The 130,102-nt window shown below is 40.8% G+C and overlaps 1 protein-coding gene across 1 annotated transcript; it reads left to right on the forward strand.

The window, feature by feature from the left end:
- The first annotated feature begins 49,833 nt into the window (after positions 1-49,833).
- On the forward strand, positions 49,834-108,245 carry LOC120861341 (sodium-coupled neutral amino acid transporter 1). The gene is made up of 15 exons (XM_040236987.1): positions 49,834-50,053; positions 63,376-63,451; positions 63,741-63,856; positions 87,265-87,338; positions 88,731-88,823; positions 89,134-89,215; positions 90,248-90,330; positions 91,761-91,819; positions 91,943-92,056; positions 93,425-93,504; positions 96,609-96,709; positions 99,046-99,164; positions 99,727-99,868; positions 99,960-100,057; positions 101,850-108,245. The coding sequence occupies exons 1-15, from the start codon at positions 49,932-49,934 to the stop codon at positions 101,949-101,951; spliced, it is 1,461 nt and encodes a 486-aa protein (XP_040092921.1). The 5' UTR covers positions 49,834-49,931; the 3' UTR covers positions 101,952-108,245.
- The last annotated feature ends 21,857 nt before the right edge of the window (positions 108,246-130,102 follow it).

Raw genomic sequence — 130,102 nt, forward strand, 5'->3', positions numbered from 1 at the left:
CTACTAATATAGTTCTTGTCTCTACGAATTTGCCTATTCTAGGTATTTCATATAAATGGAATCCAATATATGATCTTTTGTGACTGGATTCTTTCACTTAACATAATGCTTTCAAAGTCCATCCACGCTGTAGTTTACTTTGGTACTTCATTCGTTTTGGTGACTGAATAATATTCCATTGTATGGGTTATATCACATTTTGTTCATCCATTCACCAGCTGATGGACATTTGGGTTGTTTCCAGGTTTTGGCTGTTGAGAATAATGCTGCTGTAAACAAGTTTTTTTGGCCATATGTTTTCAGTTCTTTGGAGTATATATCTGAAAGTGGAATTGTCAGGTTATATGGCAATTCTATTTTTTACTTTTTGAGGAAGCACTAAGCTGTTTTCCAAAGTGGCTACACCATTTTACATTTCCAGTAGCACAGTTCGAATGTCTCCATATCCTCAACAAGGCTTTGGGTTATCCATGTTTTTGATTATCACCATTCTTCTAGTATCTTTTTGATAAGGTATTTGGTTTTCTATTATCAGATTATAGAGGTAGGCTCTGAGATATGACATGAATAGAGTGTCTTCATGGGGTAAATGCATCAGAGAGGGGTTAGAGTCAGGGTCGTTGGAATGGAGTAGTTGACTTAAGAGGGTGATGGATCTGATGACTTCTATATTTTGGTCTTCCAATTTGGGGTATAAGCAGGGGATACATGTGTTGGAAGCAGCGTCTAGTGGTGTCTTCCATTTGGATATTTTCAGTCAGTTGTTCATTTCTTTGTACTCTTTGGACTACTGGAAGTTCTTCTGAAAGTCCTCATGAGATATCCATGGTTCTTCTAGACAATACCCAGTAGTAAAGAAATTGTGATGCTGAGAAGTTCAGAGAAATCACTGCAGACAAAAGGAAAAAAAAATGATGTGGAACTGGGTGTACCATGGGAGAAGTGGTGTCCTGTTCACAAACACCACAGTGGTTCAGTTCTCAGGCTAGCCCAGCTGTCTGTAGGATGTGTGGCAGCAGGTTGATCTACTCTGCTAGGCCCAGGTTAATATGCTCCATCAGTCCCAGATGGTGGGTGGGTTAGTGGAGAGATTTGAACTTTTTTTCCAAAATTGATAGGCAAAATGTGTATTGGAGAGATTGAGTCTGTGAAGAGAAAAAGTATGCCTTGGCAAGCAAAGTAGAGAAAGTGAGAATAAAAGTAAATAGGGTTGCTATGTAGAAGAATAGTGCATCACTTTGGTGAACTGTAGATGTTAGAATGGTTTGGGAGAGGCACTGGTGAGAAATGAAATCTAATGTAGTGAGTGTCAAGGTATCCAAAGTGCGTGCGATAGTCTCTACATGGTCTACAATGACCAGATATCATGGCTGCCTAGTCACTGGGTCATGTCAAGAGGGGGGCCATCAAAAGTGGCTTCTGAAGTTTTCCAATGTGTCCCAAAGGCTTGTTGGGGGGCAGTTCTGGGTTCAGATGTCTCTAGCCAGCAAAGACAGGCAGCTGTCCCTGGAAATGAGGATCTTTTTGCCCTTCACTTCCACCATAGCCTTCAGGCTTACTGGATGGGTAATTCCTTGGTGATATCAGCTGGAGAGAAGGCTGTTTGGACCCAGGAAGGAATCATCTCATTTGACTTTAAAGACATTGCAAAGGACTGACTGTCTCCATCTTTTAATTTATTTTTGCTTTACTCTGGAGGCTATGTTCTTTAAAGAGTTAGCAGTGAATTAGCTCATTGAATATTATAGCTAATTTCTGATAATAACTGATAATCATACTGGTTGACAGGCTAAGGAGATTTGTGTTATTTTTTCTAATCTGTTTTAGAATTTATTAGGATTAGAATTTATTTTTTCTCAATAAGTATAATTAAATGTATGATTCAAATAAGCTCTGAATCTAATCTCATGATGTAATTTTTTCTGTGTAGAAATTTTCCTATAGATAACTAAAAAGTGACCCCAGCCCCAAATATCAGTTGCTGGACTTCCCTGATGGCTTAGACGGTAAAGCATCTGCTTACACTGCGGGAGACCAGGGTTCAATCCCTGGGTTGGGAAGATCTCCTGGAGAAGGAATTGGCAACCCACTCCAGTACTCTTGCCTGGAAAATCTCATAGACGGAGGAGGCTGGTAGGCTACAGTCCATGGGGTCACAAAGAGCTGGACACGCTGAGCAACTTCACTTCCACTATAAGATTAAAAGTGTTGCATAACTTAAACATCTGTAATATTATTTTAAACTAATTCCTTCCTTTAGCATATTGATGGCATTGTTGCTTTTAATCTTTAAAGAAGATCAAATGGAAGCGCGATCAAAAGCTCAAATTTTTTTTTAGAGTGGACTTTGTCATTGCTTGCTAGTTTCTCAATTTCTGGAAGAATTCATTGCTTAAATGAATTGGACATAGGAAAACAAGACTCATACACACTGGAAGAGAACAGAGGTAGAATTTAGAAGGAGCTCTGCTAGAGCTTCATTAGTCATTCTCTTTAATTCTTCATGTCAAATGCGTAGTACTGTTTTGGCATTACTCTTAATAATAAGAATTCTTCAATCTCTCCAGGAAGCTTTCAGTGTTCTGAAAACAAACATTGCCTCAGAAGCTTCAACTGGTGAGTGTGAATAGAGTGCAAACATTTCCATAATCCTCCAAGAAGTTTGAGCAAATTTCCTGTTACTGTTCCCTGCTTTTCCTGGGAAACTATTTCTAAGGTGAAGATGTTTTCAGAAAAAGCTGGTTTTGTGTAAATAAACTTCAGGCTGCTTATGAAAATGCTATAACTTGTAGGGTGAAATTATTTATAGCTGTGATAAAAAGAAAATTACAATAGTTCCATCAGAACCTAGTTGACACTTCTTTTCTTTTTTAAAAAGCAGCTTTATTGAAATGTAATTCACATACTATTAAATTCATATTATAGAATTCACTCTTTGCAAGTATACAGTTCTGTGACTTTTAAGTATATTCATAGAGTTAAATACACCAAATACAATATGTATGTATTTATATAGAAATATAAATTAATTCTACTGTATGCATAAATACATTTTGCATATCTTTTCCTCAAGGGATGGACATTTAGGCTGGTCAATATGGCTATTATGAATAATACTGCTGTCAACATTCATGTACAAGTCTTTGGACACATGTTTTCAATTCCAGTCATGCTTTAAACACACATTTGTATTGGTTATTGATGTGCTTTTTCCTTATACTCATTTACACTCATACTTTCTTTCTTGAAGCCTAAATCAAAACGAGAGAATGTAAGGGAGGTAAAGGGAGAGTCACCAAGAGCCCCAAACACTCTTTTCTTGATACAAAATTAAGTGGTAAGTTCACCACAGTTATCTTCCAAGTGCATGGTTTTCTTTTTCATGTGAAAAAAACTAAGTAGGCAGACTGAGAATACACACACACACACACACACACACACGCACACACACATATACATAAACTTATCAATGTATATTTGAGTGGTGTGTGTGTAAAGGCTTCATCCAGAGGGTAAATAAAAAATAATTAAGAGAGGCTTCCCTGGTGGTCCAGTGGTTAAAAATCTACCTACCAATACAGGGAACATGGGTTTGATCCCTGGTCCAGAAAGATACCACTTGCTGCAGGGCAACTAAGCCTGTGAGCCGCAACTTCTGAGCCCACGCGCCTAGAGTCTGTGCTTCACAACAAGAGAAGCCACCGCAATGAGAAGCCCGTGCCCCACAACTAGAAAGCAACCTCGGCTCACTGCAACTGGAGATAGCCTCACATGCAGCAATGAAGATCCATCACAGCCAAAATAAATACATAAATAAACAAAATGTTACTGCTGCTGCTAAGTCGTTTCAGTCGTGTCCAACTCTGTGCAACCCCATAGACGGCAGCCCACCAGGCTCCCCCATCCCTGGGATTCTCTAGGCAAGAACACTGGAGTGGGTTTCCATTTCCTTCTCCAAATAAACAAAATAAGTAAATAAATTACTTTTTAAAAGTAATTAAGAAAGGTGAATCTCAAATGTAAATATTAGCACTGTTTTAAAAAGTATCTCCTTTGAATATCTGACCTCCAGGTCTTTTCTGTTCCATTCAGTCACTCAGTCGTATCCGACTCTTTGCAACCCACCCCATGGACTGCAGCACGCCAGTCTTCCCTGTCCATCACCAACTCCCAGAGCTTGCTTAAATTCATGTCCATCGAGTCAGTAATGCCATCTAACCATCTCATCCTCTGTCATCCCCTTCTCCTCCTGCCTTCAATCTTTCCCAGCACCAGGGTCTTTTCCAGTGGTTCAGTTCTTCACATCAAATTATTGGAGCTTCAGCCTCAGCATCAGTCCTTCCAATGAATATTCAGGACTAATTTCCTTTAGGATTAACTGATCTCCTTGCAGTCCAAGGGACTCTCAAGAGTCTTCTCCAACACCACAGTTCAAAAGCATCAATTCTTTGGTGCTCAGCTTTCTTTATGGTCCAACTCTCACATCCATACATGACCACTGGAAAAACCATAGTTTTGACTCGATGGACCTTTGTCAGTATAGTCAAAGCTATGGTCTTTTAGGGAAATCCAGTTTTGCACAACTAGGTCTTCAAAGACTTATTCTAAGAAGCCATATGCTTACTCAGGCCAGGTTTGTGATTATCAGGTAAATTCAGGTAAAATAAGTTTTTTTCCCTGCTTGACTAGTTTCTAAATTTAACTGAAAAAATCATATATATATTTTACAAAATCTATTACAAATCCTCATTTTGTTGATGTCAACTGATTGTCCATTAAGCAATGCTCTGCATGTAATTCCCACTGCAAAGTGAACTGGCTATGTTACACTGACATATTCATCTCAACACCAAGCAGAATGAGAAAGAGTGAATGCTCTCAGCTCCTGCTGGGGCTTCTCAGTATAATGTCAACAAGCACCAGCTCTTATTGGTGCCAGGCACCATCATCATATCATTTCATATGCATGTAGGGTGCATAACTCCCCAAGGTCACATAGGTAGTTACTTCTGGAGCTCAGATTCAATCCCAGGTCTTTCTGACTTTTTTTTGATTCCAGTCTATTACATTTTTATCCACTCCTTTATAGTGCCTTTATATGTTATAAACCTGGATGAGGGCAAATAAATCTATAAAAACACTTATCAAAGGACCTCACCTGTTTAGAACTCAGCTGTTAGACAAACTTCTTTGAATAGAACAAAGCTAAGAGTGGGAAAGAAACTAAAAGGACCAATATGTGATCAAAACAGATTTTATAAACCCTATACACTAAAATATGTACACATTGCTTATAGAATAATCCCTCGGGTTCTCTCTCCAAGACTTTTTAATTGTGTTAAAATGTACATAATGAGATACATGAAATTTATCACCTTAACCATTTAAGTTTGGTGCTAGTTAGTACCTTCATATTTTTGTGTAACCATTACTACCATCCATCTCCAGAACTATTTTGATCTTATGAGACTGAAACGCTATCCCTATTAAACCATAATTCCCCATTACCTCTATCCCCCAACCTCTGGCACCCATCATTCTACTTTCTATTTCTGTGATTTGACAGCTCTAAGTGCCTCCTGTAAGTGGAGTCATACATTATTTGTCTTTTTGTGACTAGCTCCATGTTGTGACGTATTAGAGAATTTCCTTCCTTTCTAAGGCTAAGTAACATTCCATTGTATGTGGGTATCACATTCTGCCTTTCCATTCATCTCTCAGTGGACCCCTGGTTTGCTTCCATGTCGTAGCTATTGTGAATACTGCTGTTATGAAAATGGATGTAGAAACATCTCTCCAAGACCTTGCTTTCCATTTTGTGTATAGACCCAGAAATGGGGTTTGCTGGATCATACTCAAATTGTATTTTAATTTTTTGAGGAGCTGCCATAGTACTTTCCACATCAGCTGTATTGCTTCACATTCTCACCAACAGTGCACGAATTTTCTAATTTTTTGCTTGCTATTTTCTTTTTTTTTTTTTTTTTTTTTTTAAATAGTAGCCATACTTTTTAAATACATGTACTGTTCATGACATAAACTTGGGCAAACTCAGGGAGATGGTGAAGGACAGGGAAACTTGGTGTGTTGCAGTCCATGGGGTTGCAAAGAGTTGGACATGACTTAGAGACTGAACAACCACAGCATCTTAATGACTGTGAGGTAATAGCTCATTGTGATTTTGATTTGCATTTCCCTAGTGATTAATTATGTTGAGCATCTTTTCATCTGCTTCTCGGCCATGGTGGAAAAATGCCTGTTCAAGTCATTTGCCCATTTTTGAATTGGATTGTTCTTTTCTTTGTGGTTACCATGGGGATTACTTTTAACATCCTAAAGTTATAACACTTTAATCTGGACATGTACCAGTTAACCATAATAACATACAAAATCTCTGCTCCGTTTCATCAGTTGTTATCATAAAATTACATTTTAATATATTGTGTGTTCAAAACATAAATTAGCCTTTTGGATTATGCAGAAAGCAAGATGTAGAGTTATAGACCAAAGCTATAACAATCATTCTTTTTCTCAAAAAGTATGTTTCTTAACTCATGTAGATCAAAAAGTGGAGTTACAAACCACTTTTACAATAGTACTAGATTTTATAATTGCCCATATGTTTATCTTTATTGAGCTCTTTATTTTTTCATACAACTTTCAGTTGCTATTTATTGTCCTTTTATTTCAACCTGCAGTACTTTAGTATTTTTTGTAGGACAGGTCTAGTAATAACAAGTTCCCTCAGATTTTGTTTATCTGGAAATGATTTAATTTCCCCTTCATTTTTGACAAACAGTTCTGCCGGATGTAAGATTCTTGATTTTTTTTTTCTCCTTTTAGCACTTTAAATATATCTGTCCACTGCCTTCTGACCTTCAAAGTTTCTGATGAGAAAGTTGGTGATTATTTTATTGAGGATCCCTCATATGTGACAAGTCACTTCTCTCAAGCTGCTTTCAAGATTCTCTTTGTCTTTTGATAATTTAAATAAAATGTATCTTGCTGTGGGTCACTGAGTTTATTCTACTTGGAGCAGCTGAGTTTCTTTGATGTTTGTATTCATGCCTTCAAATTTGGAAAGATTTTTACTATTATCTCTTTACATATTCTCTCTCCTCCTCCTCTTCCTCCTTCTTGACTCCCATCATGTGTATGTTGGTCTGCTCAGCAGTGTATTCCAAGTCCTTTAGGCTTTCTCTGCTCACTTTTCTTGAATCTTTTTCTTTCTGTTCCTCACACTTGATTATTTCCATTGTCTTAACTTCAAATTCAGTGATTCTTTCTCTGTTCAATTCTACTTTGAATCCTTTTGGGTGAATTTTAAATTTTTGTTATTGTACTTTCCAGCTTCGGAAGTCTTTTTCCTTAGTTAATTTTCATTTTTTTCATACACTTTACTTTTACTGTTTTCTTTACTTTCTTTACATTTCTTGACTTTAGTTCTTTGAGCATCTTGAAGACATTTGTTTTAAAGACTTTGTCTAGCAGATCTGCCATGAAGTCTTTTTCAGGAACAGTTTCACTTGGCTTATTTTCTTCTTTTGAATGAGCCTGACTTTCCTATTTTTTTGTATGCCCTGTGATTTTTGTTGATGGTGGTGAAAATTGGACATTTGAATCTGATAATAGAGAAACTCTGGAGGTCAGATTCTTCCCCTTCCCTAGGGTTGATGGGTTTTGTTTTTGTTTTGTTTTCTTTTTCTTTTTTTTTTGTCTTTATTTTTTTTTTATTATAGTGGACTGTCTCTGTGCCAAGGAGTAAACTTAAGATCTTCTCAGGTCTCTCCTAAGCCTATGCCTTTTCCTGGGCATGTACAGTAACTTTCTAATCTCCCCTATTTTTCAGTTACTTTTGAAAGTCTTAGTCTTTAATATCTGGCTCTCAGAAGGGAAGGAAAAAGAAAACTTACTGTGAAGAAAGGCATTGGCACTTAAATCCCCTGGAAGTAACCTCAGGAAGAGAAGGATCTTACAACAAAGAGGAAAAGTACAACAAAATTGCCACCCACCTCTTTGTACTTCTATGCTCAGAAGCAGTAATCAGAGTACAGATCTGGGGTATGCCTAATAGGGGATCCTTATTGCCCACTCTGACTCTTACAAGCTACATACAAGCGTCTCCTGGAATGTGTGCATGGCTGGCTGCCTACCAAGGGTCTGGGGAGTGGGTACTGGGTAGCTGCTGCTGTGCAGTGAGCTGAATTAACTAAAATTAACTGCAAATTTAACAGCCACACCTTCCTCTATAAGTTTCAAGCCTTCGACAAGTTCCTAAGTTCTGAGAAGGTTAATCAGACAGATTCTGCCAGTGCAATTTTTTTTTTCTAGGCGGGGTGACATTTCTAGTACTTCCTACTCTGATATCTCCCCAGGACTTTTTACTGTTATTTCACTGATAATTCTGATAAGATTGGATATCTAGTGTCCAAGACACTAGATCAAAAGCAGAAATTCAGAAAGAGGATGGTAAGCAGCTACAGGCAGGCCCACTGCCTCACATGTTATCAGAATGGTGCCCAGAGCAGGGTTGTCCCTGCCTCAGTGTCCATCATGTTGGCCATCCCTGCCCCGCCCGTGCTAATGCTCTGCTCCCCACAGACTACAGCCTGGCCTGCCCACTCTAGGACTTTTCTCGCTCTCCAGCGGGGTGGAAAAGTCTGCTTTTCCTGGCTAGTTGTTTCCGAGAAAGATTTGCCACAGCAGAGATGTTGTACCCCAGGAGATATATTTTTCCTTTTTCTTATTATCATTTTCTCTTTCTAAGTGCTCAGAAGAGCACCAATTCCTTTCAGCAGTCAGATCCTGCCTTTATCAGAATATGCCTTTATTAAGAGAATTTTTCATCTAAAGCTCAGTTGCTTCTTCCTGAAGTTTAGTTTTTCTCCCTCCTTCCTTCTTTCCTGTCTCCTTTTTTTTCTTTGTTCATTGGAGGTTCTGTATTTTACCATTAAAACTTTTTACACCTGCTGACCCCTATTCATGAACTGAAGACTAATTCATTCCCACTGAGTTTCTGGACCAATGTAAGTAAGGAAACACACTTGGGCATCTGTCCTGCACATACCACTGGAATTAAATTCCTAGAACTTTCTGCCATAATCAGAAAAGTTAGTCTGCCCAGACCATAAGAATACCTTTAGGGAGCATTGCTTCCTAATTCCACATGCAAGCCTATTGGAGGCTTTGCCCTGACTTAGCAAAAATCCTCATACATCATCATTAGCTTTTAACCAAATTAGTGAGCACACACAAACACACACGTGTGCATTTGCCTACACATAAGCTAACTTTAATATTCAATCCTGGCAATGGTGTAGTAAAACTACTGCTTTCAAATATTGATAATGACATTGTAAATTGGAACATGTTTGGAAATAAATATAGCAAAATGTATCCAGAACCAAGAAAATATTCATTGACATAGTAATTCTGTAAAATTGTGTATGGTTTCAAGAAGAGATCATCTAAAATGTAAGAAAAGGAATGTCTTGCATTACTTTAACACTGAAAATTTTTAAGAAAATAGTCAATAATAGAGATATTATAGTATATTTATCTATGAAATCTTATATTGATATTAAAATAATTAATATAAAGTCTATATAACAACATATGATACAATAAGTACCATATACTGAATGCTTTCTATGTTCTAGGCCATAAATTTGCAATGTTGTGGATATTACTTCATAGCTGTCTCACTGTAATTCTATGAAATGGGTATTACCCCCTTGGAAGTCTCTTTTGAATATTATTCTTCATTTCCCCCACCCTTTTTCAATGATCTCTTTCAGTGACTTCCCTTTTCCACTTAATAGAAGGAGAACTCCTTAAAGAATCTCCTACCTGACTGCAGAGCATGGGATTTTTTAACCATTATCCTAAACTGACTCCTACCTAATATGGTGTTAAACAGAAAAACAAAAGGAAATCAGATTACAACTTTATTATATCCACTACAACTTAGGTTTTAAAGATGTTGCCTCTAGAAAAACACTTGAAAGATAATATACATAATTAATGACAGTTGTCCTAGGGTCATGGGATTTTAGAGGGATGATACTTTTTTTCCTTCAGAATTTCTGTAATGCAGTTTGACTTTCTTATACTATGAGCATAAGCACTTTAAAGTCCCCCAAATGGAAGTAACTTGGTTCTTGAGTGATGGATCATAATTTTCTTGCTCTACAGCATTCTTTATGGTCACTGTAATGTTACTTTCTGAATTTTAAAATATGTTAAACAATAAAAATTTTTGTCTGCTGCATTTATGAAAGTCACTGTGATTAAGCATTAAAGTTGTAGAGCTTAAGGACCGAAATCATCTCAACAAATGCATCAATATAGTGCTTTGTAGGTTTCAGTTTTATGCACATGGACTCACTTGATATTTCTGAGAACTTCAGTGTTCTGAAGGCTGTCCAGAAAGCCCTGCTCCTAGAGTATCAGGGCAGCCCCAGCCCCGCTGGTGCACTGACGAGTCTCCATGCCCTGGAGAAGGACCAGCAGGTACTTGACGGATACATCACCTAGCCCCGTCCACGCACAGCTGGAGACACAGCTGCAGGCTGCAGCCGGCAGAGCCCCTGTAATCATCACTGAAAAATGCTGAAGAGGAAGGCTCTTCTGAAGGCTCTTCCTTCCTTCCACCCCCTCTTTCTGTCCCTCTTGGCTGACTTTTCCACTTCATAGGAAGAGCAGTTCTACTTCATGTCGCTAAACAATCAACAGCTGGTGATGACAAGCTCCTCACTTCTTCCCTGAACTTAAGGCTCTCCCAAACAGCCCAATAACAGGGCAACTGCAGAGATCTTGGGGACTAATACTGCCCCCGCTAGGCAAAAAATTCAGCAGAAACTATTGCTTTCCTTCAGATTTAAACACCTAACAGGAAAAACAGAGACTCTAAATGTTGCTTTTCTTTTTTTAGAGCATGGAAGTTTTCTGATTATAAAACAACTACTCAGTGCAGAAAAATAAAAATGAATTTAATGAATAAAATCACCTTAAATCTTATCACCTAGAAATAACCACTATTATGTTTTTAATAAATTCCTGGCCTTTGAAGAATATGTGATAAATAAAAACATATATTTATACACATTTTGCTTTCACCATTTGAAAGAATCATACTGGGCATACTATATAGTTTCCTTCTTTATTTTCAGTTAATGTTACTTGCATCTTCTTATTAATGATGCCACAAAATATCTTTTTAATGCTTTGTACATAGTATCATAACTTTAGAAACCATTCCTTGCAGATTTGTTGTGATATCAGCACCATCTGACTCCTCTTCCTGTATTCTTTCACTCGACTAGAATCCTCATGGGCATTTCACATTCTCTGGCTCAGTGAGAATTAAGCACAGGAAGAGGAAAAGCAAGCCATCTGTCAGGAAGGTAAAACCAGTGTAAATTAAATGGGGTGTGAAAAAAAGCCACTTATGCTCTTTAAATATGTGCTACTTGAGAAATGCTCACCTGTGTACAGAACTAATCACTAAACACACAGGCTTCAGGTGAATGGTTGGTTCTGAGTGTCCTTTGTTCAAAAAAGCAAAAGCAATCTTATTTTTTAAAAACAATTGTTTATGGCTTTAAAATGGTCCCAGAGATTTCGCTCAAACCTTAAACATTCCAAGCATGACAAGCCAAAACCCGAACAAGCCTCCATCCCTGGCAAGAGTTCCATTTTCCTCCCAGCTTTGCTCATCAGCTCAGGGTTATTTTGGATTCTGGCTATTCATCCAGGGCTGTTTGCTCACTCACTGCCATCTCTTCCTCCCTGGTAGGTTTTTGCTCATCCCTTTCTTTTCTATATCCCCCTCCAAACCTCTCTTCTTTGTCTTTACTGGAACACATGTAGCTGGTGGAACACTGGAATAGCTGGTGGTGAAGAACGCTGGATTTGAAGTCACACCGTACATCTGAATTCCGTCTGTGGCAATTTATGAAAATCACTAGCCTCCCCTGTCCTTCAGTTTTCAACTGACAAATGGGGCTAACAGTACCTGTCTCAGAGGACTGCGGTCAGGAGTAATCCGCTACTTTCTGTAAGGTACTTTTAGAAAAGTGCCCAGCTCACAGTGAGCATTTATTCACTGTTGCTTTTATTATTACTACTAGAAGAGCTTCCTAGATGTGTTCTCTGCTTTCAGTCTCTGAAGAGTGGTAACAGAATAACTCCAGCAACCTCTCTGCCCATTCAGTGCGTTTTTATGTGCCAACCCTGGCCTACACGCTTTTCATGGTTTGCTTTTATTCTTTATTACAATCTTCACACTGGAAATGACCTTCCATTTGACAAATGCGAAAACTGAGGCTCAGGGAAGTTCCGCAGTCCACCTTCTTTAAGACATTACAGCATCCTTTTTATACACAGTATTTCTTTGCTAAATATCTACAAGATAGTCTCTTAACTGCCCCTACATTGCTTCTGCTTTCCAACCAGGGGGATTGGGTTAGTGGCTAGAAATTCATTCTCACTACCACCCAATATGGCCATGGCAAGTCCCTCTCCTGTCCTTTCAGCTTCAGTCCTGAGGTTACTTTAGATTCTGCTCATGTCTCTTTCTTTCCCCATCACCATATTTATCCTAAGACAAAGATTTAAATCTCCTTCTTCTCCTAGAAGTACAGTGAAGTACCCTATCTCTAGTTCTTAGAGTATTTATGTCACCCGTATCTTGAATTTCCCTGAATTTAACTATTCTTTTATGTTAGTCACTCAGTCGTGTCTGACTGTTTGCAACCCCACGGACTGTAGCCTACCGGGCTCCTCTGTCCAGAGACTTCTCCAGGCAAGAATACTGGAGTGGGTTGCCACTTCCTTCTCCAGGGGATCTTCTTGATCCAGGGATCAAACCTGGATCTTCTGCACTGCAGGCAGATTCTTGACCATCTAAGCCACCAGGGAAGCAAATTTAACTATATCCACCTTTGAGAGGAAAATCAATGCACGCAGTCAAGGATAAATGACTAGTATGTGTTGCTGCAATTTTGGAACACAATTTTAAGATTTCTCCAGCCCCTGACAAGGAAGCATAGAGTATTTGCAGGTGAGTGTGGAGGTTAATAGAGTGCCTCTGAGACTTCAGTGGGCACAGGAATCACTTGAGTATCTGGTTAAAATGTATGTTCTGAGATTCTGCGTTTCTAACAGGCTCCCATGTGATGGTATTTGTTCTCTGGGTGGTACTGGTATCTTGAGTAGTAAAGGTTGAGTAGATATTCTTAAGGAAAAAGTTGAACAATTAATTGAGGACCATAGAAAAATATTAACTTATAAAGAGATAGGGAAGCAAGTATAATCTACAAAAGACAAATACTGATCTAGGAAAATAAAGATCCAAAGTTTTAAGGGATTTCAGGTATAAACTGAATTGGATGCACTTTTCCTCTTTTGTATTAATTTTAGACTCTCATTCTGTCTTCCCCTCTTGTACCCATATATCATGTAAGATTTATTATTTGTACCCTCTCCTAATATGTTCTGGTCACCCCTGTATTCCATGTCCATCAGTACTTTAGAATCATGGTTAGAGTTCTTTAGAAGTCAGCAGATTTTACAAGTACCTGTGTGAAGCATTTAAGAAGTTGTAATGGGTCGAAGGGAAAGAAAGATAGCAAGATCGGGGGGTCAGAATGAGAGAAATCGGAGTAGCCTAGGAGTCTAGAGTAACAACTTCTCCAAACAAAATCTGGGACACATGGTTTGACAGCAGATAGCAAAAGTGGGCACAGATCACATACTTGAAATTTCAAAATGCAGATCATCTTGTCAACATCCATATAGGGAATGACGGAGTGCTTACGCTGAGAAAGAGAAGGCAAGGCAGATTGGGGCGTCACTGGCCCTGGGGGAGGGTAGTGCTACTATAGCTCTTCTCGGATATCTGGAGTGCTTGTCATGTGACAGAGGAGAGGAGAGGAAGGGGTAGTGAAGGACAGAGAGAGGATAACCTGAAAATGAAATAAACAGTCCCAGGGGGCTAGAAGCCCCTTATCAGGGATGTTATGGAGGAAATTCCAGCATCCCAGCTTGAAATGCTACGTTTCTATTATGCTTTCAAGATCCAGTGGGACACTCATTTAGCCACTGGTATATCCAAGGCACATGTAGTCTATTCAGAAAACTTGTCAAGGCTCTCACCTAAACCTATGTCTCCTTCCTCTTTGTAATATGCCCCTGTCTCTGTTTTTTTCCCAACTAAGAAGGTGAAAGTGTCTTGGGGGGAAATAGTCAAAGAACCTGACTAGGTAACTGGTAGTAACCGTTTCTAAACCAAAACTAGGACCCTTGCTTTGCCCCCTCATCTGGGAAGGGAGTAATAGAGCTGATGTTGGTTGTGTCCTGGCAAACCCTGCCCTGTAACCCAGCACCCCCAGGGGAGCAGCCCCGAGAACAAAACCACGCAGGCCTCTGCCCCACCCGTTGTGGGCGTTTCCCAAGCCAGATAGATATTAAGGACGAAGGGGAAGGGCTGGAGGGGCAGAAGCCGTGAAGGAGGCATTGCCTTTTCCTCCTTGTGAAAAATGAAAAGGCCCCCGGGGAGTTTTCCTACCTGAAGTTATCAGCAAACACTTTAATTAGAGTTCATATCTTGTGAAGGCTCATTGCTGAAATTGGCTGAGACCAGGGACTGGACACAGGAAGAGGCCGCAGGGGAGCTCTGGTGGGTGGGGATGACGGAAGGAAGGAAAGCGGGCTGATAAGGGAGGTTCGGAGGGCACTGGGGTGAGCCTCCGACCTGGGCTCACTGTGCCACAGGCTGCACATTCCTGCCATCTTATCTTGCCCTTAGATTCTAAGACAAAAGTCAGGTCCCTTTCCCAGGGAAATTCAGCACAGAGAAGGGACTGTAGTGACATGGACTATTTGGAGCTGGGGTGTGTGTGTGTGTGTGTGTGCATACATCCAGCATGTGTGTGCATACATTCCAGTGTGTGTGTATGTCTCAAGGCTTGTGTGTCCTCAACTACTGCGCCCACAGTGGTGAGGTTTCCCAAGATGGGGTCTACTGGAGGAGGGGAGGGTTTGGGTTGGGAAAAACAGGATGCATTCAATTTTGGACATGTTATGCCTGAAATCAAGAACTTGGAATATTTTATTTTTGGAGTACGTATACATGCATGTACGTAGGTAACTATAAAAACATAGGTCTTCAAGATGGTCTTGTTCTAGAGGCTTTACATACATGAACTCACGATCTTCACAACACTGAAGTAAGATCTGTTATAATCCCCACTTTGCAGGCAAGACAACTGAGGCACAGTGCGAGTAAGTAACTTGCTCAAGTTTACACGTGCAGTCAGCACAAGGCAGAGCCTGGGCTTGAACTCAGGCTGTCCAGTTTCAGAGATCATTTTTTAAACCAACTGTCTCCCACGTTAAATATAAAACAGAGTTAAATAAGTGTTCAGGTAAAGCATAGTAATTCTTAATCAGAGCTAATAAGTAGAAAGCACTAAGCGTCAGACTCTAAGCCTGTATCTCAGGTAACCCACACGACAAGTCTATGAGATGTGTACTATGAATATTCTTTGTTTTAGAAGTACAGAGACACTCAAGGTAACGGAAGTTAAGTCACTTGCCCACATATGCATCTCGCATGTGGACCAGATGGAAACTTGGGTATATTTAGTAACAAAGCCTTTGCTGGTAACCAGGACTCCATACCAAAAGAAAGAATGAACAGTATCTAACTTACTCTTTTAGGTTCCTCAAAGAAGCCAACAAACAATTAGGGATGTTTCCGCTCCTTTACATCACGTTCTTTTTAAAAAATATTTATTTATTTGGCTGCACTGGGTGTTAGTTGTGGCACACAGGATCTAGTTCCCTGACTAGGAATCAATCCCAGACCCCCTGTCTTGGGAGTGCAGAATCTTAGCCGCTGGACCACCAGGGAGGTCCCCACATCACATCTTTTACTTTGCCTCCATTAGAAAGATGAGTCCCCTGTCCATGCCAGCAGCTTCTTTCATCTCCAAAAATCTGTGTCAAGGTATGTGTATCCTCAGTCTCAGTTGCGTCCAACTCTGAGACCCCACAGACTGTAGCCTGAAAGGCTTCTCTGCCCATGGAATTTCCCAGGCAAGAATACTAGCGTCGGTTGTCATTTCCTATTCCAGGGGATCTTCCTGACCCAGGGATTCAACCTGCTCCTCCTGTGTCTCCTGCATTGGCAGACCAGTTCTTTACCACCCCACCACCTGGGAAACCTGTCAGAGCATACCTTAGGTTTGTAATGTCTTTCAAATGCTAGCTTGTCAGGCAGCTTGGTAACTCAGGCAAGCTATTGAAGAAATTAATTGGATAATCATTTTTGTTACTTTGCCGCTGATAGGGAACAAAATAGCAAAATCAACATGCTAGTAATTGATAAACTCAGTACATCTTATGACTAAAATTGTATATTACTCATCTCTTTTTAATCCCAACAAATATTAAAGAACCTGATAATCACTCAATAAATATTCATTAAACCACATGGATGATAAAGCTGAATGATACTAGAATGGCAGGATGACTTCTAATTGTTTTCTTCTTCTATCCCTCATATTTACACCATAAAACAGAAGGAGACACAGGTGCAGAAGGCCAACAGATGGGAGTTCTAATTCCAGCTCAGCTGCTGCCTATGAAATCTTGACTAAGTTACAGTACCACTCTGCCTTTCACATATCCCTCTGAAAATTGGGAACAATAGTGTCTACCTTAGAGGTAGGAAATGGCAACCCATTCCAGTATTTCTTGCCTGGAAAATTTCATGGACAGAGCAGCCTGGCAGGCTACAGTCCGTGGGGTCTCAAAGACTCTAACAGAACTGAGTGACTGAGCAGTACCAGTGTTTACCTTAGAGGTTGTTGTGAAGGCAAAACAGGCAACACACAAGCAGGTGACCTGAGAGTGGGCACTGGTAGGGGTCTGGTCATTTTCCTTCTGTTTCCTCCTCCGCACTCGTCCTCAGCTGCCACCTCTGCAATGCCCCCCATTCTCCCCTTCGTCTCTCTCTGTCCCCCCATCCCCCAACCCCACTTCAAAAAGGCCATAAAACTGAGTGCTCTGTGTTAATATGGACAGATAATTATTAACATTCCCTGATCAAGAATGTATGTGTACGTCGATCTGCCCCTATTTCTTCCTGGCTTCTTTATATTTTGCTCCTTCTCTAAAGAGGGGAATGAGAAGCAAAGGGAATGGAAATTCTTCCGTTCTGGTTTTGAGTGCCTACGAGTCAGACAAGACACAACAGTGAGGACTTCAGGACGCTTTCTTATCTAGTTCTTATCCATTTATAACATGGAGTATACTAGGCTGGGTGTTTTTAAAAATACTTCTCTCCAGATTTGTTTTCTACTTTTACAAATCTTACTGAGTAGACACTGATAATTGACTCACAACATGGAAATGATGAGGTCTACTTGTACGTTTATGCCACAGAGCACACCGTAGGACACCGTCCCTTCCCCCTTCAAGATTGCAGCTGGTTGAAACCCTCACTTATCTGCCCCCTTGCGGAAGAGTCTGGCGAAAGCAAGCTGATTTGTCCAAAGTCGACACTCCTTTCCCAGGGCAGTCTGCCTCCCATGACTGGTCCATATGGTGGTGAAAAAAAGACAACTCTAAAGGACCGCCCCAGCCTTGAGCTCCCTGTAGGGCTGGCTGAGGATTTCGCTCTAACTGTGTGTAGCCCAACTACTTCCTCCTCCCTAATCTTGCTTGTTTTCCTTCCCTTCCTCAAGTGTGGATCCCAAAAGCATCTCTGCTAAACCTCACACTCATTCATCTCAGTCTCACAGTTTCCCAGGGAACCCAACCTGTGACAGAAGTCGGATTGGTTGATTTTCAACCATTCTTGGTGACTTAGACCTGCAAAATAAGAATGTCAATGTTTACCTGCAAAATAAGAATGTCAATCAATATATTGTGGATAGCTAAAAATTGACTATATGAAAAGTTTCTGTATATGCTTACCTGATAGAGAAATGTAATTTACCTAAAAATGGTGTCTTAGTTGTGCATGGTGTCTTAGTTAGGACAGTTCATATTTTTATTTTAAAAAGTAAGATTGGATTGGCAAAGTTCCGTTTCTACAAATTAATTTAGGAAAAGTTGCTATATGCAGGTTGTTCAGGAGTGTGGTATACTTCTCAATGTATTCAGATCTTTATATATTTTACACTTTAAAAAATGTAGAAAGACAACATACATATTTCATGTTAAGAGAATCCTTGGGTAGTCTAGGTTTTCCTTGTAAATCCTTTATGTGTGTGTTTAAGTTGAATTATAGGTGTGGCAAAAGTTGAATTGTTTTGTTTTATTGACTTAATAATCTTAAATTCATCTGGTATAATAAACTGTAATAAATAATAACATTGAATAAAAGAGGCACCACAACTGAGGAGAGAAAGAATTTTCACAGCTGGCACTGGAATAATAGGTTAGTGATTTGGAACAAATCAGTTTAGATTCTTAAGCCTCCTTAGATGGATTAAAGAAGTAAACAGGTGGAAAAATATCTAAGTCATAAGAACTAAAGCCATGCGCTGGTGAATATTATCTCTGTATAAGCAATTAACTTGTAATTTTAAGAAAAAAGACTCAACAATTTATTGACCTAGAAATTTCCACTTCTGAACATAAAAAAATAAAAGGCAGACAAAAACAGAAAAAAATATAGCTACAATTTATGACTTTTAAAATATAAAAAGATTACACAAATGGATTTCAAAACACTAAAATACTAGGAGAAAATACACATAATATACAATTCAGAGAAGAAATAAAAGGTCTAATAAGTGCATTAAAAAAGTTCAATAGAATTGGTAACAAAAGAAATGCAGATTAAACCCAGAAACTTTTCACTTACTAGATTAATAAAAATGAGTAAAGTTATAATACCCAAGAATGCTGAAGAAGCAATACCATGACTACCTTCACATACTATTAGTGTTTCATTGCATACTTTCTTTCAAGAAAGTGATTTTAAACTTGTAGCAAGTATTTTAAAGCATTGCTACATTTTAACTCTAGAATTCCTCTTCTAGAAATTTATCTATGGGAATAATCGGAGATGGGGAAAAGTACTATACACTTCTATAAAAAAGTAAAAATCTGAAATCAGTGAGAATGACTGCAAAACCATATGATGGAATAATTTGTAATCTTAAAATTTTATGGTTTTGAAGAATTTTTAATGAGAGTAAAATGATCAAAATTTAATGTCACAAGAATACAAAACTGCACATGATTCTGATTGTAGTAATGGTATGCACATATGCAAAATGAACTAAATATCAATAGTGGTTATCTAGAGTCTATCAACTTATAAATGGTTTGGATTGTCTTTTTTTCATTTGACTGCATTTTCCAACTTTTCCATGGTGAGAATAAATCTTACAGTTGTATGTGTATGTGTGTATTTAAAAAGTGAATGGGAGGAAAAGAATTGGAACATATTGTTAACTATTCTTTGGAGGAGCTTGACACTTAAATGGAAGACAAGGGCTATAAGCCAGAGAGAAATGTAAAATCATGGGGAATTTCCTCCAAATTTCCCCCCATCCTTAACTCCTCCATCCTCTTTTTTTCTTTATTTTAATGATAGGAGAAGTTTGAATACTTTACAGTCAGTAGAGAAGAGGATGAAAATACAGTAGTAAAAAAATAATTGCAGGAGTAAGTTTCCCAAGGAGAGTCAGATAAAGAGCACTGCCAAAGGAATTAATTTTGAACATATTTGTTGAACAAGTATTGAACAAACAAATGCCAAGCAATAAGACAATTTTCTTTCATTCTGTTTCTTTTCAAAGTTGAAAAGGAAGAACCAGTGCATTTCTTTTTTGATCTAAGTTACAATAACAAATATAAAGAACTGTTGAATTCATTATAAAATTGATATTGCTAAGTGCTTTGTATCTTAACTATAGGATGATGTCTAAATATTAATTGTTATAAGAAGAGCAAGGAGGAACAACAGGACAAATTAATTTATAACTGTTCTTTTAAATCAAAAAATTTAATTAGACTCCATTTACAAATGTGAATTTCATATAGCAAATGTGAATTAGACATATTGGCACATATCCAGACAAGTCTGGAAGAAAACCCATACTCGTTATTAAGGAATGGTCATTTTTTGGGGGTTGGGGCTCTTAATTTTCTAGATAATTCCAACGAGCTAGAACCTTGTTAAACTAAATTCGTTACTTAAAATTTTTTATTTCTTATTGAAGTATAGTTGATTTACAATGTTTCAGGTGTACAGCCAAGTTATTCAGTTTCCTTTATACATACATGTGTGTGTGGGCACACTCAGTCATGGCTGACTCTTTGTGATCTGATGGACTGTAGCCTGCCAGGCTCCTCTGTCTGTGGGATTCTCTAGGCAAGAATACTGGAGAAGGTTGCCCTTTCCTCCTCCAGGGGATCTTTCCAACCCAGGGATTGAACCCACATCCCTTGTGTCTCCAGCATTGGCAGGTGAATTCTTTACCACTGTGCTGCCTGGGAAAGCCTTATACATGTATTGTTTTCCATTACTTAAAAAATGTTTACTTATTTATTTTTGGCTGTGCTGGGCCTTTGTTGCTGCATGGGCTTTTCTCTAGCTGTGGTGAAAGGGGGCTACTTTCTAGTTGCGGTGCACAAGCTTCTCATTGCTGTAGGTTTTCTTGCTGCAGAGCACAGGTTCCAGGGTGCGCGGGCTCCAGTATTTGCTGCCACATGGCCTCAGTAGTTGAGGCTCCCGGGCTCTGGAGCACAGGCTCAATAGTTGTGGTGCATGGGCCTGTTTCCCTGCGGCATGTGGGATCTTCCCAGATCAGGGATTGAACCCGTGTCTCCTGCATTAGAAGGCTGATTCCTTACCACTGAGCCACCAGAGAAGCCCAACACAGTACTTTTTAAACACGGGTTGAAGTTCCTTTTTTCCTTTTAAAAGTGTCATTCGATAAGCTCTTACCCCTGATGTTTTAAAATGGTAATTCATTAGCCACAAGTTTCCAAAAATGGCTATTCATTTGCTTTGTGTATATAGGCTCTCAGGCTTTAAAAATTTAGCTATGTGTACATTTGATAAATATTTTATAAATATTTTTATATTCCTCGTCATTTTAAGGACCTGAAATTTAAATTCAAGAGAAAAGAATTAGAGCTACTGAACTATAAAGATATTCTACTTATTCATTCACACATTCATTCATTGGACAAATATTTATTGAGCTTCTATTATGTCTAAGGTGCTTGGAAATAGTTAAAAAACATGCCATCTCCCCTTACGAAGCTTGCAGACTGGTGGGGGAGATAATCTCTGAGTAGATCATTTCGTAGGTTTCAGAAACTGTCATCTCAGGCAAGTGACTTCTAAACTGCCATGACAAAATCAAGCGGCCAAGAGTGGCTGGAGGGGTCCTCCAGCTGGAGGCTCTTGTGGGGTGACAAAGTGGGCTGCAGGGAGACAATATCGCTCCTCCTATTTAGATGAACAGATAGATGATGGCCCTCTCTCAGCTCACACGTTAGATGCAGCATCAATCGCAGCATCCAAGGTATCTTGAGGAAGGAGCACAGAGGGGGACACTGGTGCCCTGGTTAATTTGTCCCTGCTCAGTACATTGCAGTGCATTGCATTTGTGTATGCTCGGTTTAGTGAGTTTATAAAATATATTTTCTGTTTTATCTAGTTTAACTTATCCTCCAAAAATGGACAAAGTAAATTTGAAAGATTTCCCTAAAGAAACTTCAGATGAAAAATAATAGTAATACAAGCATAAGGAAATACGAAAAAGTAGAACTCATACTTTGCTCCTAGAGAGAGTTCTTTTTCATATTGCAAGGTAAAGCAATAACTATCAATCAAATGTGATAAGAAGTCCATCAAAACAAATTCAGAATTACCAAGTAAGGTCCATGAGTTTACTTCTATAACCATTGAAGATGACCTTTATCTAAGTGTACATTTGTAGAGCAACAATGAAATAACAACCTTTGCAAATTAATGGATAGGATTAAGAACTGAGTGACTTGGTTTGATAAGTATAGCCAATAGTACTTTGCCTCCATTGAGTCCCCATGACTCTGTGAAGTTTCTTTTCCAGCTGTGACAGCCATAAAATAAAAGAATCAAAATTAATCAAATTTGGAGCCAGACTTGTGAATTGCTGTATCACAGAGTGTTAACTAAGATTTTAAAAATAAAGCATACTCAATAGAATTTATCTTACTAAAATGTTAATATTGTAATAATAATTAAAAATATATTTTAGTAAAACAAAAAATAACAAATAAGTATAAACTCCTATTTAACTTTTTTGTGAATGTTTTGATGTATATGATAAATAGGACAATAATACAGGTATATAAGGTATATATACAAATATATACAGGTACATATTATGTTGCAGAAGTAAAATCAAGGTGTCTTTAGGTTAAATTAATTAAAAAATTTTTTTTAATATACGTTTTTAGGATGACATATGTTATCAATGCCCTTTGATGAGAACTTTTCCAGAAGTGTGTTATTGGAGGCTCATGCCAGCTTTGGTCATAAGGAGGAAGGAAAACGAACAAATGCCATAAGTATTTAGGAGGTACAGTGACAGGATTGGTGATTATTCCTTTGAAAATGCTCACTGGATCATGTCCATCACTGCTCCTTGCTAAAATCCTCCACATAAGGAGGATAGCATCCAAGCAAGGCTCATGTCTTCAGGGGAGCCTCCCCAGATTCCCAGCTCAGCGCATGTGCCTCTGTTACCCCAGAGAGTCATGCTGAGGCCTCTCCCTCACAGCTCTTCTCTCCATCTACAAACTTCATTCACTGGCGAGATAATCCGCAGAACGTTGGTCCTTCTGAGCTCCATGAAGGGCTAGCAGAATGCCTGGGATTTAGTAAATGTTAGTGCAAAGAATGCACTTCTGAAAGGTGAAGGAGACATGAAGATACCCCCCCTACCTCTAGCCTGAACAGCTGTGACCACGATTGTAGAGTTTCACAAGATGGGGTCTACATGGGAAGAGGAGGGTTTGGGCTGGGGGGAAAAAGGATGAATTCAAATTTGGACATGTTACATCTGAATCAAAAACTTGTGGCGTATTTTACTTTAGAAGCACATACATATGTGTGTGTATAGTTAACTAGAAACATATCAATAAACCTCTCAGTAAAATTATCCCATTTGTGATTATGAAATAGCATTGGATGTCTAAAATAAAACTGAATACATAGTCCTTCAAAATCAAGCACACTGAAAATTACTGGGTATTTCCTATTTTAAGAACAATTACTTAAAATAGAAATTTATTTTAGTAAAGTGTGTTACTCTACTCAAGTAATGAATAGGGCTCTTCCCCTTTTATTGCTTGCCAGAAGAAATAGAAAAAAAAAAAAAGACAAAAAAACCCCCTTCCTCCCCAAAGCTACCTTCTCAGCAGAAAAGGCAAAAACTATATTTCTGCCCAGCAAGATTTTAGCATCATATATCCTCCCTCTAACTTCCTGAGATGACGTTGCCCTTGTTCTCACCTGAACTAGCTCATGCTCTGCATCTGGGGCTTGTTTCAAATTTTCACGCCTTCTGATTTTGTCATTCATTTTCCCATTTTCTTATCTCTATCCTCACTTCCCTTGATACCTCTCATCACTTACCTACTATTGCTTTAATTTCTCTGGCTCTTGGATGAAGATTCTTTCTCCATTGTATTGCTTTTGAATACCCAAACTGATAAGAAAGTAAGGATGATCATACTGGTTCAGAACTAAGGAACAGTCAGCCCTGTATTCCATTTCTCAAACTATCTCTAAGGGTTTGAGGGTTTAAAGATCTCCCTGAGTCTAGCCACCTGTGTATTTAATTTGGACCTATTATTTAAATTTATGTTATCCTTACTTTAAATGAATGCTTTCCAACATGCTTTTTACCTTTAGTTGCCTGATTCCAAATCCTGTGCTCTTATCATCTGTGCTATTTGTGAACATCTCTGTATTATTTTTAGGATGCAGATTCCCAGAAGTGACACCAATGGGATCTAAGTTCTTCCTATTTATTGCCAAATTATTTTCCAGTAACTAATATTGTTATGCATTAAATACCTAAGATAAATTATGACTTATTTGAAATGTTTACACATATTAACAAACATATTTCATATTACCATGTAAGGTAGGTGTTATTATTTCCACTTTAAAGATGAGGAAATTGAGGAACAGAGACATTAAGCAACTCACCCACGGTCGTAGAGTTATTAGGGTGGAATCAGAATTAGAATTCAGAAAATTTCGCTTCAGGGCCCACATTTTAATCACTAAATTAAATGTGATTAAATTTAATTTTATCACAAAAAAAGTTATAGTAACATACTGGCACCATTAACAAGTGTAGATAAAATACTCAACTTTGGAACAATTTTACATTTTGATTAGCACATTCGTATGTAGAGCTTAACTTCCCTTTGTCACTTTAAAATTAAGGTTTGGAGTGGACATGGAGGACTATTTTCTAATAAATACTTTATCTCCTTACTCCCATAGTGGGAGAACGGATTAGAGGTGTTGGTCCGACAGCTGTTTCAGTATAGGATGAGCATAATGCAATACTCATGCCTGTAAACTGGGGCTTTGAAAACTCATTGCCCTGTGTTTATCTGCAAAGCATTCAAGAAAGTAACAGATACCACTTATTGTGAACTTACTATGTGCCAAGCATTGTGGTGAAGATTCTGGAGATACAGAGTCATTTAAACATCAGACGGGTATCGTTCGTTACCTCATTTGGTAAGAAGCTAGGGAGATCCACGCATGTTGATCTGCATAACAATGCATAAAGGTCAGGTAAATAAACCCCTGGGACTGATCACTGGCTCTGGTTCTTTAGTTTAGCTTCAGTGAACGAGACCATATTGCCATCCAGTCACAATACGGAACAAACCCTACTCTCTGCTCCCCTAACAGATGGAAATTAAGTGACCCTACAAAGCTAACCTGGGCCAAAATCAGGAACAAGAGACATTTTTAAAGAGGACTGCGCTGTGATTTTATTTTAAATTTGGTTTAGACTCAGTAGAATTTGTTGACCCTCCTGCCAGAGCCAGTTACAGATCTGGAGAGGTAGACTGTCTATTGAGATGCTGGAAGAGATGACAGCAGATCCTGTCACAGTGCTTATTGGGGGGAGGGGGTGTCTGCTCCAAGGATGGCCCAGATGACTGGGACTCTTAGGTTGCAAAGTCATTCTTTGCTGTGGCTCCTTTAACTAACTCCTATTGTCAAAATATTGTCATCTATAAATGAGACCCAAAGAACATTGAAATGGGTTAATTTGGCAAAGAAATGTGATTACATCCATCAAAAGAAAAACTAGGTAATTCTAAAAACCATCTGATGTTTTAGACCATATTAGTTGGAGTAAAAGACTGATTTCAGAATAAATAACTTATTTTCTAATGAAGTAAGATTTTTTTTCATAGATGGCCATATTACTTCTGTTATAAATAGAAGATATTCAGAACAGTTATTCTGAAAAAACTATACCTACTGATCTTTCTATTTTTCATCATTGTCAAAATTCAGACTGTCCTATAACTGATTAAAAACAGAAAACTATACACATTCAGGAGATAGTTTTGATCCCATTTCAAAATTCATCCACAAGAAATATATATATATATATATATATATAATCTACCTACTGATATATTTGGACAGCTTTGAAAACCCATGGGGGAAAGCACCTTTTCTTTGTAAGTGCACAGCTCTCCTATTGGGCATGCAGACGGGAAGCATGTACAACCCAGGTGAGTACAGGGTGAAGCTGTGGTGAGATCAGGTGTGGCTCAAGTTCAGGCTGAATCTTGTTGGGGATGTGATTAATCTTTCTTCACAAAGCTGCCACTCCTTTCTGGAACCTTCCAGAAAGGGCCAATGGGAGCTACTAGAAAACTCCCAAGTGACCTGAGGTGATTCAATTCTCTTTTCACACTGCAGATTCCTGCTCCAGCCTCACTTTCAGATACAGAACTGTTTCTTTTCTCAGTACTGTAAGGCAGCGCACTATATAACCCATTGATATGTCCTGACTAGATGAGTATCCTTTGGGGGAAATCTACTCAGTTGCAAAGGTCCACGGTAATTTTAGATACAATCAACAATGCCCTTGGGGCTCATAACTCTGTTACAAAGCAAACTGATTCCTGGGCTGCCTGGAAATAGGGCAGCGATCCCCATGTGAAGGCAGGGGGTCCTTCATCCTCTTGGTCCTCCAAAGGGATTGTTCCAGCATCAGGGAACATCTTAGAGCCAGGCACAAAAAACTGGCTTTGGAATCAGTGCTGGATATAAGACCTAGATATGCCAGTGAGAGCTGAGTGGACTTGGAATAAATTCATTAGACTTTGAATCAGAGGTTATGATGGACTATATCTCCTAGGGATGATGTGAGGATTAAGCGAGAGACCATCTATTAGGTGCTTTTTTTGTTGCTTGTCTCTTGAGAGGCACACAGTGAAGAGGAGAATCATCATCACGATACCCCCTGCTTCCATTTGAGACCACAGCAATTGGGTTTAAATGCTGAGCTACTGAAAGGACCTCTTACAGGAAGTTTCACCTACAAGTGGTTTTGGAGGAAAAGCCACACTGAAGCGACTGGGCACTCTTCCTGAATACCATCCCCATCCTCCTTCCCGGCAATCGTCTCCACAGCAGCTTCTTCACTTCAGCCTCCAAGGGAACATCTACACTCCATTTTCAAATTGTCAACTAAAATCCAGATGTGGGGTGAAGATCCTTCCACACTCAAAGCCCAAGAGTGTCTAGTTGCAAACGGTTGTAGAATCATGGTTAAGCCTGAGCGTGGACTTTGAATTTGGGCCTGAACAAGAATTCAAGCCCCCTATCACCACTTACTGTCTTAATGTGAACTTAGCCTCTTCAAACCTGTTTTCTCATTTACACACAGGCTAATATGGTATTGAGTAATTAAAAGGATAACATGTAATAATATTTACATGTAAAGTGCTTAGCACAGTAGTTGGCAAGGAGTGAAGCCCAATTCGACTACTGAATCGAGTTTGTAAAATGCTACCTTGATTATTGTGGTCTTGTAGTATAGTCTGAAGTCAGGGAACCTGATTCCTCCAGCTTTGCTTTTCTTTCTCAAGATTGCTTTGGCTGTTCAGGGTTTTTTGTGTTTCCATACAAATTACAAAATTTTTTGCTTTAATTCTGTGAAAAATGCCATTATAATTTAATAGGATTGCACTGAATCTGTAAATTGCCTTGGATAGGATAGTCATTTTAACAATATTGATTCTTCCAATCCAAGAACATGGTATATCTCTCCATCTGTTTGTGTCCTCTTTATTTCATCAGTATCTTACAGTTTTCTGAGTAGAGGTCTTTTGCCTCCTTAGGTAGGTTTGTTCCTAAGTATTTGATTCTTTTTGTTAAAATGGTGAATGGGATTGTTTTCTTAATTTCTCTTTCCAGTCTTTTGTTGCTAATGTATAGGAATACAAGAGATTTCTGTGCATTAATTTTGTATCCTGCAACTTTACCAAATTCGTTGATTGGCATCAGTAGTTATTACTCAGCCATAAAAAGTAATGAAATTGTGGCATTTGCAGAGATGTGGATGGATGTAGAGACTATCATACAGAGTGAAGTCAAAAAGAGAAAAGCAAATATTGAATATTAACACACATATCTAGAAAAATGGTACAGATGAACCCGTTTGTGAAGCAGAAATACAGACACAGATGCAGAGGAGACAGAGTATGGAAAGCAAGGGGGAAAGGGTAGGTGAGATCAATTAGGAGATTGAGACTGACATATATACACAACTATGTATAAAACAGATAACTAATGAGAGTCTACTGGGAGAATAAGGAGGGGGGAAAAAAGGTACAATCTGTTTATAAGACATAAGTTAACCTTAAAAATGCATTACAATATATATTAAGAGCAGACAAATACTGCTTGATTCCACTTATACAAGGTAGCTACAACAGCTGTCAGAAAGTACTTTGGGGGTGCAAAGGGAATGGGGAGTTAAGTGTTTAAGGGAAACAGAGTTTCAGTATAGGAAGGTGAAAAAGTCAGAAGATGGATGATGGTGAGAGTCGCAAAACAATATGCATGTACTTAATGTCATTGAACTATACAGTTAAAATAGTATGTTTATATGACTTTTACCACAATTAAAAAAAATTTTTAATGCTACCTAACTGCAGCCTTAGGTGCACAGAAATAAGTTAAAACCCTAATCAAAAGATAAGCTTTCCATCAGATGATCAGACATGCTCTTTAGACACTGGGGAATATACCAGTGATGATAAGGTAAATATTTCAACCAGCTGATGGAGCCATGCTCGGTCTATCATTTTGCATGTTCAGATTTCGTTATTCATAAGCATTATCCCTGCCAGGCAAAGGGCACACTACTTATAATTAGCAATTTCATTCTAAATTAGCTTCCTCTAGAAAAGGAGGGGGAAGAAAACCCAACTTTTAGGCGACGTGTATAATATATTATTATGATATGGGTACTACTGTGTGTGTGGTTTTTTTTGTTTTTAAACAAACTTGGGAACAAAACTAAGGACAACGTCAAGCAGGCGAGGGAAGCAGTGTCAGAGGCCGAATTTGATCGCAAGTCTGTTTGAGCGAGGCTCCCTATCCATCATCTTCCCCTTTCTGTTTGCAAGGCCTTTCACTTTCTCCGGTTTATTCAAGAGCTGGCCTTCTGAATAGGGTTCTGTCAGCCATTGTCGAACTAACCAAGACCAATTTCTGCCACTCGACGGAACGAGTATTCTAGTTATGAGGCGTTTGGTTTTCCTCTCGCTTTTCCAGCGGTGACTAAAAAGCCATAGCCACTCCATCAGAGGCTACTCCGTCTGCCCTTTTGAAATGCGCCTGGTAGATTAATTTTTGAAAGATGATTCACCTTCCTTTTCCTGTTTTCATGGAACACGGAGACGCTACCATTCCTGTCAATAGAAGGCTCGAGTTTCCACCCCGCAAATTCGCGCGGCGCTGTCTGTCTCATTGGCTGACGTGCAGGTGGGATTTCCTGTCGCCATTTTAAGGAAACACTGCCCTGCAAGGAAGTGGCCAGTCAGTTCAGAGGGGCTGTGCCCGGAACAAAGAGAGAGCAAAAGAAAGGGGAACGGGCCCAGCGGCCCCAGACCCCTCCATCCTGCGCCCTCGCTCCCCGCTGACCCCCGATTTCGAGCGCCGGGCTTCTTGATCCCCGACGCGCCACGCCCGGGGCTCGATCACGTGGGGTCTCCCGCCGGCCCAGAGCGCGCCCCAGCTCAGCAAAACCACGCAGTCCCCTCAACAGAGCCCCTCAGCATAGATCTCGGGGTGGGGGCTGGATGGGACTGCGGGTGCTGGATCCGGAAGAGGGGAGGCGCCTCCCACTGCGGGTGACGGACAAAGGCTTGCCGGAGGTGCCCGCGCTCCCGGCCGTCCCCGGCCTCCTCCGCTCAGTCCCTCGGGAGCCTCCACGCCGCTCCCTCGCTGCCAGCGGCTCCCACGCTGCTTGCAGGGCTGTGAGCCGACCAGCCACTCCGGCGGCCATCCTCACGCGGCGCCCTTCCCACAATGCAACTCCCCTCGCTCACGCGCCCCGGCCCGGCTCCGGCGTACCCCCAATGCACCCCTAGCCCCCCATCGCACAGCCCTCCTCGCCTCCTTCCGTGCCCTCCAAGCCACCTCCCCTCTCCATCTCCGAGGGCCCCCAGTCTCCGGCCACCGCTGCAGCTGGGCTCTGGGCTCGCTGCAGGGCACCAGGAGGGCGTGGGGCAGGTGTCCAGGCTGCGCGCACACTCCGCTCCCGGGGCCACCGCCGGCGCCCCCGGCACACCAGCGCCCCGCAACCCCTCCCTCGCTCCCTCTCTCTTTCCGATGCTCAATCTTCGCCGGCTGCGGTCGCCGCATCCTCGGCGGACGGCGACAAGGAGGCAGCCAGGGGCGGCCGCCTAGGCAAGAGACACCATGTGATGGGCATCGCTCAGTGACACGCAGCTTCGGTTAAAGAGCGGACGCGCAGGAGGGGAGGCGACGGCACGCGAGACGCGGGTGAATAGCCTGAACAGCTAACCCATCGCGAGCCATGGATGCGCAAGGGCGACGCGTCCCCCAGTAGGAGATGACTGATTTGATTCGAAACCCTCTGCGGCCAAGCGAGCGGATGTGAGTGCGAGCCTGGCGAGTACCGTGTGGGTAAGGGTTGCTGGTGGGGGGAGCTTCTGATGCAATCGGCCCCGAAAGGAGGAGGAGAGCCAGGAGTGCGCGGGCTGGGGCGGCACGCCGCTCCGCCTGAAGGTCGCCGCCCTTCACCTTCCTCGGAAATCCGCCGCGCCACGCCGAGCCTCCCCGCCCAGCCCTCGCTGACGGAGGGCACCTTTCATCCGCCAAGGCAGCCAGACCTTGACACAAAGGACATCGCAAGGCTGGGGGAAAATTCGGGAAGGGCGGATACCACTCCCCCCCCCCTTTTTTTTTTGGCCCGAGGTAAGAGGATTTCCCGTTCCCAGTGAGAACTGAGGGAGCAGCGGTGGGGAGGAAAGGGACGTTTTAGATGTGAGAGGAGGCGGTAACGCAGAAGTCATCCATGCGAGCGTGAAAGGAAGGAGTGCGCGGCTGAGCCGGATGCGTTCGGATTTTGCTTTTACCAAGAGAAAAGTCAGATCCACGGTTCTGCTGACCCCTGCGGCAGTGTAAAGAGGCGCGGAGCCCCTGGTTTCAGCGTTGCGTGGGCTGCGGCTTACTTTTGGGGTCTGTTTTCTTAGTGGCAGATTGTGGTGCCGGATCTGGTTAAATCATTCGCGGGTTAGGGACCACGCGGGTCTAGAGAGCGCGCCGAGGTGAGGGTTCCACTGCATTCCCGAGCAGTGGTTGAGTGCTGGGCATTTGCGGGGAATTTCCTGTGTCTTAGGAGCCCCAAGAAAGGCATGTGATGTGCCCGGGGTTGAGTGTGCGGCCGGCTGGGTCTCGGGGACTAGCCACGGAGCCCGAGTAAACAGGAACACGCTCGCCGGCCCTTCTCGAGCTCTGCCCGGCTCTCAGTAACGGAGAGGATGCGGGTTATGAGGTTGGGGGACGGGGTAGGGGGTGAGGGGGATTATTAAGCGATGCTGGCAGTGACTCACTGCCCTTTCCCGCCCCAAAGAGGTTCTTTCCCAAAGGAAGGAGAGAAAGAAGTGTCGTTCTGAAAGCTAGGAACCGCTGGAGCTGGCGAACAAAAGGGCACCGATTGCGCGGGGCCCGAGCGCCGAGTGTCCTCCCGAGCACTCCCACCTCTTCCCCTCACCCCGGAATCACCCTCGCGTCCCTAAATGTTACCACAATAGGCATTTAATCTCGCCTGGCGGGTGCTCGGAGGAAAGTGTTCCTTCGCCCCAGTGCACGCACCCACCACCCGGAGCTTCCGGGTCCTCAGCACCCACTGGTACCCCCAGGCTACAGGGCTGCCTGGGCGCCGATTCCCTGTGGAAGTGCCCAGCCCTGGGTTTGGACTGAACTGTAGTTAGAAGGTACAAGTACATATGGCGGCAAAAGGAATTTCGCGGTAACCGCGTCCCGGCGTTTCGCCGGTGCCTCTCACAGGCTGCCTTCGGCTTGGGAAGTTGGTGCTACAATTGTGAGTCCTTTGTGTCTGACCGGGTTTTTATTGCTCTGGTTCTCCGGTGAAAACCTAATTGCCACCAGCATCACATACTTTCGCGGACGAATCCCTGGTGATGTATTTCATGAGTTAAAAAGACCCGAGCCGCTAGGAAGCCGTATTTATTTGCGTTTGGAAAAGGATTTGACATCTCTGCCCTGGGTTTAAGACTTTTTAATATAAGGGGAAGGACAGAATAAATCCATCGTTTGCAGACTCCAGGGCCCAACAAGACTGTAATTCGTCACCTTGATAGAAGAAACTGCGGCCACTCGTGCTTTTTCTGACGTCAGAACGACGACGGAAATAAAACCTGAGCTAGGTGGCTGGCTGGCCTCATTGTTAAATGAATCTCACCGGCTGGATATTCCTGAAATCTATCAGCCAAGTCAGGGTCTGCTCATAGTAGGCCCCCTGGATTTCAGTTTGGGCCCCAACCTCAGATTGGCTTTACTCTTCAAGAGTTACGTAGTTTTCAGTAGTTCCTTAGACATCAGGAAACTCACCTGGTTTGGCTTGAGGTCTTAACCTTGATGAGATGAATTCACTTTTTTTCCCTTAAACATATTCAGTGAGTATTTCCTACTGAGAGTTTATGTGGCAGTTAGCAACTACAAGATAAAGTTCCTGTTTCTGTGAGATATCCCTTCTCCTGGGGGGAGACAGACAATAAATACACCTATAAATGAATGTTGGAGATTTGTTCTTACAGTGAACAAATAAAACCAGATCAATCTTGTGAGGAAGGCTGATGCCTGAGATAGATGACCCTCTAGGTGGGTCTTTGTAAGAGGGTACATTTGTCCTGAGACTAAGAGACCAGACACCTGATTATTGCCACACTCTTTTTTTTCTCTCTGGGTGATACATGAGAGTGAAATTAGTCTTACTTACCATTGTTCCCTAATGCCCAGCACAGAATAACTGCTTAATAAATGCCTGTTGGATTGAGATCTTAGTCAAAACATCTTTCACCTTTTAATGCTACTGTTGACCATCTCTTTCTTTCTAGATCTCATTATTTGTTCCTCTGCTAAGTTGAAGCATCAGAGTCTCTTTCTACTCTGCTCCGTCTCTCATGCCTTCTCTCCATTTCTGAGCAGTTACCAGGAACCTGCAAATGACGCATAAACCTGTCTTTTCATCTCCATTCCCACTGCCCAGGTTCAGGTCTCTATCACTTGATTTAGACAGGGCAATTGAAGGAGTTTATTGGGATTCAAAAATGGTGAAACAGACATGGAGGTGCCCTGAAGAAATCAGCACTCAGGGGAGCAGATGCAAGCACGGTGAAGAGTAAAGAGTAAACTAGCCAGCAAAGGAGGTGTAATGGGCTTCTAGTTGGCCTCCTTGGTATCAAGCTCTGCTCCCCTAATTCAGTCTCAACACTTCCATGGGATCTGTATTTTTTAAACTAATTTTTAATTAATCTTTCTTAAAACCACTGGTTGTCAAAATCAGTTGCCTACAATTAAAGTCTAAATTCCTTAGTCAGGCACCTGGGACCTTCCACAATCTGTTCCTCACCTCTTTCTATCACTTTCTCCCAGTTCACCCTATGTCCTCCCTGTCACTTTCTGCCTCAATATTGATGCTGATTCCAAACTGGAATGCCTGCTGAAATGCTATATATTTGTAAAAGGCTTAGCCCAAATACCACTTTCTGCCTCTTCAAATAAGTGTTCACTGATCACCTCCTAGCCTTTTCATATTTATCTTTCACATTTTGCACCATCAGTCCAGGTGATGGAAGGTGAAGTAAGGACAGATACTTTGAGTCAAATGTAAATGCCCAGTCTCAACTCACCAGCCTAGACACCTTGGGCAAGTTGTTTGGCATCTCTGAGCCTCAGTTTCCCGCCCCCATTTGTTAAATGGTAGTGACGGTGGTGATGATAGTGGTACTTATTGAGTTATCCTGAAGGGTTAGTGAGGATAATAGATGTGAAGAGCTTGGCACACTGTTAGTACTCCATAGGTACTGAATTAAAAGAGACTTCAGGTTTCTCATCTATCAGAGGAGGTGGGGGAAGTTGATCAGGAAAGTTCCCTTACCTCTAATGTTCAATGAATATTTAATCATTTACAAATATTTTTCTGAAAATGTCTTAATGGAAACTACCTGAAACTTTTTAGTCCCTGGGCGAACGTGCATCTGTCTATGAAAGGTAGTATGGAGGTGGGGGAAGCAAGTGCATAGAAGGAAGTGAAATCCAAATAGCATCACAGACTTTAGAGAAGGACACCTTAGAACACTGGCCCTAAATTGAGTCTTTTTAAAAAACTTATATCTGGAAGTTGATCGCATTTTAGTCATTGGTTTTCAGCTCAGCACCTGTGTGTTAGGGTTACTTACTAAGCATAAAGGAATCCAGTGATAGGAAAGCAACATGGTTTGGGTAAACTTTGCAAGCACCCAGGTTCCTGTCAAGGAACTCTGCCTCAGGTAATGCTATAGTGTATCTTTGCCTGTAACTAACTGGGTCCCCTTGGGTAACTCAGCCAACATTTTTAATGCCTCCTTTTCTCATCTGTACAATACTAATGACAGTGTCTGAGTTGTGAAGGTACAATGAGAACAGAGCTGAGAATATCCTTGAACAAGTTCAAACTCTGGTAATCTGCAGATTTAGGATAGGTTAAGATTAATGATTCTCAAAGCAGGCTTCACACCAGATTCACCTAAAGTCTCTTAAAAGCTACCAATGCCCAGACTCCATTTCCAGAGATTCAGATTTAGTTGGCCTGGCATAGAGCTCAGACAGCGGAATTTAAAAAAAAACAATACTGGCGTAATTTTTACAAGTGATTTAGATTTAAAAACAAAAAAGCAGAAATTAAATGACGACTTACATATATTGTTTGTTTGATAAACCTCTTGGTAATATGAAGTTATGAGCTTGATTGGCTTTTCCCCCCGACTTCACGAAACCAACTGGTTGTTGACATCATGGACTCATAGCCTCAGGTTACAATTTATAACTTGAATTTTCCCAGGTAGAGAAGCCCGTCAGAGTGATGCAGCCAGGGCCACATAAAGATTTAATGTGTGGATCTCAGTTTCCATCTCTTAGGAGTGAGGGAAGACAAAGAAGATTGGAAAAGAAGGGAACAATGGAAAGGAAAAGCAAAGAGAGAGTTTATGGCCCGAGGTCTGGGAGGAGGGGCCTTTGAGTTGGGAAAATGGCAGGACAGAACATAGAGGAAAAGGGGGCTTGATTTATTGAACTGGTTTTGTTATGTTGGTGACTATAGAACCAAATGAGACTTGTGGGTGTATTTTGTAAGACTTGTTCTCTTAAAATTGTTTGGAATTAGCTGTCAACACTTAAGTATCTGAATTTCACTTAAAACTTGATTTCTGGCATTTCTTGAAAAGAAATAAAAAGATCTGTCTTATTTTTACTGAAATAGATGAGACACATGTTCTCCAGTTTCTTGTACCCAATCTGCTTTGCTCATTTGTCTTACCTACTTGGGCCCCAGCTACATTTGGTTTTAGCTTTTAATATAATCTGCAGGTCTTAATATTAGCAACGCATTAGAATCTTCTCAAAGCATTTAAAATATCCATGCCTAGATTCCATTCTAGACGAACTGAATCAGAAACTGGTGTGTATTAGGGGGCATGTTATCACTATTATTTTTCCAAACCTCCCAAGGTGATTTCTATGTGTAGTTAGAATTGAGGACTACTAGTCTGCGTCACCTATTCAAAAGACTTGTCTACAAGCCCATCTTATCTCTGAAAGTGACCCATTAAGAAACAGTATATAGAATCATAAATTTAGAGGATTTTAGAACTAGGAGAGATCCTTTAGAGTGCATCTGTTAATCCAAACTTCAGATTTTGCCTGAGAAAAAGTCCAAAAAGAAAAAAAGCTTGTTCAAAGACTGTAACATCATTTAGTATGAATTATGGTGTGTTATTATATTTTCTCTTTTCAAATAAAAGTATATTTTTAAATGTTGATAAGTGATCCTCTTTATATGCACCACTCTGTGGTGCTTTTAATTTGTCATGATTTCTATTTTTCTTAGAGTAGTTTGTTTGGAGTTAGCTAGAACTTAAAAAAAAAGTAGTAAGTTGCCATTCATTGTTTTTAGTCCAGTAGTAATTCTTGATCAGAGGTATTGCTAGAGCAAAAAGTACATGTGCAGAGAAAGACTTTCTCAAAGGTTATAGGAATATATTTTGGGCTGTTTTTGAACTCTGTACATAATTATTTAAATCTATTAATTTTCAGTTGATGAGAAAGATTTTTACTTTTGTGTATTCACACTGCTCAAAGACACTCACTGTTTTAATTAAAGTTAAAATTTTAAATGTAGTATACAATACAGTCTGTCCTCCTGTATCCAGAGTTGCAGGTTAACTTCATTAACTTCTAAAGTTTATTAGTATTTTCTCTCTTTGAGAAATGAGAATAATTCCAAAAGATCTCAATGGGAAGGTTAACTCCTAGACATCTTAGGCTGAGCATGTTAATAAGAGACATTTGAAAAATCCATCTAGATGAGTCAAAGATTTTAATGTAAAAAATAAAATTGTGAAAGTTATAGAAGAAAACATGGGATGGAACTTTTGGGGGGATAGGCAGTGAAGGCTCTGGAGGAGGAAATGGCAACCCACTCCAGGATTCTTGCCTGGAAAATTCCATGGACAGAGGAGCCTGGCGGCCTACAGTCCGTGGAGTCGCAGAGTTTGACATAACTGAGCACACAGCACAGCAGTGAAGGAGGCTTTTCTCACTGTAGACGCTTGTGCACTTTATGAATGGTGTACTGTGTACATGTATTACCTAGTCAAATATTTTCTAATAAAATGAAATAGTTCAATACAAAAATAAAAATAAAACATCATCTAGGAACCTGAACAGAATTCTTGTGGAGCAGGTGTTGGGATACTGTAAACAAGACAGGACCAGAGGTCCATCATTTTAAGGAAGTGAGCTGTTCCTCTCTGCCCCCGGGAGGAGTGGTCAGTCCTTATTCCCCTGTGAGCTTCCTGTAACACAGGGCTTCTCACCCCCAGTGCTCCTGGCCTTTGGGGCCAGATAAAGCTTTGATGTGAATAGCTGTCCTGTGCATGGTATGATGTTTAGTAGCATCTCTGATCTCTCTCCGCTAGAAGCCTACAATACCCCCTCACTTGTGACAGCCAAAAAATGTATCCAGGCATGGCCAATGTCCATTGAGGGCGGGGGCCAAAATGGTCCCTAGTTGAGAACCACTACTTTAATATAACCCTTTCTGTGGGCTTGTAGAAATCATACCAAGAATTCTTAAACATTCCAGCCATAGTGACTGGGTTGTTAATGATAGATACCTTTAATTAATATAGTGCTTTACAATTTTAAATATATCATCACATACTTTGTGCATGCTCAGATCGAAAGTAAAATATAGTGGCAGAGTTAACGAAAACTATGTGGAGCAGCTGTACATGTTGCTTCTTTTAACTTCTCGTCTTTGTTTTGTTTTCCTGAGAAATTGTGTTTGTGAGGGTTGTGCTATATTGTCTGCGGGCAGATGATCAGTTGAGTCATCATTCTTGTTAACGTTTTTACTATCACTGTGTATTAGGGAGCTAAAAGGTCTGTGCTCCCTGTCCTTGAAAAGTTGAGAATGTAATTAGGAAAGAGGATAACTCCATAAAGAGATCATGAAAACATATAAGACCCCTTCCTATAATCCAGTGAGTATACAAAAGTGTTATGAGAAGTCATCACAGGTAAATAATCACAATTTGGTCATTGGAGGAAGACCTTAAGAGAAGGTTGGCTTGAAATAATCTTTTTAAAAAAAAAAAACCACTCAAGCCAGCAAGCTGGGCTTTTTGAAAGAAATGTACTTCAGTGGGCACAGGCTCAATGGGAAAGGAAGTGGCTGAAAAGTATGTTCAGGGCCAAGGTGGGGGGCAGTGAGAGGAAAGCTGAAAACTGCAAAGCAGATCCATTACAGGAGTGAAAGGTTCAGAAGGAACATCCTGGGAGAGAAATTTAAAGAGTCAAGAGGGGACTTCCCTGATGATCCGGTGGCTAAGACTCCACGCTCCCAAGGAGGCCTGAATTCCATACCTGGTCAGGGAACTAGATTCCACATGCCGCAACTAAGGCTCAGCACAGCCAAATAAATAAATATTAAGGGGAAAAAGAAGAGTTCAGGGTAATCTTGGCTTTGAATTTGCCGTTCCAGGGGTTTGACTAGTAGAAACACTTAGGACTGGCAAGGGGAAAAGAGGAATATGAAAGACATGGATTTTCAAGAAGAATCTGTGTCTGTAAATGAAGTGGGCTGGGCTCAGTAGGCAACACGGTGGGGAGTGACCAGCCAGGCTACGATTGTGGAGCCAGAAGGAACAAGAGGGCGGAAGGGATGGTATGAAATGTTGATAGGACTCAGAGACTGATTAGATACCTGGGTTCCAAGTCTGAGTGATGAGGGGAACTAACATTATCATGAACAGAAATAGAAAAGCTGATGTGTGAGGTCAGATGGTATGTTCACCTCCTCCGATGTGGAGTCGGAGGTCATGACAAACATTCATGTGAAGGTCTCCCAGACAGCTGGGATCTGAAAAGAATTTGTGAAAATTTTTCTGAGCAGGAGGAGGGAACCTGAGAGATTGTCTCTCCCCTCCAGATTTCTCAGTTTACAGATGAAGAAATACAAGGCATGTTAAGTGACGTCATCATCGGCAAGTAGGAAGTATGACAGAAATCCTATCTCCTAGTTTCTAGAGGAATTCTAGTTTTGTAAAGCGAAAAGCCCTGGGGAAAAGAGATCTGAAAGACGCCCCTGTGGGATGAAGACTGACACTTCAGGCTTGAAACTTACAAAGGAAAGAGTTTGGAGTGTGTGAAGGGAAGCGGGGTGGGGATGGGGCTGCCCCCACACAGAGCACAGAGGCTGGGAGGAGGACAGGAGCTGGCAGTGGAGGCTGGAAACAGTTCCTCTGAGAGTGCGGATGCTTGCAGATGCAGCGAGAAGCAAGGTGGTGGGGTTCAGGAAACAGTGTCCCTCCTGCGCAGGGAGGTGAAAGGTTGAGAGCTGAGAAAAGGCCTCTTGCCTTGATTAGGAAGAGGAGGAGGTAGCAATAGTAGCAGCGACAGTCGGCCTCGCTTACCAGAACCAGGGCAGGCACGGACCCAGTTGCGGAAGCTTTATAGTGACTCTGCGAGGTAGATACTGTTTTATCTCCCTTTTACAGATGACAAAACTGAGACAAAGAGATATTAACCTACTTGCCCAGAGTCGGCACAGCTCATGAGGGGTGGAGCCAGGATTTGCCAGTACAACTAGGATTCAAGGGAGCAATGAGAACAGGGATAAGCTGTTTAGACTGTTGGCAGTAGAGACCGGAGCAGGCTGATTGTTCAAAGTCATTTTCCAAATATGGAGCTAAGCGTGATTGACAGAAGCTGGGGGAGCCAGCAGAGGCAGAGTGGGAGGCCAGGTCCTAGGAGAGCTGAGACCGGGAGCACTGGCTAAGTCATGAGTTTTGAGTAAGAAGAGAGAAAACACCTTCTCTTCTGAGACTGCTTACTGGATCCCAGTCTTTCACTACCGAAGGTCATTCCCCACCTCCCAAGGACCCTGGGTTTTCAAAGATTGTATCCACTCTAAGTTTTTATTTTAGTTGAAGTATAATTTATATGCAGTGCAACAGCTGGATCTGAAGCATACTGTTTCGAGAGTTTTGACTATAACTTCAGTTCAGTTCAGTCGCTCAGTTGTGTCCGATTCTTTGCGACCCCATGAATCGCAGCACGCCAGGCCTCCCTGTCCATCACCATCTCCCGGAGTTCACTCAGACTTACGTCCATCGAGTCGGTGATGCCATCCAGCCATCTCATCCTCTGTCGTCCCCTTCTCGTCCTGCCCCCAATCCCTCCCAGCATCAGAGTCTTTTCCAATGAGTCAACTCTTCACATGAGGTGGCCAAAGTACTGGAGTTTCAGCTTTAGCATCAATATTAATTCACTTCCCACTTTTGTTACTCTAAGATATATAACATTGCCAGTCAGAATCTAGGATTATCACACCAAGTTAAGGCAGTTTTGCCAAAAGTAAGGACTCATGACATTTTAATTAACCTGTTTAGCCTGTTTAAGGCCTTTTGAAATATAGTGAAGCAGCTCATAGATTATATTATTACCATCTGAGAGTCCAGTGAGCCAGGGACCCCCAGTATGTAAATAGACTCAGTTGGTTATGGGAAGAGATGTCGTGGGAAGAGTTGTCAGGAAGACAGAACCATAACTGGCCTTATACATAACAGATTCTCAGAACCATTGACCTAGCTGCCATAATTCATTCCCAGGAGCTGAACTAGGAGAGGTATGATCTTATTCTTCTTAATCACCAATAGTCATTCATAGCAGTTTTGAAGTTAAGTATACTTGCCTGGATATTTGGCTTCCAAGGTGGTGCTAGTGGTAAAGAACCTGCCTGCCAGTGCAGGAGATGTAAGACTCAGGTTTGATCCCTGAGTCAGGGAAGATTCCCTGGAGGAAGGCATGGCAACCCACTTCAGTATTCTTGCTTGGAGAATCCCATGAACAAAGGAGCCTGGCAGGCTACAGTACATAGGGTTCCAGAGTGGGACATGACTGAAGTGACTTAGCACACAGACATGACTGACTATTTAGTGTCATTTAGGGATTCTTGTTATGTTTTAGATGTGATTGTGATATGGTGGTATTGTTTTAAAAATGGATCTGACTTTTTAGAAATATGTATTGAAGTATTTACAGATGATATCTGGAATGTTTTGTAAAATAATTCTAGGTGATGCTGGGAGTAAAACTTCAACAAGACCAGCCTGAAGTTGGTACATGGGGGTTCATTATTATGTTATGTTCACTTTTGTATATGTTTAAAAGTTCTCATAATAAAAAATTTCAGAGGTTGAAAAAAATAAAATTAAGAATATCAGTCAGGGTTTAACTGCATATAAACAGAGATCTCTTGTATGTTAAGCAAAAGGGATTGAATACAGGGAATTAAAGCCTGTAAAATTGCTAGAAAAGATGGCAGACCAGGCTTTGGGCTCAGTCACTAGGAATAAACACTGAGTACCACCACTCAGCTCGCCTAAGAGTCTTCTCTTATGCCTCCATCAGGAAGCCAGCTTCTCATTGTTTGAACTGCATCCTCCAGGAACACATCACTGAGGCCAAATCTGATAGTCAGGAATTCACCACCACAGTTGTTGGCTGCCGAGGACACCTCTGCAGCACCTGCTAAAATTGTACCAGCAGAATGGGTGCTGGGTCCCCACCACTTTGCTCTTTATTGCGTGAGTGCTAAGTCGCTTCAGTTGTGTCCAATTCTTTGTGACCCTATAGGCTGTAGTCCGCCAGGCTCCTCTGTCCAGGGGATTTCCCAGGCAAGAATACTGCAGTGGTTGCCACCTCCTACTCCAGGGAATCTTCCTGACCTAGGGATAGAACCTGGATCTCCCGCATTTACAGGAAAATTCTTTATTGTTTAAGCCACCTGGAAATCCCACCTTGCTAATCAATAGATTGGGGGATTAGTTCAGTTCAGTTCAGTCACTCATTCGTGTCCTACTCTTTGTGACCCGATAGACTGCAGCACGCCAGGCCTCCCTGTCCATCACCAACTCCCACAGTTTACTCAATCTCATGTTCATTGAGTCAGTGATGCCATCCAGTCATCTCATCCTCTGTTGTCCCCTTCTCCGCCTGCCCTCAATCTTTCCCAACATCAGGGTCTTTTCACATGAGTCAGTTCTTCACATCAGGTGGCCAAAGTATTAGAGCTTCAGCTTCAACATTAGTCCTTCCAATGAATACTCAGGACTGATCTCCTTTAGGATGGACTGGTTGGATCTCCTTGCAGTCCAAGGGACTCTCAAGAGTCTTCCCCAACACCACAGTTCAAAAGCATCAATTCTTTGGTGCTTAGCTTTCTTTATGGTCCAACTCTCACATCTATACATGACTACTGGAAAAACCATAGCCTTGACTAGATGGACCTTTGTTGGCAAAGTAATGTCTCTGCTTTTTAATATGCTGTCTAGGTTGGTCATAACTTTCCTTCTAATTTGGGGGATTAATAAGCAAACATACAATTTCAGTTGCGAAGACACTTTGTAGATTGGCCCAGTCAGTATTTGTTCCCACTTCTTTCTAGTCCAGTTCTGCAGTGGATGAAAAACTGAAAACTACATTTCCCACATTCATTTGCAGCTACACTTCTAGAGAGGATTTAGATTCCATCAATTTTGCTTTCTGTTCAGTTCAGTTCAGTCGCTCAGTTGTGTCCGACTCTTTGCAACCCCATGAATCGCAGCACGCCTGGCCTCCCTGTTCATCACCATCTCCCGGAGTTCACTCAGACTCACGTCCACGGAGTCCGTGATGCCATCCAGCCATCTCATCCTTGGTCGTCCCCTTTCCCTCCTGCCCCAAACCCCTCCCAGAATCAGAGTTTTTTCCAATGAGTCAACTCTTCTCATGAGGTGGCCAAAGTACTGGAGTTTCAGCTTTAGCATCATTCCTTCCAAAGAAATCCCAGGGTTGACCTCCTTCAGAATGGACTGGTTGGATCTCCTTGCAGTCCAAGGGACTCTCAAGAGTCTTCTTCAACACCACAGTTCAAAAGCATCAATTCTTCGACGCTCAGCCTTCTTCACAGTCCAGCTCTCACATCCATACATGACCACTGGAAAAACCATAGCCTTGACTAGACAGACCTTAGTCGGCAAAGTAATGTCTCTGCTTCTGAATATGCTATCTAGGTTGGTCATAACTTTTCTTCCAAGGAGTAAGTGTCTTTTAATTTCATGGCTGCAGTCACCATCTGCAGTGATTCTGGCCCCCAAAAATAAAGTCTGACACCGTTTCCACTGTTTCCCCATCTACTTCCCATGAAGTGATGGGACCAGATGCCATGATCTTCGTTTTCTGAATGTTGAGCTTTAGGCCAACTTTTTCACTCTCCTCTTTTACTTTCATCAAGAAGCTTTTGAGTTCCTCTTCACTTTCTGCCATAAGGGTGGAATCATCTGCATATCTGAGGTTATTGATATTTCTCCCAGCAGTCTTGATTCTAGCTTGTGTTTCTTCCAGTCCAGCGTTTCTCATGATGTACTCTGGATATAAGTTAACTAAGCAGGGTGACAATATACAGCCTTGACGTACTCCTTTTCCTATTTGGAACCAGTCTGTTGTTCCATGTCCAGTTCTAACTGTTGCTTCCTGACCTGCATACAGATTTCTCAAGAGGCAGGTTAGGTGGTCTGGTATTCCCATCTCTCTCAGAATTTTCCAGTTGATTGTGATCCACACAGTCAAAGGCTTTGGCATAGTCAATAAAGCAGAAATAGATGTTCTTCTGGAACTCTCTTGCTTTTTCCATGATCCAGCAGATGTTGGCAATTTGATCTCTGGTTCCTCTGCCTTTTCTAAAACCAGCTTGAACGTCAGGGAGTTCACGGTTCATGGATTGCTGAAGCCTGGCTTGGAGAATTTTGAGCATTACTTTACTAGCATGTGAGATGAGTGCAATTGTGTGGTAGTTTGAGCATTCTTTGGCATTGCCTTTCTTTGGAATTGGAATGAAAATTGAGCTTTTCCAGTCCTGTGGCCACTGCTGAGTTTTCCAAACTTGCTGGCATATTGAGTGCAGCACTTTCACAGCATCATCTTTCAAGATTTGAAACAGCTCAACTGGAATTCCACCACCTCCACTAGCTTTGTTCGTAGTGATGCTTTCTAAGGCCCACTTGACTTCACATTCCAAGATGTCTGGTTCTAGATTAGTGATCACATCATCATGATTATCTGGGTCGTGAAGATCTTTTTTGTACAGTTCTTCCATGTATTCTTGCCACCTCTTCTTAATATCTTCTGCTTCTGTTAGGTCCATACCATTTCTGTCCTTTATCGAGCCCATCTTTGCATGAAATATTTCCTTGGTATCTAATTTTCTTGAAGAGATTTCTAGTCTTTCCCATTCTGTTGTTTTCCTCTATTTCTTTGCATTGATCGCTGAAGAAGGCTTTCTTATCTCTTCTTGCTATTCTTTGGAACTCTGCTTTCTGTTAGTGGAATCTAAATGTATTTTTGCTTATTTATCCCCCAAAGTAATTTTGGACAATGTTTAAATTATAGTATATTCTTTGGTTTGATTTCCTCTCTATAGTTTTTAACCAGCTTTTACCAAACCAGTATAACCTCTTCCTACTCAAGAATGTGTTCTTTGATCTCTCTGCTTCAGCTAGATTCATCTGAATGGGTGTTCTGTGCACACTTGGCCACCATGTCTTTGCCTATGCTGTTTCTATTGCAAGGAATGCCTTCCCTACTCCAGTCTAAATCCTATTTTTAAGCATAGCTCATATGCTAACTCTTTGTAAAATCTTACCTGATTTCTCCAGGCTTCAACTTCCTTCCTTCCCCCTTCCTTCCTTCCTTCCTTCCTTCCTTCCTTCTTTCCTTCCCACGTGTACATATGTATGGCTCTGAAATCTTTCTGGATTGAGTCTTTGTTTTACAGTACAGTTTGGTCTCTATCATGCAAACGTTTTATTATTGTTACTTTATATGAAAAGGTCTTGCTTGTTTCAGTAGGCTGTATGTGCTTAGTCCTCAGTCATGTCCAACTTTTTGCGACCCCATGGACTGCAGCCTGCCAGGTTCCTCTGTCCACGGGCATTCTCCAGGCAAGAATACTGGAGGGGGTTGCCATGCCCTTCTCCAGGGAATCTTCCTAATCCAGGGATCGAACTCAGGTCTCCCACATTGCAGGTGTATTCTTTACCATCTAAGCCACCAGGGAAGCCCAAGTATACTGGTGTGGGTAGCCTATCCCTTCTCTAGGGGATCTTCCTGACCCAGGAATCGAACCGAGATTTCCTGCATCGCAGGCAGATTCTTTACCAGCTGAGCTACCAAGGAAACCTGTAAGCAATGTTAAATTCTCTGTATAACCTCTTCTTTGATATGTATCACCATGAAGAGTAGAGAAGTTTATGTTTTTTACATGTGTACTATTAGTAAAATGTACCAGTAAGCATACCAAGATAATACTGCTTCTTAAGAATATCTCTGAATTTTGTAGTGAAGGATCAGAAATGTTCTGTGCTTAGTAAACTGTCATTTGTAACATTATAGACGCTGGGGGATAGTCATTGTAGTTGGGTTAACATCAAAATCTTCACGTGATGATCTCATTCAATCTTATAATTGATTGTACAGTCTGATAATTGCTTCTGTCCTTCAGTGAAACTGTAACTCTTTTGTTTCTTAAACTTGACCTGCACTTTCTGTCTCTTTGTCATGGGCCATGCTCCCTTTCATTGAGAAGTCTCAGCTTAGGGCCCGTCTCCACCTGTTGTCTCCCGTCCACCAGGCACTGCGACTAGCCTGCAATAGCAGGCTGGATGTCAATTTATGGCACAGTCAAGCAGTTAAGGAGCATTTTCAGTAATGATGTAGAACTGTGTTATGGACATAACTCAGGATGGGAGACTATATCTTGCTAAGTGAAAAAATACATCTTAAAAACTCTGTGGTATGATTTCCATTTTTGTAAATGTACATATTTTTTAAAAATCTGTACTCATTCCTTTCATTTAACAGATACTTATCAAGTGTCTGCTGTGTGCCAGGCACTATATCTATGTGCAGAGAAAAATCCCTGAAGCTGACACCTCAATATATATATACAGTGATCACCTCTGCTTGCTGAGATAACAGGTGATTTTTTTTTATTTGTTTTTTCCTTCATTTGCAAGCTTGTATTTTCTAATTTTTCTGCACTTATATTATTTATTAATATGGAACTAACATTTTTTTAAAAAAACATGTCTATTCTTCAAATGTGTACTATGTAGTATTATGTGAAAAACAAACTAAAAACACTAAAATCCCAAAGTTAATAAAAGAGCTAAAAAGGAAGAAAGAAAGGAAAAGAAAAAGGAGAAAAGAAGGGAGGAAGAAGCACATTAAACTTTAACAGTGGCCCATTTGGGGTGTTGGGTTTCTTGTACAATGTTTGTTCTAAAGATTCTGCAATGGGTATATATTAACTTTAGAACCAGAAATTTTTTTTCCCTTTTTCAATAGCCAGTTCAGATGTGACTTTTCTGTGAAACTGCCTCAGATCCCTGAATTTGACCCTTTCAAGCTTTTAAAATCCTTTCATCACCCAGTACTCAATAAATATATGATAAATTGAATGGGTAGTATTTTCTAAATATGGCCTTAACTTTTTTAGTGACACATGTCACTAATTTTGTTACTTTTCCGCATTTTTCCAGATTTTTGTTTTCAAGACTAAGTTAGATTTCAGATAGGCTATTTCACAACAATAAAAATTTATTCTTAAAAAAAAAGGAGATTACAACATAGACAAAACAGAGACTGACAAAAAGCTATGTGAGGACAGCGCAGGAAGACAGCGACCTGTAAGGCAAGGAGAGAGGCCTCAGAAGAAACAAGACCTGCCAGCACCTGGTTTTGGACTTCTGGAACTGTGAAAAAATGAATTTCTCTTTAAGCCAAAGGCAAAAATAAATGTATCCTATGTGATTAGCTTAGTACTGGCATTTGCCTAATACTGACATAAAAAGTACATAGTATATATTTGTATACACACATGTATATTAATATATAAAAGTTTGAATACAAACAGACCCAAATGTGTTGTTAGTCACCTTTTCCTCTCCTTAGAAATTTTTTGTCCAGTACCCTATTTCCTACAAGTTTATGGAGAGAAAAGGACTCCTTAGCCCAGATTGGAATTGCCATCCACTGAGTGAACTTTCTAGAAGCCCTGCAGGATCGCTTCAATAACCTCTGAGGGAGTCGTTTAGGTGAGAGCCAGGGTGGCAAGACTCCTAGGAATGACCCAGTCCGGTCCTCTTGTGTTGCTTTCTTTAGAGGGGGCCAAAAGGTGACGGGGGCTTTAGCCTTTTTCATGCACTTCAACTTTTGCAAAGAAAACACAGGCTGTAGACATTGCTGCTGTGTGAAGGCACTAAAAGCAATTAGTCATGGCCCAAGCTCCAGCACTGCCACACTGGCTGGAAGAATCAGCTTGGAGCTGCCAGGTTGGCTTTAGATCAGGAGTTCAAGGAGCTCTGGTCTCTTGTCCCTGCTTCCTGGTTTCCAGAAGAGGCCCTGCTCTGCAGAAAGGGTGAGCCTTCTGGAACCTGAGGTAGTAGACAGTATTTATCTTGTGGAAGCTTTGAAGGATCCTGGAACCAGGGAAGTCTCATTCTAAATGTGTGAATGAAAAGGAGTAATGTGTAGCCTAGCTGTTGGGAAGAGAAGAAAGAGATTCTTGAAGAATTCTTCCAGAGTACTTTCTGAGGGTCCAGAAAATATTACCATATTTTTACTATTTTAAATATTACATATTTTAAATATTACTTCCTGGGTATTGCAGGATGCTTACCTGGTCACACTGGAGTTTTCACTAACTAGGTGACAGTTGTGGAATTCAAGGTCAGACAAAATATCAAAACATCATCCAAGGGGGTTTACCATTGGAGGTGAAAAAAAAAATCTCATGACATTCTGCTTCATCCCTTGGACCCTATCACCTCACTGAGATTATCCAAGTGAGGCTCCCATACCTTTACAGGCCTGACTTTGACAGTTGCATTTCCTTCTTAAAAGGATTCCTGGACCCAGTGCCAACATGTGCATATGCGTGGGTGTAGGCTTCCCCAAACCAACATTTGTCGACCCAATTCTGACATTATCTACCAGTAGATAGAATGAGATTCTACAGGTCAAGGTCTTCATCCCATGAGACTGCCCTCCACTTCAGACGCCATCACAAGTCCAAGTTGTCACCTGTGCTGCTGACTGACTGGCCATAAGTCAGAGGTTTTCATGACCTCCTCATTGGGTTCCATTAATCTTCCAGAACAGCTCACAGAACTCAGGAAAACCTGTTTACTCACTTCGCTACCCATTTATTACAAAGGATATCAAAGGATACAAGTGAAGTGAAAGTGAAAGTCACTCAGTGGTGTCTGACTCTTTGGGACCCATGGACTCTACAGTCCATGGAATTCTTCAGGCCAGAATACTGGAGTGGGTAACCTTTCCCTTCTCCAGGGGATCTTCCCAACCCAGGGATCGAACCCAGGTCTCCCACATTGCAGGCAGATTCTTTACCAGCTGAGCCACCAGGGAAGCCCGAAGGGATACAGACCAACAGCCAAAGGTAGAGGTACAGTGGCGAGGTCCTCAACAAAAGAGCTCCTGTCCTTGTGGAGTGTGGTGTCCAGGGCGTGGGGGAGTTCTGGGTCCCTAGTATGGATACTCTTTGAACCTCCTTTATTAATTTTTTTTCACGGCTTCGTTACATAGGCATCATTGATGAACTCATTGGCCATGAGTGATTGATTCAAGTTCTCTCCTCTCCCCGGAATTCATGGATGGGACTGAAAATTCCAGTCCTCTAATCAAATGTTTGACTCCACTGGCAACCAGCCCCCATCCTTAGGTGCTTTCCCAGAGTTGTCTCATTAACATAACAAAAGACATTTATCACTCTTACAGTGTGTATAAGTCGCTCAGTCAGGGCCGACTCTTTGCAACCGCATGGGGTGTAGCCGGCCAGGCTCCTCTGTCCATGGAATTCTCTAGGCAAGAATACTGGAGTGGGTTGCCATTCACTTCTCCAGGAGATCTTCCCGACCCAGGGATCAAACCTGGGTCTCCCTCATTACAGGCAGATTCTTAACTATCTGAGCTCTAAGGGTTTGGTGAGCTGTGAGCCAGAAGTAAGAACGAAGACCAAATATGTATTCTTTATAACAAATCAGAGCTTCCCTGAAAGCTCAGTTGGTAAAGGATCCATCTGCAGTGCAGGAGACCCTGGTTCGATTCCTGGGTCAGGAAGATCCGCTGGAGAAGGGATAGGCTACCCACTCTAGTATTCTTGGGCTTCCCTTGTGGCTCAGCTGGTAAAGAATCTGCCTGCAATGTGGGAGACCTGAGTTCAGTCCCTGGGTTGGGAAGATCCCTTGGAGAAGGGAAAGTGAAAGAAATAAAATGAAAGTCACTCAGTCATGTCTGACTGTGACCCTGTGGACTATCGAGTCAGACATGACTGAGTGACTTTCACTTTATGATAAATCACAGTATCACACCTCTGTGGCCACCTGCTTTTTGATTTGTGATGCTGTGTGTCTGAAACTCTGTAGTGATAGTGCTCAGTTGCTAAGCCTGACTTGTGTCTGACTCTTTTCGACCCTATGGACTATAGCCCACCAGGCTACTCTGTCCATGGAATTGCCCAGGCAAGAATACTGGAGTGAGCTGCCCTTTCCTCCTCCAGGGGATCTTCCCAACTGAGGCGTGGAACTCTCATCCTCTGCGTCTTCTGCATTGGCAGGTGGATTCTTTACCACTGAGCCACCTGGGGAGCCTGAAACTCTTATATTAATGGTGACCCCTTTGAAATTTAAGTCACAGTCATCCATGTCGGGGAAAATGTGAACTCGGCAAGTCTTTCATTTCTGTGAGGAAATATAGTTTCAGGTGGATTAACCTAAATCCCCAGAGTATGAGTTTTTAATTCCCTAATTCCCTGACATGGAGTGATTTCATTGAAGAGATTGATTTAATCTCTTGCAGTTGATGGATAAACTGTTAGCTAAATTTCAAAACACAGATTTGTCCTTTGCTGCTTGACCTCCAAGTTGGGTGGCTGATCCTGCATGATGCCATTTATTGAGGATTTGCATTTTTATTAAACTGGGATTGCTAAATCAAAGGGGCTTTTGTGTCTGTTCAATCTGTACCCAGGTATGTGTGTGCTCTGTGGTCTGACGCATTAAAACAACTGAATCGCTTTCCTTTTAAACTCACTGCTTCATAAAAGGGCATCTCTATTGCCTAAAGATGACATGATATTTTCTATAAATGTGAACATAAAGATTATGGGACATGACTCCTTTTATAGTTAAAAATGTAGGGAGATTTATGAAAGACATAAAATTTACAGTCTCTATAATTTGATGTGCCAAGATTGCTTTAATACATTGAATAACAAAATGTAAAAGTTATGTTATCAGTAAAGTAATTGTTTGTGTGTAATAGTTAATTTTTAATCAGTGGTATTTGTATGCTTATTTTTCCTTGTGTTGTATTTTAGGGGTGTCAGCCTTATATTTTTGCTGCTTTCCAGTTGTAAATACTCCCAGAAAAAGAGAATTTGGACCCGTTTTTTGACGACAGGTAGTTTCTAAACATGATGCATTTCAAAAGTGGACTCGAACTAACTGAGTTGCAAAACATGACAGTGCCCGAAGATGATAACATTAGCAATGATTCCAATGATTTCACTGAAGTAGAAAATGGTCAGATAAACAGGTGAGTATTTTTCCCTTAACACTTTCTCTCCAATGAAAGAAATGTCTCTAAAATATTATTCTGGTTTTTCAGTTATTCTCTTGAATTATTCATTACTAAAGTTATGCTCCATTTGAAGATGTAATTTGAATTTCATATGTGACATCTGTTGGGCATAGTCTGCAATAGCAGATGAAGCAAATAGGAAAGGAATTTTCTTCATCCTTTCGAATCTTGCAGTTGAGTCTAATAAAAATGTATAAATACATTGGACCCCAACCAGCCCTAACTTTTCAAAAGCTTTATGCTTATGAATTAGACCAACTGTTGGAATGTAGCTGCATGCCATCTGAATGTGTACTACAGTCATCTGGCTTCACCCACATTTTAATCAAGAAATGGTCAAAGTCTCTTTTGCCAACGTTCCCATGTTAAAATGACAAATACGTCATTACAAGCGTCATTTGTAACATGGATTTTAAGTAGTAATAACATAGAGCTAAATGCCTCTGTGAGAAACTAGAGAAATAGTACATGAAACAGAGAGAAATGAAGAGATACTGTGAGTGAGGGGAGGTAGGGGGCAGATAGGAAGAATGCTGGCCTGGCAGCTCTCACCCTCAGCTGTGACCACAAGTCCTTCCAGCCCTTGGGTCCTGTGTTTCGTAAGTTACAAGAGTAGGACTAAACATAAATATATATATGTATATATATTTTAATGATTCGGGGCATTATCTGACCTGATTTTATTTTTTTAAATTTATTGAAGTGTAGTTGATTTACATATTGTGTTAGTTTCTGGTGTATGACAGAGTGATTCAGTTTCACATGTATATGCACTCTTTTTCATATTGTCTTCTAGTATGGTTTCTCATAGGATAAATTGAATATATCAATAATGCCCTATGGTATACAGTAGGACCTTGCTGTTTATCCATCCCATGTGTAGTAGCTTGCACTTGCTCACCCTGAGCTCCCCGTCCTTCTCTCTCCCGCCCCCTTCCCACGGACAGCCACAAGTCTGTTCTCTGTGTCTGTGAGTCTGTTTGCATCTCATAGATAAGTTCACTTGTGTTGTATTTTTAGATTCCACACGTAAGTGATAGCTTATGGAATTTATCTTTCTCTGCCCGACTCACTTCGCTTAGTATGATTATCTCTAGGTTCATCCACGTTGCTGCCAGCTTATGTGGATTCCTATCGGAAAGCTTTTCAGCTTGGGAGTTTGTGTGTGGTTTGTTTGGATTTGAGGTCTCCTAAAAGGCTGGGAGAAAAGTGAAATATGTGGGGACTGCTTATTAGAACATAGGCCATGCTGCACTTGGGAGGGCAAGGTCAAAAGGAAATTGGGAAGGAGGAGGATGAAAACATTTTGTCAGCTAACCAGGCATCTCTGCAGCAATCCTTTCTGATAATCTCTGCATTCTGATACAGTGCATAATTGAAAGTCGGGAGTAGGATTGGGCTGCCCTCATTTACATACACTCAGAAGTCTCGGCCCCCTCTCCTCCTTATTCTCTTCCTTAAATGTTCTCAGAGATGAAGTCTCCAACCCAAATACTTCCTCACTACCATCCAGTGGCCACAGGACTGGAAAAGGTCAGTTTTCATTCCAATTCCAAAGAAAGGCAATGCCAAAGAATGCTTAAACTACCGCACAATTGCACTCATCTCACACGTTAGTAAACTAATGCTCAAAATTCTCCAAGCCAGGCTTCAGGTTTTAGAAAAGGCAGAGGAACCAGAGATCAAATTGCCAACATCCGTTGGATAATGGAAAAAGCAAGGGAGTTCCAGAAAAACATCTATTTCTGCTTTACTGTGTGGATCACAATAAACTGTGGAAAATTCTGAGAGAGATGGGAATACCAGACCACCTGACCTGCCTCTTGAGAAATCTGTATGCAGGTCAGGAAGCAACAGTTAGAACTGGACATGGAACAACAGACTGGTTCCAAATAGGAAAAGGAGTACGTCAAGGCTGTATATTGTCACCCTGCTTAGTTAACTTATATGCAGAGTACATCATGAGAAACGCTGGACTGGAAGAAACACAAGCTGGAATCAAGATTGCCGGGAGAAATATCAATAACCTCAGATATGCAGATGATACCACCCTTATGGCCGAAAGTGAAGAGGAGCTAAAAAGCCTCTTGAAGAAAGTGAAAGAGGAGAGTGAAAAAGTTGGCTTAAAGCTCAACATTCAGAAAACGAAGATCATGGCATCCGGTCCCATCACTTCATGGGAAATAGATGGGGAAACAGTGGAAACGGTGTCAGACTTTATTTTTTGGGGCTCCAGAATCACTGCAGATGGTGACTGCAGCCATGAAATTAAAAGACGCTTACTTCTTGGAAGAAAAGTTATGACCAACCTAGATAGCATATTCAAAAGCAGAGACATTACTTTGCCGACTAAGGTCCGTCTAGTCAAAGCTATAGTTTTTCCAGTGGTCTTGTATGGATGTGAGAGTTGGACTGTGAAGAAGGCTGAGCGCCGAAGAATTGATGCTTTTGAACTGTGGTGTTGGAGAAGACTCTTGAGAGTCCCTTGGACTGCAAGGAGATCCAACCAGTCCATTCTGAAGGAGACCAGCCCTGGGATTTCTTTGGAAGGAATGATGCTAAAGCTGAAACTCCAGTACTTCGGCCACCTCATGCAGAGAGTTGACTCATTGGAAAAGACTCTGATGCTGGGAGGGATCGGGGGCAGGAGGAGAAGGGGCTGACAGAGGATGAGATGGCTGGATGGCATCACTGACTCGATGGATGTGAGTCTGAGTGAACTCCGGGAGTTGGTGATGGACAGGGAGGCCTTGCGTGCTGGGATTCATGGGGTCGCAAAGAGTCAGACACGACTGAGCGACTGAACTGAACTGAACCATCCAAGTATCATTTACCGTGTGGTGATATTTCTTACTGTTGGACCCAAGTTTTCGTCTTTCACCTTTTCTGCGTAATTATTAAGAATAACTGCCATTTCTTGAGTGCCAGTTTTCATTATATATTACACATATCCTTAGAATAACCCTTAAAATATCATGCAATGTATTCTTTTGCAAATAAGGTAATTAAAAAATTCAGTATACCAATAAGAACGTGGAAGCTCAGAGAAATAAAATAACTTGCTCAAGGGCACATACAGGTCTGTAAGAAATCTGTCTTTCTACCCTTTTCTGCTACCTCTGATTAAAATGCTCCAACATGAATGAACAGGATAGTTCCTACTCTCAGTTTAAACCCAGCTAAACTCTACTAGTGCTGTTTTCTGCCCTGGGTTCCTGGGGTGTTCTGTAGTCACTACTGATTTCCACTGAACAATGGATGGGACATCCATCAGCTGTTTCACAAGTAGCAAATTTTGGGTTTGTAACAGCTTCATTCCCAAATCAGTGTAAGCCTTGAGGACCTTAAAATGAGAGTCTTTTATAATATTCAGTTCAGGCTCTGAACTTGATCTTTAAGGGTTTTACTACGAAAAAGTATTGTTTTGGATGCGATAACCCCTTGCAATAAGAGAAGGCACCGCTTCTCACCCCTTTGGGTGCCTGCCAAGGGAGCCCACTTGCCTACTAGGCATGGGCTGTACAGCCTTGTATTTTTTGGAATTTGATTCCACTGTTGCAGATGCAGTGTGATGCATTTATTTATCTCCCCTCTTTGGTTGACATGGTTTATGAATCTTGCTTCACTTTTGGCTGTAGACCAATAAAAATTAAAAATAACATATTACAGCATGAAGCCCCAAAGGTAAATAAACATCAGAAAAGAGCCCCCACCCCTATGATTTCTGCAAAGCTACACCTGAGTACCTCTGACTCTTCTGGTAGCTTTTTCATGTTGGTGGGAAGAAGGTAGGCCTGATTATATGTATCTAAGAGAATCCTCTCCCAAAACAGTGAACTTCTAGGTAATGGTGCATCTTTATAAGTAAGCTAGAGAAAATGTTGAAAGCAAATGTTGAACCCTGATTACCTGGCATCCAGCTGATAGCCTTGCCTGGGAACTTATCCCCCTAGGATACTTTAAGAAGCATTTTTTAAAGTTTAGTTAAAAATAGAGTAGAGCCCTTTGGGTATTAGGATTCCTGCCCTTCTTCCAGTTCAGTTGTTTTATTTCATGCCCTAATTTTTGGAGTGTAGTCATAGAAATCGTGCCCGACTCTCTTGTGATCCCATGGACTGTAGCCTTCCAGGCTCCACTGTCCATGGACTTCTTCAGACAAGAGTCCTGGAGTGGGTAGCCATTCCCTTCTCAAGGGGATCTTCCCTACTCAGGAATGGAACCTGGGTTCTCTGCCTTACAGGAGAGTTCTTTACTGTCTGAGTCAGACAGCAGAAGCCCTGCTGGGGAAGTTCCAGAAGTCTACCCCTGGAACAGCAAAACCTTTTGAAATGTCCACTGGGCCAGTATTGCTGACATTTTAATGTGCATTTGAAACACCTGGAGAACTTGTTAACGTGCAGATTCTGACTCAGTAGCTCTGGAACTGGGCTTGAAATTCTGACTTCCTGCAAGCTCCCAGGTGACGCCTGTACAACTTGTCCGTAGACCTCATTTTGGGAAAGGAGCCCTAGATACTCCTCAGATGTGATCTTCTGGAGAGGAGGAACCATCTTAACCATCTTTATATCTCTTATACCTTGTTATGACACTGTAATGGTGCCTGGTACAGGGCAAACATCTCAAAGCATTAGTTAAATGAAAGTGACAGAGACAGACAGAGAGAGCGGTTAAGTACATGGTTTGGATTTCAACTTGTATTGAACGCTGGCTCTATCCATAGGTCTTGTGTGATCTTGTGCTTTGAGCCTTAGTTCCATCTCTGTAACACAAGCATGAAAACAATACCTGATCTCCTGGGATTGCTGGGGAATATTAAACGCAATGCTGTTTGTAGGTTAAGGACTCAAGCTGTACTATCAGCCAGCTTAAGTTCAAATCCTGGCTCAATGGGTTAGTTATTAGTAATGTAACTTTAGTCAAGTTACTTAATTTCCATAAAACGGAGCTAATTATTATGAAAAGAGATGAGAAAACTCATTTAAAGTACTTGGCACAGGGTCTGGCAAGATATGGGAAAGTCTCTAACAAAATTACAGACCTCTTTCTTTGGCAAGCACATCTTTCTTCTCTGCCCATGGACTAACTATTTTAGGTCTGGGGTGATTGTTGGTTATCGTTATCCTAAAGTTGTTGAAATAGTCATAGATGAAACTAACTCTATCCAGGCAAATATTCACATATTTTAATATTTATATACTGTTGTTCTCATCTCCATGTATAGTTGTTGTTATGACCCAGGAAGCTTGTAACAAAATTTGAGAGTCTCTCCTTAAGATTTTCCTTAATGAGAAACTCTTGTCACTACACACTTGCATCAGCTTTTTTTCTCTTGGTCCCTTATCTTTCAGAGTTGATGAACTACGTTTGTATTGTTGGGAGGACTCTTGAAAAGTTATCACTTCTTTTCTTCTAATGTCTTTTCTGTACCTTTAGGTAGAAGAGGCTATAACTTTTTCTTATATTCAGTTTTCATGTTGGAAAATTCTTCCCTCGCTTTAATACTTCTGCTACAACCAAAGTCGGTTTTCTCCTATTTTCAGTAGAGTTTATCTGCCAAATAAGGCTTTGTTCACCTCTCATTCTCTTTAAATACCTACTGTTTCTTTAATTCTTTCATGTTTTCCAGTCTCTTTCATACATGCTTTTTCCTCCTTTTCTCTTTCCTTCATATAGAATGTAGTATTTCAGGGGAGGAGCTAGGAAAGGTTATTTAAGTTCAGCTATTCATCTCTTTTGTGTTATAAATCCTCCAGTGAAACCCTATAATCTAGTAAGAACCTGATTGGTGGAGATTAAAATAGGAAGATTATTTTCCCATTGTACAACCCATCCTTAATTGGATTGTTGTTGGTTTCTTTTTGGTTTTAAATAACTGCTCTATATTGCTTGCCTCTTTCACACACCTCAGTATCATGCCTACATCCTTTTTTAAGGCTTTGTCTATTGAATGTCAGCGTGACAGCCATAGTAGATTTTTGTTTTGTTTTGTTCACATCTGATCATCCTGAAACCACATGTCAAAGACTCTTTCTCCAGTAGCCCATTTTTAAGTCAATAACGAGGTCTTTGCCAGAGGTCAGTGCTTTTTTAACAGGCAATTGCATTTTTAAAATGGTAAAATAACAGAAACTTGTGATAAGCCGCTGACCTAGTTATTATAACCAGACTTTTCCGTCACAAAAAAAAAAAGATTGTTTTTGTTGTATGTGTGTGTGTGTTTAAGTTTGCAGCAATACAAAGCAAAGATTGAAAAACAAAAGAGAAGACCACGTGGAAACACTATAAAGAAAATAGAGAGGCTTTCTTTGAGTACTTCATTCCTACCGAGCAAGATTTCCCTATAGCCTAAGCCAGTCTGGTTCCTCAATAGAAGAGGAACCTTCGATTTATGGAGGGTTCCTCTGAGTTGCTAATGAGAGGGGCAGGTACATAGAAGGAGTGAAACATGACGCCACCACTCGGAATGCGAGATTAGTGCTTATGCCACAGTTGGTGCCACAGAAAAGTCGTAAATAGGTCAGAGTCAGAAGAGTCGGTTCAATCTAGAGTATCCAGCACACACACGGAGGATGAGGGTCATGCACCAGGCAGGAGAACACTGGCTTAGAGGAGGAAGGAGGGTCTCTTGAGGGGGGAGTGCATTCCTAGTGGTACTGTTTTTCAGTCCCTGTTCTCTGAATGCCCTGGTCTTAGCTCTGTCCTCACCGCCTCTTGGGAAGACCATTTGGAAGAGCAGGGGGAGCTAAGATTCAGTTCAGTTCAGTCTCTCAGTCATGTCTGACCCCATGAATTGCAGCACGCCAGGCCTCCCTATCCATCACCAACTCCCGGAGTTCACTCAAACTCATGTCCATTGAGTCGATGATGCGATCCAGCCATCTCATCCTCTGTCGTCCCCTTCTCCTCCTGCCCCCAGTCCCTCCCACCATCAGACTCTCTTTCAGTGAGTCAACTCTTCACCTGAGGTGGCCAAAGTACTTGGGTTTCAGCTTTAACATTATTCCTTCCAAAGAAATCCCAGGGCTGATCTCCTTTAGAATGGACTGGTTGGATCTCCTTGTAGTCCAAGGGACTCTCAGGAGTCTTTTCCAACACCACAGTTCAAAAGCATCAATTCTTCAGCGCTCAGCTTTCTTCACAGTCCAACTCTCACATCCATACATGACCACAGGAAAAACCATAGCTGTGACTAGACAGACCTTTGTAAGCAAAGTAATGTCTCTGCTTTTGAATATGCTATCTAGGTTGGTCATAACTTTTCTTCCAAGGAGTAAGCATCTTTTAATTTCATGGCTGCAGTCACCATCTGCAGTGATTTTGGAGCCCCAAATAATAAAATCTGACACTGTTTCCACTGTTTCCCCATCCATTTCCCATGAAGTGATGGGACTGGATGCCATAATCTTTGTTTTCTGAATGTTGAGCTTTAAGCCAACTTTTTCACTCTCCTCTTTCACTTTCTTCAAGAGGCTTTTGAGTTCCTTTTCACTTTCTGCCATCAGGGTGGTGTCATCTGCATATCTGAGGTTATTGATATGTTTCCCGGCAATCTTGATTCCAGCTTGTGCTTCTTCCAGCCCAGCGTTTCTCATGATGTGTACTCTGTATATAAGTTAACTAAGCAGGGTGACAATATACAGCCTTGACGTACTCCTTTTCCTATTTGGAACCAGTCTGTTGTTCCATGTCCAGTTCTAACTGTTGCTTCCTGACTTGCATATAGGTTTCTCAAGAGGCAGGTCAGGTGGTCTGGTATTCCCATCTCTTGAAGTATTTTCCACAGTTTATTGTGATCCACACAGTCAAAGGCTTTGGCATAGTCAATAAAGCAGAAATAGATGTTCTTCTGGAACTCTCTTGCTTTTTCCATGATCCAGCGGATGTTGGCAATTTGATCTGTGGTTCCTCCTCCTTTTCTAAAACCAGCTTGAACATCTGGAAGTTCACAGTTCACGTATTGCTGAATCCTGGCTTGGAGAATTTTGAGCATTACTTTACTAGCGTGTGAGATGAGTGTGATTGTGTGGTAGTTGGAGCATTCTTTGGCATTGCCTTTCTTTGGGATTGGAATGAACACTGACCTTTTCCAGTCCTGTGGCCACTGCTGAGTTTTCCAAATTTGCTGGCATATTGAGTGCAGCACTTTCACAGCATCATCTTTCAGGATTTGAAATAGCTCAACTGGAATTCCATCACTTCCTTTAGCTTTGTTCATAGTGATGCTTTCTGAGGCCCACTTGACTTCACATTCCAGGATGTCTGGCTCTAGATTAGTGATTACACCATCATGATTATCTGGCTCATGAAGATCTTTTCTGTATAGTTCTTCTGTGTATTCTTGCCACCTCTTCTTAATATCTTCTGCTTCTGTTAGGTCCATACCATTTCTGTCGTTTATCAAGCCCATCTTTGCCTGAAATGTTCCCTTGGTATCTCTAATTTTCTTGAAGAGATCTCTAGTCTTCCCCATTCTGTTGTTTTCCTCTATTTCTTTGCATTGATTGCTGAGGAATTCAGCAGTACTCGGAATTTGCAGGCCAAGCAATTTGTACTGAAAACTTTCAGTAGGAGCGCTAGTAAAGATTTTTGGGAAAACCTATTAAGCTTGGCTGCATAAAGTAGACGGGAAGAGGCAGAATTGAGAGGCACTTGAGGCACAATGTGTTTTAATAAGCTTTTCATGGTTACTCATCACAACAGCTCTGCAAGTCCCTTGCATTATTTTCCTCCTGTGGAAGCGTTGCAGCAGGGAGCTAGCAGGCATGCAGGGGCTTCATCTTCCTCTGCTCCCGTTGCAGCCTCTGACCCTGTGGAATGCCCCGCATCCTGGTGCCTTGATCCATTTTTCTCTGTCAACTTTCTGCCCCAAGTCTGGGGTGCACAGGCAGGCCAGGAGCTTAGACCTGCCATAACAGGAGGCTTATTGGTGTTTGGTTTAGTTGATTTGAAAATGTTGGGGATTTTCCCCTTTATTTAAAAATAATGAAAATTCTCTTTGGAAAGCAAGTCCCTCCACAAGAAAGGCAAACGGGACCTTCTGGATAATGATTTGGCAGACTTAAGTTGGTTGTTAAAATTAATCTGATTACATGCAGTCTTTTATTTAACAGCAGCACTCAATAAGAGTCCATTTCATTTTGGCAAGTCCAGCACCCCCGTTTCCTTGGGCTACCAGGATGAAAAGGAAGGTTGCTCTCCCTTGTCCCTCTCCAGCCAGATCTGTAAACCTCAGTTCTGTGGAAAGATTTAAAATGTTAAAGGTAAAAGAAGGGCCAGGGTTAGAGTACTGTCAGATGCGTCTCCAGATAAGTGGCTTTCATTATATCATTCTCTTGCTAATACCCTGCCATGCTGTTTCCCAGACCTCACTTTAAGATTCCTCTGGCTAATCCCACCCAATAATGGTTTTTCCTTTTCTGGCTTCCTTATCTCATCTCCGTTTTGCATGGTCTGATGTTCCTAGTCTGGTGTTTTGGTCTTCTGTTGTCGTTCAGTTGCTATGTTTTCGTTAAGTCGTGTCCAACTCTTCGTGACCCATGGACTAGAGCGCGCTAGGCTTCCCTGTCCTTTACTGTCAGAGTTGACTCAAACTCACGTCCATTGAGTCAGTGATGCCATCCAGCATTCCCATCCTCTGCGTCCCCCTTCTCCTGCCCTCAATCTTTCCCAGTATCAGGGTCTTTTCCAATGGGTTGGCTCTTTGCATCAGGTAACCAAAGTATTGGAGCTTCAGCTTCAGCATCAGTCCCTCCAATGAACTGGTTTGATCTCCTTGCTGTCCAAGGGACTCTCGAGGGTCTTCTGCAGCACCACAATTTGAAAGCATCAATTCTTCATCACTCAGCCTTCTTTATGGTCTCACATCCATACAGGACTACAAGAAATGTTCCTTAACTGGAACATCACCTCCTGTGTTTCAGGAGATCAAGGTTTTCTTCACTTCCTTTTCATTTCTGACTGGAAAGGTCCTAGGCAAATGCAGATGCTGAAGGAAATAAACCACAGATTGTGTTGCTCATACCAGGTTGTGGCCTCAGGGGAGGTTCATAGTTCATGTGTTGCCTGCCTTTGGTTTATCCAGGTGGAAAAAGCAAACCTGAAGAATATGGATTTGAGATGAAAGAGGTAGATAAATAAAACCAACATTGATGATATATATCTTTCATTAAAAAATGGTTTATTATGAAATATAGCTTCATTCAGAAAAGCATCTGAAAATGTATAGTTCAAAAATACATGCTTCTTTAAAATAGTCTAGTTCAAGTGTCTTTATATTTATTAGTGAAAAATTTATGGGTTAGTTCTTACTGAAACCAGATGATTAAATTTCCAGAAAAGCCAAAAAGAATTCCTGTTTTACTATTACATGTAGCAGTTTACTTATGGATGGACTTTTCCTTGTCAATAGCACTTCTTTTTTTAATGGGAAATTTTTTAAATTAGAAATTTAGGCCATAAAGTTGTAATGTTAATCCCAATAATATATTTGCTGCTTCTTAGAGCATTCTGATTGCCTCCTTCTGTGTGTTTTGTATATACTTGACTCTACTCAGCCTGTCTGAATCTTCCCCAGATTCAGAAAGTGTTCCTTTCATTTTGTGCCTGGAGCTGTACTGATGTTTTACATGTGCTCTCATTTAACTGTCCCAGTAACACTGTGAGATAATGCAATAGTGTCATCCCCATTTCACAGGGGTAGCATACTCATGCCCTCAGAACAAATAAGGACTGAACCCAAGGGCTGAATCCCTTTAAGCCCTAGCTCTGCCCCTGACCATGGACCATATGCCCCTCCTCATCTGCCATAATTTCCTCATCTTAACTCCTATGGGCTAGTGTCTCCATCACTTATGACACACTCCATGCCTCCCACATTGCTCGTATATAAGCAGGTGCTAAAGTAACGTTTCATGGGGAAAGAGTTATTTTCCATTTTTGCAGGGGTGAGAGGAGGGAATTTCTGTGTAATAACTTTGTACTCCAAGAATGTGAGCTTATAAAGAGTCCTGTCTCCAGTATCCTTTTTAAATGCCAGCCTTATAGTATTTTTGACCTTATCTAATGTTCCATTAGAGAAAAATCTATATAAAAGTTAATTTGCATTGCATATAGTGTTTTAATTCTTTGGTATTAAAATTACTCAAAATCTATAGCTCTTTTTGACTTAGAGTTGTCTTTTGTTTCCTCTCAAGATGACTATCTACTGTTTGCACTGTTTGGTACTAAGTAGCAATATGTGAACCCTGAACTCCCTGATGTTCAAGCTGGTTTTAGAAAAGGCAGAGGAGCCAGAGATCAAATTGCCAGCATCTGCTGGATGATGGAAAAAGCAAGAGTGTTCCAGAAAAACATCTATTTCTGCTTTATTGACTGTGCCAAAGCCTTTGACTGTGTGGATCACAAGAAACTGTGGAAAATTCTGAAAGAGATGGGAATACCAGACCACCTGGCCTGCCTCTTGAGAAATCTGTATGCAGGTCAGGAAGCAGCAATTAGAACTGGACATGGAACAACAGACTGGTTCCAAATAGGAAAAGGAGTACTTCAAGGCTATGTATTGTCATCCTGCTTAGTTAACTTATATGCAGAGTACATCATGAGAAACGCTGGGCTGGAAGAAGCACAAGCTGGAATCAAGACTGCTGGGAGAAATATCAATAACCTCAGATATGCAGATGACACCACCCTTATGGCCGAAAGTGAAGAGGAACTCAAAAGCCTCTTGAAGAAAGTGAAAGAGGAGAGTGAAAAAGTTGGCTTAAAGCTCAACATTCAGAAAACGAAGATCATGGCATCTGGTCCCATCACTGCATGGGAAGTAGATGGGGAAACAGTGGAAACAGTGTCAGACTTTATTTTGGGGGGGCTCCAAAATCACTGCAGATGGTGACTGCAGCCATGAAATTAAAAGGTGCTTACTCCTTGGAAAGAAAGTTATGACCAACCTAGATAGCATATTAAAAAGCAGAGATATTGCTTTGCCGACACAGGTCTGTCTAGTCAAGGCTATGGTTTTTCCAGTGGTCATGTATGGATGTGAGAGTTGGACTGTGAAGAAAGCTGAGCGCTGAAGAATTGATGCTTTTGAACTGTGGTGCTGGAAAAGACTCTTGAGAGTCCCTTGGACTGCAAGGAGATCCAACCAGTCCATCCTAAAGGAGATCAGTCCTGGGTGTTCATTGGAAGGACTGATGTTGAAGCTGAAACTCCAATACTTTGGCCACCTCATGCGAAGAGTTGACTCATTGGAAGAGACTCTGATGCTGGGAGGGATTGGGGGCAGGAGGAGAAGGGGATGACAGAGGATGAGATGGCTGGATGGCATCACCGACTTGATGGTCATGAGTTTGAGTGAACTCTGGGAGCTGTGATGGACAGGAGGCCTGGTGTGCTGCGATTCATGGGGTTGTAAAGAGTCGGAGACGACTGAGCGACTGAACTGAACTGAGAATGAGGGATGTAAAAAGGAATGAGGCAAAGTATCTGCCCTTGGAGCACTTTTAGTTTATTAGGTAAAAAAAGAATGTGAGCAACTAATCCTGACAAAAATTAAAAGCAGCCGTGAAATTAAAAGACGCTTGCTTCTTGGAAGAATATCTATGACAAATCTAGATGGCATATTAAAAAGCAGAGACATCACTTTACTAAGGCCATAATGTCAAAGCTATGGTTTTTCCAGTAGTCATATACGGATGTGAAAGTTGGACCATAAAGAAGGCTGAGCACTGAAGAATTGATGCTTCTGAATTGTAGTGCTGGAAAAGACTCTTGAGTGTCCCTTGGGCAGCAAAGAGATCAAGCCAGTGAATCCTAAAGGAAATCAAGCCCGAATATTCATTGGAAGGACTGATGCTGAAGCTGAAGCTCCAATACTCTGGCCACCTGATGTGAAGAGCTGACTTATTGGAAAAGACTCTGATGCTGGGAAAGATTGAAAGCAGGAGGAGAAGGGAACAAAAGAGGATGAAATGGTTAGATGGCATCACCAACTCAGTGGGTATGAGTTTGAGCAAACTCCAGGAGATAGTGAAGGACAGGGAAGCCTAGTAGGGTCACAAAGAATGGGAGACAACTTAGCAACTGAACAACAAGAACAGTCCTGACCAAAAAGAAACAAAAACAAGTCAGTGAGAGCAGTTGGATAGGACTATAAACTCTTAGATAACTGATTGATAATTTTTCATGCATGATGTTTTGGTAAATAATAAATCATTCAGTCATGATGTTAAGCTCCAGGTCGTCATAATGAGATTAAATCATTATGCCTCTCTTTACAGCAAGTTTATTTCTGATCGTGAAAGCAGAAGAAGTCTCACCAACAGCCACTTGGAAAAAAAGAAATGTGATGACTATGTAAGTGTCATTTTAATAAAGTTTGCTTATTTCTTAAATTACAATAATTGCAACAGATGTTTTTAATTCATCCATCATAGTACCAAAAGCATAGCTATTTACTCACTAAGACATTTCCTTGGAGCCTGTGTATTCTCTCCTGAAACCCATTTGAAAAAATAACTAGACCATGAAGAAAGAATTCCTCGAGTTTCATTTCCCTGTTGGTTCCTGATAGTGCTTTAAAGGCTTTGGAGTGATGATCTTTCTGGAGGACTGTTTTGTTTAGTGTAACTGTGTCTCTGTTCAGATTCCAGGAACAACCTCCTTGGGCATGTCTGTTTTTAACCTAAGCAACGCCATTATGGGCAGTGGGATTTTAGGACTCGCCTTCGCCCTGGCAAACACTGGAATCCTACTTTTTCTGTGAGTGTTGACACAGCCATACTTTCCATTTAAAAACTGTATTTTCTGTGTGTTTCTGTTCATACCCAGAAGACATTGGAAATATTTTTAAATGGTTCTTATTTCTTTTTATGTTTTACTAGCTTGACTAAGTTATAGTGCATACTTTTGTATTGTTTGTTTGAATGGTTTTTTTCCAAGAAGCACCTAATGTTTGTACAGCTAAGAAAATAGAAAATCGTTTCATTAATCAAAACTACCAAAATAAGTACTTGTAAAGAGGATAAAAGATTTGAAAATAGCACTTGTATTTTTGGACACTTGACTTGTCAGTTTAAATCTCAGTGAAAATACCAAGAGGTGTTTAATCCATCCAGTCACCACTTTGGTATTTGAACTGCTGTGGGACATAAACTATATCCAAAGGTAACTGCAAATTTGTTTATAAGAAATATTCAAGAAGCACAGAAGTTTTCATTGTTTTAAAGATGAGAAAATAGGGTGTACTTTACCCCTGAGATTCAGTGAAAAGAAAATGGACAGTTTTCTTTCACAATAAATTCATCTCAAACTGTTGAAGAAGACTTTCTGCAAATGTACAGAGGGCTTAATTTCAGTTGGAATGAGATGGCAGATCATAGAAATCATTGTTTTTGCCAGGAAAATTCCTACCCAGTCTCATTCCCCTCTCACACCTCAAAGGAGTATCAGTGGTGCTCTGCCTGCTGAGGCTAGTACAGAATGCTCTTCTCCTGGGATCTTGCCTTTTTGCCCCTGACGACACTTCCCCTCTTCATTGGGTTTACCCAATAGTCCTCGTTGTATCCATCATTTCTTTGGAAGCATTTCTGGAAAGACTACTAACCCTGCAAATTGTGTTTATTTCTTTAGAAAGACTTAGAAACCTGACAGAAGTACATTGCTACCCATCCCACTACTCAGGCATCAGAAATGCCTACCCAGGCTGTGCTATAGGGATTAATATTCTTACTTTTGTTTGTAAACCCATTAGAGGTGTCCTTCCTAGAATCAGAGCAACTCTGTGTAGGACAGTGAATCTAATATGTTGCCTTCCTTTTTGTCGGCCTAATTCAGGAAACCCTCTTCTCTTTATTGCCCAGACTGAATCTTTCTGGGTGGTCTTTCTATGTATGTATATCTTGAGCCAAGTGCCAGGTTTTAAAATGACAGAAGTTGAACAAAATATTTCTATGGTGATATTTTTTTTTTTTTTTTGTATATGTGAAACTCTGACCCTGTGAGGATACCATAGATGGAGTTTGAGAAGCTGCACTTGTGATTTTCAGTGCATTGACATGAAACCCCTGACTGCTAGTCTCTCCTTCTAAATGGTTATGTAGTCCAGCAAGTAACTTAGCTACTGTGAGCTGGAATTCCCTATGCTTTGAAGCAAGAAAATTGCACTAGAAAAAAAATCTCACAACTCTATTTACCTCCAGAACCTTATAGTTCTGTGACAATTTTCAGTTATTCCAAAGCTGGAAGTAAGTTTGGTTCAAATGTAAGTGTTTTACATTGATTTCTTTCTTTTTAGCTATTGTAATATACAAAGTGTCAATTCTTTAATGAGGATAATGAGAAAATTCTTGTGGCTTATACTCTATGCCAGGAACTACTCAGAGCGTTTTATGCTGAGTCCTGACAAGTCTATGAGGCAGGTATTACTGTCAGTTCCCAGTTTCACAGATAAGGGAACTGAGGCATAGAGAGTAGACTTTAGCTCTGGAATCTGTCTTTGTCACCATCCTGGTAATTCCCTCCTCCTTTCTTCTCTGCTAGATCCTTTGTTCCCTGTATTTTCATTTCTTGCTGTTTCTGGATTTACTTCCTTGCTTTTGCTGCTGAGAAAGGGTAAATGGAAATAAAATTTCTGAGACCTTCATATCTGAAAAATATTTTTATTCTGCCTTCATCATTGATTGGCTAGATATAAACTCTATCTAGTTTGGCTAGACATAAACTCTATTGGCAGTCATTTTCCTTCATAATTTGGAAAGCATTGCTTCATTCCTTTCTAGTTTTTTTTTTTTTTCTGTTATGAAGTTAAAATGCTTCTGATTCCGGATCTTTTATGTATAGCCAGGGTTTTTGTTTTTATTTTGTCTTTCTTGGAAACTTGACAGATCTCTTTGTTCCTAATGTTCTGCAGTTTCACAATGATGTGTCTTGCTATGCATCTCTTTTCATCCATTGTCTCAGGCAACTGGTACAGCTTTTCTTTTAGAAATTTATGGTCTTCAGTTCTGGAACATCTTCTTACATTGTTGTCTTGATGAATTTCTTCCTGCTCTTTCTCTTTTTCTCTCTTTGTAAAACTGTTACCAAGATTTTAGACCTTCTGAACTAGCTCTCTAACTTTTTATTCTTTTCTTTATTTAATTTGTATACTTTTTCACTGTACTTTCTGGGATATGCCATCAAGTTTTTCTCCAATTCTTTACTGAATGTTTTATTTCTTCTTATTTTTTATTTACAGGAGGTTTTAAACATTCTTTGAATGTTCCTTTTTTAATATTATTTTGTTTCTGTTTTATGATTTCATTGTTTTCCCTGAGGATTCTAGTGATCTTTTTTCTCTATTATGGAAAATTTCAAACACCAAGTACAGAATCTAAAAGCTTCCCTTGTTCCCTTTATCTCTTGACCTTGCTTGTTTAGTCAGCCCCTTTCCCAGGTTGTCTTGAAGCAAATCCAAGCCATCATTTCATTCAAAAATATTTCAGCGTATTTCACTAATATATAAGGGTTATAAAACATAACCATAATATGTCATACCCAAAAAATTAACCACAGTTCCTTAATATCATCAAATATTAAAACAATATTTAAATTGCTCTGATTATCTCATTTTTAAAAAACGATTGGATTGTTCACATCAATACTCAAATAAGGTCCATATAGTACAAGTGTTTGATATGTGGTTTAAGTCTCTGAGTCTGTAGGCCCTCCATTCTCTTCTGTGCAATTTAACTCTTCTGTGCAAATAAATTCTCTTCTGTGCAATTTATTTGTTGAAGAAACTAGGACATTGGTCCTATAGAGTTTCTATAATCTGAGTTCTGCTGAGTGTACTCTTGTGATGCAAGCTGACTTTTCTGTTTCGGACTCTTTCATTTTAGAATCTTTCCTTAGATGTCAGGTTGTCCCTCTCTGTCTGCTGTATTCAAGAATTGCCAGGGAGTCGGGGGAGAACGAGGCTAATTGAGATCTGGTATACATGAGTGGAGCTTGTTGGAAATAGCTTAACTAAAGATGCTGTCAGTAGCCCTTTTCTTGGGGAACCAGCCATGTCAGTTTCTCCTTGGCTGTTCACATCACCCAGAGATCTTCCTGTAAGGCCTGGGCATTGCTGGGGACCATGTCTTTCTGGGGATCAAGTAGAGGGAAATAGCTTGGGGGAATATATCTGTGCATGTGTGCACCCAATCCTGGTTTTCATTGCAGTACCTCTCCCCCACAAGTTGTACTGGGTCTCTCACTTGGAGACTTACAGTTTATACTTTTCAGAGAATATATTTATGTATCTTTTGCCTAGATGGGAAGGAGCAGTCAGCTCAATTTACAGAGTAGATACCTGGTCTGAGGAATCTAGTTATTTCTTGAAGTTTGACAGATCCTGTTTATTTTAGCTCATCGTGTCCATTGTTGCTCACTTCCAGTAATGCCCCCAGGGCCTTTTGGGAATTCTCTGGTGTAAACTGGCTTGGCTTTCTCCACTGCAAATTTAAGTTTCAGATCTGTCTGCTTTCCAGCTTCTGAAACTTTGTAATTGTCTCTTCTCTCCTATTCTTACTATCCTAGGAGTTTTGTGCCTTAAAAAATAAAAAATCCCTTTACAGGTTTATTGGAGCAGGGGAAGCAGGGGTAAATTCCAGTGTTCCATCAACCATTCCCAAAATGTGGTTGATTTTTAGTTACACTGGTTCAGGGATAAGTCTTGTCTTACGACTCTTCAGTTTCTGATTGAGGCAAAGACTTAGATAAAGGTGACTTTTATAGTTGTAGGAAGATCTCCTCTGGATAAAACCATCATAGGTTGTTTGGTTCTTTGTAAGATCCATGAATAGCCAGCACCACACACCAAATCTTCAGGGTAAAGCTCATGAAGGTAGTTTATAGAGACCCAAACTTACAAGTTTTTCACAGAAGGCAGAACTTTCCTACCGCAGAACAAGGGTTCACTCTGTGTTGTAAACCAGCTGCTCCCACAGCTGCTCAAAGCCAAGAAGCAGTTGGCAGGATGAAGATAATTCATGTGGTACAGGGCCCTGTTCCAGACTCTTATTGGCCAACACCGAGAAGGAGTTGAAGCCTGCCCAGTCTTCTTTAGAAAAGCAGCTGGGAAGGCTCCTCTGTGTCTCACTGAGGCTGGGTGCCGGACTCTTCACTGGGGTCATCTGGAAACTTGCTGGGGTGATTGCTTTTCCTTGGATGAGATTGGGGCTTATTTGGGGGACCTGACTATAATAGCTATCATTCATGTTTAAAGCACATCTTATTCAGTTAGATTCAGTGAATTCTGCCCTGTTATAAGAATACTGTAAGGATTTGTGTTATCCAAAGCCTTTCTGAGGCCTTATATTGGCATCTTAAGAAACAGGAAATATGGTCATGGGGAATCTCTGCTTACAGTTGTTCCGAATGTATATGTTCTTTGTTAAAAAATAATAATAATAATGGGGCTGTCCCCTGAAGCAGCAGTTTGGCGATGTGCTGAGTGTTAGATGCTCAGTCGCATCCAGCTTTTTGCAACTCCGTGGACTGTAGCCTCTGTCTGTGGAATTCTCCTGGCAAGAATACTGGAGTCATTGACATTCCCTTCTCCAGGGAATCTTCCCTACTCAGGGATTGAACCCAGAACTCCTACATTGCAGGCAGAATCTTTACCATCTGAGTCACCGAGGAGCCTGTGAAAGTAAGGGTGAGATGCTCCTATCGAATCGAGTTTTCCTAAGAGTGGGGTCCAAGGGAAAGGCAGTGGATACTGAAGAAATCTCTCTGCACTGTATCCTCCTCCTCTCTTGCTAATCTCTTTGCACAGCTTCCCCATAACTTCATTATAGCAAAAGTTGGATTAAAAGTAAATATTAGCATGGAAGAATGATGGTTTTTGTTTTGTTTGTTATTTCACACTACCATCTCCCAAAACAGGAAAGTTGCATTTTCTGAAGATTTCTATTAAAGGCCTACATTTTATAGAAAATTAATCTCTGAGGAGCATGTCATCTCACTGTGCCAGGTGAAGGAGAGGTTAATTACACTATATAGAAGCTGATAAAGTAATAAATGCTTTATATTTTTCCTTAACTTCTTAGCATGTATTATTATTTTAATCATGTAACCTTTAAGTTTAAAACCATGATAAAGATGAATGTAATTCATGATATTCCTAGGAGCTCAAAGAGATATCACAGTTTATTGTAAACACTGAGTTTGTAAACTATCTGTTCAAAATGATCATTGTGAAATAACATTATAATCTGTGTGGAATAATAATTTAAATTTTATTTTGGCTGATTATTACTCCTGCCTATTTTTGGCGTTTTCCATTTTCTGTCTCACTTAGCTAGTGGTGATGAGAATAAAAAGGATAATGTCTAAAAGCACACTTTGAAAAATGACATGCAAGAAAACATGTATTAATTAGTAACGACCCCATCAAGCTCCTTTAAGAAACTAATTAGTGTGAATATAGACAGGCAGGGGAGATAGAGAGAGGGAGATGGAGAGAGAACCAGGAGCGCCTGGTACATAGCAACACTATGTCTTACACATTTGCTAAAATATTAGCTAGGTAGCTACTAAATAGTAGGTAACGTTTGTTGAACGGTAACTATATATACCATATTATCTCATCTAATCCCCACAGCAACACTGTGAAGCAAATATTACCCCCATTGTAATGATGAAGTAACTGATGTTTAATAACACCTTAGAAAGTAGGGGAGCCAGAGCTACATTCAGGATCTCTTGACTCTAGAACCTGAGTGACCTAAAACACTATACTGCCTTTTAGTGATGCCTTCAGCAGCCAAACTTAACGTTATTAATGTACTTCTTGAGACAAATCTTATTCTTATCAATGGGTATTTGCAAGTTAATCCCTTAACTCTTCAAAATCACCTTGTAAAATCAGTCAGTACTCTTGAACCACTTTACTGCTGTTCCACCAAGAACCATCACCCACCTTTTTTGTAATGAAAATAGTTCAGGAATACCAAGGATACCAAATTGTGTGTTGAGGGTGGTCAAGTTCCTGGTCGCAGAAAGTATAATACATGTCTTATGTGTTCAGTCACCTAGTCATATCTGACTCTTTGTGACCCCATGGACTGTAGGCTGCCAGGCTCCTCTGTCCATGGGATTCCCCAGGCAAGAATACTGGAGTGGGTTACCATTTCCTCCTCCTGGGGATTTTCCCAGTCCTAAGCTGGGCCTCCTGTGGCTCTGCACTGGATTCTTTACCACTTGAGCCACCTGGGACACCCTAGACAAGCCTCAAGTATGTTGTAAAACCAGTAGGCTTTGTGAACTGCTTCGTACTTGTCTTTATCTGTACTTGCCTTTGCCTCATGTGCTATTTAAGATTGCTCACTGCCCTTGAACCTAATTCCTTCCAGGACTTTAACTAAATTTTTTGTAATTTAGAATTGAAAACCAAGAAATAGCAAAGTCAAATAACATCAAGTTCATTATTAGGGAATTGGTTAAATAACCATAATAGTTCCATGAAATGGAATATTAGACTACTATTTAAAAGAGTGAAATAGACTTATATGTCCTGGTATGGAAAAATTTTCCAGGGATGTTATTATGTAGAAGCAAACTGAATATTCGATGGAAGTGAGCATGGGGATAGATTGCGTATATGTATGTTTATTACATAGACTTTGTGGGGAAGGTTCACAAGAAAACTGCTGACAGTGGCTACTTCGGGAGTGTGACACAGGGCCTGGGGGTGGAATGGGAGTGGAAAGTTTACACTCTTTAAAGTATCTTTTTCACCGTATGCTTTAGGGGAAGAAACTAGTTACGAAAATTGTTTTTTAAAGAACTTAAAACCACTGCAATGAGACTTTTTCTCTTACCTACAGAAAACTTGAGAAAAAAATAATTCAGTGTGGTTACTTAGACGACCAGAGCTAGAATGAGCCATCAGTACAGTGCCACCTGCTCCAATCTGCATTCTCCCCTCATCTCCCTGCAGACTGCCTCTGCATCAGCCACAGAGGCCACCAGGACTGTGCACATCACCTTGGCCTTTCCACTACCCAGTGGGGGCCATCCCTCTCCCATACCATCCCTGTGCTTCTGAATCTTAACATTCCTATAAGACCAGGCCAGATGCCATCTCCCAAAAGGTTTCTCTGATCCTCCAAGATAGAGGGAAGGATCTCCCTTTCTTCTTTTTTTGGTGTAGCCTTTATAGCAAATAGCACTTCCATTATTTAGGGCTTCCCAGGTGAAGCAGTGGTAAAGAATCTGCCTGCCAGTGTCAGAGACACAAGGAATATGGGTTCAATCCCTGGGTTGGGAAGATCCCCTGGAGTAGAAAATGACAGCTCACTCCAGTATTCTTGCTTAGAAAATGGACAGAGGAGCCTGGTGGGCTACCGTCCATGGGATCACCCGAGTCGGACATGACTTAGCAACTCAGCACAGTACACATACTTCCATTATTTAGGCATATATATTCTGTTTCCTGTTGAGCACTGATCCCTGCAAAGTCAGGATTAATGTCTAATTCTTCCTTATCTCTCCCCCCCCACCATAAAATCCAAAACAGTGCTTGCCTATAGCTGATCTCAGTAAAGTTTTCCTGAAATGATGAATGACTATGTAAGAATTAGCTTAGTCTTACAAAGGCTTTAGGGCAAACAGTGTCCCTTACAATTTTGCAAACTTATCAGAAGGAAAAAGATCAGCTATGAGATTTCGTTCACCCTCCAATTTTAAGTAGGCTGTGGAGATGTAATGAAAATTATAGAAGGTTAGCAAGGGACTCACCACCCTTTGGTTACTTTCCTGGGAATGCCTCCTTCATTTGAAAAATCAAAATAGAGACTGTTAAGAAATACTGTATGAGGTTAGCACTGCATTGCTAAAAGGGCATTTGTTGCTAAATTGCTATTTGCAGAAAGGACAGTAATTTTCATTGTCAGTTTATAGCAATTACCTTCACTTTGTGGTGGATTGTTTGTTCCAATTATAGGTAAAGTCCCTCTCTTAATATTTACCTTTGTAGATGGTTATCATTATCCTACCACCAAAAAGATGCAACACAGTATTGCCTATAATCACAGTGTTTGCAAACAAATCAGTAAATAGCCATTCAGTAAAGATAAATCTAAAAAATGAGGAATGCTATAAGCCAAGATCAGACTACCAGATGCCTTCTCTAGTGTTTTACAGTTCAGCCTGCATAAGCGGTAGGCAGAAATGGAATTAGAACAACAGACTCATCAACACATTGCCCTCAGTCCTGTTCATATATTATGGTTATTTGATCATTACTGTCGTATCACATATATGGGCTTCTTGTTCTATCAGGAGATTTACTGTCTTAAACAACTGCCTCAGCATAGCTCTCTGGAGTCTCTCAATCTTTTTCTGCAAAATTTACCAAATTGGAGTGAGATTGCAGTGTACCTTTGCAAATATTCTGCATGATCTTGAACTTTCATTGCTTTATTACTTCAGATATATTCCTAAAAGTTTGAATCATACCCACCAAAGATGATAATTTTGCTCTTAGCCATAACAAAGATGGTCTGTGTGATATTTGTCAAGTCATTCCTGGTAAATGTTGAGTTGTCTTCTCTGGGGGCTCTGAAGCAGGCAGTTCTTTGCCTCCTAAGGAAAGACCAAATTGGATGTTGTGATATCAAAACAGGCACAATAAAGAGGAAGTCAGTAGGAAATGCTGCTCTTCTGATGATCCTAGGAGGTCCCTGGGCAGAGGCTCACTCATCTTCCATCTTGTCAGTCACTTACTTGTTTTTAAAATTCTTTGAGTTATGGTCTCCGTTCCTTAGAAATGATTTGAAGAGAAAATTGTTGTCCTTCAGCTGGCAGCAAATATCACTGGCCTCAGTCTCTTGTTTGGGAATAATGATACTGGAAGGGGAGCAGTGGCACATTCAGCCTTGCCAGCATTTGAAATACATGTAGAAAGGACAGCGGCAGTGCCCTTGAACTCTATTGAAATTCACTGGATGAGGAAGCTTTTCAGAAATGGGGAAATAGGAAAGGGGTTAGTGTTGTGCTAAAAATGAATGCCTATTTTGTAAACAGAAGGAGTTGGCAAGTGTAAGAGATAGGTCCCACCCACTGTTTTTAAAAATTGAGCGGTTATGCTTAGTTGATGAATCATCTGAGATGTGTCTGATAAGGGCTTCCAAGAAGTCGATTCTCATAGCCCCAGAGATATAGGAGTGGTGTGCGTGTGAGTGTGCACATATGCATAAACGTGCAGCATGTACACTGAGTCTTCACTCAGATCTTCCTATGCAGAGTTGCATCCAGTGCCCTGGTGCTACCCAAGGGCAACAGCGTGGCCCCATTTTGGAGCCCTGTGTTTTTCTTAGTCTGCATGAAGCAGCTTAACTAAACTGCCTGAGGTTTTAACAGTATTATTCAGAGCCGTGATGCATAGAATGCCTTTAATGTTTACTCTTGGGGGTTACAGTAAGACCGATGTGTCACACAGTAGGTTCAAGTAGTCCAGAAACTTGGATTTTCCAGATTCACTTGAACTCACAGAGTAGCAGGTAGTTCAGTAGATTGGAAAACTGCCCTGGTGTGGGCCAGTTAGTCTGGCTTTGTTCTATGGCTCCAGGCTTCACCTTTGGTCAGGCACACTGTATCAGTGATCTACATCTGTATCAGGGTCAGCCAACTATAGTCTACAGACAGAAGCCACCTGCAGCCTCTATTTGTATGGCTTGCAAGACGAGAATGGCTTAATTTTTTTTTAAGGGTTAAAAAATGATACTTATAAAGCATGCATTGTTTCATGGAATCTTTGTAACAATTCTATTTATCATCCCATTTTACAAATAAAAAAGCTAAGATTTACAGAGGCTAAGTAACTTGCGAGGATGATACCAGTTGGAGTGGGAGGAGGGACGGGAGGGCAACGATGATGTATTCCTCTTAACTCACCTTAAGTGTATGGGTTGTTACCTTGGAAAAAGAAAAAGTGTGAATTGAGCCTGTATTCCACTATTCATACTGGAATGGAAGTCCACACAGTCCAGCTATAGCAGGTCCCTTTACCTAATGGTTATATGGAATTCTTTCGTCACTCAGGGGTCACATCTTTAGAGTGTAATAAAGGCGGCATCATTGTGAAAGGTAAGGATCTAAGTTTGAGGAGAAGGGAAGCCAGTGATCCTTGTGGAATGGAAGGAGAGGAAGGAAGCCATTTCTCAAGTTAAAAATGGAGCGCTCACAAAACCCACAGCCTTCTATCAACAACTATAGGCAAAAAACAGGAAGTGGTGGTACATGGCTCTCTTTCTTGCTGATACAACTTCCTCATTTAAACTCAGACCTCCTCCTAACTTTTTTAGCTTCTCAAAAGCATCAACTAAACTGATAAACTCTATTTCTATCTGCGTATCTCTTTTAAAAACTTCTCTCTCTATAGGATTATATTAGATATTATTTGATTTGATCACCAGTGATATACATTCCTTGCCTTAGACGAAACAAAGTACCTAATCAACAGTGTTGTTTTGTCTAAGGCAAGGAATGTATATCACTGGTGATCAAATCAAATAATATCTAATATAATCCTAAAGAGAAAGAAGTTTTTAAGAGAGATACGCAGATAGATATAGAGTTTATCAGTTTAGTTGATGCTTTTGAGAAGCTAAGAAAGTTAGGAGGAGGTCTGAGTTTAAATGAGGAAGTTGTATAAGTAAGAAAGAAAGCCATGTGCCACCACTTCCCTTTTTTTTTTTGCCTATAGTTGTAACCAGTCCATTCTGAAGGAGATAAGCCCTGGGATTTCTTTGGAAGGAATGATGCCACCTCATGTGAAGAGTTGACTCATTGGAAAAGACTGATGCTGGGAGGGATTGGGGGCAGGAGGAGAAGGGATGACAGAGGATGAGATGGCTGGATGGCATCACTGACTCGGTGGACGTGAGTCTGAGTGAACTCCGGGAGTTGGTGATGGACAGGGAGGCCCAGCTTGCTGCGATTCATGGGGTTGCAAAGAGTCAGACACGACTGAGCGACTGAACTGAACTGAATCCACAGTGAGGCTAGTTTAAGAGAACCTTTGCACCATAGAATTTAGATTTGCCTACAAGAAAAGTAATGGAATTGTACAAATAATTGATCCTCACCTGTTCCCTGCTCAGCCTTTAAAAACCATCCCTTTAATTCTCTTGTTCACTCTGTAAATATTACAAATAATCACATGCTACCAGATCCTAGTGTGCTGGTCTTCTGATCCTCAGAATGTTGAAATTTAATCAGGGTGTAGTGACTAAGAAGTCCATTTTGGGACTGAATAACTAGATGTTTCTGCTCTTTTCCATAAGTATTTCATGAGTTCCTTAAATTAAATGGGAATTATATTAATAAGCTTTGGGCTTAAACAGATGTACACCCCCGAAAAAAGGGTTTGGAATAATGATACTGGCATTTGAAAGATTCTTTATATTTTTTATTTTAATACTATTATTGTAAAAGTAAGATAATCATTAAGGCCATTTTGAAAATGTATATAATATAAAAAAATCACTCAGAGTCTGTTAAAACCAGCTCAATTATTAATGCTTGGATACATTTTAATCTAAGTTTTTTTGTCTTCTGCTAGGGTCTTGCTTTTCACACTGGTATTCTTCTGTGGACATTTGACTTTGGCAGACAGTAAAGCATGGTGGATAAAGACTCTGGAGTTTGACTACCAGAGTTTGAGGGCTATGATGCTGGCTTTGTGACCTTGGATAAAATATTCAACCTCTCTGAACTTTAGTTTCCTTATCTGTAAAATAGGTAGTAATAGTACTATTCATATGTAAAATACCGTTAAAAGTGTTTAGTGTGGGCCTGACAGAGTGAATATTTAAATTTATTGTTCAGTTCAGTTGCTCAGTCTATCCAACTCTTTGTGACCCCATGGACTGCAGCACACCAGGCCTCCCTGTCCATCACCAACTCCCAGAGCTTGCTTAAACTCATGTCCATCGAGTTGGTAATGCCATCCAACCATCTCATCCTCTGTGTTCCCCTTCTCCTCTTGCCTTCAATCTTTCCCAGCGTCAGGGTCTTATTGTTAATATAAATTTATTGTTAGCAGTGATCAACAAAGTGCTTAATTATACTGAATTCTCATTGAAGTAAATGAAAGCTCTAGGAGGTGCATTTGTTATGTAAAAAATAATTTTGAATTTTTCAAAATATTTAAAATTTCCTCATGAATTAGAACTGCTTGTCCCTCTCTCCTAATTTTCAGGCGTGTGTTCTTCCATTTAAGTTCTCATCAAAAAAAACTTCTTCTGTGTGCCCCTTCCTTTCCACTTAAGCCTCTCCCACTGGCATCACCACCCAGACCAGAAACTATACTGCACCACCCACTCTGCACGTACCCTCCAGACACCCTGCTCCAGACCACACCTCTTCTATTTCCCTCCGGGGGCTTCCCTTTGGATACTCCCAACTGTACCTTGTATGTCATTTAAGACCTCTGTGCTTCCTTCCCTGTCCAGCTTAGATGTCACAGCCCTTCACTCCTCGCTTCCCCACGCCTGAAATTCCCTTCTTCCACTGGTGCTGTATCACACTAGCCTGGAAAAGCCCTGAACCTGAGCTCCCTGACCACAAAGATGAATGACATTTCAAATTCACCTCACTGGGCTCTCCAGCCCTTCCTTCATCCCCAGCAGGCACTCTGCTCTCTTCATCAGTATTTTAAAATATGGATGTGAGAGTTGGACTATAAAGAAAGCTGAGCACAGAAGAATTGATGCTTTTGAACTGTGGTGTTGGAGAAGACTCTGGAGAGTTCCTTGGACTGCAAGGAGATCCAACCAGTCCATCCTAAAGGAGATCAGTCCTGGGTGTTCATTGGAAGGACTGATGTTGAAGCTGAAACTCCAACACTTTGGCCACCTGATCCCCAGAGCTGACTCTTTTCAAAAGACCCTGATGTTGGGAAACATTGAGGGCAGGAGGAGAAGGGGACGACAGAGGATGAGATGGTTGGATGGCATCACCGACATAATTGACATGAGTTTGGGTGGACTCTGGGAGTTAGTGATGGATGGACAGAGAGGCCTGGTGTCATGTGGTTCATGGGGTCACAAAGAGTCGGACACAACTGAGCGACTGAGCTGAATTCACTTCATAGAGATATTTCTTATATGAAGAGTTAAGGGTGGAATGAAAGAGTGGGGAGAGTCAGTGGAGATGAGAGGTGAATGAGAAAATGGGGAAGGTGGAGACAGCCTGGAAATGTGGAAGAAAGGTGGGAGGTAGAAGAGAGCTTGGGAGAGGCCAGCATCACAGGGAAGGACTGGAGAGAGATGATTGGCCAGGAAAGAGAGCTTTTCCTACACTTTGTTCAATTCCCTTGTCCTGGGGCTTTACATTTTCTTGCAAATATTCTGCCTCAATCAGCATCTCTGTCTATGAGTTTGAGAGTGAAGGGCTGCAGTTTGGTGGGACACGATGTTAGATAAAAGCAGGATGAGTAATAAAGACTACTTTCTCTCCAGCGAAGTTTTCACGTGGACTATTCTAATGATGAGGATGGCAAAAGTTTTATATTTTTTAAGGAAATAATTCATTTATTCATCAAATATTTATTGGTACATTTTATGTGCCAGACACTCTCCCAGGCACTGGGGATTTCAAAGGATATAGAAACAGAGATACCTGCATGATAAAATAACGTTAGAATGTCAGAATGTTTTTCAATTCAAGAAAGCTTTCGTGGGCACCAAGTCACAGAGCACCGGTGCTCTGGCTCCATCTCAGGTGCCAGCACACGTGCGCAGAGCCCCACAGCTCAGAGACATGTGCAGGCAGAGCAGAGAGGCATCTGCGGCCGCCTAAGGCCTTAGTGTAGGGATGCTAGTAAGATCATTCTTTCCTGAGTGACTTGGTGTGAGAGAAAAACACCAGCTTGTCATTCGCTTCTTAGGCAGGGGCTCTCCAGATCTCACAGGAAGCTGGTGTTCTTTTCTGGTGAGGAGAGAAGAGGAGCTACAGTAATGATTCACCTAGTAATTGCTTACTTTCACGGCCTCCCTTGTGATAAGAAAGAGCTGTTCATTCCTCCCTTCTAGCCCTTCTTCCTTGATCTTGATGTTCTCCCAGCCTCTGCCTTCTCAGATGAACAGCCCCTACTGGTGTAGAATGCGGTTAGTAAATTCTTCCTCTTGGACACCCTCCCAGGAGGGTGCCCTGGCCCTGAGTTCCCAGAGGAGCACTTCGGGCCAGTGCAGACCCGACTTTGCGTGGCTCTGGGCCTCGGGCCGCCGGAACTCTGCCGAGATGCCTGTGCCCACCGTTGGTTGCCCCTATGTTCCCTTTTCTTCTCAAAGCAGAACTGAAAAGAGACAGGAAATTACCAGAAACCTAGCTTTTTCCTAAGAACTTACAGAAAGGGCAGTGCCCTAAGGTTGGGAGTGCAGGCGGAGGACGGGTCAGCTGAAAATAGGCCCCAGATCCACTTTCCTAGGACCAGCTCAGCTCCTTGTTTGGGCTGAATTAACTATCAAAAGGAAGATAATAACTGCGCTCGTAAGGTTTGGGTTGGAGGACTAGGCCTAGGAATTCACAGGGTTCCAAGAGTCAGGGTCTCTCAAACAACCTCAGGCCTAGCCCTTGGCTCCAGTCTTAGCACCCTGCCAGCCAAGACCTTTACTTGGAAAATCCAGCTTGGCACCCCATCCCAGACCCCCACCCCCACACCCACACCCACCCCTCACAGTTAGGTGTGGACACTATTGCTCCTTGCTGAGCTGGCTTGTGGATTGTACTTCAGAGGCGTAAAAGTAGTTGATATAGTAAGTCACCAGCCTGAAATGCCATCACCTGGTAAGAAATAAAACAGGCATCTCTGGACATTAATTTTTAAAAAGGTTTTATACTCTCATCCAGGTTTAGATAGAAGAGGGGGAATTATATAGTGTGGTCAACTTCAAGTCATGCCCTAATACCCTTAGGAAGTCAACCAAAGGAAACAGACAGGACTCACTTTCATGCTGAGAGTCAGTCAGGGCCCCACAGGAATGGCATTGGTTCAGCTGTAAATGCTTCCCGTCAGCCCAGTCTCACCTGGACAGTGGTGGGGTCCGTGCCCGGGTAATCACACTGAGCATGCAGACAGTGTGGCAGGTGATGTGGTGGCGCTGGTCCAGAGGTTGTGAGAAATAAACACTGAGGTGGACATGCCAGGGGACCAGAGTTCGTAGCTTTACATCCTGGCTACTCTAGGTGCAGTCCATGGACCAGCGGCGTCAACTTACCTGGGAGCTTGGGAAAAATACAGAACCTGACGTCCCATCCCAGTCCTGCTGACTTGAGAGTCTTCAGTTTAACAAGAACCTAAGGAGATTCAGATAGACTCAAAGCTTGAGAATAACTGCTTTAAACTCTGGCAAGGGAGAGGACAGGGAGAGTCATGCTGGGAGGATTGGTAAGGGTTCTCTCTTTTTTAAGAGAAGTGGGGCCTGGATGAGTTAAAAGCCCTCACCTGCGTGGCAGCCTTGAACACCCCCTTCTGAGCTATTTCTGGATCCACAGTGGTGATGGCTGCTTCATCTTCGCCTCTTTCAAGGGCTCTGACTCTCGGTTAGAGGATGTCATATGATTTCTTGTTATATAGCTGGGCTGTTAAAAAGATAGTTTCATCTGCCTTACAGTGTTGTGAGGTTGGGTTTTATTCTTTTTTTTGAAGGTATAACTTATAAAATTCCTAATTTAAATTAAAGGATATAGGATTGGATGAATTTACCCAGATACACTTGTGAAATCACTACAGCCATGGTATAGAACATTTCAATCATCTTAAGTGTTGGTTCCAGTTATTGTCACAGCTTTCTATTTCATTAGCATAAAATACTTTTAAAAATGAAAAATTTTTAAACATTAGCCATATAATCTTTGTATCTATTATAGAAGAACAAAGAATCACAGTCCTATAAATATGTTTTAAACAATGACAGATAAATGTTTTTAAAGTAGATGTTTAGGTGTTCATTGTTTAATGTATGAGACAAAATTTTCTTGCAGCAAATAGAGGAAAAATGTCTCTGAATATATTGCCAGAGGACTGAAAATTGACAAATTCCATCCCAGATTTCAAAAGTGGTACAAAGTAGAGCCCAAACGTCATTCCAGAGCAAATTACTAAATAGCTTATTTATGTGCAATTACTGCAGGAAATATTGCTCCGTGGGCCAAATAAGTATGTCCTAAATAGTCATGCTAAACTAATTTATCTTTTGAAGAATGAGCTGGTAACACAGGGAATACTTCTCAATACTCTGTAATGACTTAACAAGGAAAAGAATCTTAAAGTGTAGATATATGTATATGTATAACTGATTCACTTTGCTGTACAGTGGAAATTAACATAGCCTTGTAAATCAATTATACTCCAATAAAAATTTTAAGAAGAGTGAAGTGGCAGGTCACAGGACTGGCTTAAGCAGAGTGTACCATGGTTTTTGTAAGATATTTGGCAGAATCTCACATGACTTAAAAATGAGATTGTAACCTTTGTAAAGTCACTTACTGTTAGGTAAGTGTCTGCTGTGTGCTATGTGTGATATTATAAGTATAGGTAAATAGGACAGGCCATGAGTGCATGCTTAGTCGCTCACTCATGTCTGACTCTTAGTGACCCCACGGATTGTGGTCTGTCACACTCCTCTGTCCATGGAATTCTCCAGGCAAGAATACTGGAGCGGACAGCCATTCCCTTCGCCAGAGGGTCTTCCCAACCCAGGGGCTGAACCCACGTCTCCAGCACTGCAGGTGAATTCTTTACCATCTGGGCCACCAGGGAAGCCCAAGGACAGGCCATGGCTGTGAATTAAACCATCATGGTCTGCCCTACAGTCCAGTGGCAGAGACACACAATAAAGCAATCAAACAGATTTCTCTGGCTGCTGGATCCAAGAAAATCAAGAAAAAGGAGACAGAGAGGTTATCACAGCTGCCCAGAAATTAAAGATGATAGTGGCTCGGATTTGAGTAGTGGATGTGGAGATAGGAAAAAAAAAAGCAGTGTATGGATTGGGGTTATATTTTGGAGGCAGAAATGATAAGACACTTGCCCGACACAAGGGATGACAGAATGGATGAGAAGTCAGGGGTGATGTCTGCTTGGAGCAGTTGTGTGGACAAGGGGCTACTTTCTAGATGGTCTTGTTCCATTCAGAGTTGGAACCACACTCAGGATGAAGCTTAAGTCTTCTTGGGTGAAGACTTGGATGAAGGCAAACTCAAGGTAGGAAGCTGGATGAGGTAATTGATACATAAGTAAAAAGGCTCAACAATTTAAAAAATATTGGGAGACTGGAAAGATAAAAGGTAATGAAAATAAGTACAGACCCTTATACTTGACTTTTCAAAAAGTGCACAGGATGGAACTAGGAAGACTGGCCTAACAGCAGTTCCTACCAGAAACTCAGTAAGAATGAAAAGTGTGACCTGCTTCCATAAAAATGAAAACCAAAATAGGTCGCTTTAAAAGAAGCAGGGTGTAAAACACAAATTAATCATCTTATTGTGCTTTGCACTTTGCACTCCAAAACTAATGTGAGACCATCATGCACACAGCCATTAAAAAGGGTGGATGAACAGCTGAAAGTACTAGAGATGATCAAGTCAACAAGCACCGTCTTAAAATGAGCACCGTCAGATGGACTTTGAGGTGGAAGAGGGGATAGATTTCAAGTAGATTCAGGTAGGTCCGGAGGGTAAAGTAAGGACTCAGGATGAAAATAGCAGCACTGCTTTCAGCTCAGCCTCAGTTCCAGTGCACAGCACTTTCCAGAATCAGGATGGGTTGTACTTGTGTCTCCTGATAGGAGACCTGGCAGACCTATAAGCCTTTGTGTTGGCACAGAGCAGAGAGGCTTCTCATCCTGGCTGAAAAGCTGGGCAGGGTAGTCTCTCAAGGTCTCTCCTGAGTCCAGGAGTCTAGAATTCTGTTTCCTAACCAGGGTTTCAGAAAAACATCTCTTTCTGTTTTATTGACTATGCCAAAGCCTTTGACTGTGTGGATCAAAATAAACTGGAAAATTATGAAAGAGATGGGAATACCAGACCACCTGACCTGCCTCTTGAGAAATCTGTGTACAAGTCAGGAAGCAACAGTTAAAAGTGGACATGGAACAACAGAGTGGTTCCAAAGAGGAAAAGGAGTATGTCAAGGCTGTATATTGTCACCCTGCTTAGTTAACTTATATGCAGAATACATCATGAGAAATGCTGGCTTGGAGGAAGCACAAGCTGGAATCAGGATTGCCGGAAGAAATATCAATAACCTCAAATATGCAGATGACACCACCCTTATGACAGAAAGTGAAGAGGAACTAAAAGCCTCTTGATGAAAGTGAAAGAGGAGGGTGAAAAAGTTGGCCTAAAGCTCAACATTCAGAAAACTAAGATCATGGCATCTGGTCCCATCACTTCATGGGAAATAGATGGGGAAACAGTGGAAACAGTGTCAGACTTTATTTTGGGGGGCTCCAAAATCACTGCAGATGGTAACTGCAGCCATGAAATTAAAAGACGCTTACTCCTTGGAAAGAAAGTTATAACCAACCTAGATAGCACATTAAAAAGCAGAGACATTACTTTGCCAACAAAGGTCCGTCTAGTCAAGGCTATGGTTTTTCCAGTGGTCATGTATGGATGTGAGAGTTGGACTGTGAAGAAAGCTGAGCACTGAAGAATTGATGCTTTTGAACTGTGGTGTTGGAGAAGACTCTTGAGAGTTCCTTGGACTGCAAGGAGGTCCAACCAGTCCATCCTATAGGAGATCAGTCCTGGGTGTTCATTGGAAGGACTGATGCTAAAGCTGAAACTCCAGTACTTTGGCCACCTGATGCAAAGAGCTGACTCATTGAAAAAGACCTTGATGCTGGGAGGGATTGGGGGCAGGAGGAGAAGGGGACGACAGAGGATGAGATGGCTGGATGGCATCACTGACTCGATGGACGTGAGTCTGAGTGAACTCTGGGAGTTGGTGATGGACAGGGAGGCCTGGCGTGCTGCGATTCATGGGATCGCAAAGAGTCGGAGACGACTGAGCGACTGAACTGAACTGAGCTGAAAGGGTCGGACACGATTGAGCAACTGAACTGAACTGAACCAGCCTCTTGGTTCTCAGGTGACATAAAATCTAGTGGAGTGTCCCTGCACCATGTTTACAAAGTATCGCTGATGTCAGGGTTCTCAAAATTCCTGACCGCATTCCTCGCAAGACTGACCCCCCTCTACTGCTTCCCCAGGACCTGTGTCCAGTCATGTTCTAGATCCCCTCCTCTTCAAGGCTGAACATCAGTCTGGACTATTCATACCTTGACAACTGCCTGGTGCTGAGGTTTGCTTCCCATTGAAACAGGCCTTTTTCAGTGAGCAGCTTTTGCCCCAGCCGTATGAAAACTTCTGGTCAGTGGTTAGCAATGTGAAAGGTTTCCCAGGTGGAGCAATGGTAAAGAACCCACCTGCCAGTGCGGGAGATGCAAAGGAACACAGGTTCAATCCCTGGGTCGGAAAGATTCCGTGGAGTAGGAAATGGCAACCCACGCCAGTATTCTTGCCTGGAAAATTCCACGGGCAGAAGAGCCTTTTGGACTATAGTCCACAGGGTCTCAAATAGTTGAACACGCCTGAGCGACTGAGCATGCACACACGTAGCAGCGTGAAAGCTTATATGACACCCAGATGAGATGAAAACATGAATCACTTCTGTTGCTTAGTCCAGGGGGTACCAGCTTATGTTTCTCCTCCAGGAAACCAAGCTATATGTCCAGATGTTTACTTGGACAAATGTCGTGTCCGACTCTTTGTGACACCATGGACTGTAGCATATCAGGCTTCTCCGTCCATGAGATTTTTCCAGGCAAGAGTACTGGAGTGGGTTGCCATTTCCTTCTCCAGGGGATCTTCCCAACCCAGGGATTGAACCCAGGTCTCCTGCACTGTAGGCAGACGCTTTTACTCTCTGAGCCACCAGGGAAGCCCAAATAAGGGCACAGTTATGCTCAAAATAAATGTTCAAATAAGTCATTTTTGTATCTCAAGTCATTCTTCCTGGTCTTTCTTTTAGACGTCAACTCCCACTGGAGCCTCTTAAACTATTCTGGGATCTGTGATAACTAATTAGATACCTTATCACTTCTTCTAAGAATCTAAATAGGGAGGTGAATTTTTCTAAATTTTAATCCCATTAGTGCTAGATTCTGTTACAGGCTAAAGCAGTCTTAGAGTTTTAATATATACAGAAGTTGCCTCTTGGTGACAACTTAGAAAAAACTTTTTGCTCTTTATTAGCTTTCAGTCTCTGAAGGGAAGGTGTATATGTTTGAAGGCATGGAGAAAAGGGTCTTCAGGGATTGGCTATCAGACTTACTATGGGGTCCTTTGGTTGGGGGTGTGGCCTGATGGCTCTCAGACATGGAAGCAAGGGGCTTGTCATCACTGCGGGATGACCTCAGTTTGCCAGTGTTAAGTGTGGGGAAGAAGGTAGCTGAGTTTCCTGCTAAAATCTTCCCTGATCAACCCTTTTCTCCCACTTGGAAAAGAGAAGGAAGCGATATGCATGCGTGCGTGCTGAGTCACTTCAGTGGTGTCGACTCTTTATGACCCTGTGGACTGTAGCCCTCCAGGCTCCTCTGTCCATGGGATTCTCCAGGCAAGAATACTAGAGTGGGTTGCCATTTCCTTCTCCAGGGGATCTTCCCGACCCAGGGATCGAACCCAAGACTCTTGCATCTCCTACACTTGCAGACGGGTTCTTTACCACTGGGGCCACCAGGGGAAGCCCTGATACAAGTGCGCCATCTCCAAAGCAAGTCCACCCAAAGGAAAGGCAAAGCGGCTTCTGGTATGAGAACAATGCGTGGTCCTAGCTGGGGGAACAGATGTTTCCTTAGAATCTTTCTTTTGCTACTGAAGACCCAGTTCTTCACGCTGAGGGCCTTTGGTTAACCATTAGGTCAGTCAGTCAGTTCTGTCACTCAAGTCGTGTTCGACTCTTTGCGACCCCATGAATCACAGCATGCCAGGAGTTCATGCAGACTCACGTCCATCGAGTCGGTGATGCCATCCAGCCATCTCATCCTCTGTCGTCCCCTTCTCCTCCTGCCCCCAATCCCTCCCAGCATCAGGGTCTTTTCCAATGAGTCAACTCTTCCCATGAGATGGCCAAAGTCCTGGAGTTTCAGCTTTAGCATCAGTCCTTCCATAGAACACCCGGGGCTGATCTCCTTCAGAATGGACTGGTTGGATCTCCTTGCAGTCCAAGGGACTCTCAGGAGTCTTCTCCAACACCACCGGTAGACATTAGTAATTATCCCTCCTGCCAGGTATGTATTTTGAGAGGTCATACTCTTTACTCCATACCTCGGGGCCAGTGGTAACACGCACTCTTCTCCTCAGCTCAGTTCCAAGAGAGTCGCTTGAGCAGAGGACAAAGTCGCTCCAGAAGAGCACGTGGCTAATCCTCACAAGTTCCGCCCACTCAGCCTCCAGTTGGGAAGCCCAAGCTCTCTGTGCCACACAGAAATAAATGCCCTGTGGCCTGGCATAGGCACATGCGGAAATTGCCATTTAGGGTTCAGTGTCACCGTGAATGAACTCGGAGTGAAACTCAAGGTCTGCTTCCTCAACATAAATATTATCTTACAAGATGAAAGAGAAGTCGTAGCACAGTTGTGTCCTGTGTCTTACTCTGTGGCGTATCAAGCCATGTTCCACTGCTTATCTCAGAACTGCTCCATTGCTTAATAAATGCTTGCTCTCAGCTTTTCATGTCCCTCAACCAGAATAGGTAATAAGGGACTTACCCTCTTATTCACCCTCTTACTCTGGGATCTGAGTCAGTACATATCCAGATGCACCTCCTTATATTCATACCTAAATTCCCCTTTGTTAGCTGGTCAGTTGTACCTTCACCCAAAGGGTTAGGTTTTCTGATCTTTCCCCCAGATTTTGTTTTACGTCTGGTGAGCCCTGTCACTCTTACATTTCCTGGCCAGTCTCCAGCCCTTCATCTTCTCCGGCCTTGACTGTCTTTGCTCCCCCATTTATCTCCCCATGGTTGAAACATAGGCAAAACAAAGTGCTGCAAGATAGGGGAAAACTAAGAAGCTGTCTTTCTGCCTGGGGCAAGGGAAGACACCCTCAGCAGGGGTTCAGCAGGTGTGTGGGATGTGGGGAAGTCCGGGAAGAGGCCCTTGCAGAGAGAACTGCACAAGGTGCCAAGCATTGCCCAACAGAACTTGCCAGAAAAATAATTGCCTTAATTATTCAGACATGGAATCAATTACACTAAAGCGTTGTTTACAGGACATTTTTCCCAACATCAGGAAGTGAATGGTTTCATCTAGAAGACTGGAATTTTGTTCTTGTTAATAAATAAGCTTTATTTTCAATTTTTATGTCTGTTTTAACCAAATGATTCTGAAATCTGTGTCATCTCCCACATCATTTTTAACTGTGCTTTTTTCTTGAGGAAGGTTCGGCCATGAGCCAGATGTACTAAAACAAAAACATGAGTTCATCATTCAACAAAGTCTTTTCATCACAGTTGTCAGAATTTTCCCATCCATTAAAGGAGGTTCTTTTAAGAGACACTGGGAGCAAAAAAAAAAAAAAAAAAAGTGAATCATCTCAGTGGTTTATTTATTCAAAAATAGCCATAGAGTAAATAGATGGAAAGAACCCTAGACACCATTTGCCTTTATATTATAGGCAAGGAATCTAGGAATGGGAGACCTCAGGCAAGGTGTCCAAAGTCACGTCACTGACCTAAAGGTCGCTTCATGCCTTCCTCTCCCAGCCCCCACCCGTCCCTTCTCACACTTCCTCACTTAGATGTCACAGAAAGTATACCATAGACCACAAAAGCTTTCTTTCACAATGTTGTTTTAAAAGTCACCTCAATTGAAATGATCCCAGAGTGCCATTTATATTTAAGCTTAGAATTACGTAAAAGATTTGAATTCTTGGAGTTACAGTCCAGTGAGCAGTTCTTTACTTGGTAGAACATTTTTATTGAAGATGTTAAGGAGGGTGTGACTAATAGGTTCCAGTATTTGGATTCTATCAGTGAATAGTGTTAACCTATGAGTCAGCCCTGGCCTTTCTACAGTTTACGGTCAGAGTCTTTATAGTTATCACAAGACTTATTTTCTTTGCTTTAGGGTACTTTTGACTTCAGTAACACTGCTGTCTATATATTCAATCAACCTGCTGTTGATCTGTTCAAAGGAAACAGGTAAGCTGTTTGTAAAGCCAAAGTGATAAATTCTCACAGTGACATTATGAACAAATGATACTATCCCTGTTCAACAACTTGTATATTAAAGAAAAACAGTACTTTGACCTGTTGTCGCTGGAAGACCTATAGTGGTATTTACTTAGAGTAGATACAGGAACATATAAATGAACTTGTTATGAATAGTAAGCAAATAACATTGCAATTTAAAGAGAACCCTCAAATATACTTGCTTTTCTAGTTTAAGATGACTTCATTTTAAAGACCTTGGTTTTTCCTCAAGTGTTTATAAATTCAGACCAAGGATCCCATGCTTTTATATTATAGGCTCCAAGGTTTTAAAAGTAAACAGAGCTTTCATTCTCTTTTGTGCATATTCCAAGGAGAAAATGTGACTCCCAAGCAATGTGGGCGTCAGTGTGCTGTGAAAAGACTTTAAGTTCTCTGGGCAGTGTAATACCTGAAGTGTTTATTTTCTATTCCTGGGACACTGGATTATGTTTGTAATACTTTGACTTTTACGTTAGCTAAAATCACATTGGCCAACCATTACTGTATATAGATGACTCCATTTACCTGGAACATTTTGTAATAAACTGTGGATCTAACTATTGTCTAGTTTAAACATCAGTCTTATGAAAGAATAAACAAAAGTTTAATTATAGTCTAACCCAATTTCTTTCTGTGAACCTTTTGAAAAATGTGAGCAGAACTGTTACAGAAACATAAACCCGTTTTTTTAATGAATGGTTTAACATTTGTTGAGATGAGCGGGTTGAAGATTTTAGAATTTTGCTATTGCCTAATTATTCTCTCGAAAGAGTTATCTGCTGCTCTCTTTTGTGAGTGTCAAATCTCTGAAATAAAGATCAAAATTCTAATGTTGTGGTTATTACATGTTTTTATGTTATTATATTTAGAACCCACAGGCATTGTTGGAATATTATTATTCCTTGTTAGCCTCATCAGTTCAAAAGGAACCTTTCTTCCCAGCCATCAGGGTTTTTGTTTTTAAATCAAATTTTTATTTTAATGATATACACCAGACCTGAGAATAAAATTAGAATGGGAATTTCCCCCCAGTAAAGTAGGGAGATTTTTGAGATAATTAAAATGAAAATAAGGCTTATGACCTAATCATTTACTTGTAATGCTCTTGTAGCCAACCTGAAAAAAAAAATGGTGGTCATGTCTGACATTTTTAAGTCAACAGGTTATTTTTGTTTTGTAGTGAGAATGCCTTAATCCTTGCAAAGCCAAGAAGACTATGTATATGATTTTTGATAAAGACCCAGTAACTTGGGGAATAGTCAATAGAATGGTGAAATCTTGGCTATTTTTAATGTAGGGAACTCATCATTTTTTCTGTTCTCAACTATGTTTTTTAAACAGGCTGCATGGTTTATGAAAAGCTGGGAGAACAGGTCTTTGGCACCACAGGGAAACTCGTCATCTTTGGAGCCACCTCCCTACAGAACACTGGAGGTAAAAAGATTGTTTTTTCTATACATTAAAGTTGTGAATGTTATTACTATTTTTCCTAATCTCAGTGGTTGAGTGGCCACATGAATTTTAACACAATTCAAGCCGTATCATTCTCATTGCAATGAAAGTGAAGCAGAGACAGTAGTCACTTACAACCAATTACAGTTACAGCCAGGGGTATTGGACAGTGTCTACAGCCATCTTTCTGTCCTACTGAAGGTTACTCTAGAGACAGTCTGGTCACCTTGTGTATAGCTTGCAACATGAGCCTCAGTATCTTCTTTCTAAAAATGTTCTCATTTTCTTCTAGCAATACTGAGCTACCTCTTCATAGTAAAAAATGAGCTACCTTCTGCCATAAAATTTCTAATGGGAAAGGAAGAGGAATTTTCGTAAGTTATAGACTGTTGTTTAAAAGATAACTGAAATGTTTTTAATTGAAATGTGGGCTAATAACCCAAGTTTTTGTTCTATGAAGACTGCAGAAACAGAATTTTCCCTAGGCTGTTTTTTCTTGGTTTGCTGTTTCTTGTTTTTCTTGTTGTTTCTTGTTTGCTTGGGGGTATATAAATGAAGGAGGCAAGGAGAACCGTTTGAATCTGAGCATTTAAAAAATAGATTCATCAGCCGTGCTAAGACGCTAAGTCCTGCAACTTCTCAAGAGCTTGAAATCGACATCTAGTTTCTATGAAATAAAACAGATATGGAGTATTTTTAATACAGAAATAGAACATGCAAAATTAAGATCCAAAATCCTTCCTTAAAGAAGAGACAGAGCATTTTGGGAGCAGAATTGACATGAGCCAGCCTCCTTAAAGGTCCAGCTCACCTTGGAAGGCATTGCCTCTGCGTTTGGCACGCCATTATGTTTTGACTACCTCTTGTTGAACAGTTCTTGTCAGTCTTAGTTTCTCTGTCTTCTTTCAAGGGAGAATTGTAGAAGCCAGAGTTCTTAGTGTTCTAGCATCAGGATTCAAGGTCAAATATAAGCAATTAGGGAGAAAGCAATGCCTACCTGTGGTGACTTATTTTTTGACGATATTTACCAAGCCAAGCAAAAAAGGAACTTTCTCTTTAAATAATTGAAAAGACAAGTTGTAATCTGACAAAACGTAATGTGTGCATTCAGCTTTGAAGTCATATAAATAATTCAGAGGAATGGCACACTTAGCCAGTGGGGAAGAGCAGGGGAGAAGCAGTATCTCTTCCTCAGTCACGTGGAGAGACAGATGATAGTAAATGACTAGTGGTTGGCCTAAAGTGTTTAATGAAAATTAATTAACAATTAATTGATTTGTAATAATAATTACAATTAATGGTAAACATTAGTAATAATTAAAAAAATTTAATACTGTGAAATTTTACTTGTGAGAAAAAAAGTCACTTTCTAAGAAAATACGGCTATCTGCTTAAATGCCTTCCAGAGCCTGGTACGTGGATGGCCGCCTGATGGTGGTGGTAGTTACCTTTGGCATAATTCTCCCTCTGTGTCTCTTGAAGAACTTAGGTAAGATCTTGCTTTTATCACAGTCTCTACAGCACTCAGATGAATCAGAAACCTAATAAAAACAAACAACTTTGCTCCCTACTTTGACTTGTAGGGTAAAGATTGAACAATAAATTGTAAGTATTAATGAGGCACGACTTTAACAGGGGATAAAAACACTGGCTTGTATGCGACTTTGTAAGCAGTCCCTCTTCTAAGCCATGGAAGTGTAAAGGGGATCCTGGGGCCAGCAGCAGAAAATGCTTTGTCTAAAAGCCCAAAGTCCAAAAAATGGAATTCTCCTCATAGAAGGTCTTAACACACTCTGATTGTTTAGATGGACAGAATTTCACAGCTAATACCAAGACAGAAAGTGGCTTGTATTTTTACCCAGAGGAGAAGGGGACAATAGAGGACAAGATGGGTGGATGGCATCACCAACTCAATGGACATGAATCTGAGCAAGTTCCAGGAGATGGTGAAGGACAGGGGAGCCTGGCAGTCCATGGGGTCACAAAGAGTCAGATACGACTGAGTGACTGAACAGGCAAAAATTGATACTATGAATCAGTCTTAAATGATCAGAGTCTAACCAGTCTCACTGAAGGGAGAGAAAAAAGTGAAAAGTGGTAGATGATCACTAAGCCATATCCACTTGGTTTTGACATTTTTGCATGTGTGCTTATATTTGGAGACAAGAATCCCTGATGTTATGAAAATTTCATGTGTAAAATAATGCAACCAGACCTCTATCCAGTCCAATGCCTCTGAAATGCATTTCCTTATAATTCTGGGCTCATTTGAGGCAGACATTTCAAGTTCTTACCGCTACTTAATTTTCTGGTTTCTGAGTCTGTATTTAAGCTTTTCTGTGTATATATAGCTCTTTTTAGTGCTAGTGGAGAAAGACTCTTCTCCCCCAGAAGTGAGAACCGTGCAGCCCCCAGAGACCACTTAGCTCTGCCTTTCTGGAGCTTATGGTGTTCCAAGATCTCCCAGGCATTCTAAGGGGAACAAAGTCAAGTTCCTCGGGTGCTCAGTTTATCCCTAGAAATCACTTCATCTCTTCTGTGCATATTCAGTATGTACACAGTAAGTACATAATCAAGAACTATTGAATGGATCAAGGAGTAAATGGATTTGGCTATAGGAATTCATTAGAACACAGCAGCAGAGACTATAGCCAAATTTGGGAGGCTCTTTTCCCCTGGATTCTGGAAATCTGTGTTCTCTAGTGTGTCAGGAAGAACTGGAATCAAAGCACATGCTACTGTATTGTTTTAATTTAAAGTCACCATTTTTTTGCCAAATAAGATAGTCCTATCAAATAGAAAATCTTATATTCATATTAGCATGTATGGATATTATTGGAACCCCAAACTGTGCTTGAAATAATGCATTGAAATAGTTGATGATAAAATAATAATAATAATTCTTTAAACTTTTTTTAGGTTATCTTGGCTATACTAGTGGATTTTCCTTGAGCTGTATGGTTTTTTTCCTAATTGTGGTAAGTGCTGGTTGAAATGGTTGGCCTGGTTTTGCCATAGTATGATGCTACATAATAATTATGCATTATTGGGCTTTATTTGATAAAGTTTGATTGTTTCTCCTTTATTTTTTTTAATGCCAGGTTATCTACAAGAAATTTCAAATTGCCTGTTTTGATCCAGAGCTAAATTTAACAAGTCTTAATTCAACAAATGTGGACATGTGTACGCCAAAATATGTTACCTTCAATTCAAAGGTACGTTTCTTGTCCTTTAGATATAAAAATAGGAGTGTTTTTACAAAGGACATTGTGTTTCTTAAACTCGTTTTAGTTAAACTGTCTTTGACGCATTTGTTCTCAAAGGAACAGGGTACCACAGGTTTCAAATGCCGCAGTCCATGTAACGACCTAGAAGAAATATATGAATGGTGTATTTCAGTGCTCCCCTTTACCCAGTTTAGTGTAGGACCACCTAAAGTATTCTCTGCGGAGACCTCTTTCCGCACAGTTATCTCAGCTCTGCTATTTCTTACAGTTCTTTAAAAACAAATTAATAACATCCTTAGCCCACTGCTGCTTCTTTTCTTAAAATTAATTTTTTAATAGGAGGATAATTCCTTTACAATGTTGTGTGGGTTTCTGCCATACAACAACTTGAATCAGTCCTGACTATATGTATACCCCCTACCTTTGAGCCTCCCTCCCACCCATCCCCATCCCACAGCTCACTGCTTCTGTCTCGTGGTGACAGAAAGGAATACCTCAGACTTCCCCAGCTTGTACAGTTAAAATAGACTCTACCACAAACTGACACTTCGGGAACATTCATACGACATATTGGGGAAGGGTAGACTATAGAAACAGTCAGGCTTGGATTTGAATCCTCAGGCAAATTGTCAACTCCATTTGTAAAACGATGATTCTATTGTGTATCTTATAGGGTTTCTTAGAATGTGCCTGATACCTTACTTGGGCAAAATTATAGCATGAGAAATGTTACTTTTCCCTTCTTCTCTACCAGCTTCTTTTTGCATAAGAAGTTACTATATTGAATTATCTTTTTCTGAGAAACTAATTTAGATTGATCTCTCACCTGTTCTCTTTAAACTCTTAAAAGTACCCCAAAGTAGTGAAGTAGTTTTCTTTTAAGAAAGTCATTTTCTCTTTAGATGCCATATTTAAGTCTGACTGATACACCCCTTATAAAGCACAGAGCAGTGAAATGAAGGTGCGTGTTCTGGCTGTGTTGCCTTGCCTGTCTTGGAGGGAGCCAGGAGAATAGTGCTGGTCTGTCTCAGGACTGTGGGGACTCAGCGAAATAACAGAGGAAAGTGCTAGTAACCAGCTAGTGCCACAGGTGACGCAACGCCTGGGGGATGTAAGATACACTGTAGGTGAGCCTGGCTGTAAAACCCCTCTCTGCCAAGTGCCTAATGTCTCAAGCTAGATAAGCTGTCTTAGAAAAGCTGCTCCTATTTTAGATATCAAAGCTCCCCTAATAACCAAATAATCCAAGGATTCTGAAGGGCTGTCAGATAAAAAGACAGCTCAGAAATACTGGAGCAATACAGTTTTTATGGTAAAAATGCTTTTCCATAACGTTTATTTTTTCTTCTCAAATAGACCGTGTACGCTTTACCAACAATTGCGTTCGCTTTTGTCTGCCACCCGTCGGTCCTGCCAATTTACAGTGAGCTTAAAGAGTAAGAGATTTTTTTTTTTTTTTCAAACTGAATCATTTTACAGCCCCTCATTAATAGGCAAGTGCTGTATCAAAATAAATGGACTCATATCATGAACTTCAACATTTACTTTGTCATTCTTGAGCAAGACACAAACCTGCAGTATATTTTGGCCATAAATGTATAAAAAGTGTTTATTATGTGGGCTTTTTCTTATTAATTTGGTTTTTCAAATTCTGTGTTACTTAAGAGAGTTAAAGTGTTTGTGTTGCTTTATATTACTTGTGATTAGTTTGCAGATGAATAATGGTAATCTTAGATTCATCTGTGAACCACTGAATACATTGTATATGATTTGCCTTTTGGTTTAGTTGGAAAAGGCTGGTAAACCAGGCATGAAGAAATGAATGTTAAGACCACAAACTGGACAGAAGAATACTGTTGTTCATTTTAAACTATCACAGTGATTATGGGTCAGTTTTTGATTGCTCTTCTAAGAAAACGAAAGGACTGCCTATGAATTCCCTCCTGGGTTCTCTTCTTAGCCTACTGTTATCAGACTTTCTACATAAAAGTATTTATCATGTCATAGTCTCTTTTTTTGAGATAACTGGTTTATGACTTATATAGGTTTCATGTGTACAACCTGATATTTCTACTTCCATACACAGTATGTCCTGCTCACAAAAATATAGTTTCCATCCATCACCATACACTGGGTCTCCTTTACCCATTTTGTCCTCCCTCTACCCCTTCCCTGCTGGTAACCACTGCTCTATTCTCTGTAGCTACATCCTTGTAAATTTATTCCTAGATATTTTATTCTTTTTGTTGCCCTTGTAAATGAATTGTTTTCTTAATTTCTCTGTCTGTTATCTCACTGTTAGCATATAGAAACATGGCAGATTTTTGTATGACTTTGTACCTTGCAACTTTACTATACTTGTTTATTATCTCTAATAGTTTTTTGGTAGAGTCTTCAGGGTTTTCAGTATATAAAATGCTGTCACCTGTAAATAGTGACAGTTTTACTTTATTCTTTCCAATTTGGATGCTTTTTATTTTTTTTCTTCCCTAATTGCTCTGGCTAGGACATCTGTTACTAGGTTGAATAAGAGTGGTAAGAGTGGGCATCCTTGTCCTCTTCCTCATTTTAGAGGGATAACTTCCATTTTTCATCATTTAGAGTGACGTTTGCTGTGGGTTTGTCATTGCTGATATTTTGTTGAGGGTTTTTGCATCTATATTCATCAGAGATATTAGCCAGCAATTTTCCTTTTTTGTGTTGTCTTTGTCTGGTTTTGGTATCACAAAGATGTTGGCCTCATATGTTATGAACCATTCCCTCCTCTTCAAATTTCTGGAAGAGTTTGAGAAGGCTAGGTATTAAATCTTTGAATGTTTGGTAGAATTCACCAGTGAAGCCCTCTGGTCCTGGACTTCTGTTTTTCCAGAGGGTTTTGCTGACTGCTTCAATCTCTGTACTAGTGATGGGTCTGTTCATATTTTCTGCTTCTTCATGATTCAGTCTTGAAAGGTTGTATGATTCTAAGCATTTGTCCATTTCTTCTGGGTTGTCCAGTGTGTTGGTATATAACTTTCATAATACTCCCTTGTGGTCCCTTGTATTTTGATGGTGTTTGTTGGTACTTAGTCTCTTCTGTGTCTGATTTTATTTATCAGGGCCTTCTGTCTTTTCTTCTTGGTAAGCCTGGCTAAAGGTTTGTCAATTTTGTCTTTTCAAAGAAGCAGTTCTTAGTTTCATTGATCCTTGCTATTGTCTTTTTATTTTTAGTTTCTATTTTATTTATTTCCACTCACTTTTATTTCCTTTCTTATACTGACTTTGGACTTTGTTCTTCTTTTTCTAGTTTCTTTAGGTGTCAGGGTAGATTGTTTGACATTTTTCGTGTTTCTTGAAATAGGCATCATGGCATAGTCTTAAGCTCAGAACAGATATACAGTATAGTTATCTGTTTCCATTTTGAAAGAAAGATGATGTTATTCAGGATTGAATTCACTCATGATTGTTCCTCTTTCATTTTAAATTGATTTATGACTAAGTTTTGAAGTATTTACATCTACCTATCTTTGCATACATTATCCTGCTTTATGATCTTATGTTTAAGGTATCTTCAGCATCTTTTAAACTTCATAGTCCTGCTTTTAGTTTGTAGTTTTCTTATGTGGGTACTTCTCAGTTTGTCTTGTTTTCCATACTTCCTGTTATGACACAGTCAAATGCCATGCTTCTTGGTGGCCTACTCTTGAGTACAAGTCTTGGAGATTCATTGTTTAGGCAGCTAAAGAAACTTAGAGGTTCATGCAAACTCCCAAGATAAACTTAACCTAAGAGAGAAAGAGAGAGCCTTTCCTTATCCCAGCTGTGAGTTCTTGGGCACCATTGCTGTGGAGACATACAGGCTTCCCTGAGGCTGTGTGAGTGCGTGCATGCTTAGTCACTTCAGTCCTGTCTGACTCCTTGCGTCCCTGTGGGCTGCAGTCTGCCAGGCTCCTCTGTCTATGGGATTTTTCCAGACGAGAATACTGGAGCTGGTGGCCATGCGCTCCTCCAGGGGATCTTCCCGACCCTGGGATGGAACCAGTATCTCCTGCACTGCAGGTGAATTCTTTACCCACTGAGCCACCTGGGAAACCCTCCCTGAGGCTATTCGATGGGAAAATCAGACCTTAAATGGCAGCTTTAATGACAAAACTCGAAAAGTCAAATTCTAGCTCAGCGCCTGATCTCTGGAGCCAAGAAAACAGCATTGGAACTTATTCTGCCTTTTTCCTGTGCATCCTGAGTGTGGAGATAGTATCAAACAAATGTTAAAAAAATACACTCTGCCCTTCAGATGAGAACTCAATATTCTTTCAAAAGAATGGGGAAGAACATTCAGGGGATTGTTTGTTCCATGGCTCTTTCTCTCACAATACCCAATCAGTGTAAAGAAGGTTATTGGAAACTGGCATATTTGGTGTAATTACTGGGGGTAATTACAGCAGCTCAAGTCAGCCCAAGCCTGATAGAAAGTTAAGTTCCATTCTTCAGGGTTAATATTTGTGCTTACATTCAATAACATGGTTTTTAATTTTTCAAATTTCTTTTTCTTTGTTTTTAGTCGATCACAGAAAAAGATGCAGATGGTTTCAAATATCTCCTTTTTTGCCATGTTTGTCATGTATTTCCTGACTGCCATTTTTGGCTACTTGACCTTCTATGGTAAGTACCTTCTGTCAGTACCTAAATATAGGTATTAGTAAGTAAATTACTAAAAATCAGTATCAAAATAGGTACTGATATTTCAATGTGATAACCCCCAAAAGCAACAAATCTATCCATTGATTTTACTGATCTTTTCTTCTGCTTAAAGCAAATGGCTATGGTTCCTTTACATATTCATGCTGACTATGTAATAGAATAATTACTGAAACAACATGCCATAATTTTTTCTCCTAATACTGTCCTTAAAAAAAAAAAGCATTTTATAAGCATGTCACCTTTACTAAGGAAGGTTTAGAACTATATCAGAGAAGGCTTTCCTAATTGCTGTTGTGAACTGGGTCATTTTCCATTAATAGAAAACAGAGACAGAGACAGATTTTGAAAGTGAGAAAGAATAGAGTGCTACACTCATGATACTGTGCGTTAATTAAGAATAAAACACCTGATTGTTCAGCAGCAGGTGGAGCTTTGCTTCAATATGAAGCAATGACAGAGTTAAATGAAATCTGAAAAAGAACAAAGTTGCATTTGTAACTTTTATTGACCCTGTATGAATAGTCTACCTTACTGCTTCTTCATCCTCTACTATTCCAATCGTCCTGCAATTTTATTTAACAGCTTTCATTATCATTACAATTTGGGACCTGGTTTAAATTCGAATACATAAATTTCACATTACATTCTCTATTAAATAACATTTCTTGGGGGCACTTTTTTTCATAAACACAAATGTCTCAAAATTTAAACACATTTGAGATGATTAATTCAGCCTGGAAAGGCTTCCCTGATTATACAGTTGTATTATTACCGTTACCACAATCCTCACAGCTTGTGGGACCTAGTTCCCCAACCAGAGGTTGAACCCAGGCCTTTGGTGGTGAAAGCACTGACTCCTAACCACTGGACCTGCAGGGAATTCCCTAATTACCGTTTTCACAAGCAATGGAGAAGAGCATTGTCTGAGGAATCCATAAATACCACATTTAATTTCTGCATAAAGATAGTGTTCTCAGGTTTCCTGCAGAGTTGCAGGGCTTGGGGGTGCGTAAAGGGAGGGGAAGAGAGAGAGAGAGCCTAATATTAGTTGACTGGTCTCACTGTTGCCTTGTTCAAGCTATGATTTTTTTCTGGCAAATCCATTTTTTTTCCACATAGAATAGAATACCAAAGCCTTTCAGTACTCTTAGGTCAAAGAAAAAAGCTCAGCTATTTTTAGATGGTTATGAATTTTGAATCAAGGAAATTACAACTAAGGAGATTTTTATTATAATCCAGGATCCTTTTTCTAAAATTGAGACCTGTCTCTGGCCCAGACTGTTAAATGGAACTGGAATTCCACACCATGAACCTTGAGATGGGAAGGGAACTATCTCTTGTCAAAGGAGTGGATTTTTGAGTTGGAGACAAAATGGCAGAGTAGAAGGACCTTGAGCTTAGCTCCTCTCCAGAGCACATCCAAATTATAACTAACTACTGTACAGTCATCAACTAAAAAAAGACAGGAGTGGGCCTTCCTTGGTGGTCCAGTGGCTAAGACTCCATGCTCCCAATGCGGAGGGCCTGGGTTTGATCCCTGGTCTGGGAACTCAGTCCCACATGCCACAACTAAAGATTCTACACACAGCAACTAAGACCTGACATAGCCAAATGAATAAATAAAAATAAATATTTAAAAAACAGCAATTATTCTTTTAAAAAGGGCAGGAGTGAGCTTTTTCCTGCTAAGTGACTGCTTTTCTAGCTTTGATTGTCTTTGAAATGACACTTTCTGAAATTCAGTGTTAAGAAAAAGTTCAAAGTGGTATATAAGCTTTATGAAGAAAACATATCTGGAAGAGAAGAATGAGTTCCCTTGCAGCAGTGAAGTTCCATGGGCACTTCTGCTTGGATGTTGAGTGATAACAGAAGTCTTTGAAAGAGGCTCCAGGTGGCCTGCAACCCACTCAGCTAGACTGATGCTGATGGGCATTGTTGGATGAGTGGCACCAAGTTGAAGAGAATCCAGATGAAGAAGGGCTTTGTGTTTCAACCGTATGGTATTCCTAACCTCAGCTCACTCCTAGGTTTAGTTTAGTGTAAATTACACTCTGTGTAATTTCTGGTGATTACTCTTAGACTCCTTTTTGCTGCAGGTATGGACAGGTGGGGCATGTCTCATATGGGGGATTTTGCTCCTAAACTTTATAAATTGTTGCATAGACACTTCAGTTCCCAGAACATTGCTTTCCTTGCCTGCTTTAGTTTACGGATCCTTTGTGGTTCAGAAAACCCGTCACTCCATGATAATTCTTCTCTCTTGTTTTAATGCCCTTTCACATTCCGCCTCATTTTAGAAAGCGTGCAGTCCGACCTCCTCCACAAGTATCAGAGTAAGGATGACATCCTTATCCTGACGGTACGGCTGGCAGTCATTGTGGCCGTCATCCTCACCGTGCCCGTGTTATTTTTCACGGTGAGTAAAAGGCCTTAGTGCAACCTGAGAAAAGCTGAGGGCTCCTCTTCCGTGCTGCCTTCAGGAGCCACTTGCAGAGCAAGGCTGCTGTGGGGAATTCCTGCATCATTGAAACTGCTTCAGGGAAGAATCTCAAGGGTCTTTGGAAAGAAAGTAGGATCAGTGAGTTAGGGTAGCCTTCTGACAGATGAATCAATTCTGATTAATCTATCCCTCTTCCTTACAGAGAAATGTAGATGGACTATTTGAATCCCAGTCATCCAAGGCAGGGCAATATAGAAGGACCAGAAGAGAGTGCTCAGTCACAGATAAAATAGAAACTGTCCCCCACCCCACCCCACCCCGCCCCCTGCAAAAGAAAACTACCTACTCATAAAGAAAAGGACTTTCCATCTTATGTCCAGCCCCCTGGCTCTCCAGACAGTTAAGCCATCTATAACCTCACGAGGTGTAGACTGAACATGTCCAAATGCCTACACCCCAATCCATCCATAACTGATGAGACACACAAAAGGCATCGAGCTGGAGGCATGACAGAACCTTTTGCTTTCTTTTTCTGCAGGTTCGATCTTCTTTATTTGAACTGTCTAAGAAAACAAAGTTTAATTTATGTCATCATGTCTTGGTGACCTTCATACTCCTGGTTATTATGAACTTGTTGGTGATCTTCATACCCTCCATGAAAGATATTTTTGGAGTCGTTGGTATGGCTTTCTGACCTGCTGCTTATTCTATGATAGCTGTTTAGAAAGTTAAACTTTCACAATGGTAACCTCAATTTTTCTTATTTTCCAGGCGTTACATCTGCTAATATGCTTATTTTCATTCTTCCTTCATCTCTTTATTTAAAAATCACAAGCCAAGATGGAGATAAGGGAACTCAGCGAATTTGGGTATGTCTCATGCCAGCCACTCTCATTTTTCTAATTTGTTTTTCACTGAACTGTGTCAGGTAAATAGTCCATCTCCACCAACGAGTACTTACAGTGACCTCAAAAGGAGGCAACCATCCTAGTGTCTGTCCATTTGGGAAATTTAAAATATCATATCAGGATCTTCTCCATGCCCTCAAAATATCTTCAAGTTCTGCTCCTTTTGTGTCAGAGTGGCCAGCCAAGAAATTAGACATTTATCATCCTTTGTCTCTCCAGGGTGATGCCTTGTCATTAGCAAGATCTGAAGTGGAAAGGGACTCAAAATTTTCTGCAGTCCACTGTTTCTGTATAGTCCCTGGTCCTGTAACTCCATCCATCAGCCCAGGGAACCTGCAATGCCTTAATTGAAACAGCTGAGTTAGCATTGAATCTTTTTATGATTTGACAGAAATGCTTTGGAGCAACAGACCTGGATTCAGAAACTACCTTTCTATACTGGAATTCTTGTTTCCAGGTCTGGTGAAGTTCAAGGGCATCTTGAAGGTGGTGCACTTGGAGACAGTGAGGGAAGCAGGGGTGAAGTAGCTGCTACATGAGTACCTTCTGGAGCACCATTATGTTTGGCCTTGGAGAAGGCTTATCAGCCGCTCTCCCAGGTAGTGTAAGCACTCCAATCACACATGTTACCTGAGTCAACAGGCCGCAATGAGGGGTGTAGGCACGGGGGAACATCCCTGTGTATTTAGAGGAAGCATCGTTGATGCTGCTGGAGCATCTGCTTCCCCAACAGGACTATCCCTAAAGCCGTAAATCTCAAATCCTTCTAAATCTGACCAGTGGGGGCTTCATGAGGATAGAGAGGAAGGACCAGTCTTCTGGTCCTGGACTTTTGCTTTTGGGGAGGGTTTTTGATTAAATTTTGGTAGTAAACTTAAGATTCAATCTGACAGTGGTGGGGACCTACTAATCACGAATCTCTGGGCCTCTCTAACCTGGCTCCCATTATAAAACCACTGGGAAGATCTACCAAATAGCATTAAACAAGAGATCCAGTCTATGTAGGGGCTCACTGGGAGTTACACCAGACCGGTGATGGTGAGCCTGGATGCAACCCTGTCAACCCCACTCTCTGCCCCCTCCCCTTCCCATAACAATGTCTCCTTCTCCAGACTCCAGTTCAGCCCGCCCTGGCTCTCATGACACTTCATCCTTCTCCCTGAATTTCAGTTCTCATTGGAAACTCAGCACCAGGCAATTTAAAAGCTTGTGTTCTCCAGATTTTAGATTTAATAACCTGCCCCCTGGGCCTTCATCAACCCTTGAAATCACTTAATTTTGTATACCCATTTCCTGTCTCACTCGATCAAATCTACTCTGCTTTTAGATATCCTTTTAACACTTTTTCAAACAGAAATGTTTACCTGCCAGTGATAAACTAGGCTGGTTGATGACATGACCTGTGTTGTCGAAGGATGATCTTTTTTCTTTTTTTCGTTTTCATCTTTAGTCTGAAAGAAGCTAGCAAGAGTAATACCCAGTCAGTTGTAGAGCAGATTCACTCTAAGATGACCATGAAGTCAAAGAGCAGAATACAGAGGATGGTTCTGCACAGCTAGTTTTTCTTAGTTTCCCATCCTTGGAGAATCAGGTACATGCAACTTTAGAAAGAATCTCACAGTTCGATAATAGATGTAACCAACCAAATATGAGGGGACATGAAAAGAGAGGGAAATCATTTTCGTTTTTTCCCAGGTGTACGTGGAAAATGTTTGCTTCCCTGAAAATAACCCTTGCCTTTCTGTTACTCCAGGCTGCCCTTTTCTTGGGTCTGGGGGTGTTGTTTTCCCTGGTAAGCATTCCCTTGGTCATCTACGACTGGGCCTACTCATCAAGTGGTGACGAAGGCCACTGAGACCAGCTGAGAAAAACAGTCAAGTTACCATGCATCAGCAACCCTTCATCACTTCGTCTGCAAGTTTACAGAAGCAAACAGAAATTTACAAGATACACAATGAAATAATACTTTGGAAGCAAAACGAGAGACCTGTTTCTATCATGGCTCATGCCCCTCCAGGATTGGAGATCAATTTTAAGATTGTGGATTTTTTGGTTCCAAATTTCATGCAATTATATTTTACAGTACTTTTCACAGTTGATTGTTTTTCACTCTACTAACTCTATTTTTTTGTGATTTCATCATCTCTTAGAACTTTGAAGACATGATCGTCCATCGTGTTTATTTATTGTACATCCAGATTCTGAAATAATTTTCCTACTGATGTTCAGCTTATATCTGTACCTTTTTAGCAGAGAAAAGAATCTTGAATTGTATATATTTATTTTGCTTTACAGAAAAAAATGGTTTCGTAAATAATTTGCCTATTTTGGTTAAAATAGCACATAGGGATAATCAGATGAGAGTCACAGGGCACATACCCTTGTTGGATCAGAGAATGCCCAATATTTGAGGCAGCTCTGATCACCTGGCAGGCGAGCTTCAGCAGCTCATGACCTCGCTGGCATTCCATCCACTCTGTGCAGAGACCTTCCCTGGCGAGTGTTCTCAGCTCGGAAAGGGGTAGGAATGATTCTTACCTTGGTAAATATACTGAACTACACATATGAGTTATCTAGCAAATGAAGTTTTGTTTCCCTCTTTGTGTCAAAGTTACTCTATATAATCTGAGTCAGCTTTTGTTGGGGAAGACCCATGACACCTTTATAACAAATTGAGAAGCAAAAGTCCTACAAAAAGATTGTCCAGAATGCATGAGGAAATATTTTTCAGATGCAGATAGCTTTCAGCCCAACAACTGTATTGTTGAAGGGGGAAAAACATTTTCTTAAATTATAAACCCAGCAGCTTCTACTCATGTCCATCAGCTTTTTGCACAGAAAATCATGTGTATCTAACCAAGGATGATCTAGGGAAAGTAAGTCCTGTTTTATATTAGGTACTTTAGGGGGGGTCTTTAAAATATTTGTTTTATACTATGAAAGTGAAAGTGTTAGCTGCTCAATTGTGTCTGCCTCTTTGCAACCTCATGGACTGTAGCCCGCCAGGCCCCTCTGTTCATGGACTTCTCCAGGCAAGAGTACTGGAGTGAGTACCCATTCCCTTCTGCAGGGGATCTTCCCGACCCAGGGATTGAACTGGTGTCTCCTGCATTGCAGGCAGATTCTTTACGGTCTGAGCCACCAAGGGAACCCAGTCTGCCTGCAGTACAGAAGACCCTGATTCCATCTCTGGATTGGGAAGATCCCCTGGAGAAGGGAATGGCTACCCACTCCAGTATTCTTGCCTGAAGAAGTCCATGGACAGAGGAGTCTGGTGGACTGTAGCCCATGAAGTTGCAAAGAGGTGAACACAACTGAGCGACTAACACTTTGTATCTATAAATTTAGGTTATGGCAAATACAAGATTTTTGTACCTTTAATAAGCCTCATTCCTATTTCTTCTCCACTAGCCATCCGTCCAGTCTTGAAAAAAGAAAGAGCCTTCAGAGGTGATTTTGAGGACAGCGTGTGATGAAAGCACTATGTACCTTTCTCCCCCAAAGTGGGGACTTTGGTGGCAGTGCCGCCCCTCTCCTCATCCCTGGTCAAGGGTGAGCTGTCACTGCCTACCTGATGTGACCCACATGGGGGACAGAGTTGCTGACACTCTTAGCCACCCCTCTCCTAAAAACAAGTGAAGGAAATTCCCGAGAGACTGCAAAAGAAGAGAAGTTTGAGGCACGGTAGCTTGAAAAGGCATTGGGGACAGAATAGAAACCCAGTACCACATTCCCCCTATGCTGGGCCATCGCCTGTGCTTGGATTGTCTGTATCACACAATGAGAAGCATGTGTACCCTGTGAGCTAGTCTCTTGAAACAGGGCTTGTGTTATATCTACATCCTGGTTGAATTCAACAAACATGTCAGTTCACTGAACAGATTTCTTATCCAGAGATAAGTGGCCTCTAACCACAGACTCTTGGCAGAGTTTTGAGGCACTTAACTCTGGGCTCTGTGCCTCCTGCACTGAGGCCTCCACACTTAGGGAGTAACACAGAACTCTCCCCTCCCCTTTACAAACTAATATCCCATACAGAAAGCAAGCATCAGGATCATTCCTGACCCTCTTGGGGGAAAAGGAAAGATTATTTCTGCCTGTCTTAGTATCATCATAGCTTCTAATGTCATGCTCCAGAATTACATCCACAGAGATCAGAGTTCAGGTATTTAGAAATGAGTACCTACCTATGTATGAATTCCTAACCCAGTGAAACCCACAGACATTTCTGTCCTCAGCAGTCTTCCATAAATAAGCAGAAGAGAAACTCAACCAAACAAGATGCCTGGCCCTTGGAGCTTGTCCGGGGGCACCCAATCATGTAATAGCTAGATAGTGGATGACCCTCCATTAAAAAAATACAAATTTCATTTGCAAGCTATATTAGGCTACTTCCTGTTTTCTTCATTAACTTATAAAAATTCACTTTCTGCCCATACAGTCAGTTTAGAAGATTATCATTAGCTCTTGGGATGTATAGTGATATTTTTGGATCTTTGGATTTTATGTGTCAGAACAGGGGATTTTTTAAAATTATTTAAAATATGCTCATTTAGAGGAGGCTTGGGATGTGTAGTAATATTTTTGGGTCTCTGGATTTTATGTGTCAGAACAGGGGATTTTTTTTATTATTTAAAATATGCTTATTTAGAGGAGGCACTTGTTGATGTCTGCACTACTACAGGTTTTTAAAACCTTCTTTGTATGTTTATTTAAGTTTATTGTTGACTGAATATAATAGACCCTACTGTAATTTGTCAGATATCAGTGATTAATTTCATGATTTGTGTGGGATTAGCTGTAAAGTGTACTGTTCTTCTTCTTCTTCTTCAGAGTAGTGAACCCGTAGCCAAAAATACATGTACCACAGATGTTAGGTAGAATTTAAATCACACAGTCAAGAGCTATACACGTTTTTCTGCTGTGTGAGTAGACTAATGAATTTTATACCTTAAGCCTTTGGGAGCACGTTTTCCTTGGGGAGATGGGATCTCAGCACCAGTGGACAGTGTTAGGTTCACGCTTTGGGGTATAAACTGTTCTCTAGTTGTAATAACAGCACACTGTAAATCCCTAATTTCCTTCATGTTACTTATTGGAAGTGAGGACAGCAGCATATGTACAGGAAAGAAATTCAGTCTTGTTAATCATAGGCAGTCCCGTTTATAAGCTAGTGCAGAGCCAGCTTATAGGCAGAGCATAGTGCAGAACTGTTGGTTGGTTGTTTGCAACCTGGAATGTATTTTCCTTCAGAAACCCAAGTTATACATGATGGTTAGGCCCCCAGACCAACTAGAAAAGATGATCTAAACTCATAGTTTAGCTGAAATAGGATACTATATTAACAAGATTGCTAAGGAATCTAAGCAATGAATATGATTTTGTTTCTAGCAGATGTTTGCTCAGAGTTGCCGAGACTCTGTCCCTCGTGTTGTTAGTGGAATCTGGATCAACCGCTCCAACCTCACACTGCCTGCTGGGTGGTGGCACCAGAGTAGCCACCAATTAGAAGTGCCCAGATGGCCTACAGCTGGGTCCCCAGCGAAGGAAGGGGACCAGGTCCAGGGCAACCAGAGATCTTACAGGAGGAGGAGGGTTCAGGAGGAGGAGGGGTCCCCTGGTGGGCCGTACATCACCAGGGACATTCTCCGCTGCCACCCCTTTCTCTAGAGGCTCAGGCCTGGTCTGCCTGCTTCTGTCTGTAGGACCTTTTGCTCCTGGAGTTTATCTCCTTCACGCCCACTACCATGGATGATGTCACTGTATCCTCTCTTGCATGCCAGTCGCTGATGCCAGCACACAGCACTTTCAATGGATTTAGTGCTAGGAAGCCATAGTTTAACTGCCCAGTAGTCAAAGAGGGGTAAAAACCTCCCTACCCACTTTTCCTCTTATATTTGCAGACCCTGTTAAGAAAGACATACATGGGTGATGGCCATAGAGCTTGGGGTGGACTAATGGCTGTGATAAGGTGTCATGGTCTTTCAGAGCACACCTGAGACAGTCACCCCAGAATTAGCTTCTTTCTAGAGTTGGATTCAAGCCTCTAAGCCAGTGTTCCTCAAAGTGGGGCTCCCCAGATCAGCAGCAGCAGCATCACGTGGGAACTCAATGGGGTGCACATACTCAGGCCTCAGCCCAGACCAAATAAGATCAGAAGCTTTGGGGTGGAGGTCCAGCAAACTGTATTTTATAATCACTCCCAGTGATCTTGGCACAGGTCAAGTTAGAGACCCACACTGAGCCAATTCATCTCTCCTTTTTCTCCCCATTAGTCCTATCTGTATGGGAACCAGGACTTCGGGAGGGGAGAAATGCAGCCCCCTTCCCACCGGAAATGCTGGTATAGGTGCATCATTGCAAATAAGGCTGCCTGCACGGGGCCTGAGACACAGTAAGGTTACAGTTTGGGCAGCTGTGAAGAATTGAAAATGAGGTGTTTTAGATTTTTTTTTTCCTTTTTTGAAAGCAATTAAAAGATATACCCTTTGTTAGAGGAAATAGTGACTTTAGGTCAGAAGTTTCTCTAGAATGTTTGGGTTCATCATGTGATGATCAATCCTGTCCTCCCTTTAAAGGGAGTTCTCTGCTGAAAGGGGCTACAGACTGCTCTGAAAAGGTCAGTGCTCCACTCTGTTTCAGCAGATCAGAGTGCTGCATGGCACATCTTGTTGGGTCGGGGGTGCGGAGGAGATCGGTGAAATGATCAGGTATTTGATTTTATGCCTTTATTGCAAAAGCCATCAGTTTCCCTCTGTTTTTCAATGTAAATTGGCTTGAGGCTTAGGATGTAAACCTTAAGAATGTAATTCCTCCATTCCAGTTCATGGTAAACTTCTATCCACTTTCAAAATAAAGATTGAGATTTTATCATTTAAAGATGTTAATGTTTTCCTTAGGAATGGCAAATCTGAGAATCTTTTAGCAACTGAACACCATTCCTCTAAAATGCAGCGAATTCTTTATAATGATCTAAGGTTTTCAGATACAAAATTGGGGACGGGGGGGCTGACAACTGAAAAATACCACTAAATCTTAAAAGAAAAGTTCTTGAAAAGCATGTAAAATTCACAGGGCTCAGACCTCCTTCTTTAGAGTTTTCTGTAAGGAAGGACTGTGAAACTGGGCCCATGTGCATACAGGCTTGAATTTGTGTTTTTTAAACGAAGAATCTATGCAGTTGAGGCTTATTGTAGGAAATACTTCATTTGTATGTAAATACATTGTAAATAAATAGGAGGCTGTATATTTTTGAAGTTGTTGATCCACAATGAAATAGAAGTTGCTAGTATCTGCATATCAAGAATAAATGTCTTCATTGATATTAGTGGGTTTGTTTGGGAATTAGAAAAATTTACATTCACTCCCAGGTAACATAGTTCTCTTAATGTAAACTTGGAACCTACAAATCTTACTTGTTTAGAGAGAGAAATGTCTGAGAAATAGTTATGTTGATTTCTTATACTGGTATTAAGATTAATTATTTCAAAGCTAGTCCTCTGAGCTACAAATAATAAGGAACATTTTAGACCCAAATTATTGCTGTGTAGAAATAGAATACCCAGAATAATAAGTTGTTTCTTCACAATACTGTTTCACTGTTAACACTGATACTACTACACAGTATTTATGAAAACAGATGTTGGGGAGGAGGAATTATTTTTTTTTTCCAAAATTGAATTTCTGTTTCCCAAATCCCTTTGAAAGGGAAAGACCTGAAAATTAACTGTGAGCACAAATTTGAAAGAAAGAAAGAAAAAAGTATTATTTTATCAAGCTTTTGAAAGTCTTGCATGTTTGCCTTTTCAGTGTCCATGCCAACATAGGATGTCTTAAGTAATTTTTTTTCCCAAAAGACTTGAATCTTGATCGCTGGTATGTAATCTACTCTCTAGAGTTCAGTGTATTCTAGACTTCATCTACCTGTAGCACACCACTGGTTTACTAATGTAAAACCTGGTTAGTGAGTTTCAGCTGGATGATTTAAGTGAGTCACATGTTGCAAAACTTTGTTATTCATGGTTGATTAAACACATAGTTTTGTTTTTTCCCCCCAGGATGTGGTGTAAATAAAGACATGTAAAAAGTTCTGTTGTAAAGCTGCTCTTTTAACCTAGTTTTTAAGCATTAAAATGTGGAATAAAGCATTTATGAATTTTTGTGTTCATTCTTCTAGGGTACAATAGAAAGGTGGCTCAGTGGCTAAGAATCTGCCTACAATGCAGGAGACATGGGTTCAATCCCTAGGTTGGGAAGATCCCCTGGAGGAGGAAATGGTAATCCCCTCCAGTACTCTTGCCTGGATAATCCCATGGACAGAGGGGCCTGATGGGGAGCCATGGGGCAAACAGTTGGACCTAACTGAGCGACTGAACGCACACACACACACACACACACACACACTAACTAAAAGGGCAAGGCGGGTAATTGGGTACTTGCTAAAATCACTATTTGGGATTGTTGGAGACAGATTTGCCACACTTGTCAGTGTTTTGGGACACTGCGAGTTCATGGAAGCTTATATTCAAGAGTCCAAACTTTAAAAAATGCTTCCAGTTCTACTAGTAAGCAGAAATGCATGTTTGCTTATGGCCTTAAAAATAATCTTGTTCCTATGACAGTGTTATTCCAACCAACTGAATTATTTACAGAAAATTGAGCATGTAATAGTTCTTCATTACTGGTCAGGACATAGACTTGGGTTACTGTGATATTGAATGGTTTGCCTTGGAAATGAACAGAGATCATTCTGTCATTTTTGAGATTGCACCGAAGAACTGCATTATGGACTCTTGTTGACTGTGAGGGCTACTCCTTTTCTTCTAAGGGATTCTTGCCCACAGTAGTAGATATAATGGTCATCTGAGTTAAATTCGCCCATTCCGGTCCATTTTAGTTCACTGATTCCTAAAATGTTGATGTTCACTCTTGCCATCTCCTGTTTGATCACTTCCAATTTACCTTGATTCATGGATCTAACATTCCAGGTTCCTATGCAGTGTTGTTCTTCACAGCATCCACTTTGCTTCTGTCACCAGTCACATCCACAACTGGGCATTGTTTTTGCTTTGGCTCCATCTCTTTATTCTTTCTGGACTTAGTTCTCCACTCTTCTCCAGTAGCATATTGGGCACTTACCAACCTGGGGAGTTCAACTTTCAGTGTCATAACTTTTTGCCTTTTCATACAGTTCATGGGGTTCTCAAGGCAAGAATACTGAAGTGGTTTGCCATTCCCTTCTCCAGTAGACCACATTTAGTCAAAAAAGAGATCCTGGCATCCAGTCCCATCACTTCATGGCAAATAGATGGGGAAACAATAGAAACAGTGAGAGACTATTTTCAGTTTCAGTTCAGTTCAGTCTCTCGGTCACGTCCGACTCTTTGTGACTCCATGAATCGCAGCAGGCCAGGCCTCCCTGTCCATCACCAACTCCCAGAGTCCACCCAAACCCATGTCCATTGAGTCAGTGATGCCATCCCGCCATCTCATCATCTACCATCCCCTTCTCCTCCTGCCCTCAATCTTTCCCAGCATCAGGGTCTTTTCCAATGAGTCAGCTCTCCACATCAGGTGGCCAAAGTATTGGAGTTTCAGCTTAAACATCAGTCCTTCCAATGAACACCCAGGACTGATCTCCTTTAGGATGGACTGGTTGGATCTCATTGCAGTCCAAGGGACTCTCAAGAGTCTTCTCCAATATCACAGTTCAAAAACATCAATTCTTCTGTGCTCAGCTTTCTTTATATACCAACTCTCACATACGTACATGACCACTGGAAAAACCATAGCCTTGACTAGATGGACCTTTGTTGGCAAAGTAATGTCTCTGCTTTTTAATATGCTGTCTAGGTTGGTCATAGCTTTCCTTCCAAGGAACATGCATCTTTTAATTTCATGGTTGCAATCACCATCTGCAGTGATTTTGGAGCCCCCAAAAATAAAGTCAGCCACCATTTCCACTGTTTCCCCATCTATTTGCTATGAAGTGATGGGACTGGATGCCATGATCTTAGCTTTCTGAATGTTGAGCTTTAGGCCAATTTTTTCACTCTCCTCTTTCACTTTCATCAAGAGGCTCTTTAGTTCTTCTTCACTTTCTGCCATAAGGGTGGTGTCATCTGCATATCTGAGGTTATTGATATTTCTCCTGGCAATCTTGATTCCAGCTTGTGCTCCCTCCAGCCCAGCATCTCTCATGATGTACTCTGCATATAAGTTAAATAAGCGGGGTGACAATATACAGCCTTGACATACTCCTTTTCCTATTTGGAACCAGTCTGTTGTTCCATGTCCAGTTCTAACTGTTGCTTCCTGACCTGCATACAGGTTTCTCAAGAGGCAGGTCAGGTGGTCTGGTATTCCCATCTCTTTCAGAATTTTCCACAGTTTATTGTGATCCACACAGTCAAAGGCTTTGGCATAGTCAATAAAACAGAAATAGATGTTTTTCTGGCACTCTCTTGCTTTTTCCATGATCCAGCGGATGTTGGCAATTTGATCTCTGGTTCTTCTGCCTTTTCTAAAACCAGCTTGAACATCTGGAAGTTCACAGTTCACGTATTGCTGAAGCCTGGCTTGGAGAATTTTGAGCATTACTTTACTAGCGTGTGAGATGAGTGCAATTGTGCGGTAGTTAGACTTTATTTTGGGGGGCTCCAAAAATCACTACAGATGGAGACTGCAGCCATGAGATCTAAAGATGCTTGCTCCTTGGAAGAAAACTATGACCAATCTAGACAGCATATTAAAAAGCAGAAACATTACTTTGCCAACAAAGTTCCCTCTAGTCAAAGCTATGGTTTTTCCAGTAGTCATGTATGGATGTGAGAGTTGGACTATTAAGAAAGCTGAATGCCAAAGAATTAATGCTTTTGAACTGTGGTGTTGAAGAAGACTCCTGAGAATCCCTTGGACTGCAAGTAGATCAAATCAGTCAATCCTCAAGGAAATCAGTGCTGAATATTCATTGGAAGGACTTAGTGCTGAAGCTGAAACTCCAGTATTTGGTCACCTGATGAGAAGAACTGGCTCACTGGAAAAGACCCTGATGCTGGGAAAGACTGAGGGCAGGAGGAGAAGGGGACGACAGAGGATGAGATGTTTGTATGGCATCACTGACTGGATGGATATGACTTTGGGCAAACTCCAGGAGTTGGTGATGGACAGGGAAGCCTGGCATGCTGCAGTCCATGGGGTCACATGACTGCGCGACAGAACTGAATAGTTCTTCATGTGCCAGTAAGACCTGGTTCCCCCAAACCTCAGTTCACTGCATTGTTCTAAGATTATTTGTAAAAGCTAAAACTCAGTGATTAAAGACAACTGAGAATTCTAAAAAAAAAGAAAAATACTTCCAGTAGGAGTCTATCTGATCTGAAGCACATTACAATTCTCCAATCCTTAATAATCAGAGTCAGTTGAACATAATATTTTCTTCTTAAACTCAAGTTCAACTTTCTGAGTATCAGTTTCTCTGCCATCTTGTAGGAGGGACTCTAGTCTTTCTCTGCCCACATCGTAACCACTCATAAAATAGGAAATCCTATCAACACTTCCATTTCTACAGGAACTATTGAAGGGAAAGCTTCTACAGCCTGATTTTTCCCTTGTCCATCATTGGCTCCTCCCCGTGATTTTAGGAAAGTTTATCCAACCAAGATGGCAAGATGGCCATAGTCTGATGTCTGCATTTATCTGTGGACAGAGTTAGTGCAGGAACAACCTGCACCTCAAGGTATGACTGGGTGTGAGGCTGCTCTTGACCCTCACTGGGCTGCCCTGGAGATAGCTCATGTGCAGGACCACCTTCTTGCCCATGTGGATCTCAAGGTGAAAATTTGGAGACAGGAGTCCAAACTGTGGACTCCAACCTAGCTTCATTATCAATAAAGCTGATACTTTTATCCTTATGTGCCTCCTGACTCCTGTTTCTGTTTCTTAATCAAAACCCCAGGGACAAAGGGTGTGAGTCATTTCACTTTCAAACCTAAGCAGCTGTAAAAGTGCATTAGAATATGAGCAGGTTTTGTTATGAATCAAAAGGTCTGGTCCTATTGTTCTTCTAATGGCCCTGACTGCTTCCACTACCATTCCATGCTAATGTTCTATTCTGCCGTATTTTATACACAATTGTTTGGGTATGGAGAGAATAACCCATAATGGAATAAACTATGGACTTCCAAAATGGAATAAACTATGGACTTACTGATTACCTTGCAACTTAGAAGACCTGCTTGCTTACCTTCTAGATTTGTAATTAGATTCTGTCTCATTAGCATAGTCTGAGAAGGAGTTGATGAGGCCCAAATAACTGAGCCAATTTTGGTATACTAGTGTTTTATCTTTCATTATTTTTAATTTTAGACTAATCCAAGTTGGCAGGACAATCTGTTCTTCAGTAGTTGGCGTAACATTAAAATAACCTGCCAAATTATCAAAATGCATTATAAAGCAATAGCACTTAAAACAAACTTATGATGTGGAAATAAATAATCATAATAGAGAACACAAATAACATCAGAAAAGTGGCATTTCAAATTAATGGGGAAAATAAGGGATACTCAATAAATGGTGAAAAAAATGACTTAGTTGTATGAAGATAATAAAGCTGTATCCTTATATTGCCCCTTATATCTTAAAAAAATGCTCATCTAAAAGACTTTAAAACACACAGGTAAATATGCCCTTTTTTTTTTTTTTTACAAATGTAGTGCTATGACTCTCATATAAAGTAGTCAAGTGTCAAAATGTTTATTTAGCTCATTATTAATAAAGGAACAAATAAGATGTTTTAAACTGGTTCCAAGGAGAATTCAAAGAAAAGAGACATATATGAGCAACCAAGGATGCTGAAATGAATTTGCTAAAAGATGTAAAACTGGCTCTTTCCACAAGGAGAAATCAATTACATCTCCATCGGACAGAATTCATTTGCTTCTCTGGGCAATAATCATTTCGGTCTCTATCAGCTTTCTACAATTTACAGGGTTATGAAACAACTCAAAAACAAAAAAAAATGAGCAAAATTCATTTGGAATCAGAACTCAGAAGGGACATCTAGTATTACACAGAAAACCTACTAATTTTTTTTGCTCCTTTTAAAACTTCAAATTCTTTCCAATTTTCTTAATATCTTTCCCCTTTTTGACCATAAAGTCTCTAAGATTATTTGTGGCCATTAAAAAAAGATGACCTCATTAGGTTTGACCTGATAATTCACATAGGTGCAGTGTCAGTTAACCAAGTAGACTTTCTTGGGGCTTCCCTGGTGGTTCAGTGATAAAGAACATGCCTGCCAATGCAGGAGACTCAGGTTCGATCCCTGGGTCTGAAAGATTACCCTGGAGGAGAAAAATGGCAGACAACTCCAGTATTCTTGCCTATGAAATCGCATGGACAGAGGAGCCTGCTGGGCTACAGTCCATGGGGTCACAAGAGAGTGGAACATGACTTAGCTACTAAACAACAACAGGGCTTTCTTGGGTTTGTATTGTACAACTACTGGAGCTCGGAATTGCACTTTTAAAAGTCTCTATTATTTGCCAGCTCAAGCCTAGGAAGGGCTTCCCTGGCGCCTCAGAAAGTAAAGAATCCACCTGCAATGCGGGAGACCTGGGTTCGATTCCTGGGTTGGGAAGACCCCCTGGAAAAGGGAGTGGCTACCCACTTCAGTATGCTTGCCTGGAGAATTCCATGGACAGAGGAGCCTGGAGGGCTGCAACCCATGAGGTCACAAAGAGTTGGACACAACTGAGTGACTTTCACTTTCAAGGCTAGGAAATCAAGCCCAAGAAATTCCACCATACTTTGCTCATGTTGCCTATAAATCTGAATGAATTCCTCTCTGTGTGAATTCCCAAATTGGTAAGGAGCCTGGTCTTCTAGAAAGTGCCATTTCTCACAATCTATAAGGATGGTGCAAGAACTGGCTTTCCTGGGATGGCTTTGTTGGCACTGGCTTCATAAGTAAAATCAACCTATGTTCACTAGAGGTATTCAATTAAATGAACGTCCTTCACAAATACAACATTCCCAGAAATTGATATACAATTTTTTTTCAATTATATACTGGTAGAAAGGAAGCTATGCAAATAACTATACATTGCTATGAAAGAGTAAAGGAACTTGGAGCTTCTTAATTTATTGATGCTGGGAAGATCAATGAGTTTAATTTCATTTTACAAAAGCAGAGTCTAGTGAATTAATGTAGATTAAAGATAGCTTAAAAAGAAATAGAAATGGCTTCCTTGTTTATCTGGAAAAGAGTATTAAAACAGTCTCAACAGAACCACAGAAAACTCCCTCATTAGCACCTTCCATCCTGTGTAATTCTGCTCTGCTGGATCTTGGTTTAAGGTTCTGCTGACATAAACTTATCTGCTTCTGGACTAAAAGGAGTCATGGAAAGTCACACTCACTTCACAGGTACAGCTTGAAAGTTATCTAAGTAACGTCAGCCCAGAAACTTGTACCCAAATGTCTATTCTGTGAAAGTATCAGTAGTTTCATATACTTGGCAAGTCCTTTTCCATGACTCAATGGGCCTCTGTGTCTTTGCTTTGTTGTTGCTGTTCAGCCTCCAAGTCGTGTCTGACTCTGCAAACCCATAAACTGCAGCACTCCAGGCTCCCCTGTCCTTCACTATCTCCTAGAGTTTGCTCAAACTCATGTCCATTGAGTCAGTGACGTTATCTAACCATCTTATCCTCTGTCGCCCCCTTCTCCTTTTGCCCTCAGTATTTCCCAGCATTGGAGTCTGTTCCAATGAGTTGGCTCTTTGCATCAGGTGGCCAAAGTATTGGAGCTTCAGCAGCAGTCCTTTCGATGAATGTTCAGGTTGATTTCCTTTAGGATTGACCGGCGTGATCTCCTTGCAGTCCAAGGGACTCTCAAGAGTCTTGTCTAGCACTACAGTTCAAAAGCATCAATTCTTCAGGGCTCAGATTTCTTTATGGTCCAACCCTCACATCCATACATGACTATTGGAAAAACCACTTTGACTATGCAGACCTTTGTCAACAAAGTGATGTCTCTGCTTTTTAATATGCTGTTTAGGTTTGTCAAAGCTTTCCTTTCAAGGAGCAAGTGTCTTTTAATTTCATGGCTGCATTCACCATCTGCACTCATTTTGTAGCCCAATAAAATATAACCTATCACTATTTCCACTTTTTCTCCTTCTATTTGCCAAGAAGTGATGAGACCAGATGCCATGATCTTTATTTTTTGAATGTTGAGCTTTAAGCCAGCTTTTTCACTCTCCTCTTTCACCTTCATCAAGAGGCTCTTTACCAATAGCTGATTCATGTTGATGTTTGGCAGAAAGCAGCACAATATTACAAAGCAATTATCCTTCAATTAAACAAATAAATAAATTTAAAGATTAAAAAGTCTCTTTAGTTCCTCTTCACTTTCTGCCATTAGAGTGGTATCATTTGCATATTTGAGGTTGTCGATATTTCTCCCAGTAATCTTGATTCCCACTTGTGATTCATCCAGCCCTGCATTTTGCATGATGTTCTCTGCAGGGTGACAATACACAGCCTTGACATACTCCTTTCCCAACTTTGAAGCAGTCCATTGTTTCATGTCCAGTTCTAACTGTTGCTTCTTGACCTGCATACAGGTTTCTCAGGAGACAGGTCAGGTGGTCTGGTATTCCTATCTCTTTAAGGATTTTCCAGTTTGTTTCGTGATCCACACAGTCAAAGGCTTTACCATAGTCAAACCTAGTCAGTGAAGCAGAAGTCGATGTTTTTCTGGAATTTCCTTGCTTTTTCTATGATCCAGTGAATGCTTGAAATTTGATTTTTGATTCCTCTGCTTTTTCTAAGCCCATTTGTATATCTGGAAGCTCTGAGTTCATGTACTGCTGAAACCTAGCTTGAAGGATTTTGAGCATAACCTTGCTAGCATGAAAAGTGAGCACAATTGTATGGTAGCTTGAGCATTCTTTGGTATTGCCCTTCTTTGAGATTGGCATGAAAACTGACTTTTTCCAGTCCTGTGGCCATTGCTGAGTTTTCCAACTTTGCGGACATATTGAGTGCAGCACTTGGATTTTAAAAGTTCAGCTGGAATCCCATCACCTCCACTAGCTTTTTTTTTTTTTTGTAGTAATGTGTCCTAAGGCTTACTTGAACACACACTCCAAGATGCCTGGCTCTAGGTGAGCGAGTATACCATAGTGATTATTCTGGTCATTAAGACCTGTTTTGTATAGCTCTTCCATGTTTTATTGCCACCTCTTATTAATCTCTTCTGCTTCTGTTAGGTCCTTACTGCTTCTGTCCTTTATCATGCCCATCCTTGCATGAAATTGTCCCTTGATATCTCCAATTTTCTTGAAGATATCTCTAGTCTTTCCCAGTCTATGGTTTTCCTCTATTTCTTTCCCAGTCTATGGTTTTCCTCTATTTCTTTGCATTATTCATTTAAGAAGGCCTTCTATCTCTCCTTGCTATTCTCTGGAGCTCTGCATTCAGTTTGGTATGTCTTTTCCTTTCTCCCTTGCCTTTTGCTTCTCTTCTTTCCTCAGATATTTATAAAGCCTCCTTGAACAACCACTTTGCTTCTTGCATTTCTTTTTCTTGGGTGTGGTTTTGGTCACTGTCTCCTGTACAGTGTTATGAGCCTCCATCCATGGTTCTGCCACTCTGTCTACCAAGTCTAATCCCTTTAATCTGTCTGTCATTTCCACAGTATAATCATACGGGATTTGATTTAGGTCATGCATGAATGGCCTAGTGGTTTTCCCTATTTTCTTCAATGTCTGCTAAAGATCCAGACTTTGACCTGCAGCTTATAGCAGGACCTCAGACAACTTTCAAAAATCATAGAAACTGTTTAATAATGAGACTGAAAAGCTGTGGTTAATTTCCTAGGTAACTAATGGTTTCCACTCTATCTTAATTATTCTTCCAGAAAATCATGTAGTATTCCACTAAAAGGACACCCAGTAATCTTTTTTGCCTATTCCAAAGCCTTTCAGAGTTTTCCTATCACTATCTATGTATCTGTGGGACTTCCCTATAGTTCAGATAATAAAGAATCTGCCTGCAATGCAGGAGACCCAGGTTCAATCCCTGGGTCAGTAACATCGCCTGGAGAAGGAAATGGCTGCCGACTCCAGTATTCTTGCCTGGAGAATTCCATGGACAGAGTAGCCTGGTGGGGTACAGTCCATGGGATCGCAAAGAGTTGGACATGACTAAAAAACACAGAGATATCTGTATCTTATATATACAGTATCTTGGAGAGGGGAAGGCCTTTCTGCATACAAAATGCAGAGGTCACAAAGAAAGTAATTGAGCTATAAATATTTTTAAACTCTATGGCTTACAAAGTAGCAAAGTGCAGAAAAAAATTTTCAAATAGATGAAACTAACATTTGCTACACGCCAATTGTGACTACTATGACCTGACTCTCAAATCTGAGGTGGAAATTATTCAAAGTATTCCCTTGATCATATTACCAGGATACTCCATGCTTCCTTCCTGATAGTCCCCATTCCAAATTGTCCAAGAACCCTTGAGGCATTTAGCTCCAGAAGTGCCTGCTTCCAAACTCCAGGCAAGAGTGAACTTCCAAGTGAATTTAAGCAGCTCACAGCAGGCTTTCATCCCACTGCAGTGCAGTTTCTGTTGCTGCCACACAGTGTTACTGTTGAACACTGGCGCTGCACAGTTTGTTAATGTGCCTCTACTGTTAACCATGGTGCCCTGGCTGGTCCACAACTCATCCAGAGTTGAAGCCACAGAGAAAGGATGACTAGTGCAGGCAGTGCTATGGTGACTGCCACCTTGGGAGCCCAAGCAAAGAAGAGCAGTTTGCCAAAGCTTGTTTCCAACTCATGCCCTCCAGGCTGTCTGGCTTAGGCAGGACTCCCATTATAGCTGCACATGGTATCAGGGTTCACTCTTCCCCTCCCCCCCTCCACCCCTCTGGGTATTTAAACCTGATATTGATGCCAGATCTCCATTCGTATGTCCCTCATGGTGAGTTCCCCTTTAGGGAATCTATGAGAGAGGTTCTAAAAGTAGTAAAATTCAAAAGAGAAGGTACTGGTAGCAGAATTAATCCTATCTTTGTGATGTCTCTGCAAATTTGCCTGACTTTCCAACTGTCATTGTTTCAATACCTCAAGGGATGTTTGGCTTCAAACAGTCACATTAAACCACAAAAATATTTCTGGTACAGTTCTCCCTTGAGGGGATGCCTGTATGTTCGCTCCTATTTAGAACTTTAGAAAGGCCATTTCATTGATTTTTTCTTCTTTGAAAGTTGCTAAACTGTATTCACAAAGAAACAGTTTATAGTTCTGCCTACCCAGTCCTTGGCTATATAGCAGAGAGCTAATCTCCTTAATGAATCAAAAGCTTTTAAAAATCAGTAAGAAAAAAATTTAAATCCCCATAAAAAATGGGCTACAAAAATGTAAAAAGGAGCTACCAGAAAAAGAAACACTTGAAATGGTGCCCAATCTAATACTCTAACTCATAGGTAAATAAATGTAGTTTAGAACATTTATATAACTTTAAAATTTTTACTTTCATCCTGGCAAAGATTAAAGCAATTACTAATGTAATTCTGGTAAGGATGTAAGAAACAGCCATTCTGATATACAACTGATGACAGTGTAAACTGTTGCAAACTTTTTAGAGATAAATTTGGCAATATCTGTTAATATTGTAAATACTCTTAACTTTTGCCCATCAATTCCACATTTGTGAATTTTTCTAACTCACAAAAAGGTACAAAAATAATTGAGTAATATACTATCAGATCCTCATCTATTCATCCCAATTCATATTCCTGTCTCTTTTTTCCCTGCTTCTGCTTCCCTTCAGCTGTTTCTTTGTCTCTTCATACTATACTCTTGAACAGTCCTTATGTTAACACTTCCCCACAAGTAAACCCAGCCCCACCTCCATATTTTTTATATTCAGGCTCCCGGTTAGCCTAGCTCCACATCCCAGATAGAAATGAGAGACATTTTCTGATCTTATGCATCAGAAAATTTTAATTGGAAGATTCTTGTTCAACCACAGCTTGATTTTTCATAGCTGGTTCCAAAACAGGATGGGTAACTTTTATATATTTTCTGAATTTCTTGTTGGTGTTGTTTAGTTGCTAAGTCTTGTCGGACTCTTTTGCAACACCATGGACTGTAGCCTGCCAGGCTTCTCTGTCCATGGGATTTCCCAGGCAACAGTTGGTTGCCATTTCCTTCTCCAGAGGATTTATGCTAGAGTCTGTCTTCAGGCCAATTTAATCATAAAATCTATAGTCGTATAACCAGAGATCTTTTCAAAATTATCCAAAACTTAAAAATAAGACAAAGAAAAGAAAGACATAATATTGAACTGGGACATTATTTATCAGTTCCACCCACAGATTATTTAATCATCTATAGGAATGTGTACTACTGACTATGTGTGTTAGTCGCTCAGTCGTGTCCAGCTGTTTTTGTGACCCCATGAACTGCAGCCTGCCAAGCTCCTCTGTCCATAGAATTGTCCAGGCCAGAATGCTAGAGTGGGTAGCCATTCCCTTCTCCAGGAGATCTTCCCAACCCAAGGATCAAACCTGGGTCTCCTGCATTGCAGGCAGTTTCTTTACCATCTGAGCCACTAGGGAAACCCACTACTGACTATGCAGGCCCAGATTTTGTGATAGTCCATAGCTTATAATATTACAACATACATAATTACATTTGTGATATTTAAATGTAATATGTAATTACATATTTACATATGCAATTTATAATGTGTAATTGCATATTTATATATGAAATGCATATTTTTATATATAATGTGAAAATATTGGAAATCATAATTTTAAATATCACATGTTAAGTGTTAATTTATAGATTTTTGTCTGAGAAGCAAATTACTTCTGCCCAGTCAAAATAAAACCTGAAAAGCTTTGTATTTAATTTAGCAATCTTATTCTATCATTCTTTTCTGTTACTATTGTTCAGTCCCAAATTGTGTCCAACTATTTGCGACCCCATGAACTGCAGCACGCCAGGCTTCTCTGTCTTTCACTATCTCCCTGAGTTTGCTCAGATTCATGTCCATTGAGTCAGTGATGCCATCCACCCATTTCATCCTGTGTAACCCCCTTCTCCTCTTGTCCTCAATCTTTCCTCAGATCAGGGTCCCTTTCAATGAGTCAGCTCTTTGCATCAAGTGGTCAAAGTATTGGAGCTTCAGCTTCACCCTCAGTCCTTCCAATGAATATTCAGGGTTGATTTCCTTTAGGATTGACTGGTTGGATCTCTTTGCTGTCCAAGGGACTCTCAAGAGTCTTCTCCTGCATCACAGCTTAAAAGCATCAATTCTTCAGCCGTCTGCCTTCTTTATAGTCCAACTCTCACATCCATACATGACCACTGGAAAAACCATTGCTTTGACTATATGGAACGTTGTCAGTAAAGTGATGTCTCTGATGTTTAATACATTGTCTAGGTTTGTCATAGCTTTTCTTCCAAGGAGCAAGCGTCTTTTAATTTTGTGGCTGCAGTCACCATCTGAGTTGTTTCTACATTTTCCCCATCTATTTGCGATAAAGTGATAGGACCAGATGCCATGATCTTAGGTTTTTGAATGTTGAGTTTTAAGTCAGCTTTTTCATTCTCCTCTTTCACCTTCATCAAGAGACTCTTTAGTTCCTCTTCCCTTTCTGCCACTTAAGTGGCATATATATCATCTGCATATATGTGGTTGTTGGTATTTCTTCTGGCAATCTTGATACCAGCTTGTAATTCATCCAGCCTGGCATTTCACATGATGTACTCTGCATATAAGTTGAATAAGCAGAGTGACAATACACAGCCTCCATGTACTCCTTTTCTCAATTTTGAACCAGTCTGTTATTCCATATCCAGTTCTAACTGTTGCTTCTTGTCCTGCATACAGGTTTCTCAGGAGGCAGGTGAGAGTCCCATCTCTTCAAGAAGTTTCCACAGTTTGTTGTGATCCACACAGTCAATAGCTTTAGCATAGTCAGTGAAGCAGAAGTAGATTTTTTTGGAATTCCCTTGCATTTTCTATGATCCAGCGTATGTTGGCAATTTGACCTCTGGTTCCTCTGTCTTTTCTAAATCCAGCTTGTACATCTGGAATTTCTCAGTTCATGTATGCTAAAGCCTAGCTTGAAGGATTTTGAGCATAATCTTGCTGGTATGTAAAATGAGTGCAATTGTACAGTAATTTGAACATTCTTTGGCATTGCCTTTCTTTGGGATTGGAATGAAAACTGACCTTTTCCAGTTCTATAGCCACTGCTGAGCTTTTCAAATTTGCTGGCATAATGAGTGCAGCATTTTACCAGTATCATCTTTTAGGATTTAAAATAGCTCAGCTGGAATTCCATCACCTCCACTAATTTTGTTCACAGTATGCTACCTAAGGCCCACTTGACTTCACACTCCAGGATGTCTGGCTCTAGGTGAGTGACCACACCTTCGTGGTTATCTGGGTCATGAAGATCTTTTTTGTACAGTTCTGTGTATTCTTGCCACCTTTTCATTCTTTTTAAAATGCTGATAAATAATCAGTCCCTAAAAATGCCTTTCAAACTGGTTTTACTATCTTGCTTCAGATTGGCTGTGTATTACCTTGAGCTTATTCCTTCGATTAAGAAAACTCTAAGATGTGAAATTCCTACCACTGTTATGATGTTTTATGTTACCATATTCACTCTTCCCTCAAGCATAGATTATTTTTTTGTCTTTGATTCTCAACCTCTTGTTCATAATATGAACACTCTGGACACAAAATAATTTTTGATACTTTTTTGTGGGCAACATTTTTGATATTTTTTTATAGACAAATATTGAAAGTCCAATTTTTAAACATATTACACAAATCAAACAAAACACATCTGAGAGCAAGATAGGTCTCTGACCACTGGCTGGTGCCTATTTCCTTCACAGGCTTTGGAAACAAACTAGGTCTATATGACTATCTCAGCACTTGGAAACTGGGTGTCAGAGGAAGTAGTACATACTGTCCCTGCCTGTTGAGAAGATGGCTCTTCTCAGTAGTTGAGAAGCAGTCTTTTCAGCTCAGGGAAGCAGCTTACTTTTCACTTTTCACACATCAAAGTTTACATCTGAGGTATACGTGTGTTTTCCTGTGGAAAAGCATGAAGGTTTGGAAGAGTGGAAAGGAATGTGTGAAATCTAGTTTTCTTTTTTTTAAACATAAATCTATTTATTTTAATTGGAGGTTATTTACTTTACAATATTGTATTGGTTTTGCCATTCATCAACATAAATCTGCCACAGGTGCACACGTGATCCCCATCCTGAACCCCCCTCCCACCTCCCTCCCTGTACCATCCACCTCTGGGTCATCCCAGAGCACCAGCCCCAAGGATCCTGTATCCTACATCAAACCTGGACTGGCGATTCATTTCTTATATGATATTATACATGTTTCAATGCCATTCTCCCAAATCACCCCACCCTCTCCCTCTCCCACGGAGTCCAAAAGACTGTTCTATACATCTGTGTCTCTTTTGCTGTCTCACATACAGGTTATTGTTACCGTCTTTCTAAATCCCACATATATGCATTAGTATACTGTATTGGTGTTTTTCTTTCTGGCTTACTTCACTGTGTATAATCGGCTCCAGTTTCATCCACCTCACAGAGCCCTTTAGCACACAATGTCCTTATTCCTGTATCTCCACTTGCCAGTGGAGTCCTCTGTGTGGCCCACATGCCTGAGGAGGCAGAACCTCCCCGTTTCCCACAGCATATGAGCAATAACCGACAGGTGTGACATACCACAGCTTGGTAACCTTGTGGAATCAGACGCCTGATGTGGAGGCCTACTGTCTGCATAGCTCCTCTGGGGGCCCGGGCAGTTTTCCTTCAGACATCTGTGATCGATTCTGCCCAATTCCTTGCCTGACTCCTTCCCTTGCCAGTCCTACTCCCTAACCCTCCCTCCCCCCGCCCCCCCCAAGGGTTCTTCTTAGGAATACTTCTAAATAAAGCATTCCTACACAAATTCTGCTTAGAATTTGCTTCTAGGGAACCCAACTTAAGACACGAAGTTTGCCTCAGCTTCCCAGGTGGCACTAGTGGTAAAGAACTCTCCTGCCAATGCAGGAGCCGTAAGAGATGTGGGTTTGCTCCCTGGGTCGGGAGGATCCCCTGGAGGAGGGCACGGCAACCCATTCCAGTATTCTTGCCTGGAGAGTCCTATGGACAGAGGAGCCTGGCGGGCTACTTACTGTCCACTGGGTCGCAGAGTCACACATGACTGAAGCGACTTACCACACACACACACTTTATAAAATAAATGATCTGAGCTTTCTAACAAATCAAAATCCTGGGGATTTTGTGTTTTGGGGGGTTTTGGGCGGGGGGAGTAGTGCAGTCCTGAGGACCTTCTTCCCCTCATTCAAAGTCAAAAAACAACAATCCTTCTGGAATGAAATATCCTTATCAATTTTCCAGAGTTTCTTTTCTCTGAACAAGATAGCCACAAAACAAATGACACAGAACAGTGCTTTTTGAAGGAAAGGGCCACACAAATGACAACAGGATTTCCAAGTACCCCCAACAAGCCCACTCAGGCCCCTCTCAGAATCCTCTGGAAACCCTGTAGGCCACATCCTCTTTTCACATAAGGCCCTTGCAGGAGACACTGCAGTGTTTCTGTGTGTTATATGGAGTGAATGGCAAATACTGTACTGCCTTCAAACTGAAATGGCCAACTAAATATCCTTCAGATCATAAGTTAATGACCTGTCACAGTTCAGTTCAATAGCTCAGTGTTGTCTGACTTTCTGTGACCCCATGGACCGCAGCATGCCAAGCTTCCCTGTCCATCACTAGCTCCTGGAGCTTGCTCAAACTCATGTCCATTGAGTGATGCCATCCAACCATCTCATCCTCTGTCATCCCCTTCTCCTTCCTTCAATCTTTCCCAGCATCAGAGTCTTTTCCAGTGAGTCAGTTCTGTGCATCAGATGGTCAAAGTATTGAAGTTGCAGCTGTCACATCAGTGTTTAAAATCCTCCAGTGGCTTCCTATATTACTCACAGAAAAAGCTGAAGTCCTTCTCTACATGGAGTGTTTCCAAGGTATTTAAAAATTTTATCTATCCACCCCAATCTGGCCTCCCTGTTCCTTAAACATATCAAGCATGCTCTGACCTCAGGGCCTTTGGACTTGTTATCCTTTCTCTTGATGAAAGTGAAAGAGGGGAATGAAAAAGGTGGCTTAAAACAACATACAAAAAAATAAGATCATGGCATCCAGTCCCATCACTTCATGACAAATAGATGGGGAAACAATGGAAACAGTGAGAGACTTCATTTTCTTGGGCTCTAAAATCACTGCAGATGATGAGTACAGCCATGAAATTAAAAAAATCTTGCTCCTTGGAAGAAAAGCTATGGCAAACCAGGACAACCTACTAAAAAGCAGAGATATTACTTTGCCAACAAAGGTCCATTTAGTCAAAGATGGTTTTCCCAGCAGTCATGTATGGATGTGAGAATTGGACCATAAAGAAAGCTCAGTGCTCAAGAATTGATGCTTTTGAACTGTGATGTTGGAGAAGACTCTTGAGAGTCCCTTGGACTGCAAGGAAATCAAAGCAGTTCATCCTAAAGGAGATCAGTCCTGGGTGTTCATTGGAAGGACTGATGCTGAAGCTGCAACTCCAATACGCTGTCCACCTGATGCGAAGAACTAACTCACTGGAAAAGACCCTGATGCTGAAAAAGATTGAAGGCAGGAGGAGAAGGGGACAACAGAGGATGAGATGACTGGATGGCATCACCGACTGATGGACATGAGTTTGTGCAAGCTCTGAGAGTGGGTGATGGACAGGGAGGCCTGGCATGCTGCAGTCCATGGGGTCACAAAGAATCAGACACAACTGAGTGACTGAACTGAACTGATTCTTTATCTTGTTATTGTTTTCTCATAGTTATCCACATGGTAGTTAACCTCTTTGCTTTCAGATCTCTTTCTCTAAGACCCTCTCGGACCATTCTATTTAAAAAATAGCAACTCATCTAAGACTCATACCTCACTCTATATTGTTCAGTCACTAAGTTGCATCTGACTCTGCAACCCCATGAACTGCAGCACACCAGGCTTCCCTGTCTTTCACTATCTCTCAGAGTTTGTTCAAATTCATGTCCATTGTGTCAGTGATGCTGTCTAACCATCTCATCTTCTGCCTCCCTCTTCACCTTTTGCCTTCAGTCTTTCCCAGCATCATGGTCTTTTCCAATGAGTTAGCTCTTCACATCATGTGGCCAAAGTATTGGAGGTTTGACTTCACCAATAGACTTCCAGTGACTATTCAAGATTGATTTCCTTTAGGATTGACTGGTTTAAGCTCTTTGCAGTCCAAGGGACTCTCAAGAGTCTTCTCCAGCACCATAATTCAAAAAACAGCAATTCTGCAGCACTCAGCCTTCTTTATGGTACAACTCTCACATCTGTACATGACTACTGGAAAAACCATAGCTTTGACTATACAGACCTCTGTCAGCAAAGTGATGTCTCTGCTTTTTAATATGCTGTCTATGTTTTTCATAGCTTTTCTTCCAAGGAGCAAAAGTCTTTCAATTTCATGGCTATAGTCACCGTCCACAGTGATTTTGAAGCCCAAGAAATGAAAATCTATCTCCGCTTCCATTTTTCCCCCTTCTATTTGCCATGAAGTGATGGGACCAGACACTCTGATCTTAGTTTTTTGAATGTTGAGTTTTCAGTCAGCTTTTTCACTCTCCTCTTTCACCCTCATCAAGAGGCTAATTCCTCTTCATTTTCTGCAGAGGAAATACCTTAAAATGGTATCATCTGCATATCTGAGGTTGTTGATATTTCTCCTTGCAATCTTGATTCCAGCCTGTGATTCATTTAGCCAGGCATTTCATGTGATGTACTCTGCATATAAGTTTAACAAACAGGGCTGTAACAATATACAGCCTTTCATACTCCTTTCCCAGTTTTGAAGCAATTTGTCATTCCTTGTCTAGTTCTAACTTGATTCTTGACCTGCATACATGTTTCTCAGGAGACAGGTAAGGTGGTCTGGTATTCCCATCTCATTAAGAATTTTCTACAGTTTGTTGTGATCTGTACAGTCAAAGGCTTTCATGTAGTTAATGAAGCAGAAGTAGATATTTTTCTGGAATTCCCTTGTTTCCTCTATGATCCAAAGAATGTTGGCAATTTGATTTGTGGTTCCTCTGCCTTTTCAAAACCCAGTTTGTAATCTGGAAGTTCTCAGTTCATATACTACTGAAGGATTTTGAGCGTGATCTTACTATCATGCAAAATGAGCACAGTTGTATGGTAGTTTGAACATTCTTTGACATTGCCCTACATCACTTTTCTTATTTTCTTTTTGTTGCTAGAATTCTTATCTCCATCTGAAATGCTTTATTTTGTTCATTTATTTAAGATATGTCTGTCCCTGTCTGAACTGTAACTCATAGAGGGCAGTACGAGTATATTCAGTTGCTCAGTCATGTCCAACTCTATGAGACCCAATGGACTGTAGCCCACCAGACTCCTCTGTCCATGGGATTTTCCAGGCAAGAATACTGGAGCTGGTTGCCATTTCCTCCTCCATGGCATAGAAGGCAGGGTTATGTCTATTTCATTCATTGCTGTAATCCCAGCAACTGGAACAGGGTAGGTGTTCAATAAATATTCATTAAATGAGTAAATTAAGGTGTTTACATTAAGTCATTTTCCTCCTTAAAGTGTGATAATCTGATTCAGCATTCAATTTTATGCTTCCAGATTTGTTTTTCTCCCCCTTTACAAAATTTTTAAGTTTAATTTGAAATATTTTTATAGGTATTTTTAAAATTATAAGCACCTCCTTGCAACAAGGCAAACTTTGTACAGATGCATTAAGAAGTAATTAATAATCTCTTATAATCTGCTTTCTGAGGCAGCAGTAATTAATACCTTTTTCCTTACACTCATACAGATCTCAAATAGATATGGGGCTGAATTTGTTTTTAGACCACTAGACTAATACTAAACATGAGAAATAAAAATTTAGGTATGGTGGTTACACACATAGATTCCAAAAATATGTATTGCTCTACAAGCTCAGACATGTTACTTAATATTTTGATGCTTGGTTTTGCCTTTGTGGTAGTAATAACAGAACCATTCCATAAGCTTGCTGGGGGATTCAATGACTTAATTAAAACAACAACCAAAACTTAGAATAGTATATATTGTACTGTAAGTATAAAGTACATGATTTAATTTTTTTCCCCCCACTTAACAGTAGAGCTTGGATATCCCTTTAACAAAGTACCTATAGATTTAACTCATTCTGTGAATAATTTCATAGCATTTCCTGGTACGGAAAAGCCAGAGAAATAATTTTTTTCAGTCTTTCCCCTAATGATGGACATATAGATTTTTACAGTTTTTACCAGTATATACAGGACTACAATAAATATGTAAGACTACAGGTCCTTGAAAATTGATGTATTATTTCTCTAGGATAAAAATCTCAAAAGTGAGATTACTGGGCTGAAAGGTCTGTATTTATTTATTTTTAATAGAAATTGAAAAATTACTCTCTAAATTGTTATAATAATCCATTTCCTCACTAATAATATATATTTGCCCATATATATATATATATGCCCCTTTTCTGCATTTTCACTAGAACTGGATCCTGGGACACTTTTTAAAATATATATATTTATTTATTTCACTGGGCTGGGTCTTCACTGCAGCATGCTGGCTCTTAAGTAGCAGCATGCAGATTCTTATTTGCAGCATATGGGCTCTAGTTCCCTGACCAGGGATCAAACCTGGGTCCTCTGCATTGGGAACTCAGAGGTATAGCCACTGAACCACCAGGGAAGTCTGACACTGGGACACTTATGAAGTTTTGCCAAGTTGTAACCAATAAATAGGATCATGTTTTTATTTTAAATTTCTAAACTGTTAATCAAATTGATCATTTTTTCAGATATTAGCAATTTTCATTTCCTTTTTAATGAAATGCCTATTGATATTCTTTACCAATTGTCCAATAGGATTTTAAAAATTGATTCTTATAAAAAGAGATAAAGGAACACTTTATTACATGTATTGTAAAATATTTACTTTTCCCCAGCCTGTTGTGTTTGTTTTTGGACTTGTGATATATTGAATCCTTTTATTTTCTGCTTTCATATAATCAAATATAGCTATTTTTACTAGATTTTTTACTAGGTTTTCTGTATTTTTAGACTTTATAAAGAAATTCTTTCTCAGTACCAAGTAATAAAAATATCTTCTTAAAATTTCATCTAATGTGTTTGTTATTAATATTTTGTTTAGAATATTTAAGGTCTTCAACCCATGTGAAGTAATTTGTGTGTGTGAGAGGTGGGGATATAACTTTCCATATAGACTAATGGATTGGTAAGTCAGTACCATTTATCATATAAACCACTCTGTCCACTTTTTGTGAAGTTTTCAAGTATATTTTGATCCATTTCTGGGCTTTCTATTCTTCCCATCAATTTTTCTAGTCCTATGCTAAAGCCATCTAATTTACAGTTGTTTTCTCTATTTTACCATCTTAACCATTTTTTAATTTTTAAGATTTTTTTATTTATTTTGCTGCATCTAGTCTTAGTTGCAGACATGGGATCTTTAGTTGTGGCATGCAGGCATGAGGACTCTTAATTGCAGCGTGTGGGATCTAGTTTCCCAACCAGGGATCAAAGCTGGGCCCCTTGCACCGGGAGGATTAAGTCTTAGCCACTAGTCCACCAGGTGTTGTTTTATTTTTTATTTTAAAAACATTTTGAATTTACTTATGACATTTTTCCTTTTTTAGCTTTACTGAAGTATAATTGACAAATAAAATGTAATATATCTAAAGTGTAACATCATGAGTAAACATACATTGCAAAAGAATTCTTCTCATTTAATAAATTAACACCCCCATCACCTCAAATATTTATCCTTTTGTGTGTGTGAGAGAGAAAACAGATAAGTTCTACTTTCTTAGTGAATTTCAATTACACCACACAGTGCTATCAACTATAGTTACAGTCATCTCATGCTTTGATAATTGGGAAGGCAAGCCCCTCTTAATCCTCCTTTTAAAAAAGTATTGGTTACTTTTAGATATTTAATCTTGCCTCTTGATTCTAAAATAAATTTTCTTAGATTTTTTAAAGCCTTTTGGAATTCATGATGGAATGGCAGTACACTAATCTTATTTTATTAGAGTATTAAGAATAGACTTTAAAATATTGAGTCTTCAGTTCAGTCACTCAGTCATGTCTGACTCTTTGTAATCCCATGGACGGCAGCACGCCAGGCTTCTCTGTCCATCACCAACTCCTGGAGTGTACTCAGACTCATCCATCGAGTTGGTGATGCCATCCAACCATCTCATCCTCTGCCATCCCTTCTCTTCCTGCTTTCAATCTTTCCCAGCATCAGGGTCTTTTCCAATGAGTCAGTTCTTCAAATCAGGTGGGCAAAGTATTGAAGCTTTAGCTTCAGCATCAGTCCTTCCAATGAATATTCAGGACTGAGTAGGATTTACTAGTTTGATCTCCTTGCAGTCCAAGGAACTCTCAAGAGTCTTCTTCAACACCACAGTTCAAAAGCATCAATTCTTGGGCTCTCAGCTTTCTTTACATCCAACTCTCACATCCATACATGACTACTGGAAAACTATGGCTTTGACTAGATGGACCTTTGTAGGCAAAGTAATGTCTCTGCTTTTTAACATGCTGTCTAGGTTTGTCACAGTTTTTCTTCCAAGGAGCAAGCGTCTTTTAATTTCATGGCTGCAGTCACCATCTGCAGTGATTTTGGAGCCCAAGATTTCCTCCCATCTAAAACAAAAATCTCTCTCATTTTATGTAGATCTTATTGTATATCTTTCAGAAAGATTTTACAATCTGCTTCATATAGGTTCTCTGCTGCTGCTGCTGCTGCTGCTGCTGCTGCTGCTGCTGCTGCTGCTGCTGCT

Source organism: Oryx dammah, unplaced genomic scaffold (assembly GCF_014754425.2).
Source record: "Oryx dammah isolate SB20612 unplaced genomic scaffold, SCBI_Odam_1.1 HiC_scaffold_11232, whole genome shotgun sequence".
Taxonomy (NCBI): domain Eukaryota; kingdom Metazoa; phylum Chordata; class Mammalia; order Artiodactyla; family Bovidae; genus Oryx; species Oryx dammah.

Bases quoted from the DNA above. Each gene is read 5' to 3' on its own strand.
- LOC120861341 (XM_040236987.1), top strand. From the start codon at position 49,932: ATGATGCATTTCAAAAGTGGACTCGAACTAACTGAGTTGCAAAACATG. The intron at 50,054-63,375 runs GTGAGTATTTTT...CTCTCTTTACAG, and splicing joins GAAAATGGTCAGATAAACAG to CAAGTTTATTTCTGATCGTG. The intron at 63,857-87,264 runs GTGAGTGTTGAC...TCTTTGCTTTAG, and splicing joins ACTGGAATCCTACTTTTTCT to GGTACTTTTGACTTCAGTAA.